At 39.8% G+C, this 123,922-nt stretch overlaps 1 protein-coding gene and 1 pseudogene across 4 annotated transcripts; one reads left to right on the top strand and one right to left on the bottom strand.

Moving 5' to 3' along the window:
- Window positions 1–7,486: 7,486 nt before the first annotated feature.
- On the bottom strand, window positions 7,487–16,756 carry LOC123840371 (profilin-1-like; annotated as a pseudogene).
- Window positions 16,757–28,903: 12,147 nt separating this feature from the next.
- PDCD6IP (programmed cell death 6 interacting protein) lies at window positions 28,904–120,940 on the top strand. Of its 4 annotated transcripts, none has more exons than XM_064590354.1 (18): window positions 28,904–29,261; window positions 47,832–47,886; window positions 49,556–49,625; window positions 53,227–53,354; window positions 55,743–55,896; window positions 57,518–57,618; window positions 60,095–60,211; window positions 69,126–69,348; window positions 70,378–70,501; window positions 72,561–72,738; window positions 87,785–87,896; window positions 89,366–89,535; window positions 98,466–98,714; window positions 99,071–99,205; window positions 100,829–100,923; window positions 110,464–110,587; window positions 119,156–119,346; window positions 120,263–120,940. In XM_064590354.1, the coding sequence occupies exons 1-18, from the start codon at window positions 29,053–29,055 to the stop codon at window positions 120,435–120,437; spliced, it is 2,610 nt and encodes an 869-aa protein (XP_064446424.1). In that variant the 5' UTR covers window positions 28,904–29,052; the 3' UTR covers window positions 120,438–120,940. The 4 variants fall into 4 exon arrangements, with proteins under 4 accessions (XP_064446424.1, XP_064446422.1, XP_064446429.1 ...); XM_064590352.1 differs by having other exon boundaries at window positions 60,080–60,211; XM_064590359.1 differs by lacking the exons at window positions 69,126–69,348; window positions 70,378–70,501; window positions 72,561–72,738.
- Window positions 120,941–123,922: the final 2,982 nt, after the last annotated feature.

The following is a 123,922-nucleotide window of genomic DNA, read 5'->3' as shown; positions in this document are numbered from 1 at the left end:
AACCTTGCTCAGTGGCACCAAATGCTGGGAAATCTGACCCAAGTGTCCTTCCATCTTGTCCCATGGCACTTGCAATGGACAAAGCTTGCTATCTGATTTCCTCTCATGGCTTTTTGCTTTATTTCATGTCCCTACCATTCTTGATTCAATGCATTTTCAGCCCACGGTATATATCAAGACCCCTTTTGGAACTGTACACGGGCCCCTCTGTGAAGGACTTTGCCTCTGGCAGAGTATTAGAGGATGCAGAGGATTTGAAAGTAGGGAAAGTGGAGGAAGAAATTGACAGGTTAGTTTCAGCCAGAAATAGCAGCCCCACTAACCAGTGTGGGAATTCCTTGCTGGTTTGCATTCTCTGTTAACTCTTTCAAGAGAAAAACGGAAACTTGAGAAACCAGCAAGGTACGAAAAGATACTTTGGGCTAACCTACTTTTGGTTTGTGGGATTCAAAGCAGTTCTTGTTTTCTGATCACAAACCTCAGGTTTATCGGTGGATAGTAATTTGTACACACAATGCAGAAACAACGTAAGGCTCTGACTTTATTCAAAGTTTGGCAAATAAAATGACCGTGGCTGAGGTTAGCTATGAGAAGTCACTAGACAAACTAGACTGTCACCTTGACCCAGGGTAAAGAACGAGGTTGGCAGAAGGATGATATTAGGAAGTGAAAAGCAACAGGTCAATTCAAGGACCGGTGGAAATAAAGGAACATAGTGACTGAAGGAAGATGGAGAAGTGAAGGTCAGAAGTCCAGGTCCAGCACTGTCCTGGATAAGCAAGTGCCCTGAAATTCAGACTTGACGGACTTCTTTGTTGCAAATATAAAGGCTGCTATTTTCATCTAGGCCTCCTTTTCTTTATCTGTGAAATGAGGGGATGAAACAAGACAATGTAGGGAGAGATGTGAAAGACGTTGAAACAGAGCAAAATGATTACCAGGTGCGTTCAATGGAAAAACAGGTGGATATTATCTAAACATACCCTTCTGGGTGATCCTTGTCCTTGAGCTCTTTTGTAAGTCTATGAATTGTAGATGCTGAAAGCAATGCAAATGGTTCTTATCCACAGACATGCAGGTATATTTTGATGTGTGGAAATGCAATTGAATTCCCTTTCTCCTGGAGTTCTTCCAATTTTGCACCAATTTGTAAATTCATTTCAGCATTACTGACTGCTTATATATATGTGGATCTTTGAATTATTCTTTGAACCAATTGTAATATCTTAGTCCTCTAACTTGTCAATGAGTTAAATTACATCCTTGACCTGTTCTTATTTTATATTTGCATGAGAGTTGTGAATTTATCCTGTTGAAAAAACAATCCATTAATGACACTTGCTCAAAATTCCAATGATTACAAATTGTTTGGTCAAGAAACCATATATATTTTTTTTTGACCAAAAAATATAATTTTTAGTAGAATACTGTGGTGAAAGTGATAAATTGCTTAATATAGTCCATGGTTATAATTATAACCAGGAATATGGACAAAAAAGATCAAGTGCTAAAGAGTAATGGGTTTATCAAATACTCCAGGTGTCTGCTTAGAGTCACGTAGAACTCACGGTTGAAGGTGCTTTCCGAACAGAAATTTTATTGGCCAGGCTTGTATCTGAGATTATTCAGACTGAAAAGACTCTTCCATCATAGAAACTCTTGGCCTCAGCTATACTTTAGTAATATGCCTTTGTAATGTGCCATTTGTGTCCTCTTCAGGCTTTTGCAGAGAGAAGTGGCTCTGACTTACTGCACTGGAGTGGTCTCAACTAAGACCATGGTGCAAGAAATGATGGGGGAATGGGATTTGGGGTGGGAGCCTTGAGGGAAAGGGTACATATGGGAGAAGGAATTCTCACAGGAATCTTCAGGAATCTGGAATAAATCTTATTCCTTTCCTTTACTGTGTATCTTTGAAAAGCTGATTCTATAATCTGAAAAAAATACTTTTTTTTGAAAAAAATAATTTTTATAGACCCTGAGTATCTTAGCCTGATCCCCCTGAAATCAGACCTTACCATTAAAACTTATGTGTAGGTCATTTATTTGGGCATGTGATCCTAGGCGACTTTAGTAAAAACAGGGATGGAGGAAAAGCCAATACCTATGCTCATGTGTGTATGTTAGGGCTGGGAACTAGGTAGATGGGACCATTCAATGCAAGGCCCCATCCCCTCCCAGCCCTGACAATGTAGTTGGGATTTCTCTAGCTTTCCCTTCAGAAGGAATATGTGCATTTGTGCAGGTTATAGCTTGGTATTAGGCAGAGGCGGGTACCCCCAGTAGCCCCCTCCATGAACCGGCCTCAAGATACATGGTCCTGTTCCAGGACCCCAGCCACCTTGACCCGTGCAGCTTGCACACACATACTATGCCCTCCATCAGTCTGGCAAGGGGGCCGGGACCCCCAGACGGGACCTGGTGTCAGTCGAGAATCACTTGCATGTCTCCAAGGCAAAGAAAATCCATCCCACAAGAAGGCAGCATCCTTCAACTGGTGACAGTGCTCATTTAGATTGGCTGCCTGATGAAGTCCCATGCTTTCCAGTACACCTGTGTAGCCCTGGGCAGAGGGATCGCACCCTGAGTATATCAGGCAGCAGCTTAAAACTGGGGACCTACAGTCCCCAGGTGGACTAGCTGCCTGATGGGGATCCCTGGCTCACCCACCCTCCTTTGTGGGGGCACATGCTTCACAAGGAATAGCCTCCTAGAAAGGCCATTCAGGGGGTTGCAATACAGCCTGAGCTCCAAAAGCCTGAAGGGCACCTAGTACCACCAAACTTGAGGGACCAGGTTGCCCCAGATGAGCTGATGGGTTATATATTGTGCATGTGCAAGCCAAGCAAATCAGGGTTACAGGGACCCAAACAGAACAAGTGTCTAAAGAGACCAGGTCACGAGAGCAGGCTGTTGAACAGACAAAACATATGCCTCCTTCCAAGCCCTAAGCAAACACAAATGCACATATGTCTTCCTTCCACAAGTAAAGTTGGAGGAGTCTGGACTGCCTTGACAAGATGACTAGGGACTCCCTAGTAGGGACGGGGCTCTCTTAAGAGGAACCACAAACACTTGATGGCTGGGGGAGTGAGAACTCCATCAGGCAGCTGGGCCCAAAAGACAGCAACTGACACCTGCTGAGAGAGGCCAAGTCAGAAAAAGCTTCAGGGGTGGGCTCCCTCTGCCTGGGGACCTAGGCAGGGGGTGTGGGACTGGCCACAGCCCCTCAGGCCTAAAGGGCCTCATCGGAGCTAAGAGGCTGAGGCAGGGTGTATTCCCCAAGCCCGGGCGACCAGGTCAGGGTTGGGGTGGGGGGTGGGACTGGAATGCAACCAGGGCCTGGAGAGGACGTTCCCAGCAGCAGGCTTTTGGGGGTACACACATCTGCCTCCTTCCAAGCCCTAACCTACACAAACTCGTATGCATAGTCCTTCTGAAGGGGAAGCTGGAGGAGTCTGGACGGCCTTGCGCACCTGGGGCCTGTCCGGCTGCCGGGGCTCCTCCACCAAGGGACACGCTGGGAAGCCCGGGACCCCGGGACCTGCCTGGTCAGTGGAAATGGGTCCTGAGTGGGAGCATTTTCAAGCTGCCACCTCAGAAAGATGTTTGGGTGTGGGCTCAGCCCAAGCACGTGGTTCGGGAACCAATGAGCTGCTCAGGCTCCCTGGGCCTGGCTGCACCGAAAGGCTGACGTGGTGCATACTGCGCATGTGTCAGTCTCGCAGGGCCGGGTAAGGGGGAGTCTGGGAAGAGGCCCACATGGAGCGGGACAGGTGGTTTTGGGCGGCCAGTGGGGAAGGGGAATGTTTTCTGACAGCTGTCTAATTCCAAGCCCTGACCTGCACAAATGCGTGGATTGGTCCTAGCTAGACCGCCTTACCAGGCGCTTGGCAGGCTGCCGGGCCTCCTCCAACAGGAGACACCTGGGAGCCTGGAAGGCTGCGTCTGCGAGCTCATCAGGCAGCTAGTCCAAATGGGCTAGGGACTGACTATGGCCACTTGAAAACCGTCCCTTCAGCAAGAAGGGCTGAGCTCTCTCCAGCCAGGAGGTGGACCCTGCGAGGGAGGAAGGGGTGCCTACTGTCCATGCGGGAGCTGCGCAGCTCAGAGGAGACAGGCAACTGAAGAGGCCCCTAAATGGAGAGCTCTCAGCAATGAAGCGCTTTGCCAGCCTGCGGCTGAGGCCACTGGCTGGGGTATCCTCCAGTGGGAGACATCTGGGAGCTATTATGGCTGCAGGGGTCTGGGGTCTTATCAGGCAGCTAGCCCAGATGGACACTGATTTTTGCCACTTTAGCCTGTGCCTCAGAAATATCCTCCGGCTGTCCAGAGGAAGGCATGCTCAGTGCATAGTGTGACTGCCAAGCTGTGCAGTTCAGAATTCTTGGGGCCCTGGCCACAGTGTCTGGAGAGCATGGATCCCCTGGACAACTGTTGGGGCTACCGGGTGTCTGCCTACTTCAAAGCCTTAACCTACACAAACACGTATCCATGTTTCTTCTAGAAGGTGAAGCTGGCGGACTATGGACTGTGTTACCCAGAAGGGGCCTGTTGGGCTGCATGGGCATTGTCCAATAACAGACACCTGGGAGCCTTGAGGTGGTAAGTGCAGGACCCCATCAGGCAGTTGGTCGAAATAGGGGCTGAGTGGCTTCAGTTTAATGGTGTCACCTCGCAAAGAGCTTTACTTGTTGCTTTGTATGCCCTGCAGCTTAGGCAGGGTGTGCTGGAAGGCTCCTGCCTCTCCTCCCTGGACGGCCCCCGCTGCAGTGGCCATGTGCAAGCCGAGTAGCTGTAGGGAGGCCATCGGTGAGGCTTGTGGGGGTCCCTGCCCCTGCCTGCTCCCATGCCTAGCCTAAACAAGTGCACACATTTCCCCCTGAACGCAGGGCTTGAGGCAAATGGACATTTTTGCCAGGTTGGGAGTTGGGAGACTGGCCCATGGCTGGGATGTCCTCCAGTAAGAGACACCTGTTTGCCTTGATGGCTGGAGAAGCTGGAGATTCTCCCAGGCAGCTTGTCCACTTGGTATGAGGACTGGCAGTCGCTGTTTAAAATGTCATCCTCAGAAAGGTTTTTTTTGTGGGAGGTCTCCTACCTTCCTGAAGGTTATTCGGGTGGTTTGGGGTTGCGCCGATACTCCACTGGCCCAGAGGGCTCTCCTGCCTGGCTGCACCCTGCTGGCTAGGCGATGTGCTGTCCACGGATGAGCTGCACACATCAGTGGGTCCATGGACCTGAAGCAGGACAGCTGTAGGAGAGGCTGTGTCTGAATGGTGGTTACTGTGATGATGTGGCATCCTCCTAATTCCAAGCCACAACCCACGCTGAAGAGCATATTCTCCCTGAAGGCAGCGGTGTAGGAATTTGGACTGTCCAGCTGGGTGGGTGCCCTTTGGGATGGTTGGGCTCCACTCCAAAAAGAGAAACCTGGGAGGCTTGATTGCTGGAGAAGCTGGGACCCCATCAGGCAGTCCATCCTGTTGGTTTCCATTTTCAGTGTGGCTCAGAAACGGTTTCCTGGTGGGGGCTCCCTCCACCCTGAGGCCATTTGGGTGCCCTGCTGGGCTGACGGGGTGCATATTGCACATACGTCAGCTGGGCAGGGGAGTGTCCAGGGACCTGGTACAAGGCCAAGTCTGAGAGTCTGGTTCACAGGATTGGGTAGGTGGGGTGCATGGCATCTGCCTATTTCTAAGCACTCATCTACATGAATGTGCATATTCTCCCTGAAGGCAGAGATGGAGGAATCTGGAAGCTTGCAAGGGCTGATTTGTGCTTGCTGACTGGTTTCCTCTATGAGAGACACCTGGGAGCTTTGATTGCTGCAGAAGCCTGGGACTGCGGCACACAGTAAGTACACATGGGGACTGGCCGCTACCCATTTCAGTGGCTGCCTCAAAAGGAATTTCAGGGGTGGGCCCCTTCCACGCTTGAAGTAATGCAGGTGATTAAGGATGGGCCCCAGCTCCATGGGCAGTTGACAGGCTGTGTCCTGCTCATGTGTGAGCCTCACAGGTCAGGGTAGCCTGGGACAGGGGGCCATGTTGGGCAAGGTTGGGTCACAGTAACAGACTCTTGGGGGTACCTGGCGTCTGCCTAAACCCAGCCCTAGAGTGTACAAATGCACATGTTCCCCCTGACATCTGCTTGGTTTTGGGGGGCAAACAATGCTCAGACTGATTATGTCTTTGCCAACATCATCTTTAATGCTGGTTCCCTGTGCAGATTTCTCCAGCCCACAGCATACAGGATCAGGTTTTTAAATTTACCATTACAGAAATAACACAGTTCCATATTAGATCAATCCCGTTAATCACACTATTGTCCAGGCAATGGGACAGAGAAGGAATAAAGTTCAAATTAATTTGAAGTGTATTTTTATAAGAGTTGGTAATTGGAGAGACACCTGAGCCAACCGAGATATCACCTCCAGCTGCCAGAGCAGGGGTAAAAGTTCAGGAATGCTAGAGCACATTTCCAGGGAAGGAGGATGCTGGTGTTGATGGGCGAGATGTACTTTGCTGAGGGGCATTTGCATGGTTTTTACCACTGCCTGGAAAAGTGTCTCCTTTGCTGGGGCAGGAGCTAATTGCTCCAAGGTCTTTGGAAAGATACTTTAGATGAGCCAAGTGGAGCCTCGCCAGTCAGAGCACTCTCAGATAGTCCTTACAGCTCCTAGGATTCATGTTCTAAATGTCCCCTTGTCTTTCTAGTGGCATCTTCCTATGTTTCCACTGATGAACCCCCATGGGGTCCCTCTGCCGCAGAGCTCCTACTGAGTTCTTATGGGTGAGAGACGACATCCTGACGTGACTCACTTCTTTCTTACACCAAAACTTTACTATTAAAAACAACTTTTTTGGGGCCCCTGGGTGGCTCAGTTGGTTGAGCGTCTGCCTTCAACTCGGGTCATGATCCCAATGCCCTGGAATCCAGCCCCGCATCAGGCTCCCTGCTCAGCGGGGAGCCTGCTTCTCCCTCTCCCTCTGCAGCTCCCCCAGCTTGTGCTCTCTCTCTCACTCTCCCACTCTCTCTCAAGTAAATAAATAAAATCTTAAAAAAAACCCAACTTTTTTGTCTTTGCCATAAATGAGTGGATTTAAATTCATATCAGACCACAATAATCCAACCTGTGGTTTCGAGTCACTCACACACTAATGAATGCTAGGGCCTGATGCCCTAACAAATCCAAGTTCACAAAAATATCAGTCCACTCTCTGATTCTACATCACTTGCAATCTTAATCATACACAATTATATTTTGTTCATACTTCTCCTTTGACGCACATTCTTTTACATCATACATTAATCACCAGTATGAGCAACCATATTCCTAATATTATCAATGTAAGCATGAAAAAGGACTCTTCAACATGGGACCATATCCAGTCACCAACTGACCAAAAGTTAAGTGCCTTAAACCACCCTGTGCCACTTCCTTGACAATTACATTGCCAAGTAGAGCTCCCAGGATACAAGCTTACACAGCACTATCAAGCATGCATTCCTTTGCCAAAACATCAGAATCCAAGGTTATCATTATTTTAGGAAACGCATGTGTTTTTTTTCTCTTTTCAATTCCTGCAAAGTTATTTTGACTTTATCAGTCTCATCTTTGAAAGCTCTTTTACTTGTTTTCAGTTTTTTAATGTATAATTTACATTTATTAGATTAACTTTCAAAAGTCCAATGTGAAATATTTCTTCAATTATTTGCATAATTCCTTTACCTTCTTTAACCCCAAGCGGCATTTTTTTCCTCCTAATGTCACACTCATTGCCTGTTTTAGTTTTATTTATTTATTTTTTTAAAGATTTTATTTATTTGACAGAGAGAGACACAGTGAGAGAGGGAACACAAGCAGGGGGAGTGGGAGAGGGAGAAGCAGGCTTCCCGCGGAGCAGGGAGCCCGATGCGGGGCTCGATCCCAGGACCCTGGGATCATGACCTGAGCTGAAGGCAGATGCCCAACGACTGAGCCACCCAGGTACGTCCTGTTTTAGTTTTATGTGTTCTATCATGTTGAGTTCCTTGGTTTTTGCTTGACTACAATAGGTTAGTGCGAGGTTGGTGGATGGTGTACTCTTCTGGACCAGTTTCCCATATTATGTATAACTGGTTGAGGAAACATCAAGGCAATGGTCAGAGGTAGTTATACAAGAGGTGTAGCCACAGGGGTAGCAGAAATAAAGGTATTTTGGTTCCCTTCTGCCAGCATATCCGTAGGAACATGTTTTCCTTCTGTCGTGAGAGGCCTGTAGGCTCCACTCTCTTTTTTGACATTGGGGAACCACAGAAGTATGGAAACCCAATGTCATATTTCCTCTTTTGGTGCCAGTAATCTAATTCCATAGTTGACCAAGGAATCACAGCCATTAGGATGTGTGGTATCTACTTTACTTCCGGCCGTGTCACCTTAGATAGGTGACCAGGATTGTCCTGAGAATATAGCTGTTCTAAGGCAATCCACGTATCAACCAATCTGAACTGAGTCTATGGTTTGAGAAACATCTTTCTTGTCATTTTTTAGTATTAGCATTTTTCTCCTGCTTTATATCGAATTTCCATTGCTCTGTTACTTTTTTTTTTTTTTAAGATTTTATTTATTTGACAGAGACACAGTGAGAGAGGGAACACAAGCAGGGGGAGTGGGAGAGGGAGAAGCAGGCCTCCCGCGGAGCAGGGAGCCCGATGCGGGGCTCGATCCCAGGACTTTGGGATCATGACCTGAGCCGAAGGCAGACACCCAACGACTGAGCCACCCAGGCGCCCCGTTTGCTCTGTTACTTCTGTGTGAAAATTATGGTTTGTAATATATTGCTTTTTTTTTTTTAAGACAGGGGAGAGAGAGAGGGAGAGGGAGAATTATAAGCAGGCTCCATACCCAGAAGCAGAGCTTGATGTGGGACTGAATCGCACCACCCTGAGATCATGACCCTGAGATCATGAACTGAGCCAAAATCAAGAGTCCAGTGCTTAACTGACTGAGCCACCCAGATGCCGCATATTATTTCCTTTTTTAGTGATGAGCTATTTCTACTTCCAGACTTTGAGGGGATACAAAGAAGGGCTTTCAATAATGACAACAAAATAATTACAGCAGTAGCTAGCATTGAGTACTTACTGTGTGCCAAGGAACCTGTCAAGTATTTAACATATTTTATTTAATTTCCACAGTAACCCTTCGGGGTAGGTAGTTTTACTTACCTTTTAGATGTGAAGAGTGATACTTGGAGATGTTGAATAAATGGCCCAAAGTCATGCAGATAACACATGTTGAAGTTAGAATTTAAAATTTGTTAGTCAGGTTTTATACTGCATGTTTGAGTTCCCCCACAAGTTCATTTGTTGGAACCAAATTCCCAGTGTGATGGCATTTGGAGGTGGGGCCTTTGGGAAGTAATTAGAGCATGATGGGATTAGTGCCCTTAAAGAAGAGACAGGAGAGAACTGCTTCTCTGCTTTCTACCATGTGAGGATATGGGAAGGCCATCTGCAAACTAGGAAGAGGGCCCTTACCTCACCAAGTACCAAATCAGCCCACACTTCCATGTTGGACTTTCCAGCCCTCAGAACTGTGAGGAAAAAATGTTTGTTGTTTAAGCCACCCAGTTTGTGGTATTTTTGTCATAGAAGTTGGAGTAGACTAAGACATTGGGATTCTAGACATTCTTATCCACTGGATAATACCTCAAGTAAAGAAAATCAACTTAAAACAGTGTGTGTGGTAAAATTCAATTTTTGTTGTTGTTGTAGTTGGCAGAATCTTTTCAAAACAAAACGGGCGACTGGGTGGCTCAGTCGGGTAAGTGTCTGCCTTCAGCTCAGGTCATGATTTCAGCGTTCTGGGATCAAGCATCATTGGGGAGTCTGCCTCTTCCTGCTCAGTGGGGAGTCTGCCTCTCCCTCTGCCTCTGCCCGCCACTCATGCTCGCTTGCTCTCTCTCTCTCAAATAAATAAACAAATCTTAAAAAAAACAAAAAAAAACCCAAATAAAAACTTTTGCAATCACACACAGGAGGGGTATGGGTAGGAGGAAGTGTCTGTCCATCCAGCCCCAGCCCCCAGTCCATATGGTTTTGGCAGCAACAACGGGTGTGGGGTAATAGCCCCCAAAATAAAAATGGTGTGTGTATGGGAAGGGTGCAAAAGCAGTGGGATATGGTGGGGGGAAAGGGGCAGCCCAGGTCAGTAACTGGGAACGCTGCAGGTGGGAGGCCATTTCATAACATTTCTTATTGATTTCCCCACCGTGGACACCTTCTTTGCCCATCAACAGGACTAGCGTCTTGGCAGTCATGGTGACAGTGATGTTGAAAGTGGGGGCTCCACTGGTGCTCTTGGTACGAAGATTCAGGGTAAATGCCTGGTCGGTCCTGCAGCAGTGAGTCCCGCTTAACAGAACATTTCCGGCTCCCAAGTGTCAGCCCATTCACGAAAAACTTGACGGGTCTTTGCCAACCTGGACACCAACCTCAGCTGGCATGATGTTGACGAAGGTTTTCCCGGGAAGGCGGTCCAGACTGAGGGCGAGTCCTTAGAGGGCACGGTGGCCGCGTCCTGACAGGTCCCGCCCGCCAGGAGGTGGTGGATGAGGGGTCCCCCCCCCCGCCCCGGGGGTGGTGACGGGCTGAGCTGGGGGCCTCCGCGGGCCCAGCCGCCGGGAGAGGCGGAGAACTCCGGGCCGGGTGGACCTCCGGACCGGCCCTGCTAGCTGTGCAGCAGCCCCCCCACCGCCACCGAAATCCCGTTTCTGTATGTCCTAAGCTGCTCAGCAAGGTAGAATTTTGCATTTTTATTAGTAGAGACGCTACCATTAAAAAAAAAATTTTTTTTTAAAGATTTTATTTACTTATATGTCAGAGAGAGAGAGAGAGAGAGAGCACAAGCAGGGGTTGCTACAGGCAGAGGGAGAAGCAGGCTCCCCGCTGAGCAAGGAGCCCAATGCTAACTCGATCCCAGAGTCCTGGGATCATGACCCAAGCCGAAGGCAGACGCTCAGCCAACTGAGCCACCCAGGCGTCCCAGACTACCATTTAAAACTGACAGCTGTTGGGGCGCCTGGGTGGCTCAGTCGGTTAAGCCTCTGCCTTCAGCTCAAGTCATGATCCCAGGGTCCTGGGATCAAGCCCCAGGTCGAACTCCTTCCTCTGCCTCTCCCCTGGCTTGTGCTCTCTCTTCTCTCACTCTCTCAAATAAATAAATAAAATCTTAAAAAAAAATAAGAAAATTGACAGTTGTGGGCCACCTGTTTGGCTCAATCGGAAGACCATGCAACTCCTGATCTCTGGGTCCTGAGTTCAATCCTTTCTACACTAGCTATAGAAATTACTCGCTAACTAACTAACTTTAAAAAATTGACAGTTGTGTCTCTGTTAGTCGAGCTCCCCCGCTAATCCTTTGTTCTGGAAGAGGGATTCCTTTTAATTAGGTAGGAATAAGGCAAGCAGGGGAAGGGTGTAACGGGGCACTTTGTTAGGTTCTTTGGGAGAAAGTCAGCAATTTTCCAAAGACTAAGGAGACTTCTGGGAGGTCTCCTGGGAAGAAGGAAATTCTGAGAAGGAAGTGATTGAGACCCTGGCCACTTTCTTCAGGAGGGTTAGTGTTACTACAGCACCTTTGATGCCCTCAAGTGGCCCCGACCTGAGATGGCAGCAAGACACAAGGGCATACCCAGGAGAAAGTCACCATAAAGGAGAGGGGAGCTTGCACCTAACATCGCTGGCGGGGAGGACAGGCTTCCAGCTCAGTCTTCATAAATTTCCCCCTGTGTGTCCTAGGAGAAAGAGCCCTTGGTATTTGTAACGGTGGAACTGCAGACTGTCAGAGTACTTGTTTCAATAATAGCTCCATCTTGTGAGCGTTGGTGACATAGCCGATTTTCCGTGTTTCAACAGTGACACCTTGTGGGACAGAGGTAGAAGACACTGGGGTCTGTGAGAACTAGAGCAGTTTTCTTTCATTATTTTGTACAAATAAATATACAAATAAATTTGCAATATATTTAAATTGTGCAATGTTTTGATATACATTGTGAAAGAATTCCCACCTCCCATCACTTTTGTGTGCGTGAGAACACTTAAGTTCTCCCTTAGCCAATTTCAATGACTATAGTCACCATGCTATCATTTAGATCCTCACATGTTTTTCATCTTATAACTGAAAGTTTGTACCCTTTAACCAACCTGCCCTTATCCCTCCTCTCCAGCCTCTGGCAACCACTATCCTACTATGTTTCTAATGAGTTTGACTTTTTTTGTTGTTGTTTTTTTGTTTTTTTTCCCCTCTGAATCTACATATAAATGATACAATGCAGTATTTGTCCTCCTCTGTCTGGCTTATTTCACTTAGCATAATGCCCTCCATGTTCATTCATGTTGTTGCAAATGACAGGGTTACCTTCTTTTTATGGCTGAACTTATATATACATAAAATCATATTTTCTGTCAGCAGATACTTAGGCTGTTTGCATACCATGGCTATTGTGAATAGTGCTACAATGAATAGTGGGGTACAGATATCTCTAATTATTTTGTTACTTTGGATATATAACCAGAAGTAGGATTGCTGGATCATATGGTAGTTCTATGTTTAATTTCTTGACAAAACTTCATTCTGTATTCCAGAGTGGCTGTACCAGTTTACATTCCCACCAAATGTACAAGGGTTCCCTTTTCTCCACTTCCTTGCTAGCATTTAATATTTGTCTTTTGATAATGGCTGTTCTAACAGGTGTGAGGTGATAACTCATTGTAGTTTTGATTTGCATTTCCCTGATGATTAGTGAGCATCTTTTCTTTATAAAGATTTTATTTCTTAGAGAGAGAAATAGAAAGAGAGAGCTCGCACAAGCAGGGGGAGTGGCGGAGGGAGAGGGAGAGGCAGGCTCCTGGAAGAGCAGGGGGAGCCCGATGCGGGACTCCATCCCAGGACCCTGTGATCATGACCTGAGCCAAAGGCAGTCGCTTAACCCACTAAGCACCACCTAGTGAGCATCTTTTCATGTACTTGTTGGCCATTTGTATGTCTTCTTTGGAAAAATGTCTATTCAGGTCCTTTGCCTGTTTTTTTTTAATTGGGTTATTTGTTTTGTTTGTTTTTGCTTTGAGTTGATGAGTTCCTTATACATTTTGGATATTAACCCCTTATTGGACATAGGGTTTGTATTTTCTCTCATTCCATAGGTTGTCTTTTTGCTGTGTTGATGGGTTTTTCTGTTTTGTTTTTTTGCTGTGCTTTTTAGTTTGATGTAGTCCCACTTCTATATTTTTACTTTTGTTGCTTTTGCTCTTGGTGTCAAGTCCAAAAAACCATTGCCAAGGCTAATGTCAAGGAGCTTATCTCCCATGTTTTCTTCTAAGAGTTCTTCTTAAATTCAAGTCTTTAATCCATTTTGAGTTGATGTTTGGGTATAGTGTAAGATAGGGGTCCAGTTTTATTCTTTTGCAGGTGGATAGACACACAATTGTTCCAACACCATTTACTGAAGGGACTATCCTTTCCCCATTTTATATTCTTGGCTCCTTCATCAAAAATTAATTGACCAAATATGCATGGATTTATTTCTGAGCTCTCTATTCTATTCCATTGACCTATGTATGTTTTTATGCCAATACCACACTGGTTTGATTATTATAGCTTTGTAATATAGCTTGAAAGCAGAAAAAGTGATGCCTCCAGCTTTGTTCTTTCTCCAGATTTTTTTTTTTTTTTTTTTTTGCTATTTGGGGTCTTTTGTAATTTCATATGAATTTTAGGATTGTTTTTCTATTTCCGTAAAAAATGCCATTGGAAGTTTGATAGGGATTGCATTCAATCTATGGATGGCTCTGCATAGTATGGACATTTTAACAATACAACTCTTCCAATCCAAGAACACAGGCTAGCTTTACATTCTTGTGTATCTTCTTCAGTTTCTTTCATCAGGGTTTCTAGTTTTGAGTGTATAGATCTTTCATCTCTTTGGTTAAATTTATTCCTAAGTATTTTATTTTATTTTTTTAAAGATTTTATTTATTTGACAGAGAGAGAGTGCACAAGCAGGGGGGAGCAGCAGAGGGAGAGGGAGAAGCAGATTCCCTGCTGAGCAGGGAGACCGACGCGGGGCTTGATCCCAGGACCCTGAGATCATGACCTGAGCCGAAGGCAGAGGCTTAACCTACTGAGCCATCCAGGCACCTCCAACCTGGTGCTTTTAAATTCCATAAATCAGGGGCACCTGGGTGGCTCAGTCGGTTAAGCAGCTGCCTTCGGCTCAGGTCATGATCCCAGGGTCCTGGGATCGAGTCCCACATCGGGCTCCCTGCTCAGTAGGGAGCCTACTTCTCCCTCTCCCTCTGCCTGCCTCTCTGCCTACTTGTGCTCTCTCTCTCTGTCAAATAAATAAATAAAAATCTTTAAAAAAAATAAAAAAAAATAAACTCCATAAATCAAATTTAAAAGCAAAAAACAAACTGGGGAATAAGGTTATCATCCTTATAACTGAAGGTATTCGGAGGGTAGGAGGACCTTGACATTTACCAGACAGAGGAACTGGTCCTAAACCCCTTAGTTGTACTCTGTACCCTGCTCTCACATGTGTATTCCTCTTTGGTGCTCTCATTTCCGTGTGAACACTTGTCATGTTGCTGCTGGTCACCACCTAGAACTTCTGGACATAGTCACCATGATAGGAGGTAGCTTCTTCTTCCTGGGTCAGTAGAGGGTTCCTTCATTCTCCATTTAGTAAGAATTGGGGCAACAACAATAAAAGTGACTATGCTTTTTTCCTTAGTTTAATGGAAAAGTCCTTATGAAATTCAACCCTCACTGTTATACTCCACTTCCTAATTTTTCTCCCCTATTCTTTTCTTTTTTAAAGATTTTATTCATTTATTTGACAGAGAGAGACACAGTGAGAGAGGGAACACAAGCAGGGGGAATGGGGGAGCGAGAAGTAGGCTTCCCGCGGAGCAGGGAGCCCGATGCGGGGCTCGATGTAGGGCTCGATTTGGGGCTCAATGTGGGGCTTGATGTGGGGCTCGATGTGGGGCTCCATGCGGGGCTTGATCCCAGGAACCTGGGACCATGACCTGAGCCGAAGGCAGATGCTTAACAACTGAGCCACCCAGGTGCCTCCTTTTCTCCCCTATTCTTTTTTTTTTTTTTCTAAAGATTCGATTTATTTATTCATGAGAGACAGAGAGAGAGAGAGAGAGAGAGGGAGAGAGAGAGGCAGAGGGAGAAGCAGGCTCCCAAGGAGCAGGGAGCCCGATGCGGGACTCGATCCCGGGACCCCGGGACCATGACCTGAGCCGAAGGCAGACGCTCAACCATCTGAGCCACCCAGGCACCCTCTCCCCTATTCTTAAGCACCAATCTCTAAACAATGCTTCTTTCTCACCTCTCAAAGAAAGTCTTCATTCATTCTTTGGAACAACCTACCCCTTCCAACAGATTGGACTATACTCACAGCAGTATAGTCCTCAAAATTTGGAGCCCGTTCTGAACAGGACATTTCTCCAGAGTGACTCTCACCCTTGGTACTATTGACATTTTGAGCTGGATGAGTTTTTGTTGTGGGGCAGTGTATTGTGCGTTGTAGGTAGCGTCACTGGCTTCTAACCACTAGATGCCAGGGACATCCCTCCCCCATCATCCTCTGCCCCCTCAAATTGTGAAAACCAAAAATGTCCCCAGACATTTCTAAATGTCTCCCTCTGGGGGACAGAATTACCTCTCACTGAGAACCACTACATCAATACCCTGGGGGAAGAGTGTGGTAAGAGCAGTAAAGTCCCCTCATAGTCCAAGTTTGGGTGGGGAACTTTGACTATCCAGGCCACAAAGAGTAGGTAGATGAGTCACTTTGTTCTGTTAAAGGTGCTGCAGGTTACTGTTGAATCATCAACTCCCAAAGACAAATACTAATATTCATAGAGTGCAGCCTAACAACAAAGTAAAATATACTTTCTCATCTGCCTTATAATTTGCATGGCCACATCTCTCATAATGAGGTTAGTATTATACATTATTACTTTTAATCCACCTACCTTGCTTCCACATGTATCTTCCTTGGATCATCCCTGAGCAATGTTTCTTTTAATTCCTTTAGCTACTCATAGACTTGGCCCAAAGATTTGAAATTATTACTTGGAAATTTAATCTTGTAGCTTTTTTGTGATGGCAGTTGTTGTGTTATTTGGTACATGGTACATACATATTTGGTACATGGATTTTAGGTTGTCTGATACAGTTATTAAAAACTTGTAGTCTTTAGTTACAATTTTTTTTTTTCTGGAAAAGTTTATCCTTTAGGATTATGAAGTGTCCTTAATCATATTTAAGTCTTTTTGGCTTGAATTGTCTGATGTCAAGATAACAACCTTTGCATTCTTTTTTTTTTTTTTTAAGATTTTATTTATTTATTTGACAGAGAGAGAGAGAATAAGCACAAGCAGGGGGAGCTGCAGAGGGAGCGGGAGAAGTATACTCCCCACTGAGCGGGGAGCCCAACCTGGGGCTCAATCCCAGGACCCTGGGACCATGACCCCAGTTGAAGGCAGGCGCTTAACCAGTTGAGCCACCCAGGACCTCAGGATCATGACCTGAGGTGAAGCAGATGCTTAAGCAACTGAGCCACCCAGGTGCCCCAACCTTTGCTTTCTTACTGTTTCCACTTGTCTGGTGTATATTTGTCTGTTCCTTTCTATTTACCCTTTCTGAACCACTTACTTTAGGTGTAATGCCTGTATGCACCACAGTGGCCATGTGTCAGTTAATGTTTACATAATGAACCATATCGAAACTTAGTGTTTTAGAACAAGAGTCATTTATTTATGATAAATGATTCTGTTCGTTGGCTGGCATACACATGTTGTCTGGGCTGGCTCAGCCAATCTCTGATGGGCTTGCTCATGTGTATGATATCAGCTGGGGTCTGGCTGGTGGCTGGTAAGATAGCCTCACTCACATGTCTGATGATTAGCAGATTGTTGGCTAGGGCTGGGAGAATGACTGGGCCATGTGTCTTTCATAATTCAGCAAGCTAGACTGCACACACAGAGGTCACAGGGTTTCAAGTGCAGCAAGAGGGGACCAGCCCTGATGAGTGAAGTGTGCATTTGCATCACAATTGCTAATGCCCACTGGCCAAAGCAATTCAAATCAACAACCCAGACTTAAGAGGTGGAGAAAAAGACTCCACCTCTTAATGGAAAGATCTATAATGTCACACTGCAAAGTCAGAGATGAAGGGAGGGGAAGAATTTGTGGCCAATTTTATAATCTATCACATTTGGGTTTTCCTTTGTGAGTCAATTAAAAGTCTTCTCCCTTCAGTGGTTGATTTAAACCCAGTTACATTTATTATATGATTGTTATGTTTGATCTCAATTTCATCATACCTTTCTGTGCTTTATTTGTTGTTATCATTATTTTTACTGTTTTTCCCCACATGGCCTACTTGCTCTTTTTAATTTTCTTTTGGTGTTTGTGGAGAGTTTATATATATATTTTAATGTTTACCTTTATACTAATGCTTTTTCTTAATTATTTGGTCTCCCTTTTCCTTACTTCCTTCTGCTATTTATCAGCTTTAACTGACATTTGATGGTATCACTTAAACATCTTTTGATTCTCATCAACCATTCACCAAATTACTTATTCTACTTTTCCTTTCTGATGTTTGCAATGTACCCTGAAATATATCCCAAAAGTAAGATAGATTAATGGATACATGGATAGAGGGATGATTAGATGTGTTTAGATAAAGATAGACACATGTGATAATAAAATGTTACTGTTAGAACCTAGGTGGTGGATATGTTGGTGTTCGCTTTAAAATTCTTTTTTTTTTTTTTAAAGATTTTTATTTATTTATTTGACAGAGAGAGACAAAGTGAAAGGGGGAACACAAGCAGAAGGAGTGGGAGAGGGAGAAGCAGGCTTCTCGCGGAGCAGGGAGCCCGATGCGGGGCTCAATCCCAGGACACTGGGATCATGACCTGAGCCGAAGGCAGACGCTTAACGACTGAGCCACTCAGGCGCCCCCGCTTTAAAATTCTATACTGTGTTTGAAATTTTATTTTATTTTTTTTAAAGATTTTATTTATTTGACAGAGAGAGACACAGTGAGAGAGGGAACACAAGCAGGGGGAGTGGGGGAGGGAGGAGCAGGCTTCCCACAGAGCAGGGAGCCCGATGTGGGGCTCGATCCCAGGACCCTGGGATCATGACCTGAGCCAAAGGCAGACGTTAAATGACTGAGCCACCCAGGCGCCCCTGAAATTTTATTTTTTTCACTTCTTAAAAAAAGATTTATTTAAGGGTGCCTGGGTGGCTCAGTTGTTAAGCGGCTGCCTTCAGTTCAGGTCATGATCACAGGGTTTCTGGATTGAGCCTCATGTCGGGCTCCCTGCTCAGCGAGGAGTCTGCTTCTCCTCCCTCTGCCTTTCCCCCTGGCTCATGCTCTACTTTTTTCTCTCTGTCAAATAAATAAAATCTTAAAAAAAAAAAAAAGATTTATGTATTTGAGAGAGAAAGCGCAAACAGGCAGGGGGAGGGGCAGAGGGAGAGGGAGAGAAGCAGATTCCCTGCTGAGCCCCACGCAGGGCTCAATCCCAGGGTCCTGAAATCATGACCTGAGCTAAACCAAGAGTCTGATGCTCAACAGACTGAGTCAACCAGGTGCCCCTGAAATTTTAAATTCAAATGTTGGGGGTAAAAGAACATAGGAGGGGTACCTGGGTGGCTCAGTCAGTTAAGCATCTGCCTTGGGCCCAGGTCATGACCCCCAGGTTCTCGGATCAGGGCTCATATTGGGAGCCTGCTTCTCCCTCGCCCTCTGCTGCTCCCCCTACTTGTGCTGTCTCTCAAAGAAATAAATAAAATCTTAAAAAAAAAAAAAAGGAATGTAGGAACCAGCCTGAAGGTGCATCCATTGACAAAATAGAGTATCAAAATACATCATGATAGGAGTAGATTACGATCTACTGAATAAAAATCCATGAGTCCATGCTGATATAAATAAATATATAACTGAATGAATAAATAAATGGGAGAAAAAGGAAAACTCTTCCTTACAAAATAATGCCAACTAATATAGGAGGAATGGTGGATAAGAAATATCCATTTTGCAACCTTACAATACACAACATGTGTATGCCAGTATTTATGGAAAATATCCATTTTGCAACCTTAAAAATAATGCCAACATAATATAGGATGAATGGTGGATAAGAAATATCCATTTTGCGGGTGCCTGGGTGGCTCAGTTGGTTAAGCGACTGCCTTCGGCTCAGGTCATGATCCTGGAGTCCCGGGATCAAGTCCCGCATCGGGCTACCTGCTCAGCAGGGAGTCTGCTTCTCCCTCTGACCCTCCTCCCTCTCATGCTCTCTGTTTCTCATTCTCTCTGTCTCAAATAAATAAAATCTTAAAAAAAAAAAAAAGAAATATCCATTTTGCAACCATCATAGCAATAATAGGTTCAGGCAAGAATCAAAGCATGAAAAAAATAGTGGAAAAATTTTTATTTTTTTTTAAAGATTTTATTTATTTGACAGAGAGACACACAGCGAGAGAGGGAACACAAGCAGGGAGAGTGGGAGAGGGAGAAGCAGGCTTCCCGCCGAGCAGGGAGCCCAATGTGGGGCTTGATCCCAGGACTCTGGGATCATGACCTGAGCTGAAGGCAGACGCTTAACGACTGAGCCACCCAGGCGCCCCAGTGGAAAATGTTTAATGAGAAGCAATATATTTATACAGTCTCACAGGATATTATCGCAAATTACTTGTTCATTACAAAGAGAAAATAGTAATTTTTCCAGGAAGAAAACTGGTAGACATGACCTTAAAAAATTAGTGTTTAGGGGCACCTGGCTGCCTCAGTCAGTAGGGCATGCGACTCTTGATCTCAGGGTCGTAAGTTTGAGCCCCATGTTGGGTATAGAGATTACTTAAAAATAAAATCTTAAAAAAATAGTGTTTATATGACTGTATAGTTTGTTAATAGCATACTAGGCTATATACTAAGATTTATTTCTTTACTTGCTCAGTCTTTTTTCTTAGAGTATCACTGTCATTCTTTCCTTCTTCCTGATATTTTTTTCCTGAAACCTCCATCATATCAGGAAGTGTATCTAATCCCACCAATCTTTCTTTTTTTTTTTCTCTTTGGGACCTTCCTCCTGGAGCCCTTCATCCTTTTGCTTTAATCTGGGCTGGTTACTTTTTAGGTCTGTTGCACAGCTGTTGTTTTAGGATTTCCCTTAACTGTTCTCCTAGACCTCTTCCTATGAACTATCTCCCAAACTGTCCTCTGTGAGGGTAGAATCAGGACCTCTGTAAGTATACACAATAGATTGGTAGGTTAGTTACAGAATTCTCTTGATTTAAATTTTGGTTGGCATACAGTGGGAACTCAGAGATATTTGCTGAATAACTTAGTATGGTCATCCAAATGTTACTGATGCTTTGTACCATGAAGCTTATAGGGTTTGTTTTTTAGCACAAGGTCATAAATATTAAATAAGCAAAGATAAATGAAATTACACGTACTCTGTGTATATGCATAATTTTCTTACAGAGAAACTCAAGTGTGTTTAATATGAAGAGACACTAATAACACTTACTGACTGCTCCCTGAATCTGAAACAGAGCCAACAGAGCCTCAGGGAACAGACTAAAGACACATTCTTATATAGCTGTAAAAGCAAATTAATAACAAAAGTCACGGTGAGAGGGTGAGGGTGGCCCTCTTTCACCTTGAAATACTTAAACAAATATTGGATTTTACTGAAAATAAGTCTTGAAACATGCCCTCAATGTTGAGATGCTCACCAGATAATTTTCAGCTCTCTAGAAATATTTATTTCTATTCTATAAAGCATTTAAAAATAATTCTGATACTTTATTCTTAGAAGTGACTCATTTAGGAGAGACTCTGGTGGCAAGGGGCAGTAGTTATTTCAATAGCTGTGAATGGTATTAGAGAACTGGCAACTGATGGAAATATGAGCAGTAGTATATAGGATGAGAGTGGGCTTACCTAGGGAGTAATTCTAGATAAAAGGCTTAATGGTTTCCCTATTTCTCTCCTTTTTTTTTTTTTAAGATTTTTTAATTTATTTGACAGAGAGAGACACAGTGAAAGGGGGAACACAAGCAGAGGGAGTGGGAGTGGGAGAAGCAGGCTTCCCGCGGAGCAGGGAGCCAATGCAGGGCTCAATCCCAGGACCCTGGGATCATGACCTGAGCCGAAGGCAGATGCTTAACGACTGAGCCACTCAGGTGCCCCTCCCCATTTCTCTTTAAAAATTTTGGTGCTATAATAATGAGACAGAAGAAAGAGAAATTAGGGAGTTGATCCCATTTACAATTGCACCAAACCCCCGAAGATACCTAGGAATAAACCTAACGAAAGAGGCAAAGTATCTGTAGTCAGAAAACTATAGGATACTCATGAAAGAAATTGCAGAAGACACAAATAAATGGAAAAAGATTCCATGCTCATGGATTGGAAGAATAAATATTGTTAAAATGTCCATGCTACCTACAGCAATCTACACATTCAATGCAATCCCTTTCAAAATACCATCAACTTTTCAAAGAGCTGGAACAAATAATCCTAAAATTTGTATGGAACCAGAAAAGACCCCGAATAGCCAAAAGAATGTTGAAAAAGAAAACCGGGCACCTGGGTGGCTCAGTGGTTAAGCGGCTGCCTTCGGCTCAGGTCATGATCCCAGAGTCCTGGGATCAAGCCCCACATTGGGCTCCCTGCTCAGCGGGAAGCCTGCTTCTCCCTCTCCCACTCCCCCTGCTTGTGTTCCTGCTCTTGCTGTCTCTGTCTCTGTCAAATAAATAAATAAAATCTTTAAAAAAAAAAAAGAAAGAAAAAGAAAACCAAAACTGGTGGCATCACAATTCCGGACTTCAAGCTGTATTACAAAGCTGTAATCACCAAGATAGTATGGTACTGGCACAAAAACAGAAACATAGGCCAGTGGAACAGAATAGAGACTATAGAAATGGACCCTAAACTCTATGGTTAACTAATCTTTGCAGAGCAGGAACGGATATCCAGTGGAAAAAAGACAGTCTCTTCAACAAATAGTGTTGGGAAAATTGGACAGCCACATGCAGAAGAATGAAACTGGACCATTCTCTTACACCATACACAAATACAGACTCAAAATGGATAAAAGACCTAAATGTGAGACAGGAATCCATCAAAATCCTAGAGGAGAACACAGGCAGCAACTCCTGTGACCTCAGCCACAGCAACTTCTTACTAGACACGTCTCTAGAGGCAAGGGAAACAAAGGCAAAATGAACTATTGGAACTTCATCAAGATACAAAGCTTTTGCACAGCAAAGGAAACAGTCGACAAAACCAAAAGACTGAATGGGATAAGGTATTTGCAAATGTCTGATCAGATAAAGGGTTAATATCCAAAATCTATAAAGAACTTATCAAATTCAGCACCCAAAGTATAATCCAGTCAAGAAATGGGCAGAAGACACGAACAGACATTTCTGCAATGAAGACATACAAATGGCTAACAGACATGAAAAAATGCTCCACATCACTGGGCATCAGGGAAATACAAATGAAAACCACAAAGAGATACCACCTCACACCGTCAAAATGGCTAAAATTAACAAGCCAGGAAACGACAGATGTTGGCGAGGATGTGGAGAAAGGGGAACCCTCTTACACTGTTGGTGGGAATGCAAGCTGGTAGAGCCACTCCAGAAAACAGTATGGAGTTTCCTCAAAAAGTTGAAAATAGAGCACTCTATGACCCAAAAATTGCACTACTGGGTATTTACCCCAAAGATACAAATGTAGTGATTCCAAAGGAGCAATTGCACCCCAATGTTTATAGCAGCAATGTCCACAATAGCCAAACTATGGAAAGAGCCAAGATGTCCATCAACAGATGAATGGATAAAGAAGATGTGGTGTATATATATATAATGGAATATTAGCCATCAAAAAAAAAAAAGAGATCTTGGCATTTGCAATGACGTGGATGGAACTAGAGGGTATTATGCTAAGGGAAATAAGTCAATCAGAGAAAGGCAATTATCATATGATCTCACTCATATGTGGAATTTAAGAAACAAAACAGAGATCATAGGGCAAGGGAGGGAAAAATAAAACAACACAAAACCAGAGAGGGATACAAACCATAAGAGACTCTTTTTTTTTTTTTTTTAGAGATTTTATTTTTTTTGACAGAGAGAGACACAGCAAGAGAGGGAACAAAAGCACGGGGAGTGGGAGAGGGAGAAGCAGGCTTCCCACTGAGCAGGAAGCCTGATGCGTGGCTCGATCCCAGGACCCTGGGATCATGACCTGAGCCGAACGCAGATGCTTAATGACTGAGCCACCCAGGCGCCCCCATAAGAGACTCTTAATCATAGGAAACAAACTGAGGGTTGCTGGAGGGAAAGGAAAGGAGGATGGAGTACTGGGTACTGGACATTAAGGAGGGCAAGTGATGTAATGAGCACTGGGTATTATATAAGACTGATGAATCACTGAACTCTATCTCTAAAACTAATAATATACTGTATGTTCATTGAATTTAAATAAAAAAATTTTGGTGCCATGTGGACAAAATTTACACACCCATATGTGAAAAACGACTTTTTTTTTGCATACATTTTTTACTTTTTTGGAAATTAAATATGTAAAAAGATTAAAGAGACAAATAGTTCTCTATTGCATGTTGCAAAAAACCCAGTGTCCCTGCCCCACACCATTCCCCACTTTCCATTCCTTACACAGGATGTGTCTCCCCAGGAGATATGGGGGTACCATTCTTGCTGTTCTTGATTATATTGTTTCTTTGTTTCTACTCATCTCCTTCCCTTGGGGCCCTCCCCTGTACCCTATCTATCTACCCAACGCTATGGAGTGTGGAGTAAGGAAGTGAGGACACCTCATTTACCTTCTGCCCTTCACTCTCTCTCTGACCCTTCCTTCTCAGCACCCAAAGGCCTTTCTATTTCTTATATTGCAGGAACCTTCCTTCCATCAAACCCTTGTCCTATTTACTCTCTCATTCATTTAAAAAACTCTGTATTGTGGTCTTCTGGGCTTGGATTTTATAAGCCTCTTTCCTCAACAAAGCTTGATTCCAGGGGCGCCTGGGTGGCTCAGTCGGTTAAGTGTCCCACTCTTGATTTCAGCTTAGGTCAGGTTCCTGGGATTGAGCCCATCAGGGAGTCTCCTTCTCTCCCTCTCCCTCTGCCCCTCCCCCTGCTCACTCTCTTTGTCTCTCAAATAAATAAATAAATAAATAAATAAATCTTAAAAAACAAGAACAACAGCAGCAGCAGCAACAACAACAACAACAAAGCTTGACTCCTCCAAAAATCACAAGTGCTTACTTTCAGGCTGTTGTCTCAATATGGACTTCAAAAACTCTGTTTTGAAACTTACCCATTTTCAGCGGGGTTCTATCCGTCCAAAGAGGCATTTATTTCCATTGACTCAATCAGTGGGGGTAATGATGGGCCTACCAGAACTACGGATTATCAGGGAGGAAAATCTACTGATTTAGTATCTCCCCAAACATTACACTGAGATTACTATACTCTAAGAATGTATTTTATGGAGTTTGATTACACAGATAGAAAATCAATGTTACCACTAAGTAAGTCTGGAAGCAGTGAAACTCATCCTTGGAATGCATCACTGGTGCGCCTTATTATCCAGCCCACCCCTTCTTCCTGGGCACGAAGATCACCCTTCCCAGTCCTACTGTAGGGGCCAAGTGAGAGGTTCTAGCCAGTGGAATGCAAGTGGAAGTGAAGGCTGAGGTAGTGAATAGCTGCTGCATGATGCCATAGATTTCCTATTCCCCTTTGAAAGTGGCATCTCATGTTGAGATAATTAGCTGCCTGTCTTATATAAGACTTTGTGTGCATAAGGGACAAATGTTTACTATGTTAAGATACTGAGATTTTGAAATTGTTTATTATCAGAACACAAAGCTAGCTTATCCTAATATGCCATCCTTCTTTGGCCACTGACCTATTGCCTAGTTATTATTACTTTTTTTTTAAAGATTTTATTTATTTATTTATTTGACAGAAGAGAGACACAGTGAGAGAGGGAACACAAGCAGGGGGAATGGGAGAGGGAGAAGCAGGCTTCCCACTGAGCAGGGAGCCCGATGCAGAGCTCGATCCCAGGACCCTGGGATTATGACCTGAGCCGAAGGTGACGCCTAACGACTGAGCCACCCAGGCACTGCCAGTACTGCTTTACTGATTAGTGCCTAATTAACTATACTGGCTTATTGCCAAATTAATGAGGGTATCTGTTATTGAGAAAGGTGTGTTACTATGACAGTAGAAATCTAAAATTTTTTTTTACAAGCAATGAAACCCATTTACTCATTTACTGAGTGCCTATCATGCTGGATATAACAGTATTTAAAAAAACACAATTTTGCCCTTATAGAGCTTATATTCTAGTGCGGAAGTCAGACAAAAATTCAATCAACAACCACAAAAATCCTTGCTAGTTAGGATAAGTGTTTGGAAGGCAATAAACAATGGCTGAGTTAGACATTAACAAGGGGGGAATCTAAATGGTATGATGGGGAGGAAACATTTCAACTTATATATGAATAAAGTGAGGGGGGGAAGTATTCTAAGTCACATGTGGAAAGAAAGATCTTAGTGAATTCGAGAAACTGAAATAAGACCAATGTGACTTAGAGAACAAGTGGCAGAATATGAAATCGAAGAGATATGCAGAAACAGATCATGCTATGGTAAGGGGTTTGGATTTTATTTTAAGTTCCATCAGACAGGATCACCTTAATCTTCCCTTGGCCAATGCCATTCAGTTAGCCACATCTATGTTCATTCCCCATCTGCTTCAACAAATGATTTATTCTACATCTTTTTGACAGTTAATTCCTCCCTTCTACCGTCCCAGTTATGGTTACCCTTTCCTGTCCTCTTTTCATGTGCTTTACTCCTCAGGATCTTCTGAATCTTCATTCTCTCTCCAGTACATCAGTTCTGTCAACCAACCTACAAGATACTCCATCATCTTCTGCCTTAAAAATACACCTAATCTGATCCTATCTTATCTAATTGATAGCTTCTGATCTATTTCTATTTCTTTGTGTTCCTTTATAGTCTCGGGTTTAAAAATAATTTGCACGCTGACTGCTGATTCCCAAACAAGACCTCTCTCTGAAGCTCTAATCCCATAAACCCAATTGTCAATTTATTGACTTCACTTGAATAGCTGGATACAAACACTCCCCACCCCCTGCCCCCATCAGTGGATGATACATCAGTTTTCTTCGTATCAGTAAGTGATTCTACTGGCCATTCAGAAGTTCAGGCACCCAAACCAGGAGCCTCCTTGATCACTCCCTTCTTTTCACCTTCCTATCCTGATTATCAGTAAATTCTTCAATTTGTAACTCAAAAACACATCAACTTAGCTCACTCCTGCTAATGTTAGCTTTCATGATTTCTTGCCTGGATTTCTGACATGATCTCATGACTTGCCTCCTTACTTCCACCTTGCCTTTCTTTAATGCATTCTCTGCATAGCAGCCAAGTGGCTATTTTATTTTAACCTAGAATCTTTTATTAAAAAATTAAAATTTGGTAAAATAAACTTTTATAACAAAAGTAGAATATAGGCTGTAAAAAAATTACACAGAAAAGATAGGCAAAACCCATAAATACAGAGAACTGATGGTTGTCAGGGGAGGGGTGTGGGGGATGGGCAAAATCGGGGAAGGGGAGTGGGAGACAGGCTTCCAGTTATGGAATGAATAAGTCACGGGGATAAAAGGTACAACCTAGGGGATAGAGTCAATGGTATTGTAACAGCACTGTGTAGCTACACTTGTGGTGAGCATAGCATAATTTTTTTTTTTTAAAGATTTTATTTATTTGACAGAGAGAGACACAGCGAGAGAGGGAACACAAGCAGGGGGAGTGGGAGAGGGAGAAGCAGGCTTCCCGCAGAGCAGGGAGCTCAATGCGGGACTCGATCCCAGGACCTTGGGATCATGACCTGAGCCGAAGGCATACGCTTAACGACTGAGCCACCCAGGCGCCCCGAACATAGCATAATTTGCAGACTTGTCAAATCATTATATTGTACACCTGCAACTAATGTAATATTGTGTTTAAGCTATACTTCAATAAAAAATTAATTAAAAAAACTAAGCAAAATTCAACGATTATTAAAAAAAAGGTAGGCAAAAATAAAGAAAAAAAATATATTTCCACTTCCAAAGATTACAACTGCTAACACCCTTATGGTATAATCCTAGATTTTTTTTTTTGTAGTACACAAATACACATATTTTGCATCTGTAACCAAAGTGAGATACTGTAACATATATACTGTGCTGTGACTTGCTCTTTTCAGTTAATAATCTCCATTTTTCAATGGCAATACATTTTTATCTTACACTCAATCTATATTGAAATTTCTTTAACTGTCCTGAAAATGCATTTTATAAGGTGGTCTGTTCATACCAGGATTCAATCCACTCTTGGTATACCTTAAAGTTCTTTTCATACTAGCAGTGGCTTTTTTCATAACAATTCATTGTTGAAGAGATGGGGCCAGTTATTCTGCAGAATGTTCTACCTCCTGGATGTTTGGTTGCTTCCTATGGATCATTTAATTGGCTCCTTTATCCCCTGTATTTCTTCTTCTTCTTTTTTAAACATTTTATTTATTTATTTGACAGAGAGAGGGAGAGCGAGCAAGAGAGTGAGAGAGAGGGAGAGCACAAGCCCGTAGAGCAGCAGGGAGAGGGAGAAGCAGGTTCCCTGTGGAGCAGGGAGCCCGAGTTGGGGCTTCATTCCAGGACCCTGGGATCATGACCAGAGCCGAAGGCAGATGCTTAACTGACTAAGCCACCTGTATTCTAATAAATTGTGTTGGATGCAAAGGTTTGATAGACTCAAGTTAAACATTTTTGCTTGGGATACATAATAGATGATATTGTATACTTCATACTACATCCCATCAAGAGATACAATATCAGATTGATGCACAGGGTGGCCTTTTAAAAATGTAAATTCTATCATGTCAATATTGCTTAAATCCCATTTATCGCTTCCTTTGCATTTATTCTATAATACAAATTCTCTAACTTGGTCTGTAAGGTTCTTAATGATTAATGCCTGCTTACTCCTCCAACTTTATTTCATTTCATTCCCCGTGTGGTTTTTAAGTTCTTGCCATGGTTTGCTTCAACTCCCAGAACAAGGGAAGTGCTTGCCTCCTAGGGCCTTTGCACTTGCACTCCCTCGGTCTGGGAGGCTCTCCCTTGCCACTCTTCTAACGTCAAGCACTTCTCAAACTGCAGGTCATTTTAAGTTAACCTTCTCAGAGACGCCTTCTCTATTTACCTTGTTTAAATCAGGTTCTTCCATGGGACCCTAATATCCTACATTCCAAGCACCCTGTTGTTTGCATGCTTTGTCCACCTTAACATCTGTGTCCTTACCTGACTGTAAGCTGCACAATGGCAGGGACTTTGCCTATAAGGCTCACAGTAAACTCAGTCCTTGTATATAGCAATCCGTTGAATGAACTACCATAGGTCACAATAACCCTGAGGCTGCAAGGTCTTGGAGGTCGCGGAAAACTCTCCTAGATGGCAGTAACAGTACTTAACCAGTTGTTCGGACGGAGGAATAGTTACTTTTAGTGAGAGCGCTCGGTCCACCCGCTACGACAGTGAGCAGAAAAGGGAGAGTTCCACTTGCGAAAAAAGCCAGCTCCTTACCACGCAGCCCAAGCGGAGCTGCCCAGGCGAGCTGCACTGGGCACCCCCCACCCCAGGGCCGACTGCCTCACGTGACTTCAGGCTGCGCGCCGAGTGCGCCTGCGCGGGAGCTCCCGGAAGTGGCCGGACCCAAAGCACCGACGGAGAGCCCGTCCGTCGGCTCGTCTGTCCGCCGGTCCGCCAGCCGCGTAGTCCGCGCGCCTCGACTCTCGTCGCCGTCCCGCGGTCTGTTTGGCCCGAACGGCGGCCGAGGTCCTCACCATGGCGACGTTTATCTCGGTACAGCTGAAAAAGACCTCGGAGGTGGACCTGGCCAAGCCGCTGGTGAAGTTCATCCAGCAGACGTACCCGAGCGGCGGGGAGGAGCAGGCCCAATACTGCCGCGCGGCGGAGGAGCTCAGCAAGCTGCGCCGCGCCGCCCTCGGCCGCCCGCTGGACAAGCACGAGGGCGCTCTCGAGACGCTCCTGAGGTGGGCCCGGGGGCGAGCGATGGGGAGGTGGTCTGCGGCCTGCCGCCCCCGCTTCTTCCTCCGCCTTTCCTGCGTCCCTCCCTCGCACCCACGGCCGGAGCCGGGCCACCCCGCCCTGGCTTGGCCGGGCGCGTAGGTGTGGTCTGCATTCCTTCCTGGTGAGCAGGAGCGGCCCCGCAGGCCACCACTCACCCTGCGCGCTCGTCCTGCCGGCCCGCCCCAGCCCTTGGTCCGCTGGGACTCAGTCCCTCGTATACCTGCGAGGAGCGGTCTTGCCACATTTTCCCATAAGTAATTTCCTTCACTTTTTTGGGGTCTCTGAGACTCCACCCTTCCCCCATTTTTGCATCACCGCAGAACTTTCTTCGCCAGGTTTAGATTTCATAATAGTAGTTGCTTGAGGGAAGTGGGAGAATTGGGCCACTGGAACAAACGTCACTTGAAATTTTCACTTGAAATGAGCTATCTTCGTAAGTTCATCATAATCAAATGACGGAGAATTCCAAAGGTTCGGAGATTATTTGAAATTAAGCTTCAGTGACAGAACGTTCAAGATAGGTTGCTTAAAATCAGTTTGTTGACAAGCAGGTATGCACATAAGGGAGTGAATTTGTTATCTTGCAAATGCTTAATGAGCTCATGCTGTATTTTTTTTTTTTTAAAGATTTTATTTATTTGACAGAGAGACAGCGAGAGCAGGAACACAAGCAGGTGGAGTGGGAGAGGGAGAAGCAGGCTTCCCGCCGAGCAGGGAGCCCGATGTGGGACTCGATCCCAGGACCCGGGGATCATGACCTGAGCTGAAGGCAGACGCTTAACGACTGAGACACCCAGGCGCCCCGAGCTCATGCTGTATTTAATGAGGGTTCCGTTTGTGGTACTTTTCGGATAGGATGACAACATTTTTATAGTACTTTATAGTTAAAAATTTGCTTTTGCCTATTTGGTACCTATGAGGAACATAACTCTCCTTGTTTCAGAGAAGCCTAGATTAAACTAGTTTGTTCTGGTGTCTGAAAAGTCTAGGAATATTGCTTCTTTAGCTTTAAACATCGCTGGAGATCATCTTGTGTTGGTGATGATTCCCTTAATTTAGGTGAGCTTTGTTCCTGTATTGGGAGACATGGTCCCCCGCAGCTCTACTATGATTACAGTGGTCCGTAATACTCAGGATCTTAAATGAGAGTGCTTTTCTCCTTATCTCTGGTGAAAGTCCTTGAGAGGTCTCTGATTGGGTTGGCTTGTGCCCATTTATGATAGTGGGAAATAGGGGAAATAGGCTAATTTAATTGTCCTTGTCTGAGTCATTCTGCTGGTTTAACTTTTCCATCCCACATGGATTGGGGAAGGGCTAGTTCCCCAAAAGGAGTATACTGAATAGATTGCTCAGAGAGATTATGACCCTTTGGTGTCATTTTTAAAGATATGACTATTGGGTTGCAGAGATCATTAGTTTGATAACTTAGTATGAGCATTTTGTTAAGGTAACCTAGGAATTCTTAGTCATTTTTTAGAACTAACATACTTTAAAAAAAACTCCAAAGTGATTTTTATGTAGACAGGAATAGTATTCAGTGAGGATTTTCCATTAGTAATATTAAGAAAGCATGGATGTGGTATAACGAACACTATGGTAACAGTCTTGTTAAGTAGGTTAAATTTGGTCCCAACCCTTAAAGAGCTTGGAGTGTTCAGAGACAATTGGTGCATAGTTTTAAGACTAACAGAAAAGAGGGAATAGTGGATGGTGGTTGTGATAGGGTTCTGCTGTGAACTTTTAAAACTTCATTCATTTGTTCAATCCTTTATTCTTTTCTCAGGCATCAATGTGAGAACTATTCCTAGGTACTAGGGCTGTGCCGGAGATAGTCTCTTTGAAAGTAACCATGTTTCATCGGTCACTTCTATATTATCATCTTCTAGCCCATTCATTGAATAGCTATATATATTTTTTTCACTTGTTGCCCTTCTAGTGTGTTAGGATAAGCTAACAGATATACTATAGTCTATTTAATTTTAACATGGAGGTGTATATGAAAGTTCCTTGGGTATGTAAAAATCAAACAGTTGTGAGACGTTCATTCAATCAAGCAAGCAGAATATCTTCCTTAATTTTTAAAAAATTTTATTATTTTTTAAAAGTAGGCTCCACACCCAATGTGGGGCTCGAACTCATGACCCTGAGATCAGAGTTGCATGCTTTACCAGGTGAGCCAGCCAGGTGTCCCTGGAATATCTGCTTTAATAATCATGTTTGGGTAATTGTGTAAACTGAACATTAATTTACATGTTTTTACTGTAGTGAACTTTTATTTTTTTAAAAAGGGTTTGTTTATTTATTAGAACACACGCAAGTGTGAACTGGGGGGAGGGGAGAGGGAGTGGGAGAGAATGTCTAGCAGACTCTCCCACTGAGCCAGCTGAGCTCGGAGGCAGATGCAGGGCTCATCCCATGACCCTAAGATCGTGATCTGAAATCAAGAGTTGGACGCTTAACTGACTGAACCACCCAGGTGCTCCTAACTTAATGAACTTTTTTTTTTTAAAGATTTTTCCCATTTATTTGAAAAAGAGAAAGGGAGAGCGAGAGCACAAGCAGGGGGGAGCGGCAGGGAGAGGGAGAAGCAGGCTCCCCGCTGAGCAGAGAGCCCTACTCGGGGCTTGATCCCAGGACTCTGGGATCATGACCTGAGCCGAAGGCGGATGCCCATCTGACTGAGCCACCCAGGTGCCCCACTTAATGAACTTTTAAATAAAAATTTTGAATCAGAAGGTTGGAGCTAACTTCTAAAGAATGGAAGCTTGGTAAGTACTAGTACACAGCACCATGTAGAGGTCCAGTGATGGACTTGCTTTTGTATCATTACTAACTCATAGAGCTCTATTAAAATTTCCTAAAATATACATTTATGAGTATCACTGAGAATGAACATCATCCATTACAAAGTGGCTTTAACTAAAAATTGATGAGAAGAGCTTTGGTAAACTTTAGGGTGATCAGAGAGGAACCATGCTTTTTGGGAAGGAAACTTCAGATATCAGTGTCTGTGTCTTTTGTGGCAATTAGGTTTTTTTAGAGAGAAAGCTTCCAGCCTCCTTCCATGAAAAAGCCTGGTTGTCAGCTTTTTGAAATTTGATCAAGGGGAATAGAGGTTGGGGATTTCAGCCATCCTACATGCAGTCTTTTATATTATCTGGTTTAGTGTGACACCTGTATTAGGGTTGGATTTAGCTGCATGTACGAGATCTTAAATTATCAGTGAGTTATATTATGATTGTATTCCTGTGTAAAAAGTTGGTGGATAGGTAGTTCTGGTCGTCGGGCTGGTATAGTGGGTCTGTGAAGTTCATCAGGCTCGGGTGTCTTCCAGCTATCTGCTCTGTGAAACCTAGAGTCATCATTCTCAAGGCCCAGATAGTAGTCATACCTAGGTTTCAGATAATAGGAAAGAAGAAGGGAGAAAGGAGGCAGAGGGCTCAGTTTCCAGAATATTTCCTGGAAACTGCCCCACAACACCCTGCTCATATGTTATTGGCTCTTAACGTATATCCACATCTCCTAGAAGGGTAAGATAGAAAAGGGAATTTTTATTAAGGGCAGCCATATACCCACCTGAAACCTGGGGTTCCATTAGTAAGGAAGAAGGAGAGAGAACGATGCAGGCAATTAGCACTCCCAGCCGTAGCCTCTCAGTCCGCATCTTCCTCCCCACTTAGCTGTGCTTGATATGCCTAACATTTTTCTCAGAGTAGAGGAGGTGGGAGCCTGAAGGTTTCTTCCAAAGATTTTCAACCATACCTTCTCTTCCCGGACACACACTAAATTCCTTTCTTGAGTGGTACCTTATGTTTCTCAATTCAGATCCTTTCTGGCTTCTCTGGGATGATTTGGCTTACATTTTGTTAGTTCCTCCCCTTTAGGCCGTCAGATTTTCAGCTTTCTCTTCTCTGCTTCATTCATCCACTTCTCATCTTTTAGAAAATTTCTGAAACCTCTTGTATGCTATTGTGTTGTTTCCCATTGTTTTTTCTCCTTGTGCATTTACATCTTTTAAATTTGTATTCGTTTTTTTTAGTGGAATTTTGGGAGGAAACAGAGAAGGATGTTTATTTAGATCTCTGGTTAACTGGAAGAGAGTTACTTGTATTTTTGGCTCTTCACAGTGGTTTTATCAATTTATATTCCCATCAACAGGTATATGTGAGTTTTTTATTCTTCCACATCCTTGCGGATACTTGCTAGTTAATTTAAATTATTGCTTTTTGCGAAATGATGGATGAGCGATGGTGTCTTGTTTTCAGCTGCATTGCCCTGATTTCTCTGAGGTAGAGCATCTTATATTTATTTACTGGTCACTTAGTTTCTTTTTCTGTGAATGGCTTGTTCTTTTTCTTTGCCCATTTTCTGGGTTGCTTGTTTTTTTTTTTTTTTTCTTACTGATTTTTAGCAGTTTTTTAAATATTTTCTGGTTATTTATCCTTTTTCCCATTATGTATATTGGAAATATTCACACCTGTGTATTGTTTCTTAATTGTGTTTATGATACCATTTGTCATACAGAAGTCCTTGCAAAATGTTTTATTTTCATAATTGGTAATTGTAATTTTTTCATATTCCTTTTTTTTTTTTTTAAGATTTTATTTATTTATTTGACAGAGAGAGACACAGTGAAAGAGGAAACACAAGCAGGGGGAGTAGGAGAGGGGGAAGCAGGCTTCCTGCGGAGCAGGGAGCCCGATGTGGGGCTCGATGTGGGGCTCGATCCCAGGACCCTGGGATCATGACCTGAGCCGAAGGCAGATGCTTAACGACTGAGCCACCCAGGCGCCCCAGTTTTTTCTTATTCCTAATGTGCATCTGTTACATGTGATTTTCTCCCTTGATCAGATCTGCTAAGGTTTTGGAGCTACCTTTTTTTTTTTTTTAAAGCAAGTCAAGGGGCGCCTGGGTGGCTCAGTCAGTTAAGTGTCTAACTTCGGCTCAGGTTATGATCTCAGGGTCCTGCGATGGAGCCCAGAGTCGGGCTCCCTGCTCAGCCTGGAGTCTACTTGTCCCTCTTGCCACCCCCCCCCGCCATGCGTGCGCATGCTCTCTCTCTCTCTCTTTCAAATAAATAAAAATCTTAAGTGTATGTTTTTTGGTTTGTTTTCTGCCTTTGCCATTCACTTTTCTTTTTCCTCTTTCTGTATTGAATGATTAGCTTTCCCCCTCTTTTGTTTTTCTAATACATTTATTTTAGGACTGTATGCTTTTTCTCAGTCTGCTTTTGGCTACATCCATTGGTTTTTTTTTTTTTCTTAAGATTTTATTTATTTATTTGAGACAGAGAGAATGAGAGAGACAGAGAGCACATGAGAGGGGGGGAGGGTCAGAGGGAGAAGCAGACTCCCTGCCGAGCAGGGAGCCCGATGCGGGACTCGATCCAGGGACTCCAGGATCATGACCTGAGCCAAACGCAGTCACTTAACCAACTGAGCCACCCAGGCGCCCCCATTGGTTTTGATATTAGTATTTTCATTGACATTTATTTTTTTAATAGTTTGTAATTTTAGTTTTGTATTAACTTGAGTTATTTATATAGGTCTTGTAAAAATTCTAAATTTGTCATTCTCTTGTGAGTTAATGTTTAGTTTGTTGTGTTATGGTAGTATCGTTTTCATTTGTAAAATGTATAGTTGATGGAGCTAGTCTTGTAATTTCTGAATTCTTTTTTCAAACACCAGTGTTTTATAGATCAGGAAAGAAAATACTGCTGTTCCATTTTACTTCACAACTGTTGCTTACGTTCTGATTGTTAATTTGGGGGTGAAGATTATTAAGATATGAAGATTAAGATATTAAGATAATTTTAGCTAATGACATTATTACAAATTTGTTACTCAAACCGTGTGGAGGAAATAAGGATATGTAATAGTTGGCCCTTGGTCTCAAAAAGTATCTGTACTTGGCTCAGTAATTTTATTCTGCATAGATGAATAAACATAATTTCTTTCTTTTTAAGATTTTATTTTTTGAGAGAGAGCATGCACACGTGTGTACTTGTGCACAGATGAAGGGAAGGGAGAGAATCTCAAAACAGACTCTGCGCTGAGTGTGGAGCCCCACCTGGGGCTCCGTCCAATGACCCTGAGATCATGACCTGAGCTGAAACCAAGAGTCTGAAGCTTAACCAACTGAGCCAGCCAGCCTCCCTTGAATAGACATAATTTAAAGAAGATTTCAAATCTGATTTTTTTGTGTTCTATTTCTAATAAAAAAGCTTGTTAGGACTGTTTTCATTCTGTGTAACCTTAAAGGAGAATCTTCTGCCCACAGGAGGTTTAAGGCCATACAGTAGACTTTGTGGCAGAATTAGACTAAGATCTTGACCTCTTGACTCCCTGACTAGTTACTTTTTACTATACTCTGCTGCAGAATGCTTCATTAATGATTCTTCATGTGATAAATTGGGTGAAGAAAGAAGTGTGAAAATAAGGTTGCAAAAGGCTCTATTAACTCTGACCAATAAATGGTTCAGCTCTTTGGATTCTCTTGTTTCTCTCTGGTTGGTGGTCAGGAGTTGCACAGCCCTAAGTAGTGACTGGAGCTGTATAGGTCATGTGAATTTGCATTACAGTGTTGCTTTGGCTAGTGTGGATTGGTGGTTCTCAATCTCCACATGTTCCCCCTAAACTTTAAAACTAGAATTTCTTTCTCTCTCTCTCTCTTTTTAAAAGATTTCTTTATTTATTTTAGTGGGGGGGGGGAGAGAGAGAGAGAACAGGTGCATGTGCATTAGTCAAGAAAGGGGCAGAGGGAGAGACTTAAAGCAGTCTCTCTGCAGGGAGCCTAATATGGGGCTTGATCCCATCACCCATGAGATCACAACCTGAGCCTAAACCAAGAGTTGAATGCTCAGCTGACTGAGCCATCTAGGTGCCCCTGAAACTAGAACTTCTTTTTTTTCCTTTAAACTTTTGAAAAAAGCTTTATCTTTATTTTCAAGATTCCATTTATTTGTCAAAGAGAGAGAGCAAGCGCACAAGCAGGGGGAGTGGCAGGCAGTGGGAGAAGCAGACTCGCCGCCGAGCAAGGAGCCCGATTCAGAACACGATCCCAGGGCCTCAGGATCATGACCTGAGCCGAAGGCAGACGCTTAACCGACTGAGCTACTCAGGTGTCCCTAAAACTAGAATTTCTGATGGGAGTTTATCCTATACCTGTCTTTTGTATATTCAAAGAAATGAATTCATTTCCTATGGTTCCTAACCCCCCACCGTGAACTTTTAAAAATTGAGCAATTGGATATTTGCTCTAAGGTGACTGAGTTTTATAAAATTACTGGAGAACATATAAAGGCACTTCTGAATAGTTGCAAATAATAATTTGTAGCTACCATTTATGTTACATGTAATATATATCAACACTTTTAAGTATTTAGTATGTATTGTATCATCTTTTTCCTCATGCTTAAATGAGATATCACCTCACATTAGGAAGGGTTTGGAGAGGTTATTTATAACTTGCACTCAGTCACACAGCTTTGAGTTGGTGGAGTTGGGATTCAAACTAAGGGTTGTCTGGCTTACAAGCCTGAGCTATTGCCCACTGTGACATTGTACCTCTTAAGCATGATTAGGGTATTATAATTGACTAAAAAATTACTTATTTCTAAAATATTAAAGGTACATACAGATTCTTTGTAGTAGTATTTCCCATAGTCATAATGCATTTTTTTTTGCCAACTCTGGTATAGGACACTGGCTTTCCTTCTTCCTACTTGTGGAAAACTTGCAGTGTAGGTCTACTTTGTTAGAGGTATAGCCTAAGCTAGAATCTGCTCATCTAGTAAATCATATTTAAATGATAGGTGGGTAGATTCTCTTGTTTCCGCTCTTGTTTCCTCTCTAGAATTTTGAGACCTGAGATTTAGGCTGAATTACAAGGAGTGGTATGATGGAAATATATAGAAAGAGTAATTCATTGTATTTGGTTCTGCAGGAATAGCATTTTAACTGCAGTTAGCAATGGCTGCTTTCCTTGAAAAGCATTGGTTGGTCTCTCTTGAGTTTACTCCATGTGAATCAGATGTTGTTGATTCCCAATGACTGCCCTCCCATAGTACTTATTTTAAATTACATAACCTGTCCTGAGACAGCTATTTTTGGGGATTCCATCATATAGCTTCTAGTCATTTAAATATAGGCTATAAATGCACTGTTTCCCCACACAATTTAAGTTTTGAGAGTTGACCCCAAAAACTTTGAATAGAGTAGGTGTAAAAAATTTAGGACATTCTGTTTAGCCTTTTTTTTTTTTCCTGATCCGTTTGCAGAGGAAGTAGCTTTATCTCCTACAACTTCCTTTCCTGCTTGCTTTAGAGCAGAAGTCAGCAGACTAAGGCCTGCCCAGCTGTCTATTTTTGTGTTGTCCATAGCCACCATCTAGTGGATTAGGGCTCTGAGCCTTGGAGACCTCACTGGAGTGTTCCCCTCTGCCCCATCATCCCCTTTATTCCCAGCGCCTGCCTCCCTGGCCATTGGCTGCACCTCGCTGCTGCCCAGGGTTTGCTCTGGTGCCACCTACACTTTGCAGTGAATGTAGAATCTCAGACTGGGGATTGGTGACTCAGCAAATTGCCTTGTCTCTAGCAGCTGAGCCAGCTGCCCAAGTTGAGATGGCTGGGCTCTCTGGGAGAAGAGAAGGGCGTGCTGGAATTTGGGTGTCACTGGGGCAGAGAGTGAAGCTGATTGTGTTGAGTACTATCTACCCTCCCTCCCCCCATGACGCCCTCTCCACCAGACTGGATACTGGATACTGGATACTCTTCTTTGGAAATGGCTCCAGCTAATGACCTTGTACCTAGTGTGCTCACCATCTGAGAGGGCCTAACTTAGGTAAAAAGGATATAGGTTAGGCAGGACTTTTCTTTCTTGTTATATAAGGACCTACATTTTATCCTTGATTTTGCCTTTTGCTTGGCAAAGCCTACAATAGCCCTTCTCAGAAAAAATTTGTAAATCCCCACTCCATAGCCATATGAGCCTTCTTGCTGGCCATGAACACCCTCAGGCACACTGTTGCCTTCTGTTGCCTCAGGCCCATGGTACTTGCTATTCTGTCCTTATGGGCATGTTCTTTAGTAGCTCCTGTTCATTATCAAAACAGAGAATCTTGGGTTTTACTTTTCAGAGATAAGAAAAAAAGTTACTTTTTTAAAAAAAGATTTTATTTATTTGACAGAGTGAGAGAGGGAACACACGCAGGTGGAGTGGGAGAGGGAGAAGCAGGCTTTCTGCTGAGCAGGGAGCCCAATGCAGGGCTCCCTGGGATCATGACCTGAGCTGAAGGCAGACGCTTAATGTCTGAGCCACCCAGGCGCCCCCCAAAAAAGTTACTTTTAAAAACCTTTGCATTTGGGACACCTGGATGGCTCAGTTGTTGGGCGTCTGCCTTCGGCTCGGGTCGTGGTCCCAGGGTCCTGGGATCGAGCCCTGCATCGGGCTCCCCGCTCTGCGGGGGGCCTGCTTCTCTCTGTCCCACTCCCCCTGCTTGTGTTCCCTCTCTTGCTGTGTCTCTCTCTGTCAAATAAAGAAATAAAATCTTTTAAAAAAAAAAAAACCTTTGCATTTACTGATTGATTTGTTTGAGGTAGCAATAAAATAGTGAGCAAACAGACTGAGTCTCTGCTCTCAGGGAGCTTAGAATCCTTTGAGAGAAAAGACATTAAACATAATTCCACACTGTGCTGAGTTCTATGAAGGAAGAGTTCAGAGATCTAAGAGATTATAAAGGGAGAGGGGAACTAATTTAAAACAAGAGTTAGATAGACTGCCTGTATCACTTCTTTTTTTTTTCTATATATTTTTAGAGATTTTATCTTATTTATTTTTTAAGATTTGTTTGAGAGTGAGAGGGTGTGCGTGCACATGAGTGGGGGGAGGGGCAGTGGGAGAGAATCTTTTAAGCAGGCTCCATGATGAGCAGGAAGCCCAATGCAGGGCTTGGTCCCATGACCCATAAGATCATGACCCATGAGATCATGACGTGACTGAAACCAAGAGTTGGAGGCTTAACCGACTGAGCCACCCAAGCACCCCTGCTCCACTTCTGCCACCCATGTGGAACGACGTGGTCCATGCTACCGTCATTTCTTGACTGGATTACAGTAATAGCTTCCTGACTGGTTTCTCTTCTGCTTTTGCACAAATGCAAGTCCGTTTTCCACTCAGCAGCCATGGATGGTGACTCTGTGAAAATAGGTTAGCTCATGTTACTCCTTTGTCCAAACTCTCTGATGGGTCCCCTTCCTACTCTATATAGTAGAAGCCAAAAGTCTTACAGTTGTACTCAGGGCATCATTACTACTTTGATTTCACCTCCTTCTGTTTTCTCCTGTGCTTGTTCTGTGACCTTATTGGCCTCCTTGCCATGGCAGGATATTTTCAGGCATACTCTTGTCCCAGCTTCTTGGCACTTCATCTTCCCTTGACTGGTAATGCTTTTATCTCACTTATCTGCTTGCCTCAGCACATCACCTCCTTCATGCCTTCTCTATTATTCATGATGTTTTAAATTATTAAATTTTTTACTTCTATATATAGTCAAGTGACCACATGTAGTGATTTAAGACTACAGTCTTCTCACATCACCCTGTATAACACCTTGTCCTTCTTTTTCTCCATAGCACTTATTATCTATTATACTATATTTTTCCGTTTTTTTTTTTTTTTTTTTTTAGATTTTATTTATTAGAGAGCACGAGCAGGGGAAGGGGCAGAAGGAGAGGGAGAAGCAGACTCCCCACTGAGCAGGGAACCTGACGACGTGGGGCTTGGTCTCAGGACCCTGGAATCATGACCTGAGCTGTAGGCAGACGCTTAACCTACTTGAGCCACCCAGGCACCACCCTTATGCTATATTTTTCTTAGCTATCTTGTCTCCCCCTCTAAAAGTAAGCTTTACAAGGGCTCAAAATTTTAAATGTTTATTTACTGCTGAATTTCTATGCCTTAGAACTGTGTTTGGTGCATAGTAAATTCTTAGTATATATTTGTTGAATGGATGAGTGAATGAATGAATGAGGGAAGACTTTTTCAAAGATTTATTCATTCATTTGAGAGAGAGGGTGCCTGAGCTGAGTGGGGGAGGGGCAGAGGGAAAGAATCTCAAGCGGACTCTCCGCTGAGTGGGGAGCCCTAAGTGTACCTTGATCTCATGACCCTGAGATCATGACCTGAGCTGAAATCAAGAGTTGGATGCTTAACCAACTGAGCCACTGAGTCGATCCGAGGGAAGACTTTTTTGATGACGTATCAGCCTGGACAAGGAAAGTGGAGAATTGTGATGGGAAAAGTTTCCAGAGAAAAAAAATTTCCAGGGGGGAAAATACGTGAAGTCCCTAAGCCAGGGGAGAGCATAGGCTAATGACTAAAATGTGTAGTGAATATTCTTAGATGAGGCCGGAGAGTTAAATGATGGCTAGATAATGCCAGAACTTGTCAAAAATTTTGTATGTAATTTTAAGTATAGTAGGAATCCATTAAAGGGTTTAAGCATTTAATACTTTAGAGTTCTTTTTTTTTTTTTAAAGATTTTATTTATTTATCTGACAGAGGGAGAGACACAGCTAGAGAGGGAACACAAGCAGGGGGAGTGGGAGAGGGAGAAGCAGGCTTCCCGTGGAGCAGGGAGCCTGATGCGGGGCTCGATCCCAGGACCCTGGGATCATGACCTGAGCCGAAGGCAGACGCTTAATGACTGAGCCATCCAGGCGCCCCCTCAGAGTTCATTTTTTTTTTTTTAAAGATTTTTTATTTATTTATTTGAGAGAGAGAGAATGAGAGACAGAGAGCATGAGAGGGAGGAGGGTCAGAGGGAGAAGCAGACTCCCTGCCGAGCAGGGAGCCCGATGCGGGACTCGATCCCGGGACTCCAGGATCATGACCCGAGCCGAAGGCAGTCACTTAACCAACTGAGCCACCCAGGTGCCCAGAGTTCATTTTTTAAGTACAAGAATACTCTCCTACATAACCACAGTACAACTTTCAAAATCAGGACATTAACATTGATTGAATATTATCATTTAATCCATAAAACACATTAAAATTTTGCTGATTCTCCCAATAATGTTGTTAGGCACTGAGTGTATGTACAGATTTGGGATCTAGTCCAGGATCCTGCGTTGGATTCAGTTGGCTCTTTAGTGTCCTTCAGTCTGGAACAGTTCTTCCATTTCTCCTTGTTTTTCACAACCTTGACATTTTTAAAATTTTTTTTAAAGATTTTTATTTATTTATTTATTTTAGATTTTATTTTATTTATTTATTTGAGAGAGAGAATGAGAGAGACAGAGAGCACATGAGAGGGGGGGAGGGTCAGAGGGAGAAGCAGGCTCCCCGCTGAGCAGGGAGCCCCATGCGGGACTCGATCCAGGGACTCCAGGATCATAACCCGAGCCGAAGGCAGTCACTTAACCAACTGAGCCACCCAGGCGCCCCACAACCTTGACATTTTTAAAGGGTACAGGCTAGTTTCTTTGTAGACTGTCCCTCAGTTAGGGTTTGTCTTATATTTTCTTGTGATTTATGCATTTTTAGGCAGTACTACCACCGAAGTACAGCTGTTTTGTGTGTGTGTGTGTGTGTGTGAGTGTGAGCGTGAGCGCATGTCAGGAAGAACTTGAAGTTGATTTGTCCTATGCCGTTAACGTGTAACTTTTATCACATGGTCAAGGTGATGTCTGCCAGTTTTCTTGACCTTACAGTTAATAAGTACATTGAACTAAATAATTAGGAAGTACTTTGTAGGGAGATACTTTGAGTCTTTGTAATACTGTTTCCATCAAACTTTTTTGCTTTAGCATCCATTGACGTATCTTACCTGAAATAGATACTATATTCAGAAAGGTGCCAAATGCTGATTTTTCTAACTCTGTTTTATATTCTCGTGTTATTAGTTGGCATTGTACAGTAGGGTAGTCTTTCCCTGTTCACCCATTTATTTATTTATTTATTTTTAAAAAGATTTTTATTTATTTATTGAGAGAGAGAATGATAGCATGAGAGGGAGGAGGGTCAGAGGGAGAAGCAGACTCCCTGCTGAGCAGGGAACCCAATGCAGGACTTGATCCCGGGACTCCAGGATCATGACCTTAGCCGAAGGCAGCCGCCCAACCAACTGAGCCACCCAGGCGCCCCCACCCATTTATTTTATGTGCTTCAGATTGGTGTTCTTATTTTCCTCAATGGGTTATGATTTATTATTTTATTTAAATTTTTTTTGGACTTGGCTAGCAGGAGCCCCTTAAAGCTAGTTCTTGTGTCTTTGACAAGTTCTCATTTTTTGAGTACTTCCTTAACTATCTGACATAGCAAGATGTTTTAGGCTTGAATTTTGAATTTTCTTGGTCTCAGCCAGAGCGTTATTCATCTGGGCTCTAGGTGTGCTTATTGCTACCGAGGTGTTATTGCTTCTAGGCCCTCTCAGTATATACAGTTAGGAAATACACTCACACACATTTATACCTGTTTTTGTATTTCTCCACTATATTAAAAAATAAGTTCACACTGATACGTCCAATTCCAGGCAGAAGCCACAGAATTTATTCTAGCCATCTTTCTTCCCGTATTTGTAATTCCTTTCTCTGATAGTTAGAAACTTAGCCTACATTCTCTTCATTGTATTTAACTTGTTTAATTCTTTCTGTTTATAACCAAACTCATGGCCATGTCAGCCAAAAACTTTGTCTCAGATGTGTTGCCCCTCCCCCTGAAAAATTTGCCTTAGAAACAGTTACTGGAATGATAGCCCTGAGGAGGGTTGGGGTGGAGGGAGGAGATAATAGGGGAAGGAGGAAAGATTACAGGCCTGTTAGAAGGCTTGGCCTTGGATACTCCCAACCCTCCTTGCTAGCTCAAAGGTCAGCCTGATGAGGGAGAAGACTGCTTCATGTTTGATGATTGTTCTGGCTGCTGTGTGGAGAATAGATTGAGAAGAATGAGAAAGGGCACCTGGGTGGCTCAGTTGGTTGAATGTCTGCCTTGGGCTCAGGTCATGATCCTGGGGTCCAGGGATCAAGCCCTGCATTGGGCTCCTTGCTCAGCGGGGAGTGTGCTTCTCTCTCTCCCTCTGCCCCACACCCAGCCCCCCCATATGCTTTCTCTCTCAAATAAATAAAATTAAAAAAAAAAGAGAGGGAAGGACTCAAGCAGACAGGGAGGTTGGCTAGCAGACTTTCTGATTAGTCTACTTTAAAGGGAGGGTAGAGGTTTTTTTTGGTTTTTAGGTTTTTTTTTTTTTTTTTGGCTTAAAGATTTTATTTGAGAGAGAGGGACAGAGTGAGTGTGAGCAGGGGAGGGGGAGGGGCAGGGGAAGAGGGAGAAGCAGACTCCCTGCTCAGCAGGGAACTCACTGTGGGGCTCCCCCAGGACCCTGAGATCATGACCTGAGCTGAAGGCAGACACTTAACCGACTAAGCCACCCAGGCACCCCGTTAATTAATTCCAGTATAGTTAACATACAGTGTTGTGTTAGTTTCAAGTATACAATATAGTGATTCGACATTTCTGTACATTACTCAGTGCTCATCAAGATAAGTGTACTCTTGATGGGGAAAAACTGAGAGCTTTTCCCCCAAGGTCAGGAACATGGCAAGGATGGCCACTCTCACCACTTTTATTCAACATAGTACCGGAAGTCCTAGCCACAGTAGCCTACAACAAAAAGATATAAAAGGCATCCAAATCAGTAAGGAGGAAGTAAAACTTTTAACTATTTGCAGGTGATGTGATACCATATATAGAAACCTGGAAGACTCCACCAAAAACCTGCTTATAACTGATAAACAAATTCAGTAAAATCACAGGATACAAAATCAATGTACAGAAATCTGTTGCATTTCTATACACCAATAATGAAGCAGAAGAAAGAGAAATTAAGAAAACAATCCTATTTACATTTGCACCAAAAATAATAAGATACCCAAGAATAAACCTAACCAAAAAGATGCAAGACCTGTACTCTGAAAACTGATGAGAGAAATTGAAGACGACACAAAGAAATGGGAAAAAATTCCATGTTCATGGATTGGAAGAACAAATATTGTTAAAATGTCTATACTACCCAAAGCAATCTACACATTTATTGTAACTCCTACCAAAATACCAACAGCAGTTTTCACAGAACTGGAACAAACAATCTTAAAATTTGTATGGAACCACAAAAGACCGCAAATAGCCAAGGCGATTTTGAAAAAACAAAGCAAAGCTGGAGGCATCACAATTCTGGACTTAAAGTTATATTACAAAGCGGTAATGAAGCAGTATGGTACTGGCACAAAGTAGATACATAGATCAATAGAACAGAATAGGGCGCCTGGGTGGCTCAGTCGTTAAGCGTCTGCCTTCGGCTCAGGTCATGATCCCAGGATCCTGGGATCGAGCCCCGCATCGGGCTCCCTGCTCCGCGGGAAGCCTGCTTCTCCCTCTCCCACTCCCCCTGCTTGTATTCCCTCTCTTGCTGTGTCTCTCTCTGTCAAATAAATAAAATCTTTAAAAAAAAAAAATAGAATAGAAAATTCAGAAATGAACCCACAATTATATAGTCAATCTTCGACAAGGCAGGAAAGAATATCAAATGGGAAAAAGTCTCTTCAACAGATGATGTTGGGAAAACTGGACCACTTTCTTACACCATACACAAAAATAAATTCAAAATGGATTTAAGGGGGGGGTGCCTGGGTGGTGCAGTCGGTTAAGCATCCGACACTTGGTTTCAGCTTGGTGGTGATCTTGGGGGCTCTGCGCTCAGCTTGGAGTCTGCTTGGGATTGTCTCTTCCCCTGCCCCTCCCCTCCATGTTCTCTCTCTCGCACGCTCTAAAATGGATAAATAAATCTTTAAAAAAATGGATTAAGGACCTAAATGTGGATGTGAAACCAAAAGATTCTAGAAGAGAGCTCAGGCAGTAACTTTTCTGACATTAGCCATAGCACCTTTTTTCTAGATGTCTCCTGGGGCAAGGGAAGCAAAAGCAAAAATAAATGATTGGGATTAATCAAACTAAAAAGGTTCTGCCCAGTGAAGGAAACCGTCAACAAATCTAAACGATAATTGATGGATTGGGAGAAGATACTTGCAAATGACATATCCAATGAAGGGTTAGTATGCAAAATGTATAAAGAATTCTTAACACCCCAAAAACAATCCAGTTAAAAAATGGGCAGAAGATATGGTGGTCAACAGACACATGAAAAGATACTCAACATCACACATCAAGGAAATGCAAATCAAAACTATGAGTGGGGCCTGGGTGGCTCTGTTGGTTGAGCGTCCCACTCTTGATTTTGGCTTGGGTCATGATCTTGGGGTCCTGGGATCGAGCCCTGTGACTGGCTCCCTGCTCAGTGGGAAGTTTGCTTTTCTCCTCCCTCTGCCCCTCCTCTGCTTGTGCTTGCACGTGTACGCATACTCTCTCTCAAATAATCTTTAGAAAGAAAAACTATGATGAGATACCACCTCACACCTGTTAGAATGGCTAAGATAAAAAACAAGAAACAACAAGTGTTGGTGAGGATGTGGAGAAAAAGGAACCCTTGTGTACTGTTGGTGCAAACTGGTGCAACCACTGTGGAAGACAGTATGGAGGTTCCTCAAAAAATTAAAAATAGGGGTGCTTGGGTGACTCGGTTAAGCGTCCCACTCTTGATTTTGGCTCAGGTCATGAGATCAAGCCCCTTGTTGGCTCTGCACTGGGCATGGAGCCTGCTCAAGATTCTCTCTCCTGGGGCGCCTGGGTGGCTCAGTCTTTAAGCGTCTGCCTTCGGCTCAGGTCATGATCCTGGGGTCCTGGGATCGAGCCCTGCATCTGGCTCCCTGCTCCGCAGGAAGCCTGCCTCTCCCTCTCCCACTCCTCCTGCTTGTGTTCCCTCCCTTCGCTTTGTCTCTCTCTGTCAAATAAATAAAATCTTAAAAAAAAAAAAATTCTCTCTCCCTCTGCTTCTAACCCCCTCACTGAAAAAAAAAAAAAAAGACCTGTCTTAATGATGCAGTAATTCCACTACTGGTTATTTACCCAAAGAATATGAAAACACTAAAACGTTATTTACAGTAGCCAAATTATGGAAGCAGCCCAACTGTTCATCGATAGATGAATGGATAAAGAAGATATATATACACACAGACACACACACACAATGGAATATTGTTCAGCCGTAAAAAAGAATGAAATCTTGCCATTTGCAACAACATGGATGGATCTAGAGGGTATAGTGGTAAGCAAAATAAGTCAGACAAACACAAATACCATATGATTTCACTTGTATGTGGAATTTGAGAATAAACGAAGAAAAGAGAGACAAACCAAAAAGTAGACTTTAACTGTAGAGAACAAACTGATGGTTACCAGAGGGTAGGTAGGTGGAGAAATGCGTGAAGTAGGTGAAGGGGATAGAGTATACTTACTTTTTTCTTTAAAGCTTTTAATTCCAGTTAACATACAGTGTTAGTTTTAGGTGTACAATACAGTGATTCAGCAATTCCATACATCACCCTGTGCTCATCATGACAAGTGCACTCCTTAATCCCCATCACCTTTGTCACCTGTCCCTCACTATCCCCCCCCAAGAAAGTGATCCAGTTTTATTCTTTTTGCATAGTTTGCAAAACTATCCAGTTTTCCTGACACCATTTGTTGAAGAAATTTTTTTTTTTTTTTAAGATTTTATTTATTTGAGATAGCAAGAGAGAGAGTGAGCACAAGTAGGGGGAGGGGGAGAGGGAGAAGCAGGGAGCCTGATACATAAAGCATATCTGAAAGTTAGTAAACCTGTTTTTATTTTTTAAGATTTTATTTATTTATTTGACAGAGACAGAGATAGCGAGAGCAGGAACACAAGCCCTGGGAGTGGGAGAGGGAGAGCAGGCTTCCCGCCGAGGAGGGAACCTGATGTGGGACTCGATCCCAGGACCCTGGGATCATGACCTGAGCCGAAGGCAGACACTTAACGACTGAGCCACCCAGGCGCCCAGTAAACCTGTTTTTAAACAGCAGTTTAAGGGCACGTGGGTGGCTTGGTTGGGCATCCAACTGTTGATTTTGGCTCGGGTCATGATTTCAGGGTCACAGGATCAGGTCCTGCTTTGGGCTCTGGGCTCAGTGAGGAGTCTGCCTCCCCCTCCTCCCCCCCAGCTCACATGCACTCTGGAATAAATAAATCTTTAAAAAAATATCTTTTTACCAGATATGTTAATTTGCCCAATGGGTATAAACAGTTTACCTTAGTAAGAAATAGTATTTTAAGAAATACATTGGTCCTGGCAGATGTTAGTTTGTTTTTAAACAATAATACTCGATAAGTATTTTTCTTTGGTGGTGAGTATGAGTCTTTTGTTCACAGTTTTTTTATTGCATGCATTTTAGATTCTGATTTATGCATTGAAAGGTTATGTTTATTAACTTTAAAATGAATTTGATTTGTGGGCCCCTCAAAGTAAGAGTGAATAATTTTTGTGTACTCTTAAACCAGTTGTATATATATAAATGTGTATAATATTTAGCTCTGGTAATTATAAATTTTCTTCTGTTTTTTAGATATTATGATCAGATTTGTTCCATTGAACCCAAATTCCCATTCTCTGAAAATCAAGTAAGTCATTAATTTTAATTTGTTTTAAAGTTGTATAATAATGGTAAACTTTCCTCCCATACATGGTATCACTTTACTATTTTTATATTTTTATGAGACCTTTAGATACAAATTAGAAGCTTGTAAGCCCATCTGATAAAAATCAGATTGTCTTTTTGAAAAGCGTCTTTGAATTCTTTTCCTGTCATTGTTAGTCACTTCTGGGTTTATGTAGAGCATTGGGCTGCATTTTTTTTCCCCTGCATTTTATATCAGTATGATCTATTGACTCATTAACATAATCTATGATGTCCTTCTCTTTGGGTTTTACAGAATTAAGAAGGAAACTATAATTGAAGTATTAGTCTCAGTTTATGTGTTTTAAAATTTGACACAAATTATATTTGCATATGAAGTTGCAAGTGCTGATATGATTAGGTATTACACTACAAGAATGTCTGCTTTCTCTTAAAGGCTAGATATTGGAAATGCTGACGATTTCTTACAGTTTTGTTTGAGAGACTTGTTAAGTTTTTAGTTTGTGTGACATTTCTGAGTTTTAAAATACGTAGTTTATGAAAAATACTTTAAACATTCTTGTACTAAAGTTTTACAGGTGACATAATATGTTGAAATTTGCTTTAAAATACTCGAGGAAAAAAAAGTATATGTTTGGGGGTTAGGGGTGGGGGCAGGGAAAGTGGGGGTAGGTGAACCAAGAAGGACAAAAGGCTAAAGCTGGTGATGGCTATATGGGGTTCATTAAGTTATTCTCTCTAGTTTTGTGTCTATAGAAAATTTCTCTAATCCTGAGTTGCAAAATTTTTGTATGGGATTCCAATACATAATATAAAAGATGGTAAGTTTTTTTTAACCTTTATGTGTGGAATATTTTATTTTTTATTTTTTTAAAAGATTTTTATTTATTTATTTAACAGAGATAGAGAGCACAAGTAGGCAGAGCGGCAGACAGAGGTAGAGGGAGAAGCAGGCTCTCCGCTGAGCAGGGAGCCTGATGCGGGGCTCGATCCCAGGACGCTGAGATCATGACCTGAGCCGAAGGCAGCTGCTTAACCGACTGAGCCACCCAGGCGCCCCTATGTGTGGAATATTTTAGAAGCAGAGTGAGATGCAGTTTTTTTAATTAAGTGAACTTTTTATTTATGTATAGCATACATACAAAAGTGAATATATTTTGAGTCTTTACAAAGTGAATATACATGTATGAGCACAACCCAAATCAAGAAATAACATTATATCATCTCATTCCCCCAAAAGTAACCCTTCTCTTACTTTGTCATCATGGACTCGTTTTTGATCTTATCTTCTGGGAAACCTGTAGTACTTTATTGCCTTTGCCTCTCTTGGCTTATTTGACAATCATTTAAGTGCCTGTTCTGTTCAAGTCATTGTATGTTGTAAATATGAGTAAGATAGTGTTTTCTGGAGAGGATAGTATATGTATAATTACTGAGGTAGAATGAGCATTGGAAATATCTTAGTGCCAGTATTTTAAGAAATAGAATTTTATGGTCCAGGAAAAGGGAAAGGAGTTAGTTGGGTAGATAGGATAATGTTTTGACAAGCTTTGGTCCTTTTCCTCATTATGGATTTTTCTTCAAAAGAGACCTAATATTTAATAAGATCCAAGAAGGTAAGATAATTTTCTGTTTTCTCTCTTTCTATGAAGATCTGTTTGACATTTACCTGGAAGGATGCTTTTGATAAAGGTTCACTTTTTGGAGGATCTGTAAAATTGGGTATGTAATTATTTTTATAAAAATGGTAAGAAACATAGTCTAAACACTTTGTATTATTTTAGGTTCTTAAAATTGCTCTCCTAACAACTCTTCATAAATAATAAAAATTTTTACATTTTATTTTCTTTTTAACTTCAGATTTTAATGTCATTTCCAAATATTTGTAGAGAGCCTACGCCTTGCCAGGCACTGTCCTAGTTATAAAAATGAATAAGACAGTTATATTCAGTCTGGCTAGGAAGACAGCTGATCGTTCTAAAATATAGTGGGTAGTATATGGGTATATGAACAAAGTTGTGGGAGCATAGATGAAGAAGACATAAATTCTGCTTGTTGAAAGAAAGCAATGTTCACGTTAGGCTCTGAAGGATGAATTTGGTTTTCCCACCTAGAAAATAACGTTACAGGTAGAACATTATAACCAAAGGTCAGAAGAATGAAGGTTTTTTTGATCTACCAGCTTGGCAGGTTAACCTCTCTGTGCATTAATTTTCTCATCTTTGAAGTGGGGAATAAATAGTACTGTGAAATACTGTTTATCTCATTGGGTTCTTTTGTGGATTAAATGAGTGAATACATGCGAAGTCCTTAGAAGAGTATGCAATAAGTATTAGCTGCGATGAATAATAGTAACATGTTTTATTATAAATAATTACATGTAATGTATTATTTATAGAATGTATGCATTATAGTGTATATTGTATATAATAATATACAGTATAAATTATATGTAATGCATATTAATACAATTATTGTTAAGTCTCGAAACCATAGGTTGAATGGAGGATTATGGAGGGTGAAGACATTGGAAAGTAGATTATGAAGAGTTGGAAATACACTCTGAATTTGTATTCAGGTTTATTGAGTATTTATTACACCTAGGCACTGTGGAAGGGGCTTCACACATATTATCTTACTGAATTCCCCAAAAGCCCAATGAAGAAAGGCACTATTATTACCAGTTGAACACACTGGTTTAGAAAGATTAAGTGACTTTCTAAGGTCATAAAGCAAGGATTTAATAAAGTGGGATGTGATCCCTGAAAGCCTAACTCTAGAGGTTAAAGGAGACAGACCAGTGAAGAGACTGGTGAGGGTTGATGAGATTAGACAAGGGGTGGTATATATGGGTCAGAGAAGGAGTGGGTCTGAGTGACATTTCAGAGTGGAAACTAACTGGATCTGCCGACTCTCAGAAAAGAGTAGTAGTTGAGGGTTGACTCTCAGATTTATAACTTGGTTTGACTTGTTGGATATTTATTCCTTCCAATAGACAAGTTGAGTTTGACTTTCCTGTGTTATGTCTGGGGAGACATTTTTCTTTGGCATTTGGAAAGTGGATTTAAAACTCAAAAGTGGTAGAGACATAGATTTGGGAACAATTATCATTAAATGATGATAAATCTATCTCCTCTGGTAATCTGTAGATTGGGAAAAGTGTGAAAGCCAGAGGTAGGGAATATAACATTCCAGGGAAACGGGAAAAGGTTCCTGGGAATGAGGATGAGACAAAGCTTTCAGATCTCAGAGGAACCAGGGGAAAAAAGAGACACGGAATTGAGTGCCAGGAGGGTTTCAGAGATCACATAGTCCAGTGGTTCCTGAACCTGGCTGCACATTAGAATTACCTGGGGAAAATGTGAAAGGTACAGATGTAAAGATACAGAATGTCAGGTGTGATAGGACGAATTTTCAGGGTGGGCCACTGGAATTAGTATCTTTGAAAATACCTCCAGATGACTCTCATATTCATTCAGGTTGGAACATCATTGACAGAGTTACTGTGGCAGAGGTCAAGTCATGTAAAGTTGGAGAAGTCACTGGATTCAGCAATGAAAGAAGTTTCATTAGGGGCATGCTGAAGAAGCCAAATTGCATTGGGTTGAGGGGTGGACCAGAAGTGAGGAAATGGAAACAGCAAATATGGGTTGCTCATTTCAGAAAATTTGCAGTAAAGATTTAAGGACAAGGGAGCATTATGCAGAGAGGGAGACCAGGTCAAGAAAAAGGATTTTTAATGCCATTGATAAGTTGAGAATTAAGGAGCAGATGGCAGAACTAGGAGATATTAAGTGAGATAGATTAAGTGACAAACCAAGTTCCTGGAAGAAGTGGGAAGCAAAAAACTTAGCATAAATAAAGAAAGAGGTGGTTCACCAAGGCACTTCTCGTAGCAAATACTGGGAATTAAGTGTCCTTCAGTAACGTCTTATTTAAATAAAGCATGGGCTACCTACTCATTAGAATATTGTGTAATTTTAGGATTCTAAGAATGAGAGTGCAAATATATTTTTGTTCACATGTAATGCTTTGTTCTGTTTCTCAGTGCATGTAGACGTTTTGTTTATACTATATTATAGTCTTTTAAGTGTGCAATAGCATTATGTCTAAAAAAACACTGTATATAACTTAATATAAAACTTTGTTGCTAAAAAATGTTAACCATCATTTGAGCTTTCAGTGACTTGTAATCACTGATCACAGATCACCCTAGTAAATATAATAATAATCATGATGAAAAAATTTGAAATATTGTGAGAATTACCAAAATGTGACACAGAGCTACTAAATGAGCAAATGCTGTTGGAAAAATGGCACTGATGTACTTGCTTGATGCCACTAACTCTGAATTTGTAAAAGAAATGCAGTTATCTGCAAAGCCCAATAAAGTGAAGCACGATAAAATGAGGTATGCCTGTAAGTTTGCTTTTTGTGATCAGTGTACTTCACTTAGCATAATGTCCTCAAGGTTCATCCATTGTGTAGCACGTGACAGGATTTCCTTCATTTTTAAGGCTGAATGATACTCCATTATATGTATATACCACATTTTATCTTTTCATCCATTAGTGGACACTTAGGTTTCTTCTACCTTTTGCCTATGATCATGGGTGTATAAATATCTTTTTGTGACTGTTCTCAGTTCTTTGGGTATATACCCAGAAGTGGAATTTTTGGATCATATGGGAATTTTATTTCTAATTTTTTGAGGAACTGCCATACTGTTTTTCACAGCAGCTGCAATGTTTTACAGTCCCACCAACAGTTCGTTTTTCCACATGTCTGCCAACAATTGTTATTTTGTGTTGTTGCTGTTCTTGATGGTAGCTATCCCAGTGGATGTGAAGTGTGTAGTTTCTTGACCAGAGTTGTATTTTAACCACATTATCTGCTAGTCTTCTGAGAGATGTATTAGCATAAGGAAGTGAGACTTGGAGGTGCTTGCATTGGGTTAGGTTTGTAGTAGTGAAGAACTGGCTTGAATGTGGTGAGAAGATACAATTTTGAGAGAGGTGATGAGAAAACGGAAATAATTTATTTGAATTTAAGTGAGAATTGACACGAGATGACTTTTCATTTGGAACCTGACTAACAGCATTGTGGACATAAAGGGAAGGAAAGAATAATGATCTTTTGAATTTTAGATGATGGGAATATTGCTATGGAAATAAATGCCTGGCAGGGCAGCATTAGAAATAATGGGCACTATTTTGGGTGAGAAAATAGGTTTGGAAACTTGTTTGTGAGAGCCAATCTCTGAAACATTCATTTTCTTTAGAAAAATAAACTGATAAAATTTTTCCTTCTTAATTTTTTACAGCTCTTGCAAGCTTAGGATATGAAAAGAGCTGTGTGTTGTTCAATTGTGCAGCCTTAGCTAGCCAGATTGCAGCAGAACAGAACCTGGATAATGATGAAGGATTGAAAATCGCTGCTAAGCATTACCAGGTAACCACATAATGATCAACGCTCAGTTGGATTAAATTGAAAATAATTTGTATTTAGGTTTATAGATGTTTCTTTATACACAGATGTTTTCTTGAAAAGTACTTTTTAATGAATTGATTAATACTTTTGAATTTTGATAAACTTCGTACCTGTAGACCAGCACTGTTTTTCCTCACCATTGTATACCCAGCACCTAGCACAGTGCCTGGCACATAATAAAGGCTCAGTAAATGTTAGGAGAACAAATGATTGAATGTTTGAGGTGAAGTTCTTCATAAATCGCATTTAAATAATTGACCTCATTTAAAAATTTTGTACAGTTGACCCTTGAACAGTGTGGGGGTTAGGGATGTTAACCCCCTGCACAGTTGAAAATATACTGTAACTTTTGACTCCCCTAGAACTTAGCTACTAATAGCCTACTGTTGACCAGAAGCCTTACCCATAAAATAAACAAATAACACATATTTTGTATGTTACATGTATTTTATATTGGACTCTTACAATAAAGTAAGCTAGAGAAAAGAAATGTTATTAAGAAGTACGTAAGAGAAAATACATTTATACCGTATGGTATTTATTGAAAAAAAATCCCGTGTAAGTGGATCTGCGTACTTCAAACCTCTGTTGTTCAAGGGTCAAATGTACATTATTTTATTTTATTTTTTTTTTAAAGATTTTATTTATTTATTTGAGAGAGAGAGAATGAGAAACAGAGCATGAGAGGGAGGAGGGTCAGAGGGAGAAGCAGACTCCCTGCCGAGCAGGGAGCCCGATGCGGGACTTGATCCTGGGACTCCAGGATCATGACCTGAGCCGAAGGCAGTCACTTAACCAACTGAGCCACCCAGGCGCCCATGTACATTATTTTAATATATTTTTTTTCTTAGAGTGAGACATATCTAAAATTTCACCATTGTCACAAAAATTAAGACCTAAGAAAATTTTAACTCTGAGACTTGGAGAGGTCATATTTAAATGTGGTCAGATATGTAATGTTCTTAAGTTGGCTACATTTAGATTTTAGATATTATCACTTAATAATATGGCATATTGTGGCAGTATATTATTTACTTTTTGTTTTAACTTAAAGAATAAACGATTGCTGCTAAGGTGATATATATTTTCATGTTTTATATTATGTTGTAATTTACAAAGTGTGCTCATGTACATGATTTTACTCTTATATAAGCCTTGTAATGCATGTTACATAATGTCATTCTCATTTTATACACAAGGAGACTAAAAGGTCGGAGTGTTGATAACTGGTCCATTGGGGTTTCAGTTCTGATTCCAAATTTTAATGGAATTCCAAATGGTGCTTCCAGTGTCTTCCTTGGTTCTGGAATTTGCTTGTCCTAGAGGTGGAGTCTGATTTTTTTCCCATTGTTTAAGTTTATGAGTGAGGTGAAGAATGCTCTTCTAAGAAAGTGAGGGGAACATACATATTAAGTGAACAAGGTGCTCCAAATTGTGGCTTGCCATGCAGTTTTGAAGGGGCATGGATGACAAACGTGATGTATATCCCTTTTCTTTTTGAGGCTATAGAGGGCCGATATTTTAAAATGTGAAAATGAAGTAAATTTAATTATTTACTTTTATATTAATTGTAACTCATTTAATTGGCATGTGATATCGTAGAGGGCATTCTTAGTTACTGAGAACATTCCATCTTGTGAGTCCCTTCTGCGATTCACAGCAGGTCACCTAGTGTGATGGAAAGGGAGAGGTGATAGGCTGCCACCAAGAAATTGTGTGCCCTTGGCTATGTTCTTAAATAGCCTCTGTGGGCCTCCAGTTCCAAGATTTGTGAGAGAGACTGGGTCCTTTGCTGTTCTAATCTGTGATTCTCTTAGTATGTTGAGCAAGGTCAGGTCATCACCTCTTGCAGATGCTCTAATTTTACGATACTTCCTGATTACAGAAAACACGATTTTCTTTTCTTTTCTTTTCTTTTTTTTTTTTTAAAGATTTTATTTATTTATTTGACAGAGACACAGCGAGAGAGGGAACACAAGCAGGGGCGAGTGAGAGAGGGAGAAGCAGGCTTCCTGCGGAGCAGGGAGCCTGATGGGGGGCTCGATCCCAGGACCCTGGGATCATGACCTGAGCCGAAGGCAGACGCTCAACGACTGAGCCACCCAGGCGCCCCTGCTGTAGTGTACTTTTAATCTTTATTAAATCTTCTGTTAACTGTATAGCATTTTAGAAAAATACCCTTATTGTCTGTAGGTCAGATGGTTTTAGAACTGTAACAGTACAAAAATTTAAAAATAGTTAACTGTTCAACTAAATTAACATTTGAAATGATTTGTGTGTAACAGTAGAAAATTAAGTCTTGGCTGAGTTCTGTAGATTTTAAAGAAGTTCTTTTTTTCTTCCCTCTAGTTTGCTAGTGGTGCCTTTTTACATATTAAAGAGACAGTTTTATCTGCCTTAAATCGAGAGCCTACTGTGGACATATCTCCAGATACTGTTGGGACCCTCAGTCTTATTATGTTGGCACAGGCTCAAGAAGTATTTTTTTTAAAAGCCACAAGAGGTAATTCTAATTTTTCCTCCTTTTTGTTGCATGTAAAAAGAAGTAATAAGCTTTTAAAATAGGAAGGTGATTAGAATATAATATATTCAATGTAGAGCTTTCCTTTTTGAACTTGACACATGGGTTACTGAAAATTTTCTGCTTTCCTTTTCTGAAATTAAGGTGGTACAAATAAACATTTATGAATGTAGACTGTGTTTGAAGCATTTTATGAAATAGATAGCTATTGTCTTAAAACACTAAACTCTGGAATAGTATTTATGTAGGTTTGTAATGGGTCAAAAATTCATTCATTCAACATATATTTATTGGGTACCTACTGTGTGCCAGTCACTGCTCTAGGCTCTAGATAGAGGTTGCAGACAAGCAAGATTCTTATTTTCAGCAAGCTTACATTTTTAGCGTGGGGAAGATGATAAGCAAGAAACTAAGTAGCCGAGGTGATTTTATTTTTTTGTTTTTATTTATTTTTTTACCATTTTATTTATTTGATAGCACAATTAGGCAGAGTGACAGGCAGAGGTAGAGGGAGAAGCAGGTTCTCCGCTGAGCAGGGAGCCCAATGCGGGGCTCGATCCCAGCACCCTGGGATCATGACCTGAGCCGAAGGCAACCATTTAACTGACTGAGCCACCCAGGCGCCCTGCCAAGGTGATTTTAAAGAGAGGTAATTGGTATAAAGAAAATAAGAGAGATTATGTGATAATGCCTGGTGGCCTGGCTCTGGGTAAGAATATAGGGGGAGTCTTGCTAATTTTAGATTCATTAGTCAAGAAGAGTTTTTTTGAAGAGATCTCCTCTAAACTAGATGTAATTAATAAGAAGGAGAATCTAGGCAGAGTCCCTGGCCCTGTGAATGAGGCAATAAAAACAATTCTTAGAAGGCATGTAAGTTGGTATGAGAGATTGGGATATGGTCTGAATATGAAAGTGCAGAGAATTGAAAATAAGAGAGCATTCATCTTGTGGAAGCAAAATGAACTGGAATAGTTTTTTTTTTCTTTTAAAATAACAGCTTATAATAAGATAGAATTCATATGTAATAAAATTTACCCTTTTGAAATTTACAATTCTTTGTTTTTTAGTATATTCAGAGTTTTGAAACCATCAGCACTATCCCTTATTTTATTTTATTTACTTATTTATTTTTTTAAAGATTTATTTGACAGAGAGAGACACAGCGAGAGAGGGAACACAAGCAGGGGGAGTGGGAGAGGGAGAAGCAGGCTTTCTGCTGAACAGGGAGCCCGATGTGGGGCTCGATCCCAGGACCCTGGGATCATGACCTGAGCTGAAGGCAGATGCTTAACGACTGAGCCACCCAGGCGCCCCCGCACTATCCCTTATTTTAGAACATTATCGTCACCCCAAAAACAAACTCCAAACCCCCTCACCATTCCCCTTTTTTCCCAGCCCCTGGCAACCACTAATCTATTTTCTGACTCTGGATTTGCCTGTGAATTGGTTAAATTTTATGTGGAAGAATTGATTTCATCAATCAGGATTTTTTTTAGACAAATGTACAAACTTGTGATCTCAGTGTTTATACTAAGTTATCATGATATATCAGATTATTTTATATTTATTTTAATTATAATGGTCATTTAATATTTTATTCCAGATAAAATGAAAGATGCCATCATAGCTAAATTGGCTAATCAGGCTGCAGATTACTTTGGTGATGCTTTTAAACAGTGTCAGTACAAAGATACTCTCCCCAAGGTCAGTTATTGTTTTTGTAAACACTTGGTTATTTTGCATGTGGAAATACTTGGATGTTTTTGTGTATTAAGAAGGTGCGTTGAAAATTATGTTTCATAAAAAAACTTGAAATTTTAGGAGAGGCATTTGGAGAATATGTAGAAGTAATTTTTTTATTTAAGATGCATGAAAAATTCTTTTATATTTAGGGGATGCCTTTGTCTCTACTCTTTACTAAATTTGTTTTCCCAAGCTAAAACTCTTTCTGGAAATTTTTGAACCTCTGTTTCCAGTAATTTTACCACATGAAGGCATTGTGTAGTTCTAATTCATTGGTGATTGGTACAAGCATGAATACTTGAGCATGTTGATTAATCACACTTTTAATTATTGTCCTGTTTTCTTAAAGATGAGTCTTAAAGCACAAAAACACATAAAGACAAAAGGAAAAGAAAACAAATTCATCTAATATTTTGATTAGAATTAAGTTTTGCCAACAGGGATAGAAAATTGGGTTGCTATTGTACAGCTGAGGGAAAACAACCATCTTTTTTTTTTTTTTTAAAGATTTTTATTTTATTTTATTTATTTATTTGACAGAGAGAGAGCACAGATAGAGTGGCAGGCAGAGGGAGAGGGAGAAGCAGGCTCTCCGCTGAGCAGTAAGCCCGATGCGGGGCTTGATCCCAGCACCCTGGGATCATGACCTGAGCTGAAGGCAGACGCTCAACCGACTGAGCCACTCAGGCGCCCCAGGAAAACAACCATCTTAAACCACACATCACATTTTAATGTAAACTCCGAAGTGGCATTTGAAAAGACTAGTCAGTGATGATCATTTGTAAATGACAAAGCAGATGATTAGGCTAACAAGTAAACTCAGAATGGTTAAAAAAGGGAGTTTACAGATTGAGTGAAATGTTGTATGTTTCAACTACTCTTTCAGAAATGTTCAGGTAATTAGTTTTATCTGTATAATAGCATATGGTTTTTTTTACATGATCTTTTTGTAGGAGAATTTATTGACTTATAAGTCATTCCGGAATCTTTGTAAATTATGAAATTGCAGACAATTTTGTAGTGAAGTAAAAAAGCATGTAAATATGTCAACAGCACAAATTAGTCGGAGAATTAGGAATTCATGTGAAGGAATTCCTGGAGATTTAAAATACACCAAGAGATCAGTAGAAATTTGCCCAGGACTCTTGGATGTTAATGCTGTTACTCCTGAAAAGAGCCTTGGGATCGTCTCTCACCTTTTTTTCATCTAAAAGACCTCATGTTCAGCTGCACAGTGTACCGTTACATCCTGTTGGGCCATTAGTTCAGTCGTGTCACGGAGAGAAGAATGTCACCTTCAAAGACTTGGAAACTACCTCTGCAGCATTTCTGGTATTCCTTGAAAATCTCCTGTTTAAATACCAAGTTGCTCCAGCCTTACCTTGAGAACTGGCATGAGTACAGTTTGAGATTTAGATGTCTTTTTTGCCTTTTAACTAATAAAGCTCATAAGGTATTTTCATATTCTAGTTATAAAACTGGAATATCTGCAAGTAGTGATCCAGGAAGCTAGGAAATTATTCACTGGGAGACAGGAAGGCATATCAGGTAGTACTTGAGTTTTTGATTGTCTTATTTTTTTTGTCTAGACCGTGATTGCCTAGTAAATTTCTTGGATTTCATATGTCATGTACTTCCTAAAAATAGCGAGGTTGCAGGCTAGGATTTGACATTTTTGGAAGAGGATCTACTGATATAAGTGCTTCTCTGGTTCATGTGTTTGGATCTTTTAAAACTAATTTTGACGGAATTTTCTTCAAAACAAATTAGGGCAAAAATAACACTTTATCATGTTAAATATTAATTTTAGTGCATTTGTCTGTTTGCTATGTGTTTTTGAGTATATGATCTGAATGTTAGTGTTTATACTAAATTTTTATATGGCTAGAAATCATCTTTATTAAAAAGTCTCAGGATTTAAATGTAAGTGGGAACTTAATTTACTGTCTTTTGTCTTTTAAACATGATGAAACAGTCAGCTATAGAGCATTTTCATTAGTATATGTGAGTAATGGTGGTTTAGTTAACTCTTAAGGGCTGGGTAAGGACTCATAAGAAAGCTTCTAAAGCCCTGTGCCTGGTATTCCTCTGTGAATGTCTGTTTTCCTTCTCTTTCTAATACATGCTTTCCTTTCTTCTTTGTAAACAAAATGTTGACTTCATGGCTCAATTGAAGACAAATTTAAATTGGCTTCACTTAACAGTTCAAAAAAAAAACCCCTTAATTTTAATTGGAAGAAAAAATTGAATTCATTGAATTCAGTTCCTGCAAAATCATGTGGTCTTCTCTGTTTACACCTAATGACTAACCTATCTCTAAACCATTAATGGGGTGATTCTAATTTCCGTCTCCTTTTCCTTTTTCTTCCTGCATCCCATGTTGTTTGTGGTGGTTTGTGTGGTTGGACTCTCCCCTGGTCAGTATTTTTATTTCCAGGAGGTGTTCCCTGTCTTGGCTGCAAAGCACTGTATCATGCAGGCCAATGCTGAGTACCACCAGTCTATCCTGGCAAAACAGCAGAAGAAATTTGGAGAAGAGATTGCAAGGTTACAGGTGAGTCTCTTGGAAATAAATATTTAAGTAACTTGGCTCTCTATTTTTTTCCTTAGTGAGATTCCCAAGTTTGCTCATAAAAACCTTTCCCACTCATTGCCCCTATTAAGAGAAAAGTGATTGTTTTTATCTTTAGGATTTACCTGCTGGGTGCTTTTTGAAGATTTTACTTATTCATTTGAGAGAGAGCATGAGTGGGGGAGAGGGGCAGAGGGGCAGAGGAAGAGGGAGAAGCAGACTCCCCACCGAGCAGGGATCCAGAGATCATGACCTGAGCTGAAGGCAGACACTTAATGGATTGAGCCACCCAGGTGTCCCACCATGTTTTTTTTTTTTTTTTTCTTTTTTCGACTTTATTTATTTATTTATTTATTTTAGAGAGGGAGGGGGAGGGAGAGAATCCCAAGCAGACTCCTCACTGATTGTGGAGCCCAATGCAGGACTGGATCCCATGACCCCAAGATCATGACTTGAGCCGAGACCAAGAGTTGGACACTCAACTGACTGAGCCACCCAGGCGCCCTATTCATGTTTGTTTTAATATAAAATAATCTAAATTACCATGCTTCAGAATGGTTGTGCAGTACTTAACTTGTGGCCTGACCTTTGAATTGGGACATACAGTTCCACAGCTTGAGAAGGACAGTGGTAATACAGCTGACCCTTGAACAACACAGGTTTAAACTGTATGGGTCCATTTAAACACAGATATTTTATAGTACTGTAAGTGTATTGTCTCTTCTCTGTAATTTTTTTTTTAAAGATTTATTTATTTTGGAGGGGCAGAGGGAGAGACAGAGACAGAATCTCCAGCAGACTTCCCGCTGAGTGTGGAGCCCAGATGTGGGGCTCCATCTCCAACCCTGAGATCATGACCTTAGCCAAAGTCAAGAGTCAGAGGCTTAACTGACTGGGACACTCAGGGGCCCCTCTGTGATTTTGTTAGTGATGTTTTCTTTTCTCTAGCTTACTTTATTGTAAGAGTACAATATAAAATACATGTGACATACAAAATATGTGTTATTTATTTTATGGGTAAGGCTTCTGGTCAACCGTAGGCTATTAGTAGTTAAGCTCTTGGGGAGTCAAAAGTTATAGTGGATTTTTGACTGTGTTGCAGGGTATTTGCCACTGACCCCTGTGTTGTACAGGATCAACTGTATATATAAATAGATTTTGTATACAGCAGAGTATCTTCTGTGCAGTTGTTCATACTGTCAGCATTGGGGCTGTTAGAAACTTGTTGTGACATCTGGGTCAATTTCACAGCAGAGGCAAGGGCTATTTATATGAGTTGTTTGTATTTTGAGTATTGGTGAACAGAGGGTAGGAAGAGGACTGTTAGGGAACTTTAAATATGGACTGGATATTAGAAGATATTCTGCACATATCATTTGGGAAGTTCAGATTAGTCTTTTCATGGGGCAAGAAACCCAAGTCTTTTTTTTTCTTTTTTAAAGATTGATTTATTTATTTGAGAGAGAGAGTGCACTAGAGTGAGAGAGCAAGCATGAGTGTGGGTCAGAGGGAGAGGGAGAAGCAGGCTCCTTGCTGAGCAGGGCTCAATCCCAGGACCCTGAGATTATGGCCTGAGCCAAAGGCAGATGCTTAACTGACAGAGCCACCCAGGTGCCCTGAAACTGAAGTAATAAAAAAGAAAATGTATGCTTATTCTTCACACGGACAAAATCAGAGAGACGTATACTTCCTAATAAAATACAGATATTCAAACATAATCTCATTTGTCCAGAGTTTACTTTGATTACAGTAACTTATATTTTTACATAAAATGCTTCTTTTTTTTTTTTTTAAATATTTTATTTATTTATTTGACAGAGAGACAGCAAGAGAGGGAACACAAGCAGGGGTAGTGGGAGAGGGAGAAGCAGGCCTCCCGCGGAGCAGGGAGCCCGATGCGGGGCTCGATCCCAGGACCCCGGAATCATGTCCTGAGCCGAAGGCAGACGCTTAACGACTGAGCCACCCAGGCGCCCCCACATAAAAATGCTTCTTGAAAAAGTGGTTTCTATGGGAAGGATTTTTTTCAGGCTAACATATTTAAAGTATTAGAAGTTTAGTTACATTATTTTCTGGGAATTCCAGGACTATTAGTTTCAAGTAAGGTCTTATTTAGTGTCTATAAACCAGTCACATAAGAGTTCTTTTTGAAATTTTAATATTTAAAATCCCCTCTGGAAAAAGGAAACTGTTTCAAACTTGAACAGTGAGAGGTAAAGACTTTTTTCAGTTACAGACACATAAGAGTTTGTGACTTCAGTTTTAGCTTTAGTCATGGGTCAAAAGTTAACATGGACTATGAACACTAATTCATATCTCAAATTCCTCTTGCCATGTGTGAGATTTTTTTTTTTTTTACTTGATTTGAGCTCAGAAATAGGTAAACAGAACAAATAGAAAAAGATGACCAATAAGTCATATTCTCTGAAGTCTATGGCTCAGAGTACCCCATGAATCTGATAGAGATCATTAGATGGTCACCCCATGAAACTAGCTTTTCAGTCATTGCTGTCAGCAATGGGGAAAAGAAACATTGGTCATGAGCAAACAAGAAACAAAATCAAAATCCACAGAGTCAGGAAAATCAAAACAATAGATAAAATAGCAGTGAAGGTAAGACTGTTGCTTGGGATTTACTTTTGGGGCAAGAGAAATTGTACCTGGGCTTATAGGGCTTATGAGCTGTCCTTCCTGGACAGTGCCCTTTATTTGGCTCCAGAAGGCTGTACACTTGATTATCTTGGTGGAATCTCTAGTGCAGAGAAAGTACAGTTTTCAAAAAGACATAAAAATAGTTACAAAAATGTGACTCTGTAGAATGAATGTGTATTAGATATACTTAATTCCTTAATGAGGGACCTAGTAAAACTGATTTTGTGAAAGTATTGTTTGTTATTAGTTGTGATAGTTTGTAGATATTAAGGAGATTGTTCTTACCAGATGTATGCTTATGTATTTATGGATGTACTTAGTTTCAAATGATTCTGCAAAAAAAAAAAAGTACATGTAAGTGTATATATGGGAAAGAGTGATAAAAGCAAATATGGCAAATTGAGAACTCTTGTTGAACCTGAGTGTGGGTCTATTGTTACTCCTTGTTCTGTTTTTTCAGTTTTTCTGTGGGCTTGAAATTTTTTGAAATAAAAATTGGGAAAATTAGGTACATATAAAGGTGTACACTTCACCCTTTCTCTGTTTCCCATCTGTCCTGTTCCCTGTGTCCTTTTCTCCCGCTGCCCCAGCGGTTAATTTCCATTAGATTCTCATTTAATCCTTTCAGTATTTTTTGTCTTTGAAATACAAGCAAATACATACACATGTATACACAATACGCACAATGCATGTTCTTAACTCTCCCCATTCTTACATATGAGGTACTATGTGTCTTGCTTTAATCATGTAACAGTGTATCCTAAAGATCTCCCCATTTAATTTTATTTTAAAGATTTTATTTATTTGAGAGAGAGAGTGAGAGAGAGAGAGAGCACAAGAGGGGGGAGCGGGAGAGGGAGAAGCAGAGTCCCTGCTGAGCAGGGAGCCTGATGCGGGACTCGATCCCGGGACTCCAGGATCATGACCTGAGCCGAAGGCAGTTGCTTAACCAACTGAGCCACCCAGGCGCCCTCTCCCCATTTTAATATAGCAATAGAGTGCTCGCTTCGGCAGCATGTATGATAATAATATAGCAACAGAGACACCTTCCTTATTTTTCTTCAGAGCTGAGGTGTACTTCATTGTATAAACAGCAGTTTTTTGCTGTCCCCTATTGCTGTGGATACTTGTGTATTTCCAAGATTTGCTGCAAGTAATACTGCAGTGAATAATTATGTACACATGGCATTTTGTTATTTCAGCAGGTTTTTGCTGCTGGCTACCATAATCATAGACTGAGGGTTTGAACAACAGAAATTTATTTTCTCATAGTTGTGGAGGCTGGAAGTCTGAGACCAGGGTGTCAGTGTGGTTAGGTTCTGGTGAGAGCTCTCTTCTTGGCTTGCAGACTGTTGGCCATCTTCTCTCTGTGTCCTTCCATCGAATGGGGGGGGGGGGGCAGCGCATGTTCTCTGGTTCATCCTCTGAAAGGGCACTAATCCCATCATGAGGACTTTGCCCTCATGGCCTCATCTAAACATAATCTTCCAAAAGTCCCATCTCCAAGTACCATTACTTTGAGGGTTAGAGCGTCAACATATGAATTTTGAGGGCAGGGTGAAGAGTTTAGTCCATAGCAACAGGTATACCTTAAATTTCTAGAAATAAAAGGATTGCTGATATAAAAGTATAATACATCTATAATTTGTTATATATTATACTTGGATCTTTGATCCACTTCGAATTTATCCTGATATGTGAAGTATAGATCTAGTTTTTCTTTTTCCAAATGACTTATCCCCAAACCATTTATTACAGTGACTTTCTTATTCCACTGATTTGAGATTCTGGCTTTATCACACACTAAATGTGTCTTATATATTTGGGTCTGTTTCTAAACTTTTTATTCTGTTTCACTGGCTTATCTGTTCATGTTCCAGTTCCATACCATTTTAGTCATGGACTCTTTAGAGTGTTTTAATGCCTGATAGGTATCATCATCTCTCATTTTTAAATTTTCCTGATTGTTCTTTTTGTTTATGCTTCTATTTGAATTTTCTTTTATTTCAATATTTATTATGGAAAATTTGAAAAAAATATATAAAGTAATGAGTCATTAAATATCCATTGCCCAGCTCCATTGATTATCAGTATTTTGCTATTTGTGTTTCGTTTATTTCCCTTACCCTCTTATTTTTTTGGAGTATTTCACATATTTCATCCTTAAGTACTTTACTATGTATCTCTAATAGATAAGTCTTAAAAAAACAAAATGAAACCTTAAAGCTACAATGTCATCCCACCCAGCAAAATTAATACTGATTAATAATATAGTAATGTAATATATTTTTTAAAGATTTTATTTATGTATTTAACAGAGAGAGACACAATGAGAGAGGGAACACAAGCAGTATTCATAGACTGAGGGTTTGAACTCACAAGGAGTGGGAGAGGGAGACTCAGGCTTCCCGCTGAGCAGGGAGCCAGATGTGGGGCTGGATCCCAGGACCCCGAGATCATGACCTGAGCTGAAGGCAGACTCTTAACGACTGAGCCACCCAGGCGCCCCACTAGTAATGTGATATTATCCAAACCTAGTATAGTTTTCCCGGATTTTTTCTATACTGTTTTTTCACAGTTGGTCTGTGCAAATCTCATAGAAGGTCTTCACACTGCATTTGGTTGATGTGTCTTACAAATCTTTAATTTGTAAATGGCCTCCCTCTCTCTGACTGCCATATTGAATTTCCCTCACTTTCTTGTTTTGTATGTTTCTTAAACGATGTCTGTGATGTCTGTTATCCCTTTTTTGTTACTTGTGTAAATATTTCAGTCTTTTCAAAAATGATTTTGAGTTTTTCTTCATTTTCTTGCCTGAGTTCTGTTCTGTTCCTGTTCCACATTCTCTTGCTATCTGCTATTCACCCACTGTTGTCTCAGCCATCTGGTCCTCTGTTCATATTTTGTGTTCTTTTTTTTAATTAAAGATTTTTATTTATTTGAGACACAGAGATACAGAGAGAGAGAGAGCATGAGCAGGGGGAGAGGCAGAGGGAGAAGGAGAAGGAGAAGCAGGCTCCCCGCTGAGCCAGGAGCCCGATTTGGGGCTCCATCCCAGGACCCTGGGATCATGACCTGAGCCGAAGGCAGATGCTTAGCCATCTGAGCCACCCAGGTGCCCCATATTTTGTGTTCTTTTGATACTATGATTATACTGTTAAGTTTTTTTAGTTTATTTTAGTTTTTTCAGCATGCTGTTTTCATCTGTTTTGTGACAACATTTCTTTGGTGAATGTTCGTTACCTTTTGAAAAGTTAGTTATATGCTCATTTTCATCCTTTTCCTCTTGGTTTCTTTGTGTTGAGGCAGATGGGATGCTGTATCAGATACTTGTATTTGAATGAGATTGATTTTAATAGAAGAATAGCAAGAGGCTCCTGAGTGGGGGAATGGTGCCTGATAGTGTTCCAAGCCTCTTTGTGTAAGGGCGCCCTCCTTAGCTTCGCTTCTTTGGCTCTCAAAGCCTAGTCTGGTTGAGGAAGGACTCTTACCTCGGGATCTGTGTTTCGCTGAATTCCTCACAGCCTTTGCTTTGCACGGTGGTGCGTCTGCTTTGAGAGTTTATTTTGTTGGCCTTTTCTGAGTGCTCACCCCCTTTCTTCTTTCTCCCCGCTTTTCACTCCTCTTGTCTGCTTCCCCCAGCCTCTCTGCCTTTGATTAATCTGCCTCTTGCTCTCAGCAGTTCCCTCTTGGGATGAGGCCCCTCAGCGCTTCGGGTTTTTCCTGTGACCCCCTGGTGGCTGACATGGGCCATTTGGCTTTACCTTTATCACCTGTTGGCACTTGTTACCTCATTCCATTTTCATCGTTTTCAGATTTGCTTAAAGTCGGTTCCACTCATTGGTGGGGGGGGCCTTAGCAGTCCCTTTTTATTCCAGTGTGTTCATTATATCTTATGGCTCTAGTACTAACTTTGCTATTTGGCCACGTATTTACAAATAAAATGTGAAAAGTGATTTAAATTTGTACATTTCTGTCTCCTAGTTTACATTGAAGATGTAGCTTTTGTTTTGCTCTATTGATTTTGCATCTAAGCTTCCTCTGTCATTATTTACAATAGTTTAGTTGACTTTTTTTAGGTTTTCCTGGTATACAAATACATCACCTGTAAATGATCATTTTTTCTGTTTTCTAAATTTTATATGTCTGATTTCATTTTTTTGTCTAGTTGTTTTGACATATTCTATGATTGTTGATACTGTTTTATTTTGACTCTAGGAATGTTTCTTACATTTTTCTGCTAAGTATGTTAGCTTTGGGGGTTAAAACTTTATCATGTTAAGGAATTGGGTATCTATTTTGATTTTACTAAGATTTTCAAAAATATCAGTGGTGAATATTGAATATTATCAAATGCTTTTTCAACATCTATGGAGATAATCTGATTTTTTAAAATTTAAATTTATTATTTGGAGAATTATATAAGTAGGTATTCTTGAACCATTCTGTATTTCTATAATTTTGGTGTTTCATACTTGCTTTATCTCCTGTGGCTACTATATATACATGTTCTCTGTATGTCTGAGGATATTATATATTCTCTAATTGTGGAGTCCAAGGTTCTTAATGTCTGGTAAATCAAACTCATTAATTGTGTTTTTCAAGTCTTCTATAATCTTACAATATTTTTTGTTTACTTGGTCTGTCATGTTTGACAGAAGTGTTAAAATCTTCCACTCTAATAAGGGGTAGATTTATCAGTTTCTCATTATAATTGTTTATATACATAGAGACTTATTAAATGTAAAATATAAGAAGTTTTATGTCTTTCTGGCAAATTGGCAGTTGGTAAGCATTGAGTACTGAATTTATCCCTAATGATGCTTTTGGCTTTATTGCCTATTTTATCTGATGTTACTAATAGTGAAACCACTTAAGTAATGCAATTTGAGCCCTAAATTTATGTGGGGCATATGCTCATCTTATGAATTATGAGGGTAGACCTTTTTAAAAAAAAAATTCCTATCGATGCTGAGATAACATGCTTCTTTGTTGACTTCCTGTGTTGGCTGGGTAATTTTTTTATGATTCATCCTTTCACTGTTGAAGTAGCTCTTTAAGGTTCCTGCCTCGATGTGAGGTGGTGAGGGGAATGTTTCTCAGTAGATAGATATGTCTCTATGTTTCAAGACCCCTGTCTCAGGTCTCCATGAGAGCTTTACATTTTTTTTTTTTTTTAAGATTTTATTTATTTATTTGACAGAGAGAGACAGCGAGAGAGGGAACACAAGCAGGGGGAGTGGGAGAGGGAGAAGCAGGCTTCCCACGGAGCAGGGAGCCCGATGCGGGGCTCGATCCCAGGACCCTGGGATTATGACCTGAGCCGAAGGCAGACGCTTAACGACTGAGCCACCCAGGCGCCCCGAGAGCTTTAAATTTATGTGAGGCATATGCTCATCTTATGAATTGTGAGGGTAGACCTTTTTTAAAAAAAATATTCCTATTGATGCTGAGATAACATGCTTCGTTGTGTGTGTGTGTGTGTGTGTGTGTGATTTATTTATTGAGAAAGAGAGAGAGAAATAGTGCATGCACAAGCTGGGAGAGGGGCAGAAGGGGAGGGAGAGGAAGAGAGGGTGAGAAGCAGTTTTCCCTGCTGCGCGTGGAGCCCGATGCGGGGCTCAATCCCACCACTGTGAGATCACCACCTGAGCTGAAAACAGGATTCGGATGCTTAACTTATTGGGCCACCCAGGCACTTTTATTTAAATTTTTTAATTTTTTTTAAAGATTTTATTTATTTATTTGACAGAGACAGACACATCCAGAGAGGGAACACAGGCAGGGGGAGTGGGAGAAGCAGGCTTCCCATGGAGCAGGGAGCCCGATGTGGGGCTCGATCCCAGGACCCTGGGATCATGCATGACCTGAGCCAAAGGCAGACGCTTAACGACTGAGCCACCCAGGTGCCCCCAGGCACTCCACTTTTAATGTGTTTTAATTGCTAGTCCTTTGAGTTACAGAAATATTTGACAGCCAGCCTCCCTCAGTGTCAGTTTATACTTACTGGCCCATGGATTTCTTTAACTTTCTTGGTAATTCACTTACGTGTTTAGAGGGATGCCTGCTAGGTTTATTCTTTATTTTTGATATTTTGGTATTTTGTGATGGGATAATTTCTAGGTTATTCTGTTGACCACAATCCTGGAAATGCAAGTCCTCAAAGATTGTTTTGAAAAACCAATGCTTAGGTCCTTGGTTGAGAAAAAGAAAAAAAAAATTTTTTTTAACATTTTCTCTTTAGCATGCAGCAGAATTGATTAAAACAGTGGCATCTCGCTATGATGAATATGTCAATGTGAAAGATTTTTCTGACAAAATCGGCCGTGCCCTTACTGCAGCAAGGAAGGATAATGACTTCATTTATCATGATCGAGTTCCAGACCTTAAAGATCTAGACCCTATTGGCAAAGCCACACTTGTGAAATCTACCCCAGTCAGTGTACCCATCAGCCAGAAATTCACTGGTATGTCAAGTATTCAGATACACTTTAATCTTACTCATCTTTTCCCCAGTTTAATCTGTTTTTTTTTTGTAGCTAAAATCATATAACTGCGGTTGTATGCTTTGAATATGATTTGAATTCATGTTAATGAATATGAATAAATATGAAGTGTTTTATCTATAGTGAAATTTCAAGATGGAAAGTAAATGGTAATAAAGTATATGCATACAGCAGAGTCAGAGAATTTGAAACTGTGTTTGAGTAATGATAGACTTTAAGCATTTGTCATTTTGTTCACATTTGTTATATTATTTAAGATTCTGCCATTAAAAATGAACATTCATAAATATGACTTTAAACATATAAACTTACGGAGTTACGGTTGTATGAGATAAACGTTATCCTTGGATATTGTAGATATAGTCAATGTATAGTAGTCTCTAGCTGAGATCCCAAGAATAATACTCTGATTTATTGGGAAAGGGTGATTATCTTACATGTTTCTATTTAGCAAACAAGATGTATTTACCACGTGCCAGGGACTCTTTTAAGTACAGGCAGTAGCTCAGAATCCATATTCTTACAGTAGTCCCATGAGATAGGTACTATTATTATCCCCATTTGACTGATGAGGTTATTGATGCACAGAGTGCTTAAGTAATTTGCCCAATGTTGCAGAGCTAGAAAGTGGTGGAAGGAACTAGAAATCAAACCATGGCACTCTAGGCTTAATCAGTTTAATGAACAAATGAACAGTGTATTTTCTTATGCCTAAGTCTTCTTTACCAAAGATCTTTTTATGTTAATGACAAACACATCTTAAAAAGTTAAGAAAATTAAGTTCAAAGAAAAAGAAAGCTTTCATTGTCATTGTCCTTGAATATAATGATGTAAAAATTCTCTTCATTATTGTACTTTTAATAGTGATTTGGTTTTGATTTTTAAATATTTGTAGACTTTTTATGTGAATATTGGAAAGGGAATATGAGCATTCACTCTACAGATGGAGTTTTGTCTTGAAATTTTGTCAATTTTCATGCCTCATGTTAGATTTGTTTGAGAACATGGTTCCTGTGTCAGTGCAGCAGTCATTGGCCGCCTATAATCAGAGGAAAGCCGACTTGGTTAACAGATCAATTGCTCAAATGAGAGAAGCCACCACTTTGGCAAATGGGTAGGTAGAGCTTAACTTTCATAAATGTATCTTTAAAGTTCTAATGTTTTCTGTTTGATTGTTCTATAACTAAATAGTTTATGAACACTTTAGTTTTCTGAGTCGGAGCTGAATGTCAAGAATATGTGAAATAGCAAATACACACACATACGTACTTCTTGTGGATATTATATTTATTAAGCCCTAGCAAATGTATTTGGGATAAGTTTGATTACTGAAACAAAGTGAGAATTTTTGACTACTAATTTGCATTTTCGGGGATATTTATTTGAGGGAAACGAGAAGTAGAAATGAACTTGTAAGATACATGGTATATTCAGTATTCTGAACCAATTTTTGTTTCTGGTGGATTAAGGCTAAAAAAATAATTCGTTGGTTTTTAAAATATCTTAAGTATAATTTTCAATAAAATGCAACAGAATACACCTGTTTTAAGTGTATAGTTCAGTTCTTTCTGATAAATGTTCATACCCATGTAACCACTACCACCATGATCAAGATAGAGAACATTTCCATCACCCTAAAAAATTGATGCCTCTTTCACTTTAGTCCTTCTTCCCTGGCCCTTAGCCACTGTTGTCTGCTCCCTGTCACTCTAGGTTGGTTTTACTTTTTATACAGTTCGATATAAATGTAATTATTATAGCATGTGTATTACATTATATGTACATTACTGTATACAGTACATTGTAGTATTGCTACAGTATATGTAGTACGCAGCGCAGTACATACAGCACCGTATATAGTCAAAATGCGTTGGACTGCTTTCACTTAGCAGTTTTTGAGATTCATCTATTTTGTATCAGTTTGATCCTCTTTATTACTGAGCAGTATTTCATTTCATGGTTAAATAGCAGTTTGTTAGCCCATTGTTGGTGGACATTTCAGTTGCTCTGAGCATGATGCACAAATCTTTGTGTGGACATGTTTTATTTCTCCTGGGTAAAAGCTAGGCTTAGAATTGCTGAGTTGTGTGGTTGGTGTATGCTTAACTTCATGCAGAATAGCCAGATTGTTTTCCAAAGTGGTTATTCCAGTTCATATTCCCACCCATGCTTTTTGGGGACTCTGTACCCTCAGCAGCACTTAGTATTGTCAGTCTTTTCGCTTTTATTCATTTTAGTGTGTGTGTAGCAGTATCACATTGTGGCTTAATTTGCATTCCTGTGATTACTACTGGTGTTGAGTAACTCTTCATGTGCTTATTAGCCATTTATATATCCTATGTGAAGTGTCCGTTGAAATTTTTTGCTCATTTTTTTAAATTGAGTTTTTCGTGTTCTTTATGTATTTTAGAGCAAGTCCTTTGTTAGATATATGTCATTGAGATTTTTCTTTTTTTTTTTTTTTAAGATTTTATTTATTTATTGCTCAGCAGGGAGAGAGAAAGAGAGCAAGCAAGAGTGGGGTGGGGGGACTGCAGAGGGAGAAGCAGGCTCCCTGCTGAGCAAGGAGCCTGATGCAAGGCAGACACTTAACTGACTGAGCCACCCACAATTCACCCCTGAATTTTGACTTTTAATTACTTAGACTGAGAGAAGTTAAGTTTGAGCTGTGAGCCCAAGGTAGCTAGTATTCTTTAATGTATATTTCTTACTTTTTTTTTTTTTTTAAAGATTTTATTTATTCATTTGACAGAGAGAGACACAGTGAGAAAGGGAACACAAGCAGGGGGAGTGGGAGAGGGAGAAGCAGGCTTCCCGGCGAGCAGGGAGCCTGACATGGGGCTCGATCCCGGGACCCTGGGATCATGACCTGAGCTGAAGGCAGACGCATAATGATTGAGCCACCCAGACGCCTCACTTTTTTGGTTTTCAATTCTGAACTGTGAACTTAATTTTTTAATAGTTTTAATTTTATCAATCACTGATTTTCTGGGTTTTTTTTTTTTTATTGTTTTGTTTTGTTTCTTTTTTTTCCCCCTTTATCTTTGTTCTGTTTTTCCATTGGTGAGGGTAATCACTTTTTTGGGGTGCTAACTATTGATTAGGATATATAGGAGATTAATGTTTTAAAGATGACTTAGACCTCTAGATGACACAGTATCTCATTTTTTCAGGGTGTTAGCTTCCCTTAATCTTCCAGCAGCAATTGAAGATATATCTGGAGATACTGTACCTCAGTCTATATTGACTAAGTCCACGTCTGTGATTGAACAGGGAGGCATCCAGACTGTTGATCAGTTGATCAAAGAGCTACCTGAACTGCTACAGAGAAATAGAGAAATCCTAGATGAGGTATGTTTTAAGAGATTTGTTTTTTCAAGTAAAAACTGTTTTACCCCTTGGTGTCCAGCAGAGATTAGGACTGGATGCTTTCTTCTGTTGGGTTTTGTAGGGTAATACTCACCATCCTGATGAACTTAATGTGGCCCAGAGCTGCCTTTCAGCTTCAAGAGGAATTCTGATTGAATGATAATAGGTTCATACATGTCTTAAGGGTATATAAATGCACATTAATGAAACACATGTGACCATGATGTACTATTGATATACCATGAGAAATTACTATCATACAAACTGTTCAGAGCCTTCATAACTAATGATTTCTTTTCTATGAAAGATTAGATTTCTTGGTAAATGTGGAATCAGACTAAGGAAGTTAGGCCATCAAATATTTTGTAAGCCCACTGCTTCCATCTTCTAGTAGAGAGGGCATTTTAATAGGAATGGAACACTAAAGTTTTTTGGCTAAAGTCAACTGTTTGACAGTGTTATTTTTTATTGTGCCTTCACCTCTTTCCCCTCATTAATTCATTTCTTCTTTTAATGATAAATATATTCAAAATGGTTATATTGACTTTTGCCAGTTTAGGAGTCATGTCTTTTAGGTAACTTCTGTTGTCAGTGCTTTAATCTATGATATTTTAATTTTTCAGTTAATTTTCAGGGGATATTATATTTACATCATTTCCAAGTACTTTGGGACAGGGGTAGAGTACTTAAGTACTCTGTGCAGTCAGAAAGCTGAGTATAACTTTTGATTCCCCCAAACATAGCTACTCATAGCCTACTGTTGACTTTGGAAACCTCACTGGTCACATAAACAGTTGATTAACACATATTTTGTATGTTATTATATACTGTATTCTTAGAGTAAAGTAAGCTAGGAAAAGGAAATGTTACTAAAATCAAAGAAAATCATAAAATTCATAGATTTATAATACTGTACTATAAAAAAATCCACTTGTAGGTGGACCTACAAAGTTCAGACCTGTATTATTCAAGGGTCATCTGTATTTAAGACAGTGTGAACCTTGGGGATGAGAATATTTACCTCTTGGGTTTTTTTTTTTAAAAGGATCACCCTTTAAAAGGATCATTGCGATTATACTAAATGATACGGTGATGGTGGTGGTGGCATATTGGCTATTGAAAAAGGTCAGGAAACTTAAATGAAAACTTACTGCAGTATTGGCCTGGGGAATCTGATTCATGAGGGGTTCTACATTAAGTACACCATCAGTGTTACCAACCTCATCTATGTAGATGTCGTCAATAATCAGAAAATTGAAAGCAAATAGAATTGATGTTTTATATCAGTACCAAAGCCTTGCTGTGCTGAGCTTGCTAGACAAGCAGAATCTCAGACCCCATCTCAGACCTTCTGAATCAGGAGTTGCATTTAACAAGATCCCAGGGTGATTTGTGTGCCCATTAGTATTTGACAGACACTGCTCTTAAGGTCATAGACTTTATTCAAGAGAATGCTTTATAGTCCTTTAAAATTTGTTGATTATTGGGTCAAGCAAGCTTGTTATCTGGTGTTGCACTTGAAAGGATGTTAGAATAGTAGATAGACAAAGGGAGAAAAAAGTGGAGAGTGTTGTTTAAGATCACATGTACGTGATAGCAGCAAGAAGTAATTGTCTTGATAGGGAGAAGACAAACCCTGGAAAATGCAGTATGTGTAGCAAGTCAGATAGCAGTCACAATAATGAGCCATTATTGAATATTGGAGTTATATTTGAACTCGATCCCCAGTTTTCTTAGCTGTGGCCCTGGGCAGATTACGTAACATCTTCATGTTTCAGTTTACTTACTGAAAAAAACGGGATAATAGTATTTATCACATAAGATAGCTGTGAAGCGAGATCAAGTATGTGCCTGCTAGTAGTAGTTATTTAAATATTACTATATTTCCTTGATTTTAAGATGTAATTGATTAGAAGATGCATATTTGATTTTGTTTTTTTTTTTTTAAAGATTTTTATTTATTTATTTGAGAGAGAGAGAGAATGAGAGACAGAGAGCATGAGAGGGAGGAGGGTCAGAGGGAGAAGCAGACTCCCCGCCGAGCAGGGAGCCTGATGGGGAACTTGATCCCGGGACTCCAGGATCATGACCTGAGCCGAAGGCAGTCGCTTAACCAACTGAGCCACCCAGGTGCCCCATATTTGATTTTGAAACAAGTTTTATGGAAAAAGAACATTGCCTATTGAAATACTATATATCAGTTGTGAGGAGCATCTTCATTAGAAATATTAATGTGTAAAAAGTTTATCTTATAATTAAAAATTGGCATTATTAGTGTGTATGGTATATGTCTGTTGTCTGCCTATCTTAATATGAGGTACTTTTGCTTATCTTCTTTGATGTTTCTAACAGCCTTTTGAAGTAGTCACTATTACTCTGTCAACTGTACTTGGAGAGTCTCATTTTAAGTAAGTTGTGAGTTGAGAGAAGTAAGGTTGTGAAGCTGGTTCTCTTTTTGAGTGTTCATTTCTCTCTGGTAGCTTTTAGAAATTAGGCTTGATTTTCAGAAATTTTGAAGTATCCACTAATTTATTTTTTAAATAATAAATTTATCTTTGCTAGGGACCTGTCAGGCCCTTTAACCTTTGATCCCTGCCCGTGGATTCTGTTTCTTTAGTTACTTCTTTTTCTCTACCCTCTCCTAATGAATTTCTGTCAGATGGTTGGTGGTTCTTTTGATGATGATCAATTTTCATATCATTCAACATTTCTTCTGCCTTTTCTCTTTGTGCTCTCATTCTTTCTGGGAGACTGCCTCAGGCCGGCCTTCCAGCTCAGTAATTGGTTAGTTAGTGTGCTTTTTGTGCTTTTCAGCCACCCTATAGAGTTGTTCTGTTTTTTATTTTATTGATACCTCTTGTTTTCAACATACCTAATTGTTTTAAAAAATCCCCTGTATTTTTATTTCACAACTGCATGTCTGTTTGTTTTTGAGGTAAAATTTGCATAACATAAAATTCATCATTTTAACCTCTTTACAGTATACACGACAGTGGCTCTTAGTATGTTTGCAGTGTTGTGCAGTCACCAACACTGTCTAATTTCAGAGTCTTTCCATCACCCCCAAGGAAACTCCATTCTCATTAGCAGTCAGTATTCATTCCCCCTTGGCCCTGCTCAGCCACTACTCTGATTCTGTCTCTGTGGATTTGCTTATTTTGGACATTTCATATAAATAGAATCATAAACAGTATGTGCACTCTCACCTTCTGTCACTTAGAATAATGTTTCCAGGTTCCTCCATGTTGTAGCACCAGCACTTCATTTCTTCTTGCGGCTAACACTTCATTGTGTGGAGGTATCACATTTTGTTTATATATTCATCAGTAATAGATACTGGGATGTTTTGCTTTTTTTGGTTATTAATAATGCTATTTGTGAACAAGTTTTTTTTTTTATTAAGCACCTGTTTTAAATTCTCTTGCGTATATACAGATGAGTGGAGTCTTTGAGTCATACAGGAATTTAATGTTCAACTATTTGAGGAACTACCAAACTGTTTTCCAGAGCAGTGGCACCATTTTACATTCTTAGCAGCAGTGTGTAAAGGTTCCAGTTTCTTTATATCCTTTCTGACCCTTAAATTGTTCTTTTTTTTTTTTAATTTTATTTATTTGTCAGAGAAAGAGAGCGCACAAGCAGGGGGAGCAGCAGGCAGAGGGAGAGGGAGAAACAGGCTCCCCACTGAGCAGGGAGCCTGATGTGGGGCTCCCTCCCAGGACCCTGGGATCATGACCTGAGCTGAAGGCAGACACTTAACCGACTGAGCCACCCAGGCGCCCCTAATGGTTCTGTTTTTTAATTATAGCCATCCTTGTGGGTATGAAGTGGTATCTCATTGTGCTTTTGATGTAACCTTTATATATAAAAAATCCTAAAGTTAATAGTTTGATAGTGATTGGACTGAAAGTTTAGACCAACCTGGGGAGTATTGCCAATCTTTACAATATTAAATCTTCCAATCCATGAATATGGACAGAATGTCTTTCCATTTAGTTAGGTCTTCTTTAATTCCTTTCATCAGTGTTTTGTAGCTTTTTTTTTTTTTTAAATTTTATTTTAAGTCACCATTACCTCATTAGTTTTTGATGTAGTGTTCCATGATTCATTGTTTGCATATAACACCCAGTGCTCCATACAATACGTGCCCTCCTTAATACCCATCACCGGGCTAACCCATCCTCCCACCCCCTCTCCCCTCTAAAACCCACAGTTTGTTTCTCAGAATCCATAGTCTCTCATGGTTCTTCTCTCCCTCCGATTTCCCCCCCCTTCATTTTTCCCTTCCTACTTTTTTTTTAAAAACATATAATGTATTATTTGTTTCAGAGGTACAGGTCTGTGATTCATCAGTCTTACACAATTCACAGTGCTCACCATAGCACATACTCTCCCCAGTGTCCATCACCCAGCCACCCCATCCCTCCCACCCCCCACCGCTCCAGCAACCCTCAGATTGTTTCCTGAGATTAAGAGTGTCTTATGGTTTGTCTCCCTCTCTGGTTTCATCTTGTTTCATTTTTTCCTCCCTTCCCCTATGATCCTCTGTCTTGTTTCTCAAATTCCTCATATCAGTGAGATCATATGATAATTGTTTTTCTCTGATTGACTTATTTTGCTTAGCATAATACCCTCTGGTTCCATCCATGTTGTTGCAAATGGCAAGATTTCTTTTTTTTTTTTTATGGCTGCTTAATATTTCCTTGTATATATATACCACATCTTTATCCATTCATCTGTTAATGGACTTCTTGGCTCTTTCCATAGTTTGGTTATTGTGGACATTGCTGCTATAAACATTGGGGTGCATGTACCCCTTTGGATCACTAAATTTGTATCTTTGTGGTAAATACCCAGTAGTGCAATTGCTGGGTTGTAGGGGAGCTCTATTTTCGAGTTTTTGAGGAACCTCCATACTGTTTTCTAGAGTGGCTGCACCAGCTTGCATTCCTACCAACAGTGTAGAAGGGTTCCCCTTTCTCTGCATCCTCACCAACATCTGTCCTTTCCTGACTTATTAATTTTAGCCATTCTGACTGGTGTGAGGTGGTATCTCACTGAGGTTTTGATTTGGATTTCCCTGATGCTGAGCGATGTGGAGCACTTTTTCATGTGTCTGTTGGCCATTTGGATGTCTTTGCAGAAATGTCTGTTCATGTCTTCTGCCCGTTTCTTGACTGGATTATTTGTTCTTCGGGTGTTGAGTTTTATAAGTTCTTTTTAGATTTTGGATACTAGCCCTTTATCTGACATGTCATTTGCAAATATCTTCTCCCATCCTGTCGGTTGTCTTTTGGTTTTGTTGACTGTTTCCTTTGCTGTGCAAAAGCTTTTTATCTTGATGAAGTTCCAGTAGTTCATTTTTGCCCTTGCTTCCCTTGCCTTTGGCGATGTTTCTAGGAAGAAGTTGCTGCGGCTGAGGTTGAAGAGGTTGCTGCCCGTGTTCTCTAGGATTTTGATGGATTCCTGTCTCACATTTAGGTCTTTCATCCATTTTGAGTCTATTTTTGTGTGTGGTGTAAGGAAATGGTCCAGTTTCATTCTTCTGCATGTGGCTGTCCAATTTTCCCAACACCATTTGTTGAAGAGACTGTCTTTTCTCCATTGGACATTCTTTCCTGCTTTGACGAAGATTAGTTGACCATAGAGTTGAGGGTCCATTTCTGGGCTCCCTATTCTGTTCCATTGATCTATGTGTCTGTTGTTGTGCCAGTACCATACTGTCTTGATGATGACAGCTTTGTAATAGAGCTGGAAGTCTGGAATTGTGATGCCACCAGCTTTGCTTTTCTTTTTCAACATTCCTCTGGCTATTCGGGGTCTTTTCTGGTTCCATACAAATTTTAGGATTATTTGTTCCATTTCTTTGAAAAAAGTGGATGGTATTTTGATGGGGATTACATTGAATGTGTAGATTGCTCTAGGCAGCACTGACATCTTCACAATATTTGTTCTTCCAATCCATGAGCATGGAACGTTTTTCCATTTCTTGGTGTCTTCCTCAATTTCTTTCATGAGTATTCTATAGTTTTCTGAGTACAGATCCTTTGCCTCTTTGGTTAGATTTATTCCGAGGTATCTTACGGTTTTGGGTGCAATTGTAAATGGGATCGACTCCTTAATATCTCTTTCTTCTGTCTTGTTGGTGTATAGAAATGCCACTGACTTCTGTGGATTGATTTTATATCCTGCCACTTGACTGAATTCCTGTATGAGTTCTAGCAGTTTTGGGGTGGAGTCTTTTGGGTTTTCCACATAAAGTATCATATCATCTGCAAAGAGTGAGGGTTTGACTTCTTCTCTGCCGATTTGGATGCCTTTTATTTCTTTTTGTTGTCTGATTGCTGTGGCTAGGACTTCTAGTACTATGTGGAATAGCAGTAGTGATAGTGGACATCCCTGCCATGTTCCTGACCTTAGGGGAAAAGCTCTCAGTTTTTACCCATTGAGAATGATACTCGCTGTGGGTTTTTCATAGATGGCTTTTATGATATTGAGGTATGTACCCTCTATCCCTACACTATGAAGAGTTTTAATCAAGAAAGGATGCTGTACTTTGTCAAATGCTTTTTCTGCGTCTATTGAGAGGATCATATGGTTCTTGTTCTTTCTTTTATTAATGTATTGTATCACATTGATTGATTTGCGGATGTTGAACCAACCTCGCAGCCCAGGAATAAATTGTGCACTTGGTCGTGATGAATAATACTTTTAATGTACTGTTGAATCCTATTGGCTAGTATTTTGGTGAGAATTTTTGCACCCATGTTCTTCAGGGATATTGGTCTGTAGTTCTCCTTTTTGATGGGGTCTTTGGTTTTGGGATCAAGGTAATGCTGGCCTCATAAAATGAGTTTGGAAGTTTTCCTTCCATTTCTATTTTTTGGAACAGTTTCAGAAGCATAGGTATTAATTCTTCTTTAAATGTTTGGTAGAATTCCCCTGGGAAGCCATCTGGCCCTGGGCTCTTGTTTGTTGGGAGATTTTTGATGACTGCTTCCATTTCCTTACTGGTTATGGGTCTGTTCAGGTTTTCTATTTCTTCCTGGTTCAGTTTTGGTAGTTTATAGGTCTCTAGGAATGCATCCATTTCTTCCAGATTGTCTAATTTGTTGGCATATAGTTGCTCATGATATGTTCTTATAGTTGTTTATATTTCTTTGGTGTTGGTTGTGATCTCTCCTCTTTCATGCATGATTTTATTTATTTGGGTGGTTTCTCTTTTCTTTTTGCTAAGTCTGGCCAGGGGTTTATCAATCTTATAAATTCTTTCAAAGAACCAGCTTCTAGTTTCGTTGATCTGTTCTACTGTTCTTTTGGTATCTATTTCATTGATTTGTGCTCTGCTCTTTATTATTTCTCTTCTCCTGCTGGGCTTAGGCTTTATTTGCTGTTCTTTCTCCAGCTCCTTTAGGTGTAGGGTTAGGTTGTGTATTTGAGACCTTTCTTTTGTCTTGAGAAAGGCTTGTATTGCTATATACTTTCTTCTTAGGACTGCCTTTGCTGCATCCCAAAGATTTTGAACAGTTGTGTTTTCATTTTCATTGGTTTCCATGAATTTTTTAAATTCTTCTTTAATTTCCTGGTTGACCCATTCATTCTTTAGTAGGATGCTCTTCAGCCTCCACGTAATTCTTTCCGACTTTCCTCTTGTGATTGAGTTCTAGTTTCAAAGCATTGTGGTCCAAAAATATGCAGGGAATGATCCCAGTCTTTTGGTACCGGTTGAGACCTGATTTGTGACCTAGGATGTGATCTATTCTGGAGAATGTTCCATGGGCACTAGAGAAGAATGTGTATTCTGTTGCTTTGGGATGGAATGTTCTGCATATATCTGTGAAGTCCCATCTGGTCCAGTGTGTCATTTAAAGCCTTTATTTCCTTGTTGATCTTTTGCTTAGATGATCTGTCCGTTTCCATGAAGGGGGTGTTAAAGTCCCCTACTATTATTGTATTGTTGTCAATGTGTTTCTTTGATTTTGTTAGTAATTGGCTTATATGACTGGCTGCTCCCATGTTAGGGGCATAGATATTTACAATTGTTAGATCTTCTTGTTGGATAGACCCTTTAAGTAGGATATAGTGCCCTTCCTCTTTTCTTATTATAGTCTTTGGTTTAAAATCTAATTTGTCTGATATAAGGATTGCCACCCCAGCTTTCTTTTGGTGTCCATTAGCATGGTAAATCATCTTCCACCCCCTCACTTTCAATCTGGGGGTGTCTTTGGGTCTACAATGAGTCTCTTGCAGACAGCATATCGATGGGTCTTGTTTTTTTAGCCAGTCGGATACCCCGTGTCTTTTGATTGGGGCATTTAGCCCATTACATTGAGGGTAACTATTGAAAGATAGGAATTTAGTGCCATTGTATTGCCTATAAGGTGACTGTTACTGTATATGGTCTGTGTTCCTTTCTGGTCTATGTTATTTTTAGGCTCTCTCTTTGCTTAGAGGACCCCTTTCAATATTTCTTGTAGGGCTGGTTTTGTGTTTGCAAATTCCTTTAGTTTCTGTTTGTCCTAGAAGCTTTTTAACTCTCCTTCTATTTTCAATGACAGCCTAGCTGGATAGAGTATTCTTGGCTGCATATTTTTCTCATTTAGTGCTCTGAATATATCCTGCCAGTCCTTTCTGGCCTGCCAGGTCTCTCTGCATAGGTCTGCTGCCAATCTCATGTTTCTACTGTTGTAGGTTATAGACACCTTGTCCTGAGCTGCTTTCAGGATTTTCTCTTTGTCTCTGAGACTTGTAAGTTTTACTATTAGATGTCGGGGTGTTGACCTATTTGTACTGATTTTGAGGGGGGGTTCTCTGTGCCTCCTAGATTTTGATGCCTGTTTCCTTCCCCAAATTAGGGAAGTTCTCCACTATAATTTGCTCCAATATACCTTCTGCCCCTCTCTTTCTTCTTCTGGGATCTCAATTATTCTAATACTGTTCCGTCTTATGGTATCACTTACCTCTGGAATTCTGCCCTCGTGATCCTGTTATCTCTCTTTTCTCAGCTTCTTTATTCTCCATCATTTGTTCTTCTATATCACTAATGCTCTCTTCTGCACCATTTATCCTAGCAGTTAGAGCCTCCATTTTTGATTGCACCTCAATAGCCTTTTTGATTTCAACTTGGTTAGATTTTAGTTCTTTTATTTCTCCAGAAAGGGTATCCCTAGTATCTTCCATGCTTTTTTCAAGCCCAGCTAGTATCTTTATAATCATCATTCTGAACTCTAGTTCCAACATCTTACTAATGTCCATATTGATAAGGTCCCTAGCAGTTGGTACTGCCTCTTGTTCTTTTTTTTGAGGTCAGTTTTTCAGTCTTGTCATTTTGTCCAGAGGAGAATAGATGAATGAGAGAACAAAATGCTAAGAGGGTAACAACGACCCCAGAAAAATATACACTAAACAAATCAGAAGCGACCCAAAACCGGGGGGGGCGGGGGAGGAGAAAGGGAAAAAAAAAGAATATGATCAGGCTGGTGAATAGATCTGTGCCACCACACACTAGATATTGGGTGTATTTTAGTCTTTTAGAAGAAACTGCCTCCCAAAATTTTAAGGAAAGAAAAACTTATATATGTACAAAAATAAGGGTAAATACGATGAAGGGATGGAATATGACTGTAGAGATGGAAATTATAAAAGATTTTATAAAAGGAATTGATAAGTTGGTTGAATAAAGAAAGAAGAAAAATTTTAAAAAAACAAAAATAAATGGGAGAGAATGTGATCAGGCAGGAGACTAGAACAAAGCCTTACACTAGAGATTTAAGGTATATTTTGGTCTGTTAGGAGAAACTGTATCCCAAAATTTTAAAGAGAGAACAACTTATATATATATACAAAAAATAAGGTTAACTACAGTGAAGGGATAGACTATGACTCTAAAAATGAAAATATAAAAAAATTAAAAAGAAAGGAATTGATAAGATGGTTAAAAATGGGAAAAAGAAAAATTAAAAAAAATAGAAAAAAAATTAAGAAAATTAAAAAAATTAACTTTGAAAGACTAAAGAATCATGGGGAAAAAAGCTGTGAATTCTGTGTGCTGTATTCCCCTAGTGCTGGTGTTCTCCCATTCTCACTGATTGGTAAACTTGGTCTTGGCTGGCTGTTCTAGCTGATCTGGGGGAGAGGCCTGTCGCAGCGATTCCCAAATGTCTTTGCCGGAGGTGGAATTGCCCTGCCCTTGCTGGGTCCGGGCTAAGTAATCTGCTCAGGTTTGCTCCCGGGAGCTTTTGTTCTCTGCAAGCTTTCCGTACAGCTTTGGAGGACGAGAGTGAAATAGAGGCCTCCCAATCTCTGCCCCGGAGGAGCCGAGAACTCGGGGCCCCACTCCTCAGTGAGCCCCCAGAGAAGAGCAGTCAATCACTCCCATCTCCCCAGTCTCCAGCTGCACTCCGTGCTCACCCGGCCTGTGACTGAGCATTTCTGTCTCTAGCACACGACCCTGTGTGGAGTCTCCAAACCCAGTAGAGTCCTGTGGTGCGCTCCCGCGCCGCTCCTCCTAGGGGAGGAAGGGGAGTCTCCCCGGATCTGCCGCTTGTTGGGTCCCTGCTGGAGGAGCAGTGGCCCGACTGTGTCTTGGATCATGGTTTATGGCAACCCCGATCTGAGAGCCCACTCCTCGGTTCTGTCTCTGCAGCCGGCTTCCCCGCTCCGATCCCTGGGAACTCTGCCACACTCAGGCACCCCCGGTCTTTCTGTGACCCCGAGGGTCCTGAGACCACACTGTCCTAGCGAGGGTTCCACCCCTTGCTTGGCCACTGGAGCGACGTCACTCAGTGGAGCTGACTTCTAAAAGTTCCGATTTTGTGCTCCCCTGCTCTATTACTTGCCAGTAGCGGCTGACGGAGGCTCCCTCCCCAGCTGTCTGTCTTCCTGAATATCGCCTCAGATTCACTTCTCTGCTCGTCCTACCTTCCAGAAAGTGGTTGCTTTTCTGTTCGTAGAGTTGCTGCTCTTCTTTCCTTCGATTTCCTGTTGAGTTTGTAGGTGTTCAGAATGGTTTGATACCTATAGATGAATTCCTGGGACCAGACGAAATTTAGGTCTCCTACTCCTCTGCCGTTGTGCCCCTCCCAGTGTTTTTTAGCTTTTAATGTACAAGTCTTGCATCTCCTTGGTTAAATTTATTCCTAAATATTTTATTCTTTTTGATGCTATTGTAGATGGAATTGTCTTAATTTCCTTTTTGCAATGTTTGTTGCTAGAGTATAGAGTATAGATTTTGTATGTTGATTTTGTATTCTGTAACTTTACTAAATTTATTATCTCTAATGGTTATTTTGTGAATTCCTTAGGATTTTCTTTATATAAGGTCATGTAATCTGCAAGTGGAGATAGTTTTACTTCTTCCTTTTTGGATGCCTTTTTATTTCTTTTTCTAGCTTAATTGCCCTGGCCAGTACAGGGTTGAATAGAAGTGGTGAGAGCAGATATTCTTCTCTTATCCCTGATCTTAGGGAAAGGCTTCCTGACTTTAGCTGTGTGATGGTAGCTGTGGGTTTTTCATTGATGTCCTTTATGAGGTTGAGGAAGTTCTTTTCTATTCCTAGTTTGTTGAGTTTCTTTTTTTTTTAAATCATAAAAGGGCATTGGATTTTGTCAAATATTTTTTCTGCATCTTGACATGGTCTTATATTTTTTTCCTTCCTTTTGCTAATACGGAATAATACATTAATTGGTTTTTAGATGTGAACCATCCTTGCATTCTTATATTCTACTTGGTCATGATATATAATCCTTTTTTTTTTTTTAAGAGCGCTTGCATGTGCAAGTGGGGTGCGGAGGGGCAGGAGGTAAGGGAGAGAGAGAGAATCTTAGGCAGGCTCCATGCCCAGTGCAGAGCCTGATGCTGGGCCTCGATCTCATGACCCTGAGATCATGACCTGAGCTGAAATCAAGAGTTGGATGCTTCACTGACTGAGCAGCCCAGGTGCCCTGGTTTATAATCCTTTTAATTTGTTGCTAGATTTGTTTTGGTAGTAGTTTCTTGAGCATTTTGCATGTGTATTTATATATTTGGTCCGTAGTTTTCTTGTAATGTTTTTGACTTTCAACTTATGTACCGTTATGGCTGTGTCTTTTGTAAATAGCATGTAGCAAAAGTTTTCTTCTTAATTTTGTTTGACATCCTTTATCTGTGTCTGTGGAGGGTTAAGTCCATTTATATTAACTGATTATTCATATTATTCATTTTCTACTATATTTTGTCATTTCTACTTGTCTCCTTATATTTCCTTCTCTTTTTTTCTGCCCCACCCCATCTCCACTTTTTCCTGGCTGTATTTAGTAGTTCCTCTCTTTCTTTCTTTTTTCTAAACTCGCATGGAAGTTGTTTACTCTTAATTTTCTTCTTTAATGCTTATTATGTTGTGTCTGGGTATGGATTTTCTTTAATTTAAATTGCTTGATACTGATACTTTATTGGAGCCAGTGATGTTGAGGAATTGTTATCTTTCATCCATCCTGGAAAATTCTTAGTTTTCATTTTCTGGAATATTTCTTTTTCCCTATTGTCATTAAGTAACTCTTTCTGGGTTGCTGATTATATTTAAGTTGACTCTTCTTAACTTTCTTTCCTTTTTCTTTTTTCTTTTTTTTTTTTTTAAAGATTTTATTTATTTGAGAGAGAGAGAGTGGGGAGGGGCAGAGGGAGAAACATACTCCCCTCTGAGCACAGAGTCTGAAACGGGGCTGGATCCTGGGACCCTGAGACCATGACCTGAGCTGAAATCAAGAGTTGGATTCTTAACCGACTGAGCCACCCAGGCGCCCCTAACTTTATTTTCCATGTCTCTTTTTTTTTTTTTTTTAATTTTTTATTTATTTGTGAGAGAGAGAATGAGAGACAGAGAGCATGAGAGGGAGGAGGGTCAGAGGGAGAAGCAGACTCCCTGCCGAGCAGGGAGCCCGATGCAGGACTCGATCCCGGGACTCCAGGATCATGACCTGAGCCGAAGGCAGTCACTCAACCAACTGAGCCACCCAGGCGCCCCTATTTTCCATGTCTCTTAAGCCTTCTTATTTTCTGTTGCTCTGTGCTTTATTGTGTGTAGTTTCTTCCAATCTATTTTCCAGTTCACTGATCCTTTCCTTAGCAGCTTTTAAGTAGTCATTAGCTTTCTAATTTTAGAAATTCTAATTTAGTCCTTTTTTCAGTTGTTCCTATTCTCTTTCTCCTGTGTCATATTTCTTATTTTTCTCTTATTCTAAAAACATACTAAATATATTTTATATTCTTTATCTTAGAATTCCAGTATCTCTGGTCTTCATGGTTTGGTTCTGTGATTTGTTCCTTTTGCTGATTCTTGCTCATAATGGTTTGTTTCCTCTTGAGTTTGGTGGTTTTTTTGTATGTGTTTGTTCTTGTTTTTAAATTTTAAAACTTTTAATTTTGAATAATTTTAGACTTAACAAAAACGTTGCAGATTTGGTGCAAAGTTTTTTACCAAGATTTCCTTAAAGTTAAAATCTTATGTAGCCATAGTGCTTTTGTTAAAACTAAGAAATTAACATTGGTACAGTATTATATTACTCAGATTTCAGTGTCCTTCTATTTCAAAATCCAGTCCAAAATACCTCCATTGCATTTAATGATTCCGTGATTTTTTTTTTTATTATGAATTCACATTTCCTGGAACTTTATATGTGGGAATTCTTTGAGGTTTGGGTTTTAAAGTGAATTCTTCTAGTGAATTTTTATTTTTTATTTTATTTATTTTTTTGTAGTTAACCTTTTTGTCAGAAGTACATCTTAGGGCTTTGTGTCACACAGGTAGTATGATTTCCAGGCCTAAGTACAGGCTTTTGATTAGGAATCTTTTTTTTTTTTTTTAAAGATTTTTTATTTATTTGACAGAGACACAGCGAGAGAGGGAACACAAGCAGGGAGTAGTGGGAGAGGGAGAAGCAGGCCTCCCGCGGAGCAGAGAGCCTGATGCGGGGCTCGATCCCAGGACCCTGGGATCATGACCCGAGCTGAAGGCAGCTGCTTAACGACTGAGCCACCCAGGCGCCCCTTGATTAGGAATCTTAGGTGATACTTCTTTTCTTTTCGAATTTAGAGCCAACACAAGTAAGTTTCCTTTGTCAGGCAGTCTTCCTTTTTAAAAATTCATCCAGTGAGTGTCACCCATTTGGAAGTATCCCAGTCTAAGGAGGGTAGTGCTTTTGATGTGACTTCTGCTCATAGCAGCCCCACCTGTGTTTCCTTGTGTCCTGCTCCCGATCCCTCACATCCACACTCTAAGCCAGTACTGAGCTGTATAGTTGGTGAACTATGGACAGTGGACCAATTCTACCTTGTGACCTATTTCCATATGACTCACTAGTTGAAGATGATTTTTATCTTTTTTTTAGAGGGTTGTAAACAAAAAAAATGTGACCGAGATGGTCCACAAAGGCCCACAAAACCTAAAATATTTACTCTAGTGTTGACAGAAAAGTTCGCAGACCTCTGCTCTAAGATGCCAGGTACCAGTGCTCTAGCACTTGTTTCTACTGGTAGATTATTAGCAGTTTCTTGTGTTTCTGGCCCCCTATTGTTCTGTCTTCTCAGATATACATTCCAAGGTCATTTTGTATGTGTTACTTACTATTTTGTTGTACTGAGATAGAAGTCTAAATCTTTGATTTTCATGTGGATAAATTAATGTCTTTCTCTTTGTTTTGTTTATGGCATCTAAGGTCTAACGACTTTCTATTTATTTTAATCTTAAAAAGAATCTTTCTTTACAGTAGTCTTGGTGTATGGATATACATAATCTCTTAGTTTTTCTTCCTTTTTAATTTACTGAGTAAGGTAATGGCTAACCTAGCCTTAAATTTTATAAGACTTTGTTAAATGTGTTATAACTTGGATTTGTGCAAGAAAAATTGTAATACCATTTTATATTCCAGCCAGTAAAGTAGGGGTATTCCCATCCATTAATTCTCACCTGTATTGAGTCTGATCACTTAAAAAATGCTTTAATTTTTTTATACCAGAAATGATTTCATTGTTACTTTGTTTCCTTTTTAAAAGTCATTAAGATTGTTGGATGAAGAAGAAGCAACTGACAATGATTTAAGAGCAAAATTCAAGGAACGCTGGCAAAGGACACCATCTAATGAACTCTATAAGCCTTTAAGAGCAGGTAAAAATGTGTATAAATGGCTTTCACTTGAATAAATTACCAATTTTTTTTTTAAGATTTTATTTTTAAGTAATCTTTATACTGAACTCACAATCCTGAGATCATAAGTTTCATGCTCCACTGACTGAGTCATCCAGGTGCCCATATAAATTCCCAATTTGGATCCACAGTTTTGCTTGATTAAATTAGGGTCAGTTGTAAACTTTTTACTGAAACTGCTATTGTGAAAACATAGGTGTTTTTCCTCAGTTCAGTGTAAGATAAAAAATAACAGGTAATTCGTGTTCATTATAAGAAGTTCAAACTCTTAAAAACTCTAAAAAATTGTTTTGGTTTTTTTTAAAGATTTAGCTCATGGTAGGGGTATGTATGCAGAGGGAGAGGGAGAGAATCTCAAGCAGACTCCTGATGAGCACAGAGCCTGACCTGGGGCTCAATCTCATGACTGAGATCATGACCCGATCCGAAATCAAGAGTTGGACATCCAACTGGCTGAACCACCCAAGTTGCCCCCAGAATTCTTAAAAATAATAAAGTAAAAATGAAAATGATTCTGTAACTCTCTTTTCCTAGTCCAAGTCTTTTTTTTTTTTTAGAGCATCTGTATAACCACTAGATATCACAGGTTCCAGGAACTGCTATTAAGCTGTATGCATAAATAAATGAGATCAGTTTTTTTAAAGATTTTATTTATTAGAGAGAGAGTGAGAGAATGTGCAAGCTGGGGAAGGGTAGAGAGAATCTCAAGAAGATTCCCCACTGAACGTGGTGTGTGATATAGGGCTTGATCTCACGACCTTGAGATTGTAACCTGAGCCGAAACCAAGAGTTGGACACTCAACTGACTGAGCCACTCAGGCACCCCTAAATGAGATCATATTATATATATATATATGTATGGTTTTGTAATTTCATTTCACTTAGTAGTGGATGGTCAAAGGTGAGTTTTCCAGTTAAATTGAAGTCAGATTATTATTTTTTAAGACTTTAATTATTAAGATTTGTGTTTGCTAAGATAAGTGTCTTTATGGTAGCTAGACTATTATTTATTTATTATTATATAATTAATACTATTGACATTTTTTCTAAAAATGTATCTGTTGTTCTTTTAAGTCAAGTTGAAGCAGTGATCTTTGAGAAGGGAATACTTTTTAAGTAAGTTGTAACAATTTTTGGAGTGAATGATTTCTTTCTATATTAATGAATTGTAGGAAATGATTAGACTAATGTCAATTAGCTTTTATTTGGTGGATAGTAACCACAAATGTATTTTAAGGTATACCTGTGCTTTGCCAGAAACAAAAATGCCAAGAGTGACAGGGAGCTCAATTTCTGTTATATAATGAATCAGGGCCCATAGAAGAGGGGAAAAAAGTAAAGTTGGAGAGCAGAACTAAAAGTATAACCAGCTTATAAATGTTACTGTGAAAGTCACTGCTGTACTCTGGTAACATTTTTTTCCCCCACAGAGGGAACCAACTTCAGAGCAGTTTTGGATAAAGCTGTGCAAGCAGATGGGCAAGTGAAAGAGCGTTATCAATCTCACCGTGACACCATTGCACTTCTCTGTAAGCCGGAGCCTGAGCTGAATGCTGCAATCCCTTCTGCTAACCCAGCGAAGACCATGCAGGGTAGTGAGGTAAGCAGATGCATTTTGATGTGGGTGGTCATCTGCTTATGAAAACTATGTTCAAGCCATTATGAACACAATTAATTGCCAATTTCTTACTGCCATCTTTTCAAAAATGCAGACATAAATTGAGGTTGTTACATTTGGAGTAGCATGATATATACACTGTAATTACATTAGTTAAAATATTACTATCTTGTAATAATAATTTCTATTTATTGAATGTTTCCTTGAGCTTGGTACTATATTCTAGATACTTTATAAGTTCAGTATTTAATTCAGGCTTTATAAAAGGGAGAGGCTTGGAAGCTTAGAAACTTCCCTGAAGTGGAAGGACTGGATTTGACCAGATGCTCTTCTGACCATAAATTCTTTGTTGTTTGTTATATCATTCTCTACCACCGTCCACTGTATTCTACTGGAACTATCTCTAAAGGGAAAATCAACCAGCTGTGCATGTTAATAAGTGGGTAACATCATTATAGCATTTCTATTTGTGATAGGAAGGGGAAAATCAATAGTGGGACATGTGAGTCAGTAAGTCCAAAGGTGCAAATACGCTTTAGTGGCTGATCACTGTAGTAGATGTAATGGAATAAGAGATCCTGAATGAAGTGCATAGGAAAATAAGCCAAAGGGCAAGCTATGTTTGCTGAAAACTTCTTGAAAAAGGTGAATTTCCTGGGATAGTAGGTCTCAAAAGTTATCAGTGTTGTGTCTTGTCTTTCTACAGAAACATTTCATGTATTTATTCAACCAAGACTTTGGATACCTACTCTGTAAGGCATTAGGCTAGGTACTTTGAAAAATCAACAAATGAACCATACACAGCCTTTACCCTCAATTGATGGTCCAGTGTGGGAAGATTAGACCTATACAAAGAGACCTGTAATACAGGGTAGACAAGTGTTGTGACTATAGAAAGTAGGCTGTGAGGATTTAGATGACGAAGCACTTAAATTCCAGTATTTTGGAGCTTCTCTCTTAAGAGGCTTCTTAAGAGATTGGCACAGGATGAGAACAGAGTAGACAGGCAAAGTGAACACATACAAAATCTGAGTAGGATCAAGTGAGCTACCAGAGGTTCAGTGGAAAAGAGCCCCTGCAGTGAAGACTGCATAGCTGAATGGGCACAGAATCCAGATCTCTAAAGGTAGGGGGAACCTGATGGAACAAAGAATATCAGTTAGATGCTTTAAAGAAATGGGGGGAAGGAAGAAGGAAGGTGATTAGATTAATTTGTGAGGAACAGAGTCTGCAGACCCACAGAACAGCAACAGTCTGGCCCTTTTTTTATCTTAGGATAAAAAAATCCCTGCTTAGTATCCTGTTCTCTCTCTCATTTTTAAATAAGTAGTCTTGGGGCGCCTGGGTGGCTCGTTGTTGAGCATCTGCCTTCGGCTCAGGTCATGACCCTGGGGTCCTGGGATCGAGCCCCACATCGGGCTCCCTGCTCGCCGGGAAGCCTGCTTCTCCCTCTCCCACCTCCCCCTGCTTGTGTTCCCTTTCTCGCTATCTCTCTCTGTGAAATAAATAAATAAAATCTTTAAAAAAATAAAAAAATAAAAATAAAAAAGTAGTCTCAAAAAAAAAAAAAAGTAGTCTCTATACCCAACATGGGGCTTGAACTTACAACCCCTAGATCAAGAGTCGCATGCTCTACTGATTAAGCTAGCCAGTCACCCCCTCTCCTTTTTCTTTTTGGCGTCTTGTACGTGACTCAGAACTTATATGGCTTTTGTCCTTTGATTCGCCTGCTTTCAGTAGAAGAGCAAAAATGGTTTCTGCTGAGCAAAATCAGAATTAGCATTCACTACTTTGTTACTTAATACAGTTGTAGTCACAGCTGCTTTTGTTAATTCATAATGGTATTACATAGGGGAAGAAAACATTTATAGTCAATATGAAGTTATTTTACTGAAGCTAGATTTTCTAGATAGAAGCGACCAAAAAATTTTCAGTGCTCTATATATTCATTCATCATGTGCTTTTATCAAAAGACTAATTAATATCATATGTTTATTAAAGCTGTTTCAGGTAATTGTCATAGTTGTTGATGACACATTTTAGCCAGAGTTTTTTTATGATCAAAGCATAGTCATTTGAATTCTGATTATTAAAGTGAATACAAAGTACATGTTTTATTAAGAAGTCCGATCTTAATGGTAGGGCTCTTTTTTTTGAATTGTGGAGGGGCCTACTATTTATCTTTGGTCTCTTTGGGAATCTGTTTTTACATATTGAGATAATCTGAAAAATGTTGCAAGTATGGATAATTTGTATTTAAAGATTCTTTTTTAAATACTTAGGACCATTGCTTGTGATTGTACACCTCTGATCAGCAGGGGTATGGAATCTAGTCTACACTTGGCCAGACAAGCCTTGGCCCTAGTGTAGGGCTGAGTCTGCCCACAGGAAGGGGCATCTTTTTTTTTTTTTTTTGGTACAAAAGTGATATCCATTTATACTCATAGTATTGCATCTGTCTGGGGAGACGAAGGGGGAGGGGGTCCCTTTGGGAAAAAATCTCCATATCCTCAGAGATAGTGCATAATATAGTACTGTCCAAAGCTGTGTGCCTTTTTAGGCCTTGCTTTTTTCTGGTTCACACAAAGTCATCTTCTAGACTAGTGGGTGATCTGCAAATGTGGCTTCTACTCTTTGTTTTTCATAACAGGAAGCGTCTAGACAGGAGTCAAGGTTGACTGGCATCTCTTCATTCATTTGTTCATCAAACATTTGCTGAAGGCCTACTGTATGCCAGGAACTATGGCACCATGGTCCCTAACAGAGAGAGGTGGAAAACTCTAGGTTAGCTTTAGTGTAGGTTAAGTGTGGTCAGGTTCCCACTGTTCTGTTGTTGAGATATTCTCATGTCTGCCTTTTCTGAAAATAAAATAGCAGGGACTGAAAAGTAAAGCTGAAAATCTCATTGAGAGTATTTGTTCTGTGCCTAATTGTGTTTGGTGCTGTTAGATGCTACAGAGAGCTTTATCATCTAAATGGGGCGGGCAAGTGATGGCCTGTGGGCTAAATCCAGCCTGCCTCCTGTTTTTGTATGGCCTATGAGCCAAGAATGCCTTTTACATTTTTAAATGGTTGAAAAAAGTCAAAGTAATAATGTTTTATGACATGTGAACATTATATGAAATTCAGATTTTAGTATCCATAAATAAACTTCTGTTGGAGCATAGTTACACTCCTTTACATTTCGTCTATGGCTGCTTTCACACTAGAAAGGCAGAGTTGAATAGTTGCAACAGAGACTGGCTCACAAAGCCAAAAATATTTTCTGTCTCTTGTTTTTTCCCCTTCTGTTTGGTTCTTTACAGGAAAAGTTTGTAGCTCTTGGTCTTAAAGGTGAAGTACAGACAGCTGAGGTGATCTCATTCCTGCCTTTCTGTTTGACCTCATCTCCCTCCCTTCTGTCTTTTTTTACTGTGTTTCTGCCACACTAGGCCCCCCCACCTTTTTTTTTTTCTTTTCCCTTTGAACATGGGAAGCTTGTTCCTGCCTTAGGACTTTAACATTTGCTTTCCTTCTGTTGGGGTCTTTCTTTCAAGGCTACTGCTTCTTTTTTCATTAAAGCCCCAGATGTCACCCTTTCCCTTTTTTTGTCATTGGCTACTGTATTGCTCTTTTTTGTGTGTGTGTTTAATTCTCCCCTCCCTTCCCCTGTCCCCCACATGAAGGACTCTGCTTCTGTTAATAGTTGTATTTTGGAGCTAGAGCAGTACCCAGCATGTAAGGATTCAAAAAGTGTTGATGCAATGATAACTACTGGCAGCCTAATTTAATAAAGGGATGCAGTTAATTGCAGTTGAAAGCTAATTGGAGCTGTTTTTATTTATTTTATTATTTATTTTTAAGATTTTATTAATTTATTTGACAGAGAGAGACACGGCGAGAGAAGGAACATAAGCAGGGGAAGTGGGAGAGGGAGTAGCAGGCTTCCCACTGAGCAGGGAGCCCGATGTGGGGCTCGATCCCAGAACCCTGGGGTCATGACCTGAGCTGAAGGCAGACGCTTAACGACTGAACCACCCAGGCGCCCCTTGGAGCTGTTTTTAAAACATAGAAATAAACACCACAGGATTCTAATTATTATTTAAAAAAAAATTTTTTTTTTTTTAAGATTTTATTTATTTATTTGACAGAGAGAGACCAGCGAGAGAGGGAACACAAGCAGGGGGAGGGGGAGAGGGAGAAGCAGGCTCCCTGCAGAGCAGGGAGCCCAATGCGGGGCTCGATCCCAGGACCCTGGGATCATGACCTGAGCCGAAGGCAGACGCTTAACGACTGAGCCACCCAGGCGCCCCTATTTTTAAAATTTTTTAATTGAGGTATAATTGACATACAACATTTTATTAGTTTCAGGTGTGCAACATAATTCAGTATTTGTATATATTGTGAAATGATCACAATAAATCTAATTAATATTAGTTATCACATGTAGTTACAGAATTTGTTTTCTTGTGATGAGAACTTTTAAGATTTTACTCTTAGTGGGGCGCCTGGGTGGCTCAGTCGTTAAGCATCTGCCTTTGGCTCAGGTCATGATCCCAGAGTCCTGGGATCGAGCCCCGCATTGGGCTCCCTGCTCAGCGGGAAGCCTGCTTCTCCCTCTCCCATTCCCCCTGCTTGGTTCCCTCTCTGGCTGTGTCTCTTTCTGTCAAATAAATAAATAATTAAAAAAAAAAAAAGATTTTACTCTTAGCGACTTTCAAATATGCAATGTATTATTATTATTTTTTAGAGGATTTCATTTATTTGAGAGAGAGAGAGGGAGCACAAGCGGGGGCAGGGAGAGGGGCAGAGGGAGAGGGAGAAGCAGACTCCCTGTTGGGCAGGGAGCCTGACATGGGGCTTGATCCCAGGACCCTGGGATCATGACCTGAGCTGGAGGTAGACACTTAACCTAAGCTGCCCAGCGCCCCACCGTATAGTATTATTAAGTATAGTTACCATGCTGTACATTATATCCTCATGACTTAATGTATTTAATTAATCGAAGTTTGTACCTTTAGACTACCTTCATCTGTTTTGCCCACCTACATCCCCTACCTCAGGCAGCCATCAGTCTGTTCTCTGTATCTGTGCGCTTGGTTTTCTTTTAGATTCCACATATATATGAGATCATACAGTATTTGTCTTTCTCTGACTTATTCATTTATCATAACGCCCTCAAGGTGCATTCATGTCACAAATGGCAAAACTTCATTCTTTTTTTATAGCTGAATATTCCTCTGTGTGTGTGTGCGCGTGTGTGTGTGTGTATACCACATCTTTATTCATTTATCCATTGATGGACATTTAGGTTTCCATATCTTGGCTGTTGTAAATAATGCTGCAGTGAACATGGGGGTGCAGAGGGATTCTAATTATTTCTATACTTTAACTTGATAACACATTAAGCCTCAAACTTGAGTGGATAAGAAACTGTAGGCATTGGCTTACTTTTCTTACTATTTTGGTCATTCATTTGAGGAAGCAGTTTAATTTATTTTCTGCTGTAGTCACTCTGTTAAAATAAGGCCATATCATGCAATCTAAAATATGGTTAAACTAGTATATATGACAGTTTGGAAAAAAAAAAAAAAGATGCTTGACATACAAGGACTCTTTGTGTGGTGGTCTAAAAGTTCATTTATAAATTGGTTGTTTCAAATGGCATTATTTTTCCAGAGACTTAGAATCATAGCATTTTGGAATAGAATAGGACTTACTAAATACGTATTTGGTCCTTTTTTTTTTTTTTTATCACTGATTAGAAAACTGACTATCATAAAAGTTAGGAAGTTAGCTTTTCTACATGGTGGAGCTGGTATTAGAACTTGTGGTTCTACAAATTCTGTTGGGGTTCTCTTCCCACGTTACTCTGCTGCCCTGTGTGTGGTTAGTTCTTCACTGAAGAGGAGGTTTTATTCTTGTGAACCATGTCTGTCTTCTCATATTACTTATTAACTAATTTGGGGTACTGTCACCACAATTTTGACCCATCATTTGTTGAGAGGATCTTAGTTGCTATACTCTGGAAGAAGCATCCAATCTGTTTCTAGATAATAGTGTTATAGCGTCCCTGACTTTCAGCTTTGTTTAGTAGACTAGTTTTTTTTTTTTAAACCAGTTCTGCATATTCCTGTTTCTCCCCCAGTTTTCTTTTATTTGACTATTTTATGTTTTTCTTTCTAGCCTTTTTTGGGACATAACTGAGAGAAAGATAAAAGGTGGCATTTTTCTTATAGCTAAACAACGTTCACATAGAGTCACAGTCATGGTTGAGGTTCCATTATCAGTTTAAATATGACAAAAGATAATATTATCACAACCTTTTAAAATTATATCATGTTGCACCCACCCTACAAAATGTGTGACATAATTACAGAAATAGTTACCATTCAGAACAAATAATTACAGTTTAGCAATCTGCTCCTCATTGTTCCTCTCTTTTTGTCTTAATGCTTAGATGCCTAAGCCTCTTCAGTGTATAGCGTACCCAAAGTATAGAATTAAACCATAAAACCTAACTACCAATTAATAATAATGACTATTACTGATTGAGTGCTTACCCTGTGTTAGAAGTTATATTGAGCACTTGGTATGAATTATTTCAGGCTTCACAACAGTTCTGGGATAGGTACTATTACTCTTGTTTTGCAGATAATGAAATTGAGTTTTCCAGGTAGTAAAGTATCCTTGGTTACACAGTAACTAAGTCTTAATATGTCCATTAAGGGAATATAGTTAGGGATGAAATATTTTTTTGTACGTAATTATGTTTTACTTTGATGGATAACTAGGTACTTGTATTTATTTATTCAAGTTTTGATTTAATTTTGTGTTTTGAATATGTAAAAAATATTCATGATTCAAAAGGTGCATGCAGAGAAATCTCATCTCTGTTCTTTCCACATTGTTCCTATCCACTTTCTATAAGCAACCTTATTTATTCGTTTCTGGTTTGTCCTTCGTGCTTTTGTTTTTATAAAAAAATACATATGCCCACATACATACATAATACATTATGTGTGTATGTCTATTTCTGATTTCCCTTCTCTCTTACTCGGAATGCAATATGCTGTACCTATGTGCCTTTTATTTTCATTTAACAATATGTCCTGGAAGTCATTTGGAAACAAGATTTTTAGGCACATTGTTGAAATCAGATTCCACTAAATCCCTGAAACAGACTTGCCGTCTCCCTCCAGCTGTGATTTTTTTTTCTCTTCTTCCTTCCATTGGAAGTGTTTGGGACTTGAGGCTTCTCTGACCTCTGGGAGTCACATTTCTTTCCACTACTGTGAATGTTGAAAGACGCTGAATTTAAGATAGGACACTTAACAGATATGGGTGGTAAACGGAGGCCAAATATAGAAGAAATTTTAGACTTTTCCTTGGGTCTTTAGTCTTCGCAAAGGAAGGTAATTCTGGACACTTGTCAAGGAGTTAGCTAGGGCTGTGGCATGAAAAGTAGGACAGAAATGCTTAAAAACAGGCAGTAGGTGGGGAGATCCATTGGATTTGGAAATGCCATGGTAAGATGAAAGACAGGGATGTAGATGGGGTTTATGGGTGTCCCCTTCTTCCTTTGTCTCTCCCCCACTTTACTTTCTCTGAGCATCATGGGGGCAAGTACAGTAGGGGGATTGGGGCTGGTGCTCTCCTGGGTGGCCCTAGCAAGAGTGCAAAGAGATGTGAGTGAAAGGGGGCAGCTTGTAAGTGGCATCAGAGGGCACTTGGGCTCTGTGACACTGTTACTCTGTAGGGTTGTTTGTGAATCATGTGGGTGTTAGAGAATGCCCGGGCTGAATCCAATGCAAAATTCTTTTTTTTTTTTTAAGGATTGTATTTATTTATTTGTCAGAGAGAGAGAGGGAGAGAGAGAGCATGCACAAGCAGGGGAGTGGCAAGTAGAGGGAGAAACAGGCTCCCTGCTGAGCAGGGAACCCAATGTGGGACTCGGTCCCAGGACCCTGGGATCATGACCTGAGCCGAAAGCGGACGTTTAACTGGCTGAGCCACCCAGGCATCCCTTTCTTTAAAGATTTTATTTATTTATTAGAGCACAAGCAGGGGGAAGGGCAAAGGGAGAGGGAGAAGCAGATGTAGGGAGCCAGATGCGGGGCTCAATCCCAGGACCCTGGGATCATGACCTGAGCTGAAGGCAGACGCTTAACTGCCTGAGCCACCCAGGCACCCCCTGATGGAAAACTCTTAATGATATGAACAGATGTACAAGATCCCTCTCTTCTCTCTCTCTCTCCCAGTATATAAAATAAACACATGGTTTATAGCTTTTTATCTGTATCTCTGGCTCTCTTTCTTTATCTAAGATGCTCTCTCCATATATATATATCTGTGTCTCTGTTCTATCTACATGTCTGTCTATATCTCTCTCTCTACCTCTCAATCTCTCTATGTCAGCAAAATAGGGTATCTCTTTGGCAAAAACATACCTTCCTCTACCTTGGAGCCATGACAGGGACAGGGTTAGTATAGAGTAGTTAAGAGATTGATTTTGGAGTTAGGCAGACTTAGGTCTCATATTTTATGTTACTTAATTTTTTAGGTTACTTAATTTTTCTGAGACTCAGTTTCTGCAACTGTGGAATAGAAGTAATAAATATATACCCAATGGGATTTTGGAAGGATTACATTAAATTATATTTGTGAAGTGTTTAGGACAGTCCCTGGCACATAGTAAATGTTCAGTAAATCATTGTGCTCACTACTGTTACCATTATTGCTGCCTCCTCTTATAAGCTGAGTCCACTAAAGGCACAGTATCTCTAAGTAAACCTGATGTACAATTGATGCTTGGCTGTCTGAGAAATCAACCAACTCTGAGTGAACCTTTGTATATAATTCCCTTCTAGAAATTGGCTTCTGGGTTTTTTTTGCATTAAACGAAGGGGTTTTGTTTTGTTTTAATTGTTCAGGTTGTAAATGTCTTAAAATCCTTATTGTCAAATCTTGATGAAGTAAAGAAGGAAAGAGAAGGGCTTGAGAATGACCTGAAATCAGTGAATTTTGACATGACAAGCAAATTTTTGACTGCTTTGGCTCAAGATGGTGTCATAAATGAAGAAGCTCTTTCTGTTACTGAACTGGATCGAATCTATGGAGGTCTTACGACTAAAGTCCAAGATTCTCTAAAGAAACAGGAAGAACTTCTTAGAAATATTCAGGTAAAGTTTATATGCTTTAGTAAGATTTATGTTTAAAGAAAATCACAGAAAGGATAAATCTGGACTAAATCTGTATCTGTTTAGTAGGATTGTGTTTTTTGCAAGTTGCTACATAATAATAGAAATCTGTAATCATTATTGGTTATGTTTTGATAACCCACTGAATTTGTGGTATTTTTACTTTAAGATGTAAAGTACTGTGTTATCACAAAAGAAATATTAGGTAAATTTCTAGAAATTCCGGCATATAATCATATATGATTTTCATATGTAGTTGGCAAAGTAGCAATAAAAATGTTACAAGCTATATTAATTTGATAAATAAGTGTAAATACATAAATCTTTCTTTTAACAAGGTCTCACACCAGGAGTTTTCAAAAATGAAGCAATCTAATAATGAAGCTAATTTAAGAGAAGAAGTTTTGAAGAATTTAGCTACTGCCTATGACAACTTTGTTGAACTTGTAGCTAATTTGAAGGAGGGCACAAAGGTATGATGTACAAAAGAAATAATAGTTCACCAGTACAGATGTGAAACTATAGTTTGAGAAGTTAATTGTGTTTCCAGTTGTACCAAATTATTCTTGAACTTCCTAGCTTTAGTGACTTTTTACTGAGAGGCTTCTTGTAAGCGAGAGAAAGCTTAAAGGTGGCGATACTTCATGGGAATGAAGAATGAATTGTATATTTCACCAGGCAGAAAGAGGGTGTAGGAATTTCAGGTAAAAGAAATTAGCACAGAGATGTCAAAAGCTAGTGACACTTTTTGGGGAGAAAGAAAAGAAAGTAAGTTGACTAATTAAAAAAAAATTTTTTTTTTTTTAAGATTTTATTTATTTATTTGAGAGAGAGGGAAAGAGAGCTTGCTCAAAGTGGAGCAGTGGGGAAGGGTTGAAGGGAAGGGAGAGGGACAAGCAGACTCTGTGCTGAGCATGAAGCCCAACATGGTGGGGGCTCAGTCTCACGACCCTGAGATCATGACCGAAGCTGAAATCAAGAGCTGGATGCTTAACTGACTGAACCATCCAGGTGCCCTGAAAGTTGACTAATTTGAGTGAATTATGAGGGAACAGGATTAGTTGAAGCTGATCTGTGGTGGGAAAGGGAGGAGAGGGTATGGCTTTTATATTCTGTGCTGATGGTGCTGATGGATAATGATAGATTTGTGATCTGCCTGAGTCTCAGGGTGCTTACTAAATATATTATTTTTTTGCTTTTCCTTTACATAGCTTAGGGAAATGATTATATTTGTTTTTACCAATGACTTTCCTTTTGAGGGAGCAAGTGATTTTTAAGTTTTTCAGGTACATGTTATCTTGTGGTGTTTTAACTCCATAATGATCATTGAATAAAGTTATCTTGATACAAATGCAGTGGATATAATGTAAAACCCTCTGAAGGAGGGGGTAGAAATACTACAAAGCCTTGGAAATAGAAGAGTAAGACACCATTTTAATTTGATTTAAAATGCTCTGTTGAAATAGATAAGCTGAGAAAACTCAGAGGGCCTTTGGAGACACTTCTAAGGGTTTCTGAAGTGATGCCTATATTTCTGAAGTGAATGTGCAAATCTAATCCTTCCATTTAAATAGGTTTCATACGTTTATTAAGTAACTGACTTTTTTCTAGGAATTGGGAACATACTCGTGATCATGAAACTTATGACTTGTTCCATTTAATTTTTGATGGCAAGTGTTCTATAAAAATGATTTTGTTATTTTTATTTTCTCTAGTTAGGTCATAATTTAGTATAATTAAGTTGTTGAACCTCAGTGGTATGACTGTCTCGGGCAGAGGATTTTAGTTCTTTAGCTTTAACGATTATTGACAAATGAGCTTTAGATTGTTTTCCTCTTTAGATTAAAATTTTCATTCTGGGGGTGCCTGGGTGGCTCAGTCGTTAAGCATCTGCCTTCGGCTCAGGTCATGATCCCAGGGTCCTGGGATCGAGCCCCGCATCGGGCTCCCTGCTCCGCGGGAAGCCTGCTTCTCCCTCTCCCCCTCTCCCTGCTTGTGTTCCCTCTCTCGCTGTGTCTCTGTCAAATAAATAAATAAAATCTTTAAAAAAAAAAAATTTCATTCTGGTTTATTACTTGTTTCTTCTTTGCTTACAGTTTTACAATGAGCTGACTGAAATCTTGGTCAGGTTCCAGAACAAATGCAGTGATATAGTGTTTGCACGGAAGACAGAAAGAGATGAACTCTTAAAGTAAGTTTATTTTGTGTATCAAATTGTATTTTTCTTTTGAAAAGTTGTATGTGGAGACTTTGGGGTGAACTTGGCAGTATGAGATAGCACTTTCTTTCCTTTCCTTTTGGACATTTACAAAGCAACAAGCAAGCTGCATGATCTGAGAATAAAAGATGAAAAGGAGCAGAAACTCCAGGTGTCGGAAGCACAGTGATGTTACTGAAATGCTAACACAACAGTTCAGGGTGGCATATCTCAGAAATGCTAATAAACATAAGTAGTTTACCTTGAAATGACAAATAGGTTCCTTCCATGTAAAACTAGAGGTACAGAATATGGGGAAGACAGGTGAATAGCTTAGAAAACATCAGCTACTGCCCTTCTGAAGGAGCCTGCTGAGAATGCTGGACCAGTAGCATAGGACTCATTCTATGCTGAGTGACTGGTAGAGTTGACATAGCATTGGTACAAAGATACAGTGTTTATTAAAAATGGTGAAAAAAAGAACAAAATTTAATAAAACCTATTAGATGGAGAATATTCACCAGAATAATATTGTCACAGAACAGATGAAAACTCTGAATGAACATTTCATTATGAATTAAGAAAAAAAAAAAAGAAAAGGGTTATGAAGCAATAACCCTGAGGAACACCATACACAGAAATGCCAGAACTCAAGGAAGATGGTGAGAAGACAGGACATGATAAAATGTGAGGTTTTAGGATTCCAGGAAACAAGTAGAAGAGAGAACAAAACCATCACAGAAACCATACGAAATGGGAAGGAGTAAAAAGGAGAATAGACAGTGAAGACGACACAGGAGCACAGAGTAGAAAAGAGGAAATCAAAGAAAATGAAACCAAAGTAAAAAAAGAATTAAAAAGGATTAGAGAGAAGATGGGCAAAGAAGATCCAAATATGCAAAATTGAATTCCCCTGAAAGAAGAGAAACCAAAACCATGAACAGAACAAATATTTAACAGTATTACTCAAGAATATTTTCCTAAAATAAGTGAAAGCTTGTTGAAAAGGTATATCTTATGGTCAGGAAAAATGAACAAGAACTGTCAACACCCAGGCATATAAATTATTAGCTTTAAAAGATAATAGCAGAATCCTTTAGGCAATTGGGCAAAAAGATCCAGTCCATTTATAAAAAGGTGAAAAAGTTTAGCTCATAGCACTGCATGCTAGAAGAGAGTAGAGTGATTGCTTCCGGAACTCAAGGAAAGCAAATATGAGCCAAGGATTTTATATCCAAACTGTCCTTCAGGTATATACAGGAGCATATATTCATTAGTAATGAACATAAAGAACTCAGAGACTATTAATATTCATGAGTCTTTCTGGAACCCTTCAGCCAACCCGACCATTTTTCACTCCCCTGTTCACATTTAAACTGTTTTTCATAGAAGTTGTTGGAGAAATTATCAAAGAGCTGCCTCCCTCCACCTCCCAAGAAAGAGCAATGTTGTTTTTACAGTTTTTCTACTAAACCTTTAAAAAGCAAATAAAGTACTTTTAAAATGGTTTTAGAGGTTAAAAAAAAACCCCTCCAAATTAGTTTTACTGGTAAGAACATCTGACAAAGATTAAGACAAACCAGTCTTCAGACCAGTTTCATTTATGAATATGGATGCAAAAGTCCTGAATAAAATACTTAACCATTGATACTAGTATGTTAGAAAAAGAACCGTGAACAAGGGGGACGGGGTGGTTATTCCAGTAATGCAGTGATTGGTAAGGGGAAGAAGATTCTTTTCATAGGTGAGGAAAAAGCAATTGAGACAGTAAGTCTTCTATTGTGGTTCATATACACAATGGAATATTACTCAGCCATCAGAAAAGCTACTGTTTACATCGACGTGGATGAAACTGGAGGGTATTATGCTAAGTGAAATAAGTCAGTCAGATAAAGACAATTATCGTATGGTTTCAGTAATATGTGTAATATAAGAAATAATGCAGAGGGTCATAGGGGAAGGGAGGGAAAACTGACTGGGAAGAAATCAGAGAGGGAGACAAACCATGAGAGACTCTTGACTCTGGGAAACAAACTGCGGATAGGGAGGTGAGTGGGGGGATGGGGTAACTGGGTGATGGACATTTAGGAGGGCATGTGATGTAATATGATATGATGAGCACTGGGTGTTACACACTAATGAATTATTGAACATTATATCAAAAACTAATATGTTGTTAGCTAATTGAATTTAAATAAAAAAAGAAAAGTCTTTTGATATTCAGTAAAATAGGAGTAGGTGGATACTTCTATAACACTGTGTGTGTGTGTACGGATCTGTTTATATCTGCACAAAACTTTAACATCATGGTTAATGGAGAAACAATGTAAACATTCTTTCTAAAAGCAAGGACAAAATGCCCACTATCAACACTATTATCTAATACCATATTGGCAGTACCAGCCAGCACAATTTTAGACAAAAGAATAAAATTAGAAATATAAAAATTGAAAAGTTAACATTTTCACTATTTATAAGACTTTATGATTGTACAACTTGAAAATCCAAGAGAATCAACCCCAAAACTCTGCAAATAGTAGAATTATTACTGAAGACAATGGATTTAAAGATAATTTATAGAAATCGGTAGCTTTCATATAAATAAATATGGGAGATATAATGGAGGAAAAGACGTCACTTGCAATAGCAACTAAAACCATAAAATACATAGGAATACATTTGCCGTCTCTGAGACCTGTATGTAGAAAATTTTGAAACGCTGTTCAAGGGCACAGAGGAGGACTTGAATTTGAAATATGTGTCATGTTTTTGGGTAGGATGACTCAACTTCGTAAAGATGTCATTTCTTACACATTCAACATAATTTGATTTCAAATAAATAAATAGATTTTAATTTTAAAACTAGACAGGTTGATTCTAAAGCTCAGCTAGAAAAACTGTCAAATTATTAGCCAGGAAAACAGAATAAAAAGAAAAGTAAGGGAAACTAATTCTATCAGATATTAACATATGTAATATTGTGTTTAATCAAAACACAGTGGTACTGGTACATGATTAGTGGTACTGGTACATGATTAGACAGACCAAAGACCAAATAGAAAATAGAAATAGACTCTAATACATTATGAATTTAGTGTAAAAAAGATCCTAAGCCAATCAGAAGATGTTAGAGACAACTGCCTCGTCATTTAGAAAACCAAGTTTTTATACCAGAATAAATTCCAGGTGGATCAAACTTGAAATGTGTAGGATAAAATGTAATGTTTAAAATAGAATATGAGAGAATTCCTTTATAAAGCTGAAATGGGAAGAGTCTTTCTTACTCTGACTTAAAATCTAGAAGCCATATTTATAAAAGGAAAAGTTCATCATAACATAAGCTGAGTCTTTATGTAATAAACTGGGGGAAAATATTTGAAGCCTACTCACAAAGGTGAAAGGCAAATTTACTCGTTTATGAGGAACTCCTAGATACTACTGAGGAAGAGAAAAACTCAATGGAAAAGTTGGCAAAGGCTGTGAACAGAAATTTTGCAGATGAAGAAATGTAAGTGGTTCTTAAGCATTTATGAAAAAATACTTGTCTGGGAGACACCTGGCTGGCTCAGTAGGTAGAGCACACAACTTTTGATCTTGGGGTTGTGAGTTCAAGCCCCACTTGGCCTAGAGCTTACCTAAAAAAAATAAATAAACTAGAAACCTGTCCTCATTCGATAACAAGGAAATACAAATTAAAACTACTCTGAAATAACATTTCTCAGGTTGGCAAAAATCTGGAAGTTTGAAAAGATGCTTTGTTGGCACATGTAGGGGAACAGGTCTCATTCTGTGGCTATGAATGCATGTTGGTGCAATCCTTGTGTGGGGCAGTTTTGCTCCAAAGGTCTGGATTACAAATCCACACATCTTTTAATCCAGCTAGTGTGGTTTTGAAATTTTATTCAGAGTATGTGTTAGCATATGCTAGAAATGACATATTTATGAACTAATTCATTTCTGAGTTGCTTGTAGCAGTAAAAGAAACAAATCAAATATCCAGGGCTGGTGAAATAAATAAAGCTACATCTGTACAGCTTTTTTTTTTTTTTTTTTTTAAGAGCAGCTATTAAAGGATGCTTTCTCTTTATTGATATGGAGAGATTTTGAAGATAGTTATGGTAAGGAAAAAAGGTACAGAACAGTGTAAAGTATGCTTTTTGTGTAAAAAGGGAGAAAATAAAATGTAGATTTGAATTGGTTTATGTGTCAGGAGATTCTGGACAGGTTCATAAGAATAGTGTGTATCTGGGTGTGAGTGATGGAGAGGGAACTTGCAGATAGGGATCTTTCACTCACTTTTTAGTTTTTGAAGCAAGTGAACACATTACCTTTTCAGAAAGTTACGTGAAATTAATTAATGGGACTTCATATGTTTTTATAGCCACATCCCAATAGTCTGATTTTTATTTTTCAGACTGTACAGCTGGCTTTTCAGATTCATTCCCTACTGCCCACGGTTTTTTTTTTTTTTTTTTTTTAGCTGCAGAACCCTGTGCTCAAGCTTAGTCTTACAGAGAAGCCTGGTTTGTAAAACAGATAAAGATGGATCTGGCTCAGAGGCAAGCGGGCAGGGGCTTGGAGCAGGACCTTTTCCACCTCCTCCCTTTTCTTTAAGCAAGCAGCTGCCATTGAGACGACTGTGCAGGACCCTTAAATTCTGTAGCTCAGGACCAAGTGAGAGCCAGAGAAGGTTTCTTTTCTTTCTTTTTTCTTTTTAAATTTTATTTATTTGACACAGAGAGAGCAAGCGAGAGAGCACAAGCAGGGGGAGTGGTAGGCAGAGGGAGAGGGAGAAACAGTCTCCCTGCCAAGCAGAGAGCCCAGTACGGGACTTGATCCCAGGACCCTGGAATCATGACCCGAGCTGAAGGCAGCTGCCCAACCAACTGAGCCACCCGGGCACCCCCCAAAAAAGGTTTCTAAGTTTAAATTGAAGGTTGGTGAACTAAGTGCCCAGGTTAAGTTGAGCCTGCTGCTTAATTTTGTAAAGTCAAGTTTTACCGGAACACAGCCATGTTCTTCATGCTGTACGTATTATCTATGGCTGGCTTTGCACTAAAAACAGCAGTCTTGAGTGTTTGTGACAGAGACCTTATATCCTGCAAAGCCTAAAATATTTGCTGTCAGGCTCTTTACACAAAAAATTTTGCCAACCCCTAGTTGAAATCATTTTGTTGCCTGTGATAATTTACTTTCTAGTAACTTTCTAGTTTTTCCACTTAAATCTTTAGTGTAAAATAGGTTAACATAACTATTTTTAGAATTGTGTAGTATAATACAGGCTCATGGCTTAGGAAGAAATTTGGGGATATTCTTGTTTTCAGATATTTCATATTTCAAATCTCTAGCTTGAAAATTAGGTTTATTACTATTTGCATGTGTATTTCTATATTTATACTATAAACAAAATCAGTTTTGAGACATTCATCAACTTGTCAAGTGGTTTTAGTTTGGTGATTAAAAGGTACATGAAGGATGGAAAGGTAGGCCAGATAGACATACATTAGCTTTTAAAAATCTGAGGGTTTACTTTGTTAAAATCACTCTTAATACCAAGGGCCTAAATTCCTTAAAACATGTTTACTGACCATAAAATAAAAACAAAACATAAGTATACATAAGGGGCGCCTGGGTGGCTCAGTGGGTTGAGCGTCTGCCTTCCGCTCAGGTTGTGATTCCAGGGTCTTGGGGTCGAGCCCCAGGTCAGCTCCCTGCTCAAAGGGTCATCTACTTCTCTCTGTCCCTCTGCCGCTCCCCCTGCTTATGCTCTCTCTCGCTCCCTCTCTCTCTCAAATAAAATCTTTAAGAAAATATACATAAGTGTACATCTTACTGAATTTTCACAAACTGAATACAGTCATGCATTGAACAGTTGGGTCAGTTCACAGAACATTCTCAGCACCACAGAAGGATCATCCATGCATCTACTCAGTCATTAACCGCTTTCCCCAGGGCAACCATTATCCTTACTGTGAGAGTGTGGACTAGGTTCTCCTGTTTTGCACTGTATATCCGTGGAATCACATGTACTCTTTTGTAACTGGTTTACAGTCAGCATTGTATTTGTGAGGCTCATCCATACAGTTGTGTGTAATTGTAGATCTTTAATTTTCATAATTGGGTATATTTCATTGTGTGAATATGTTATGTATGTATTCTTCTGTTGTTGCGTATTTGAGTAGTGTGTAGTTTTGGCCACTATATTATGACTAGTGTGAGCATGAATATTCTAAAACATAATTCTGCAGTTTTGCTGGTAGCAGTAAAAGAATAGAAACAAACCAAATGTCCAGGGCTGGTGAAATAAAGCTTCGTCCATATGGTGAAAGTACTATGCAGCCACATATGCAATTTAAAATATCTAGTAGCCACATTTTAAAAGTTAAATTTTCAAAAATATATTTTGTTGGGGCACCTCTGTAGCTAAGTTCGTTAAACATCTCCCTTGGGCTTAGGTCATGATCCTGGGGTCCTGGGATTGAGCCCCACATCGGGTTCCTTGATCGGCGGGGAGCCTGCTTCTCCCTCTTCCTCTGCCTGCCGCTCCCCCTGCTGTGTGCACTCTCTTCTCATTTTCTCTCTCTGTCAAATAAATAAATAAAATCTGAAGAAAAAAAAAAAAAACCAAAACCAAAAATATATTTTGTTTAGGCTGGTAGATCCAAAGTATTATAATTTAAACATATAATCATAAAAGTTATGTATGACATATTTTATTTTTTTTCAGAGTAGTCTTAGAAATTTGGTTTGTAATTTCCGCTTACAGCACATCTCAGATCACACTAGTCAGATTTCAGGTGTTTAATAGCCATATGGGCTAGTTCTAGATCCTGCTTTTGGTGAGCAGATATATGCAGTGCTGTTGGATATATATCTAATAGTGAAATTGCTTGGTGAGAGGGTATATGTATATTGAGCTTTAGTTGAAACTGTTGGTTTTCCAAAGTGGTTGTACTAATTTATATTTCTACTAGCAGGGTATGAGAGTTGGTTGCTCTGTATTTTTGCCATTAGCTGTTCTGGTGGATATGTAGTGTTATTTCATTGTGGTTTTAATTTTCATTTTCCTCATGACTAGTATGTCTTCTTTATATTAAGTGTGCAAAAAGAATAAATATTTTACTCTGAAGTTTACCTTCTTTTCACTAATGATTTAAAACTAAAGTCAGTAATGATGGTTGTTGGCATTGAAATACTGGTGGGATTTTATTTCTTATGTTCTTGCTTTTTTATGTTATTAGTCTCATGATTTAATAGCTTTGATTTATATAATTACTAGTAAGTGGCTAGGAAATTCTTAGTTGTCCTGTAAGTGTGTTACTCATTGCAACCATCTCTGGAGTTTATCAAAGATAAAAAAAAGTATTATGTTAAGGCTTTATAATATAATTACATATGTTAGCTATTGCATTTGTAATATACTCAAATATCTAATTAATTGTAATTATATAAACCATTATAATAAATGAAGTATTAAATATTACATATAATTAAATATACTTAGTATATATGAAATACACACATAAATATTTCAAAATATCTGACCTTTTTGGATTTTAATGTTGATTAAAAACTTCTAATTTATGTTGTAAACAGTTATTACAAACTTACAAACACTAAGAAGTATTTTTTTTTTTTTTAAAGATTTTATTTATTTACTAGAGAGAGATCACAGAGGGAGAGGGAGGTGGGTTGGGGGTGGGGGGAGAAACAGACTCGCCACTGAGTGGAGAGCCTGATGCGGGGCTTGATCCCATGACCCTGGGATCATAACCTGAGCTGAAGGCAGACGTTTAACCGACTGAGCCACCCAGGTGCCCTGTATTTTTGGTTTCTTGATGAATGTGTATTAGATTTCTTTATATAGAGAGTGACTAATTTATCTTCCAACTGGGACCCTTTTTTGAGAATGAAAGTGTGGTTGGGGTGACTCTGGGAGTTGCAGTTAATTGTTACGTCAGGACAACAGGTGCTGTTGCAAACATGCTGGGGCTTGCCATATTTACTTCTCTGTGTATATGACTTGGTGCAGGTAGAAGTTGATCAATACCATGTGTTTCATAGAGTGCATTTTACGTTAGGGTTTTGGTGAGTTGAGATTTTGGGATGGATTCCAATTTACTGTTGGAGAGGACCTTAAATTATTTTCCTAAATTTTAATACTTATATTTTAATAGTCCTTTCAACAATCTATCATGCATTTATCTTATAGATTTCAAGGTATCTTTTAACATAAAATATCTCAGTGCCGCATTTCTTTGAATATCTTCAGAAAATTTTCATCAAGAAATTTGCATAATGGTTTGAACAGGTTAGCTTTCTCACCTGTTGTTTTGTTTTCTGTAAACACTGGTACGAAACAGCTAGCTGACTGTGAGCAGTTGTGGTTACGAGTTTCCCATCTAGGGGATGACTTCTTAATAGAGAGTCTTATAGGACTGCCTGCCCAGTTTGACATGTTCCTTACTCTAGCTATAACTGTGATCTCTGATCTTTTCCTAGTCTTCAGAAATAGAAAAAGAGCTAACTTCATTTCATTAAATAGTAGAAAAAAAGATTTAAGTTAGTTCTAGTTAAGAACAAAAATGTATATTTTAAAATATCATCATTGTTCTGAGTTTATTTTCTGTTTCATATATGAAGAGAAGAAAAATTTTAAAAAGACCTGGTATTCACCTCACACCAGTCAGAATGGCTAAAATTAACAAGTCAGGAAATGACAGATGTTGGTGAGGATGCAGAGAAAGGGGGAACTCTCTTACACTGTTGGTGGGAATGCAAACTGGTACAGCCTGGAAATGCAACCTGGTACCGCCACTCCGGAAAACAGTATGGAGGTTCCTCAAAATGTCGAAAATAGAGCTATCCTATGACCCAGCAATTATACTACTAGGTATTTATCCTAGATACAAATGTAGTGATCTGAAGGGGGCACCAGCACCCCAATGTTTATAGCAGCAGTGCCCACAATAGCCAAACTATGGAAAGAGCCCAGATGTCTATCGATGGATGAATGGATAAAGAAGATGTGGTATATATATACAATGGAATATTATGCAGCCATCAAAAAATGAAATCTTGGCATTTGCAATGACGTGGATGGAACTACAGGGTATTATGCTAAGTGAAATAAGTCAATCAGAGAAAGACAATTATCATATCTCACTCATGTGAAATTTAAACAAAACAGAGGATCATAGGGGAAGGGAGGGAAAAATAAAACAAGATGAAATCAGAGAGGGAGGCAAACCATAAGGGACTCGTAATCATAGGAAACAAACTGAGGGTTACTAGTGGGGGGGGGTGGGATAACTTGGGTGATGGACACTACAGAGGGCACATGATGTAATGAGCACTGGGTATTATACAAGACTGATGAATCACTGCACTCTACCCCTGATGCTAATAATATACTATATGTTAATTAATTGAATTTAAATAAAAAAAATTAAACTATGAAAAAAAAGACTTGTTATTTTCTATGTGTTGTTTTTTTAAGTTATGTTAATTCCTAACATTTTTGTCTTTAAAAAGGGACTTGCAGCAAAGCATTGCCAGGGAACCTAGTGCTCCTTCAATTCCTACACCTGCATATCAGTCTTCTCCAGCTGGGGGACATGCACCAGCCCCTCCAACGCCAGCACCAAGAACCATGCCGGTCAGTAAGCAACCATGTTTTTTTTTTGTTTTTTTTAAAGATTTTATTTATTTATTTGAGAGAGAGAATGAGATAGAGCATGAGAGTGGGAAGGGTCAGAGGGAGAAGCAGACTCCCCGCTGAGCAGGGAGCCCGATGCGGGACTCGATCCCGGGACTCCAGGATCATGACCTGAGCCGAAGGCAGTCGCTTAACCAACTGAGCCACCCAGGCGCCCGCAACCATGTTTTTTAAAAAAATATTTATTTATTTGACAGAGAAACAGCGAGAGAGGGAACACAAGCAGGGGGAATGGGAGAAGGAGAAGCAGGCTTCCCACTGAGCAGGGAGCCCTATGTGGGGCTCAATCCCAGGACCCTGGGACCATTACCTGAGCCAAAGGCAGCTGCGTAACGACTGAGCCACCCAGGTGCCCCGCAACCACGATTTTTAAATGGAAGTTTTACATTAGTGACTGCTTGCTTGTCGTAAAGGATAAAACAGTCTTTACATTGTAAAGATCTGGTGGTTATCAGTTTTCATCAGGTGACCACCCTTTTGATGTTTTACAATACAAAGAATTCAGCATCACTCATGAATTCTTGCCAGAAAAGGTTTAACTTAAATCTAATCAAGTCTTAGAACCAAATCTCAGTTTATAGCAAATACAGTGTTATAAAACAAGAAATTAAATTGTGCCATTAGGAAACAATTGGACAAATCCAGAACTGGAACATTCTGTGAGACACTTTGTCTTTTCTAAAAGTCAATGTCATGGAAAGAAAAAAAAAGTAGGTGTGGGGCATTCTGGTTTAAAAGAGAGGAAAGAGGAGGAGGAGCAAGATGGCGGAGGAGTAGGAGACCTAAATTTTGTCTGGTCCCAGAAATTCAGCTACTCAATAGGAGATCGAAGAAAAGAATAGCAGCAGCTCTCTGAACAGAAAAGTGACCACTTTCTGGAAGGTAGGACGTGCGGAGAAGTGAATCTGAGACGATATTCGGGAGGATAGACGGCGGAGGAGGGGGCCTCCGTCGGCCACTTCTGGCAAGTGATAGAGCCGTGGAGCACAAAATTGGAACTTTTAGAAGTCGGCTCTGCTGAGGGACGTCGCTCCAGTGGCGCTCCAGGCTCGTGGGACAGTGTGGTCTCAGGACCCTCAGGGTCACAAAGACCGGGGGTGCCTGAGTGCGGCAGAGCTCCCAGGTATTGGAGCGGGTAAGCCAGCTGCAGAGACAGAGCCGAGGAGCGGGCTCTCAGCTCGGGGTTGCCATAAACCGTGATCCGTGGCACAGTTGGGCCACTGCTCCTCCAGCAGGGACCCAACAAGCAGCAGATCCGGGGAGACTCCCCTTCCTACCCCAAGAGGAGCGGCGCGGGAGCGCACTGCAGGCATCTGCTGGGTTTGGAGACTCTACATGGGGTTGGGTGCCAGAGATGGAAACACTCGGTCACAGGCTGGGTGAGCACGGAGTGCAGCCGGAGACCAGGGAGACGGGAGTGATTGACTGCTTTTCTCTGGGGGCACACTGAGGAGTGGGGCCCCGACTTCTTGGCTCCTCCACGGCACAAATTGGGAGGCCTCCGTTTTCACTCTCGTCCTTCAGAGCTGTACGGAAAGCTTGCAGAGAACAAAAGCTCCCGGGAGCAAACCTGAGCAGATTACTTAGCCCAGACCAGGCAAGGATGGGGCAATTCCGCCTCCAGCAAAGACATTTGGGAACCATGGCAACAGGCCTCTCCCCGCCTCTCCCCCAGAAGATCAGCAAGAACAGCCAGCCAAGACCAAGTTTACTGATCAATGAGAACAGCAGAACACCAGTGCTAGGGGAATACTGCACACAGAATTCATGGCTTTTTTACCATGATTCTTTAGTCTTTCAAAGTTAATTTTTAAAATTTTCTTTATTTTTTAAAAAAATTTTTCTTTTTCCCTTTTTTAACCAACATCTTATCAATTCTTTTTTTTTAATTTTTAAAAAATTTTATTTTTAGAGTCATAGTCTATCCCTTCATTGTAGTTTACCTTATTTTTTGTATATATGTAAGTTTTCTCTTTAAAATTTCGGGATACAGTTTCTCCTAACAGACCAAAATATACCTTAAATCTCTAGTGTATGGCTTTGTTCTAGTCTCCTGCCTGATCACATTCTCTCCCCTTTTTTATTTTGTTTTTAAAAAATTTTTCTTCTTTCTTTATTCAACCAACTTATCAATTCTTTTTATAAAATCTTTTATCATTTCCATCTTTACAGTCATATTCCATCCCTTCATCGTATTTACCCTTATTTTTGTACATATATAAGTTTTTCTTTCCTTAAAATTTTGGGAGGCAGTTTCTTCTAAAAGACTAAAATACACCCAATATCTAGTGTGTGGTGGCACAGATCTATTCACCAGCCTGATCATATTCTTTTTTTTTCCCTTTCTCCCCCCCCGCCCCCCCCGGTTTTGGGTCTCTTCTGATTTGTTTAGTGTATATTTTTCTGGGGTCGTTGTTACCCTCTTAGCATTTTGTTCTCTCATTCATCTATTCTCCTCTGGACAAAATGACAAGACTGAAAAACTGACCTCAAAAAAAAGAACAAGAGGCAGTACCGACTGCCAGGGACCTTATCAATATGGACATTAGTAAGATGTTGGAACTAGAGTTCAGAATGATGATTATAAAGATACTAGCTGGGCTTGAAAAAAGCATGGAAGATACTAGGGATACCCTTTCTGGAGAAATAAAAGAACTAAAATCTAACCAAGTTGAAATCAAAAAGGCTATTGAGGTGTAATCAAAAATGGAGGCTCTAACTGCTAGGATAAATGGTGCAGAAGAGAGCATTAGTGATATAGAAGAACAAATGATGGAGAATAAAGAAGCTGAGAAAAGAGAGATAACTGGATCACGAGGGCAGAATTCCAGAGGTAAGTGATACCATAAGACGGAACAGTATTAGAATAATTGAGATCCCAGAAGAAGAAAGAGAGGGGCAGAAGGTATATTGGAGCAAATTATAGTGGAGAACTTCCCTAATTTGGGGAAGGAAACAGGCATCAAAATCTAGGAGGCACAGAGAACCCCCCCTCAAAATCAGTACAAATAGGTCAACACCCCGACATCTAATAGTAAAACTTAAAAGTCTCAGAGACAAAGAGAAAATCCCGAAAGCAGCTCAGGACAAGAGGTCTATAACCTACAACAGTAGAAACATGAGATTGGCAGCAGACCTATGCAGAGAGACCTGGCAGGCCAGAAAGGACTGGCAGGATATATTCAGAGCACTAAATGAGAAAAATATGCAGCCAAGAATACTCTATCCAGCTAGGCTGTCATTGAAAATAGAAGGAGAGTTAAAAAGCTTCTAGGACAAACAGAAACTAAAGGAATTTGCAAACACAAAACCAGCCCTACAAGAAATATTGAAAGGGGTCCTCCAAGCAAAGAGAGAGCCTAAAAATAACATAGACCAGAAAGGAACACAGACCATATACAGTAACAGTCACCTTATAGGCAATACAATGGCACTAAATTCCTATCTTTCAATAGTTACCCTCAATGTAATGGGCTAAATGCCCCAATCAAAAGACACGGGGTATCCGACTGGCTAAAAAAACAAGACCCATCGATATGCTGTCTGCAAGAGACTCATTGTAGACCCAAAGACACCCCCAGATTGAAAGTGAGGAGGTGGAAGATGATTTACCATGCTAATGGACACCAAAAGAAAGCTGGGGTGGCAATCCTTATATCAGACAAATTAGATTTTAAACCAAAGACTATAATAAGAAAAGAGGAAGGGCACTATATCCTACTTAAAGGGTCTATCCAACAAGAAGATCTAACAATTGTAAATATCTATGCCCCTAACATGGGAGCAGCCAGTCATATAAGCCAATTACTAACAAAATCAAAGAAACACATTGACAACAATACAATAATAGTAGGGGACTTTAACACCCCCTTCATGGAAACGGACAGATCATCTAAGCAAAAGATCAACAAGGAAATAAAGGCTTTAAATGACACACTGGACCAGATGGGACTTCACAGATATATGCAGAACATTCCATCCCAAAGCAACAGAATACACATTCTTCTCTAGTGCCCATGGAACATTCTCCAGAATAGATCACATCCTAGGTCACAAATCAGGTCTCAACCGGTACCAAAAGACTGGGATCATTCCCTGCATATTTTTGGACCACAATGCTTTGAAACTAGAACTCAATCACAAGAGGAAAGTCGGAAAGAATTACGTGGAGGCTGAAGAGCATCCTACTAAAGAATGAATGGGTCAACCAGGAAATTAAAGAAGAATTTAAAAAATTCATGGAAACCAATGAAAATGAAAACACAACTGTTCAAAATCTTTGGGATGCAGCAAAGGCAGTCCTAAGAAGAAAGTATATAGCAATACAAGCCTTTCTCAAGACAAAAGAAAGGTCTCAAATACACAACCTAACCCTACACCTAAAGGAGCTGGAGAAAGAACAGCAAATAAAGCCTAAGCCCAGCAGGAGAAGAGAAATAATAAAGAGCAGAGCACAAATCAATGAAATAGATACCAAAAGAACAGTAGAACAGATCAACGAAACTAGAAGCTGGTTCTTTGAAAGAATTTATAAGATTGATAAACCCCTGGCCAGACTTAGCAAAAAGAAAAGAGAAACCACCCAAATAAATAAAATCATGCATGAAAGAGGAGAGATCACAACCAACACCAAAGAAATATAAACAACTATAAGAACATATCATGAGCAACTATATGCCAACAAATTAGACAATCTGGAAGAAATGGATGCATTCCTAGAGACCTATAAACTACCAAAACTGAACCAGGAAGAAATAGAAAACCTGAACAGACCCATAACCAGTAAGGAAATGGAAGCAGTCATCAAAAATCTCCCAACAAACAAGAGCCCAGGGCCAGATGGCTTCCCAGGGGAATTCTACCAAACATTTAAAGAAGAATTAATACCTATGCTTCTGAAACTGTTCCAAAAAATAGAAATGGAAGGAAAACTTCCAAACTCATTTTATGAGGCCAGCATTACCTTGATCCCAAAACCAAAGACCCCATCAAAAAGGAGAACTACAGACCAATATCCCTGAAGAACATGGGTGCAAAAATTCTCACCAAAATACTAGCCAATAGGATTCAACAGTACATTAAAAGTATTATTCATCACGACCAAGTGCACAATTTATTCCTGGGCTGCGAGGTTGGTTCAACATCCGCAAATCAATCAATGTGATACAATACATTAATAAAAGAAAGAACAAGAACCATATGATCCTCTCAATAGATGCAGAAAAAGCATTTGACAAAGTACAGCATCCTTTCTTGATTAAAACTCTTCATAGTGTAGGGATAGAGGGTACATACCTCAATATCATAAAAGCCATCTATGAAAAACCCACAGCGAGTATCATTCTCAATGGGTAAAAACTGAGAGCTTTTCCCCTAAGGTCAGGAACATGGCAGGGATGTCCACTATCACTACTGCTATTCCACATAGTACTAGAAGTCTTAGCCACAGCAATCAGACAACAAAAAGAAATAAAAGGCATCCAAATCGGCAGAGAAGAAGTCAAACCCTCACTCTTTGCAGATGATATGATACTTTATGTGGAAAACCCAAAAGACTCCACCCCAAAACTGCTAGAACTCATACAGGAATTCAGTCAAGTGGCAGGATATAAAATCAATCCACAGAAGTCAGTGGCATTTCTATACACCAACAAGACAGAAGAAAGAGAAATTAAGGAGTCGATCCCATTTACAATTGCACCCAAAACCGTAAGATACCTCGGAATAAATCTAACCAAAGAGGCAAAGGATCTGTACTCAGAAAACTATAGAATACTCATGAAAGAAATTGAGGAAGACACAAAGAAATGGAAAAACGTTCCATGCTCATGGATTGGAAGAACAAATATTGTGACGATGTCAGTGCTGCCTAGAGCAATCTACACATTTAATGCAATCCCTATCAAAATACCATCCACTTTTTTCAAAGAAATGGAACAAATAATCCTAAGATTTGTATGGAACCAGAAAAGACCCCGAATAGCCAGAGGAATGTTGAAAAAGAAAAGCAAAGCTGGTGGCATCACAATTCCAGACTTCCAGCTCTATTACAAAGCTGTCATCATCAAGACAGTATGGTACTGGCACAACAACAGACACATAGATCAATGGAACAGAATAGGGAGCCCAGAAATGGACCCTCAACTCTATGGTCAACTAATCTTCGTCAAAGCAGGAAAGAATGTCCAATGGAGAAAAGACAGTCTCTTCAACAAATGGTGTTGGGAAAATTGGACAGCCACATGCAGAAGAATGAAACTGGACCATTTCCTTACACCACACACAAAAATAGACTCAAAATGGATGAAAGACCTAAATGTGAGACAGGAATCCATCAAAATCCTAGAGAACACGGGCAGCAACCTCTTCAACCTCAGCCGCAGCAACTTCTTCCTAGAAACATCGCCAAAGGCAAGGGAAGCAAGGGCAAAAATGAACTACTGGAACTTCATCAAGATAAAAAGCTTTTGCACAGCAAAGGAAACAGTCAACAAAACCAAAAGACAGCCGACAGGATGGGAGAAGATATTTGCAAATGACATGTCAGATAAAGGGCTAGTATCCAAAATCTATAAAGAACTCATCAAACTCAACACCCAAACAACAAAGAATCCAATCAAGAAATGGGCAGAAGACATGAACAGACATTTTTCCAAAGACTTCCAAATGGCCAACAGACACATGAAAAAGTGCTCCACATTGCTCGGCATCAGGGAAATCCAAATCTAAACCTCAGTGAGCTACCACCTCACACCAGTCAGAATGGCTAAAATTAATAAGTCAGGAAACGACAGATGTTGGTGAGGATGCAATGAAAGGGGAACATTTCTACACTGTTGGTGGGAATGCAAGCTGGTGCAGGCACTCTGGAAAACAGTATGGAGGTTCCTCAAAAAGTTGAAAATATAGTTCCCCTACGACCCAGCAATTGCACTATTGGGTATTTACCACAAAGATACAAATTTAGTGATCTGATGGGGTATGTGCACCCCATATGTGCACAATAGCCAAATAATGGAAAGAGCCACGAAGTCCATCAACAAATGAATGGATAAGGAAGTTGTGGTGTGTATATATAAGGGAATATTATGCAGCCATAAAAAAACACAAAATCTTGCCATTTGCAACGACATGGATGGAACTAGAGGGTGTTATTCTAAGCGAAATAGGTCAGTCAGAGAAAGACAATTATCATATGATCTCACTGATATGAGGAATTTGAGAAAGAAGACAGAGGATCATAGGGGAAAGGAGGAAAAAGTGAAACAAGATGAAACCAGATAGGGAGCCAAAGCATAAGACACTCTTAATCAGTAAACAAACTGAGGGTTGCTGGAGTGGTGGGGGGTGGGAGGGATGTGGTGGCTGGGTGATGGACACTGGGGAGAGTATGTGCTACAGTGAGCGCTGTGAATTGTGTTAAGACTGATGAATCACAGACCTGTACCTCTGAAACAAATAATACATTATATGTTTTTAAAAAAAAAAGTAGGAAGGGAACAATGAAGGGGGGGAAATCGGAGGGGGAGACAAACCATGAGAAACTATGGACTCTGAGAAACAAACTGAGGTTCTAGAGGGGAGGGTGTGTGGGGGGATGGGTTTGCCCGGTGATGGGTATTAAGGAGGGCACGTATTGCATGAAGCAGTGGGTGTTACACAGAAACAATGAATCATGGAACACTACATCAAAAACTAGTGTTGTAATGTATGGTGAATAACAGAACATAATAAAATAAAATTAGAAAAATAAAAGAGAGGAAAGATTCATAATAATGCAATACATGAACCTCGATTGGATCTTGGTTCATAAAAACTCCTTTAAGGGCTTTTTTTGGTGATAAATAGGGAAACTTGAATATGGAGTGGATACTCATTGACATTAGGAAATAATTGTTTATTTCCTTAGGGTGAAGTGGTATTGTGATTATGTAGGAGAGTATTAGGACTTGTATGCTACAGTCTTTCGGGCTGGTGTCATGAAGTTTGCAATTGCCTCTCACATGGTTCTGCAAATATTTAGATAAATAAATATATGGATATAGCTATATAGATAAAGCAGATATGGTCAAATGTTAATAAATACTAAATTTAATTGGTAAATATGTGCTTGTTTATTATACTATTCTCATAAGTTTTCAGGTATTTGAAAATGTTTGCATAAAATGTGTTGTGGCCAGGAGAGATCACAGTAGTAAACTGTACCTGACTTGCTCCTTCCTCCCTTCTCAAATGTCTAACCATTGATGGGAGCAGTAATGAGCTACAGTAAGTGATTAAGTATTAGGCGTCAGGAATAGAGCAGTAGCTGTGCAGTTTCCGTGAATTGGAGAATTATTCCTCAACTATGATACATTTCTAGAGCAGTAAGTCAACATTTAAAAATGGAAATTAGAAATATATTTGGTTGAATTGTAGAGTTTCTCATATGCCCTCATTTATTTTAACTGACAGTAATTTGACAGAAACACGAAACATTTTGTAGTCAGTGTTGACTTTTTCTTACAGCCTGCTAAGCCCCAACCCCCAGCCCGGCCTCCACCTCCTGTGCTTCCAGCAAATCGAGCTCCTCCTGCTACTGCTCCAGCTGCCGTGGGGACTGGCACCGCCCCGCCTGCTCCATCACACGCTCCTGGTTCAGCAGCCCCGCCCCCCCAGGCCCAGGGACCCCCATATCCTACCTATCCAGGATATCCCGGGTAAGGCTGCAACTGAGTATCTGAATGAATTGGCTAATGTTTCTAGCTCCGGTTATCCTTTTAAAAACAGGGTTATACTTTCTCTGAATGGAGGTGTCATGAATGAATAAGCTACATTGTCAGCTTACACAGAAATGAAAATAATGTTATAGGTACTTATTTGAGCAATTGAATGGCTCTTTCCTGGCTTATTTATGTTTTTAGTTTTTGATGCTGGGTTCATCTTAAATAGATCTTGTCTGGATGGAACGTAGAGTGTGTTTCCTTGGTCGTCTTTATTTTGGTGATAAACGGATAGGCATTTTTCTGAACTTAGCAAGACTGATAAAGCCTTGTTTATGTACCTGTACTTTGAAATATTGGCATTCTGACAGGCTGTTGAACACGACTCTAATTATGGCCTGTGCTTTCTTAAAGAACAGCTTTCTTTGTGATAATTTTTAGTCTTAAAAATCGAGACATTTGACTGCCTCTTAAGATGTGCTCCAAAGTTTGCTTTGTAAGTACATCCCGTTTTCCAAATATTAAAACTTCGTTAACGGCGAATTTAGGTGCGTTAACAGTGAGTATTGAATCTTGTGAATTAGGAATGTACTTAGCACATTAAGATGAAAGGTCTCCATTTTTATTCCTTGTTAATAGTTGAATATTTAGTCTTATTTCTGTCAACAGTATTATTTTCTGGATAGTATTAAACACTCAATATTCTTTTATCTCAAATATTAACAGGATAGGAACACTTTTTTCTAATAAGTACCTGGAAATAGCTGTTTTTTTCTCTCTGCTGTTCTCTGCTAGACTGAGAAAGAGAGAAAAATGACTTTCTTGAAAAAACTTGGTTTTAGAGTAATTGTTACGTTTCATTTTCCAGTATTTGATTTACCAATCCTTTTTTTGTTTGTTTTCTTTTCATCAGGTATTGCCAAATGCCCATGCCCATGGGCTATAATCCTTACGCATACGGCCAGTATAATATGCCATATCCGCCCGTGTATCACCAGAGCCCTGGACAGGCTCCATACCCAGGACCCCAGCAGCCTTCATACCCCTTCCCTCAGCCCCCACAGCAGTCTTACTATCCACAGCAGTAAAATGTCAGCTCAGAAGCTCAGCTGGTTCAGTTCAAAGGGAAAGAAGTACCAACACTGCAGTAAATGTACTAAACTCTGTGCTCTGGTTAATATAACCTACTCTGTTGTACTGAACACAGTGTATAATTTCTGTCTGTGGCTGAAAGCTAAAAATTGTGCCCCAGTTCTACATTTGATTGCACATTGAGAGATGCTGCTGTTGCAGTACAAACACTATAATAGGTATACTAGGATTTGAAATAAATTACATTTCAGTTCATAAAAGTTGAAAATGAGAAATTAAACCCACAAGTGAAACGTTTGAAATTATTATACTCATGTCTACATAAGACGTGGTTGGGATATCAGATAATTATAATGGTGGTTTAATTACTGATATTCAAGAAAACTAAGTTTTCTTTCTCTTTTGGTTTTTTATCAGTTTGGTTTAATTTCCATTATACTATTTTGCATAATCAAAGCATTGTAAATCTTATAATTTAAAAATAAATTACTTAAGAACAGTTGTCATTGTTATGTTTTGTCATTGATTCTCATTACTGTCTAATTTCTTTCTGGTATTAGTCTCTCATTTTATATGTACGTAAAAACAGATAACTGTGTTTAAGTGCATGATTAGTGCAACAAGTTTTAATAGTCAGGTTTTTAGGAAAACCAAAAGAGTAGTACCGTAATTTATCTTTCATATGCTGATTAGTAAATTAATTTTGACATTTATTTTGAAAAGTCCTATAATGTGGAAGAAACACAATTGCTACCAAAGATTCTTCAAATAAATATACAAATAAATATCTATATTTAAAGTTTTATTATTAGCCTCTCCAAGAAATTGATACAAATTCTGATAATCCCTTTTTTTCATAAACTGGTTAAAATAAATACATATCATTGACAGTACTGTCTAATGTAATGGAATCATTTAAAGAAAATTTACTGTACCCTTCTATTCCTTTTTTCCACCTTACTGTCTTAACTTAGTAACATTTAATGTACAATGTATATGAATAGATCTAAGCCCTTTCATTTTTATGCTCCTAAAAAATTAGACTATTTTATAATTCAGGGAGCATACAAAACAGTTGTTGGGAGCATATGCCAATTCTGGAGTAGGCTGTATATTTAATATTAAGCTCTGCTGTTAGGATAATTAATCACTGTAGAAACCTCAGTAAAAAGAGTGAGACATGCATCATGGAGTGAGTAAATGAGAAAGGAATGAGTTGTCTAATAGTGGGATCTGTTTTGTGTGAGGTTCATTTCTGAACACATCAGGCATATGAGCAGATTTCTAATGAATCTGTTTACATTTATTTTTTAAGTTTTGATGCTCACCTTTTCTTGCATTATTGTTACATTTAAATGATACTGTCATTTGGTCCACTGTTCTTTTCATTGACAGTTTGGGTTTATATTTTAAATGTTGGACTGAAGGTGTGAATGTAAAAGGAAGTGCATTGGTTAAAAAAATACATGTACATTAAAAAAATCTTACTCTGTTGTTGTATGTAGAAAACATGAAGGCATGTTACTTTAATATAAATGACCTTTCCATGGAATATTGAAATTGGTTTAAAGTCCAATAGTTAAAAAAACCTTGGCAAAAGTAGTTTTTCACATATCATAACTAAATTTTATTAATGTGGAATCATCAAAATATGACATAGGCTTGTTTGACTCTTATGTAAAAGGCATTAAAGTTCTACATTCTTATTACTCATGGTATCCTATACTAACATGAGGTACTCAGTGAGAGTTAAGGGTATTCCACATTGCTAGTTTATTCTTAATGCAGAAAACAAACAAACAAATTGGCCTGAATATTCTCTTGGGGAAAGAAGGCACTAAGAAGAGTAAGAGCATCACAGGGGCAAAAGAGGTTACAAGGCCACTTAGCCCATTCCCTGTGCTAAGCCAGGCCTGCTCCCAGAGAGCCACAGGAAAATTGTTCAGAAACTGTTAGAAAGGAGGCTCCAAGCCCCAAGTGGCAGCCTCTTCCAGCAAGCCTGACTCGCTCAAAGCCTTTTTTTATGCAGTAATGCAGACCCATTCCTTTGGTCAGTTCACTCATCCTTTAGGTAATTGAGGATGCTCTTTTTGGCCGCCCGTGTCTGGGTACAGATGACCAAGTTTCTGCAGCCCTTCATTGCTGGGGCTGTCTTCATAGCCTTTCTAATTTCATTAGGGTAGCTCATGGAAAGAAGTTTCTGTTACATTTATTTTGCATTCTAACAAACAAGGAAGCCCCACTGGGATTATTTTTGTTACCAAACTTTTTTGTCCTTCGCTTAACTTCCTGGATTCCACAAAATACCCTAAAAAGTTGTTTTGGACAATGCTATTTTTCTAGAGGTAGGAAAGTGTCAGCTCTGGTTCAGGTATGTTGTTACTCTGTTTGTAATTGGGCTTTTTGATTGTTTTCCTAAACTAAAGAAACCATTCCCAGACCATTTATGTTTGGGTTTGGAATACTGTTTTTAAATGGACTGCAAGTAATGAAGCTCTGCATGGAGGAGCTAGTCAGAAGTGGGGAAAAGCCTCACTTCTCTTATTTCTTGTTCCTAATTGGAGACAAATGGCTTGACTTCTCAGTCTGGTGTAAAGTATTGGTCTACTCCTATGTCCTTTGGTCTTTATTCTCAGTTAAGAAAAACAGTCCTATGTCACTGCAAACCAGTCTTTTGTGAGACATTCCTGTACCCATACCCCCAGCTTCTTGGCAATTTATAATCTCTCATTCCCCAAATGTAAGTAGTTAACAGAAAAAAAGAACAAGATTTCACAGAACCTTCTGTCCCTGACACTCTGTCCCAGTCAGCACCCTTTCTAGTTAAAACAGATTTTAAAAATGTTTTCCATTAGAGCTTTACAAAGGTTGCAAAAGTGCTTTATACACATTTTCTAATTTCATAAATGTGATAAAATGCAGTTTGTTAAGTAGGTTTCAGTTTGCTAATGGGAACTTTTTCTTTTAATGATCAGTGTATCTTGAAGAACCTTGCTACAACCTAGTGGCATCTCTTTCTCTTTGTAAACACTTCTGCAATTATTAGTTGATTCACAGTACAGTAGAACAGGATACAAAGTAGGGAAAAACTGCTATAGTGTTGCAATTACTAGTTTAAAAATAGACTGTAGAACTAAATGGTTGATTATAAGATTTACATGGAAGCGCTAAGAAGGAAAAATTATATTTTTAAAGAAAAAGAGAATATTCAGGCTTTATTTCTGGTATGAAGTTTATATTTTTAAAAAAAAATCCTGTATTATCACACCAGAGATTTTAGATTCTTTTCTGGTTACAAACATTGCTGGTAGTTGGATTATATTTTTATTGTATTCATTTCTCTTAGGGGGAAAATTGTAAAGCAACAAAAAGGTTCCAGATGAATGTATCCTAGAAATAAAAGTTGAAAGATTCTTACTTCCTTGGAGTATGAATTCTTATTTGAAGTGTTTATCCTTCAGCTTTATAGTTTCTGCAGTTT

The sequence above is a fragment of the Mirounga angustirostris genome, unplaced genomic scaffold, assembly GCF_029215605.1.
Source record: "Mirounga angustirostris isolate CCGP_5_RB_7025 unplaced genomic scaffold, mMirAng1.0.hap1 SCAF_1, whole genome shotgun sequence".
NCBI lineage: Eukaryota > Metazoa > Chordata > Mammalia > Carnivora > Phocidae > Mirounga > Mirounga angustirostris.
The sequence above is the reverse complement of the archived record's forward strand: the minus strand, read 5'-3'. Positions and strand labels throughout refer to the sequence as shown.

Bases quoted from the DNA above. Each gene is read 5' to 3' on its own strand.
- PDCD6IP (XM_064590352.1), top strand. From the start codon at position 29,053: ATGGCGACGTTTATCTCGGTACAGCTGAAAAAGACCTCGGAGGTGGAC. The intron at 60,212-69,125 runs GTGAGTCTCTTG...TTTTCTCTTTAG, and splicing joins AAGAGATTGCAAGGTTACAG to CATGCAGCAGAATTGATTAA. The intron at 110,588-119,155 runs GTCAGTAAGCAA...TTTTTCTTACAG, and splicing joins CAGCACCAAGAACCATGCCG to CCTGCTAAGCCCCAACCCCC.